Genomic DNA, 106,150 nt, shown 5'->3' with positions numbered 1-106,150 from the left:
ATAAAGAGATTAAGATTAAGCCCTGAGCTGGAGATTAAGTTAACTATCATCCCCTAACCAACAAAACTGTATTGAAAATTATATGGTCAGGCCTCCCAGGTGGCGCAGTGGTCTAAGGCACTGTATCACAGTGCTAGCTGTGCCACTAGAGATTCTGGGTTCAAGTTCAGGCTCTGTCGCGACCGTGAGACCCATGGGGTGGCGCACAATTGGCCCAGGGTCGTCTGGGTTAGTGGAGGGTTTGGCCAGCAGGGTCCTTGTCCCATTGTCCTTGTCCCATTGTGCATTACTAAATGCATGCTATTCAACCGATCGCTGCCTGCACCTGCCTGCCCTTCCAGCATCACTACTCTGGATGGTTCTGACCTAGAATATGTGGACAACTACAAATACCTAGGTGTCTGGTTAGACTGTAAACTCTCCTTCCAGACTCACATTAAGCATCTCCAATCCAAAATTAAATCTAGAATCAGCTTCCTATTTCGCAACAAAGCATCCTTCACTCATGCTGCCAAGCATACCCTCGTAAAACTGACCATCCTACCGATCCTCGACTTTGGCGATATCATTTACAAAATAGCCTCCAACACTCTACTCAACAAATTGGATGCAGTCTATCACAGTGCCATCCGTTTTGTCACCAAAGCCCCATTTACAACCTACCACTGCGACCTGTATGCTCTCGTTGGCTGGCCCTCGCTTCATACTCACCGCCAAACCCACTGGCTCCAGGTCATCTACAAGTCTCTGCTAGGTAAATCCCTGCCTTATCTCAGCTCACTGGTCACCATAGCAGCACCCATCCGTAGCACGCACTCCAGCAGGTATATCTCACTGGTCACCCCCAAAGCCAATTCCTAATTTGGCCGCCTTTCCTTCCAGTTCTCTGCTGCCAATGACTGGAACTAAATGCAAAAATCACTGAAGCTGGAGACTCATATCTCCCTCACTAGCTTTAAGCACCATCTGTCAGATCAGCTCACAGGTCACTGCACCTGTACATAGCCCATCTGTAAATAGCCCATCCAACTACCTCATCCCCATACTGTATTTATTTATTTATCTTGCTCCTTTGCACCCCAGTATCTCTACTTGCACATTCATCTTCCGGACATCTATCATTCCAGTGTTTATTTGCTATTTGTAATTATCATGGCCTATTTATTGCCTTATCCTATCTTATTTGCACACACTGTATATAGACTTTTTCTACTGTATTATTGACTGTATGTTTGTTTATTCCATGTGTAACTCTGTGTTGTTGTGTGTGTCGAACTGCTTTGCTTTATCTTGGCCAGGTCGCAGTTGTAAATGAGAACTTTGTTCTCAACTAGCCTACCTGGTTAAATAAAGGTGAAATAAATAAAATATAAATAAATTAGTGACTCCTGTGGCGGGCCGTGCACGGTGTTTCCTCTGACACATTGGTGCAGCTTGCTTCCAGGTTAAGTGGGCAGTTGTGTCAAGAAGCAGTGCGGTTGGGTTGTGTTTTGGAAGACACACGGCTCTCGACCTTCACCTCTCCCGAGTCCGTACGGAAGTTGCAGTGTAGAGACAAGAAAGACTGTAAGAGAGACTGTAACTACCAATTGGATACCACGGAAATGTGGTAAAAAAATAAAAATAAAATAAGAAAATCAAATGGTCTATATTTCAAAATCCCCCAGTATACGGTTTACCCCAGTATACGGTATACTAGGGTATGGATTACAGTTTCTCCTGGCCCATAGATTACTTTTAGGGTGAGGAACCATTTAACATCAATTTGTAAAATCCTGAACTTCCCCTTTAACATTCTACCACATTGAATGGATGATATGTAATAACAGGCTGTTTACATGTTGAATTATTTAGAATGTCGTCCAAAGTTTCCAATTTTACATAATTACAGTAATTTCTTAGAAGTCGTGATTATGTTGATCATCATGAATTCAATATTTTCCAGGCTTTTAGACGCAAATTAAATTCAGTTGTCATCAAAGGGCGCCTCGCCATCAAAGATGTTGTGTATTGAAAGGGAGATGATTGTATACGTAAATGATTTAGGAGATACTGTAGAGCAGCACAGATTCAAAGTCAGTGCTGGCTGAACATGTTTTACATACAAGTTGGACATACAGTAAGTTGCACGGTAGAAGGGTACTGGGACGGCATACAGACGCAGATACACACACACACACACACACACACACACACACACACACACACACACACACACACACACACACACACACACACACACACACACACACACACACACACACACACACACACACACACACACACACACACACACACACACACACACACACACACACAGAGAGAGACAGAGAGACAGACTCCGCACACTTTTTATGTCTTTCCTTCACTTTCCCTTACATACTTTCACACTGTCACTATCCCCCTCTCTTTTATCCACGTTTCCGTTTCAGACTCACAGTCCTGTTTGAATCAGGGGAGAGGCAGACCTTGGAGATGACTGGGGAGAAATTAATAATTGATAAAAAGATCACAAAGCAGACAAGAGTTGAAGAGAACATGAGAGAATAACAGAGTTGTGTTATTTTGACTGGGGTGGTGTCGGGTACTGTTGCCCTGTCTTCTTCTGCAGTATCATCAGACTGAAGACAAAATGGACTATGGTTGATTGTGCAAAATGAATTAAACTTTAGAAATCTGTGTGCAACTTCAGACTAGCTCTTTTTACTTTTCATGTATTCAAGCAAGATGACTCATTGATTGACTACCCAAGTCTTCTTTAATTGTCTGGGTCACTACGATCTCTTTCCAATGAACATCTACAGAAAATCCAAGTTGACTTACAGTAAATGTTGTGCGCATATGCATGTGTGTGGCTTATACAATCTAGCCCCATTTTTACTAACAATGAATCATTTTGTATTTTTCTACAATGTCTCAGCAATAACCTCAGCGTTTCCTCAAAAGAAAAGTATTTTGTAAGAGTTTATCACAACAACAGTTTCTTATCAGGAACCAGTAAAAGATTAAGACAATATTTCTGATCATAACTTTATCCAACCTAACCATCAACGTAAAGATAACATAGTATGTTCTGAACCAAACACCTTATAGGCTTACATGGTTAGCATTACACAGTGCACTACTTTTGACCAGAGCCTATCCCCTACATAAGTAGTCAAAGGTAGTGCACTATATAGGGAACGGAGTGTCATTTGGATTGCGACCATGTCCTTTAAGGTGATGAATAAATGAATAAATGTATGATTTCATCAGGTCTTCAATTAACATGAAGCTCTGTTGAATCACAAAGATGGTTTTGTAAGATGTGAAGAAATGACACTTATATAGATTTTTATAATCGAGAACATCCAAGATGGCCTTTGTCATAACAGTGGGCACATACTGTACTCCACATATCTCCATTTATTTTTCCTCTCGGAGGAAGGAAGTCTCAGAACTTATTCACAGGAAATATTCCCTTTTATTACTGTAGGCAAACATTAGACGGTGTCCATTATCAAACAGCTATTTACAGTACAGAGCACTATGGAGACATTTAACCTTTTTATATAGTCTTACAATTGGGTCTCTCAAAGGATTTCATTTGTGATATGCCTATGAGAAATCATGCAGCACGGCCTCATTTCATCTGGCTGTACTGTATATTTATATTTCAGCTCAAATAGAATCCAATATGTCCTCCCGGCGCTCTCCCCCCCCACCCCCTCCCCACCCTCTGATGTCTTGGCTTCCCTCTGTAATTTCCATGGACATTTTGTGTTCAAAGGCAGTAATGGACACATTTATCACATCACAAGGCATTCAATTTTCTTTTCAATCACACACCGGTATGAATAGAGCCAACAATGAGGGGCTATTACCAAAGGATGGTTCGCCTTCACTCGCATTTTATGGAAGTGTGTCAAACTGTTTGCCGTCGCCGCTAACGTTTGTTAGAGACAAACCGAGTCGGCTTTCAGACAGGTTGATATCCAATTTTATTGCCAGACAAATGCCTCTTTTTTTTTTTCAAGGGGGTATGGTAATAACTGTGGGTGTACACTGGTATTTTGAGGTTCTAATGCTGCCTGTTACACCATTTAATACGGCTTACTCTTCAAACCAAGACATGACACTGTCCTGCTGTCAGTTGATTATGTGGAGAGGGTGACGTAGGGGACAAAGCTTAACTATTCTTCTGTGGACTCACTATAGAAGTCGGTGCTTTAAGATAGGGAAACTAGAAGCAAGGAATGATTAATATTCTTCATTAGAAAAGCATGTAACTTATTGTTTGGGGGATAAGTGGATGCAGTGAGGCCCTTTCTTATGCCTGGTAGGAAAACAGAGTAAGAAAATACACAGGGCTCTCTGTGTGTGTGTGTGTGTGTGTGTGTGTGTGTGTGTGTGTGTGTGTGTGTGTGTGTGTGTGTGTGTGTGTGTGTGTGTGTGTGTGTGTGTGTGTGTGTGTGTGTGTGTGTGTGTGTGTGTGTGTGTGTGTGTGTGTGTGTGTGTTTGTGTACTGTCTCCAGTGTGTAATGGAAGTGTGTAGGCAATGTTTAACCAATCAATTTACTTGACAGTCAAGAGTGAGGATAGACATCAAATGTTGGAGAAACACTCAACAGGATGGCGACTGTCAAATGTAAAGCAGAGGAGGACGGAAACCGTTGAGATCATGTTGTACTGTAACCTTCTATAACCATATACTGTAGCTCTAAACATTGTTCGTCATTGGGGTGCCATCCAAACCACAGTCCACTAGGTCACCCACACAAAGCTTGGCTCTAGTCTGATGCTAACAGCAGCTTCTACAAGGATCTCAGGCTTCCCAAAAGGCTCCCTATTCCCTACATAGTGCACTACATTGGACCAGGACCTATAGGGAACCATCTTACTCTATGCAACTTTAAGTAATCTGAAATTGGAGAAAAAAACCGGAATAAATATACAGTATATACAGTACCAGTCAGGGTTTTTCTTTATCTTTACAACAAATATTAATAATAATGCCAAGTCTGTGCAAAGCTGTCATCAAGGCAAAAGGTGGCTACTTTGAAGAACCTAAAATGTAAAATATATTTTGAATTGTTGAACACTTTTTTTGGTTACTACATGATTCCATATGTGTCATTTCATAGTTTTGATGTCTTCACTATTATTCTACAATGTAGAAAATAGTCTAAATAAATAAAAACCCTTGAATGAGTAGCTGTGTCCAAACTTTTGACTGGTACTGTATATATCACCCCCAAAAATGTAGTGCACTATGTAGGGAATAGGATGCCATTTGGGACTCATCCGTAGTACCCTCTATGAATCCGTTCGGCTCATTGCTCGAAGCAGCCATATCCCTCACCACGGCTAGTCTTGTTAAACCTACTTCGATAACACGCTTATATTCGCCAATAAAACTGTACAATTCCTTGTTTATATATTCCATGTTTGGAGAGCGTTTTAGCAGACTTCCCCGGTCTTTGAATGTTAATAAATGCGAGGGAAGCAGTAGAGTGGTTGGGGTTGTGTTTATGGAGCGAGGCAGTGGGTTAGTGCTGAAATCATCTGTCGGAGACCAAGCCAGAGGGTTTGTGCTGAAATCATCTGTCGGATACCCAGCCACCATAACCACGTCACCAGATGAGTCCCCAATTTAGTTTTATAGCGAGTAATGGAGAGTTGAGGTCTGGCTACTGTTTTTAGTTCTAAGTAGGGGAAATTAGCACTACACGGTGCACTGAAATAGACCGTTTAGCACGGTGAGATGCCTCCTAATGCACTAAGACATGCCCATAAATGCATATTAATATGCACACATACAGGATAAGCAACAACTCCTACTCCCCTGCTGTACTCCCTGTTCACACACGACTGTGTGGATAAGCAACAACTCCTACTGCTGTACTCCCTGTTCACCCACGACTGTGTGGATAAGCAACAACTCCCCTGCTGTACTCCCTGTTCACCCACGACTGTGTGGATAAGCAACAACTCCTACACCATAATCAAGTGATTGATTTTATTTTGATTTAAAAAATGGCCTGCACGCTGAGTGTACTTTTGATAAGCCATTTCCTGTGATGAGTATTTTGTGTATTCAGTGAATTTAGAGATGACCGATAGAGCATACGATACCATGACATTTCGCTTAGCAGCCAAACGTGTGTTGATCCTGTTTTATTAAATATGTATGACTAGGCATCTGACCTTGGTTTGAAAGAGAATGTTAATCATTTCGTTTTCATATGAAAAGAATGTCTGATAGCAATTATAGGGAGTGTTAATTACATATTCACTTTCATCTCTGAGAAAATCACAGTCCAGCCTTAATGGCCCTCTCTCGTTTGATAAAATCATACATGTTAGAAACATTATCAAGTGTAATAACAGTTTTTTGTTGTTGTTATATTTACTGTTCATATTGAGTCAGGACAAATTGTGGGCAATAGTGCAGAAAATAAAGCTATTCAGGAAAACATTTCCCGTATTCTTATTCAGTTACAGAGCCCTATTCCTGACAAAGAGCAGGACTCACAGACAGCAATTCAAAGTGGTTTACCTCCGGACTGCTCAATGTGTAATTAGACTCTATAGTTTATCATATATTTATAAGTGCTAAAACTCTCACCCATGTATGTTATGTTAGAGATACAGGACACACACACACACACACACACACACACACACACACACACACACACACACACACACACACACACACACACACACACACACACACACACACACACACACACACACACACACACACACACACACACACACACACACACACACACACACACACACACACACACACACACACACACAAACACTTTCTACAAATGTCTTACTATACATCCCTAGTAGAGCAGGTCATCCAGACCAGCCGTGTTGAATGAACAAACATATAAATGCAACATTTAAAGTGTTGGTCTCATGATTTATGAGTTGAAATAAAAGATCCCAGAAATGTTCCATATGCACAAAAAGCTTATTTCTCACACATTTTGTGCACAAATTTGTTTACATCCATGTTATTGAGAATTTCTCCTTTGCCAAGATAATCCATCCACCTGACAGGTGTGGCATATCAAGAAGCTGATTAAACAGCATGATCATTACACAGGTGCACTTTGTGCTGGGGACAATAAAAGGCCACTCTAAAACGTGCTATTTTCTCACACAACACAATGCCACAGATGTCTCAAGTTTTGAGGGAGCGTGCAATTGGCATGCTGACTGCAGAAACGTCCACCAGAGCTGTTGCTTAGAGCATTGAATGTTCATAAGGTGCCTCCAAACTTGTTTTAGCGAATTTGACAATATGTCTATCAGGCCTCACAACCGCAGACCAGGTGTAACCATGTGGGTTTGCACAATCAAAAAATTATTACATTTTATCCTCACCAGGGTCTTGACCTGACTGCAGTTCGCCATCGTAACTGACTTCAGTGGGCAAATGCTCACCTTCGATGGCCACTGGCACGCTGGAGAAGTGTGGTCTTCACAAATGAATCCTGGTTTCAACTGTACTGGGCAGATGGCAGACGAGCGGTTTGCTGATATCAACGTTGTGAACAGAGTGCCCCATGGTGGAGGTGGGGTTATGGCATGGGCAGGCATAAGCTACGGACAATGAACGCAATTGCATTTTATAGATGGCAATTTGAATGCACAGAGATACCGTGACGAGATCCTGAGGCCCATTGTCGTGTCATTCATCCTCCGCCATCACCTCATATTTCAGCATGATAATGCATGGCCCCATGTCGCAAGGATCTGTACACAATTCCTGGAATCTTAAAATGTCCCAGTTCTTCCATGGTCTGCATACTCACCAGACATATCACCCATTGAGCATGTTTGGGATGCTCTGGATCAACGTGTATGACAGCGTGTTCCAGTTCCCGCCAATATCCAGAAACTTCGCACAGCCATTGAAGAGGAATGGGATAACATTCCACAGGCCACAATCAACAGCCTGATCAACTCTATGCGAAGATGTTGCATGAGGCAAATAGTGGTCACACTGGTTTTCTGATCCATGCCCCTACATTTATTTTTTAAGGTATCTGTGACCAACAGATACATATCTGTATTCCCTGTTATGTAAAAGCCATAGATAAGGGCCTCATGAATGTATTTAAATTGACTGGTTTTCTGATCCATGCCCCTACATTTATTTTTTAAGGTATCTGTGACCAACTGATACATATCTGTATTCCCTGTTATGTAAAAGCCATAGATAAGGGCCTCATGAATGTATTTAAATTTACTGATTTCCTTATATGAACTGTAACTCATGAAATCTTTGAAATTATTGCATGTTGCATTTATAATTATGTTAATTGTAATTTCTGCTGTCAGGGGGAGCAATGAATGGTTCCCATCATTTCGTACTCGCTAGTTGTCTTTGTGTGGGAGAGTGATTTACATGGAGACGGTAATGTAAGTGCCATGTTCCATCGCGGTGCAGCAAAGCGGAAACAGCTGAGGGACGACGGAGTTGGTGTTACTGATGCTCATTCAAAGACCAGGATATGGAGCAGCATCACTGGAGTGAATGTAATTAAATTAACACTCAGTGGTGTAAAATAACCCCAGTGTTGGTGTTAATAACCAGTTGAGTGGGATTGTGTCCGTTTTTTCTGTGGAGAGTAAAACACTCTACTGCTCTACTGCAGGTAGATATTTTTAATATCTGTGTTTCTGCATTGATTAATGAATGAATCTTATGCTAAACAGACAATACATTTTTCTAAACGAATCAGTTAGATTTATTGCACCCGTTACTGAAATGGTTGTTCCAGTTTAAATGGTTTAAGTTATCTCCTCCCAAAGCTCCTAACCCTGTCAAGTATTCTGAATGCAGGTTGCGGGTGAATAAAATTCCAATTGTTGGCTGTCCTAACTCTGGATTCCAATAGTAATTACACCTCGCTTTGCAAGCCAGCATAATGTGGCTTCTAGCCCTGATGTGGCTTGGGTATGTTACAGTTTTTTGCGATTGCTTACACACTTATTGCAGAATTTGGCTCATTGTGTCAAAACTCCACACACCAGCCAAATAAGACAACACTTAGAGATTGTCACGCCCTGGCCTTAGTATTCTTTGTTTTCTTAATTATTTTAGTTAGGTCAGGGTGTGACATGGGGAATGTATGTGTTGTTTGTAGTGTCTAGGGTGGTTGTAAGGTTTAGGGGGTTTATTAGAGTAGTTGGGTTTATGTTTAGTATAGTAGTCTAGCTGTGTCTATGGTTGAGTGTAGGTATCTAGGAAAGTCTATGGTTGCCTGAATTGGGTCTCAATTAGAGACAGCTGGTTATTGTTGTCTCTGATTGGGAGCCAAATTTAAGGCAACCATAGGCTTTAGCTGTTTGTGGGGAATTGTCTATGTTGAACGTTTGTAGCCTGTGTGTGTGCACTACGTTTATAGCTTCACGGTCGTTTGTTGTTTTTGTATAGGTTGTAATAGTGTTTCGTTTCATGTTCATCTTCGTAGTAAAAATAAAAGAAGATGGCTTATTTTCCACATGCTGCGTTTTGGTCCGTCTCTCCTCCACACGATCGTGACAGAATTCCCCACCAACATGGGACCAAGCAGCGTAAATCAAGGCAGAGTGGCTGGAAGCCCGAGAGGCTACCCCAAACATTTCTTGGGGGAGGGCACACGGGGAGTGTGGCTGGGTCAAGTGGGAGAATTGAGCCAGTTCCCCGTGCTTACCATCAGGAGCAGTTGGCTAAACGAAGGTATGAGTCGGAGAATGTGGAGGAGTTATTGGACAGATTGGAGGAAAGTGAAAGGATGGGAGATTATGAGACATTTGAGGAGTTGTTGGTGTTATTGGAGGAGAGCGAAGAGAGAGAGATGTTGATATGGGGGAGCATACAACCAGGTAAGGTTGGGAAGCCTCCTGTGCGTCTCCTGAGCCCTGTACGCACTGTTCCTTCTTCCCGCACTCTTCCTGAGGTGCGTGCCCTCAGCCTGGTACCACCAGTACCGGTACCACGCACCAGGCCTATAGTGCGCCTCGAGAGTCCAGTGTGCCCTGTTCCTCCTCCACGTACTAGCCCTATGGTGCGTGTCTCCAGTCCGGTACCACGCACCAAGCTTCCTGTGTGTTCCCAGAGTCCTGTGCGTCCTGTTGCTGCTCCCCGCACTAGCCCTGAGATGCGTGTCCCCAGCCCGGTACCACCAGTTCCGGCACCACACACTAGGCCTAATGTGCGTCCCCAGGGTCCAGTATGCCCTGTTCCTTCTCCCCGCACTAGCCCTGAGATGCGTGTCCCCAGCCCGGTACCACCAGTTCCAGCACCACGCACTAGGCCTAATGTGCGTCTCCAGGGTCCTGTATGCCCTGTTCCTTCTCCCCGCACTAGCTTGAAGGTGCGTGTCCTTAGCCCGGTGCCTCCAGTTCCGGCACCACGCACCAGGCCTACAGTGCGCCTCATCCGGCCAGAGTCATCCGTCTGCCCAGTGCCATCTGAGTCATCCGTCTCCCCAGCGCCATCTGAGCCATCCGTCTCCCCAGCGCCATCTGAGCCGTCCGTCTCCCCAGCGCCATCTGAGCCGTCCGTCTCCCCAGCGCCATCTGAGCCGTCCGTCTCCCCAGCGCCATCTGAGCCGTCCGTCTCCCCAGCGCCATCTGAGCCGTCCGTCTCCCCAGCGCCATCTGAGCCGTCCGTCTCCCCAGCGCCGTCTGAGCCATCCGTCTGCCCAGCGCCGTCTGAGCCATCCGTCTGCCCAGCGCCGTCTGAGCCGCCCGTCTGTCCCGAGCCGTCAGAGCTGTTAGTCAGACAGGATCTGCCAGAGCCGCCAACCAGACAGGATCTGCCAGAGCCGCCAACCAGACAGGATCTGCCAGAGCCGCCAACCAGACAGGATCTGCCAGAGCCGCCAACCAGACAGGATCTGCCAGAGCCGCCAACCAGACAGGATCTGCCAGAGCCGCCAGCCAGCCATGAGCAGCCAGATCCGTCAGCCAGCCATGAGCAGCCAGATCCGTCAGCCAGCCATGAGCAGCCAGATCCGTCAGCCAGCCATGAGCAGCCAGATCCGTCAGCCAGCCATGAGCAGCCAGATCCGTCAGCCAGCCATGAGCAGCCAGATCCGTCAGCCAGCCATGAGCAGCCAGATCCGTCAGCCAGCCATGAGCCGTCCAGCCAGGATCCGCCAGAGCCGTCCAGCCAGGATCCGCCAGAGCCGTCCAGCCAGGATCCGCCAGAGCCGGCCAGCCAGGATCCGCCAGCCAGCCAGGATCCGCCAGAGCCAGCCAGCCAGGATCCGCCATTCAGTCCGGTGCTGCCCTTCAGTCCGGTGCTGCCCTTCAGTCCGGAGCTGCCGTACCTCAGTCCGGAGCTGCCCCTTATCCTGGTGCTGCCCCTTATCCTGGTGCTGCCCCTTATCCTGGTGCTGCCCCTTATCCTGGTGCTGCCCCTTATCCTGGTGCTGCCCCTTATCCTGGTGCTGCCCCTTAGTCCGGTGCTGCCCCTTAGTCCGGTGCTGCCTCTTAGTCCGGTGCTGCCCCTTATTCCAGTGGGTTTAAGAAAGCGGGTAGTGACTATGGTGGGGGGGGACCACGACCAGTGCCGGAGCCGCCGCCGTGGACGGACGCCCACCCAGACCATCCCCTAGACTATGTGCTGGTGCGCCCGGAGTTCGCACCTTAAGGGGGGGGTTATGTCACGCCCTGGCCTTAGTATTCTTTGTTTTCTTAATTATTTTAGTTAGGTCAGGGTGTGACATGGGGAATGTATGTGTTGTTTGTAGTGTCTAGGGTGGTTGTAAGGTTTAGGGGGTTTATTAGAGTAGTTGGGTTTATGTTTAGTATAGTAGTCTAGCTGTGTCTATGGTTGAGTGTAGGTATCTAGGAAAGTCTATGGTTGCCTGAATTGGGTCTCAATTAGAGACAGCTGGTTATTGTTGTCTCTGATTGGGAGCCATATTTAAGGCAACCATAGGCTTTAGCTGTTTGTGGGGAATTGTCTATGTTGAACGTTTGTAGCCTGTGTGTGTGCACTACGTTTATAGCTTCACGGTCGTTTGTTGTTTTTGTATAGGTTGTAATAGTGTTTCGTTTCATGTTCATCTTTGTAGTAAAAATAAAAGAAGATGGCTTATTTTCCACATGCTGCGTTTTGGTCCGTCTCTCCTCCACACGATCGTGACAGAGATAAACATCTCACTTCTACGGTATGTCAAAATTAAACTCTGCAATCAAAACCTAACAATCCTTTTTCAAAATGTCATTTTGCAACAAAATGATACGCTCATGCACCATTTGAATTGCTCTGTCAAAGCAGCAACACACTGATGTACTTTATACAAAACACTGCTGTCTTTAGTACTTTGTATACCTTTTTTTTCTCATACTGTAACGGCTGTTGTCGGTGGAAGAAGGTGAGGACCAAGGTGCAGCGTGGTAAGTGTTCATGATATTTAATAATAACCAAAACTGAACACTAAATAACAAAACAACAAAGAAACAACCGAAACAGTTCTATCTGGTGCAGACACACAAAGACTGAAAATAACCACCCACCAAACCCAACAGAAAACAGGCTACCTAAATATGGTTCCCAATCAGGGACAACGATTGACAGCTGCCTCTGATTGAGAACCATATCAGGCCAAACGCAGAAATAGAAAATCATAGAACTAACAGACAACCCACCCAACTCACGCACTGGCCATACTAAAACAAAAGACAAAACAAAGGAACTAAGGTCAGAACGTGACACATACAGGCTTCTGTGAAAATAGAAAGGCTTCAGGAAAAAAATATATACAGCTTATTTTTTGCCATTGCAGGTTTTTACTAGAAAAACAAATAAGAAAAGTAGAATTACAGTAGAGTAATCAATACAATATGTTATTGTAAAGTCACAGAAACAAAAATAATTACAGTAAAATTACAGTGCAATGGTAAACAAAAAATAGTATTGAAAGGGATTGTAAGGGATGGGGTGGATGGTTTATGGATCCCGCCTTCTGTTTACCCTCACCTCGTCCACATCACAAGCAATGTCATCCCTGGCTAGGCAATGGGGAAAATATTGCCATGGACTGACCCCAACACAATGTCTCTGCATGCCTCTTCCATTGCTTGCAGAAGAGGCAGGCAAATCAAATCAAATCAAATTTTATTAGTCACATACACATGGTTAGCAGATGTTAATGCGAGTGTAGCGAAATGCTTGTGCTTCTAGTTCCGACAATGCAGTAATAACCAACAAGTAATCTAACCTAACAATTCCACAACTACTACCTTACACACACACACAAGTGTAAAGGGATAAAGAATATGTACATAAAGATATATGAATGAGTGGTGGTACAGAACGGCATGGCAGATGCAGTAGATGGTATAGAGTACGGTATATACATATGAGATGAGTACTGTAGGGTATGTAAACATAAAGTGGCATAGTTTAAAGTGGCTAGTGGTACATGTATTACATAAAGATGGCAAGATGCAGTAGATGATATAGAGTACAGTATATACATATGAGATGGGTAATGTAGGGTATGTAAACATTATATTAAGTGGCATTGTTTAAAGTGGCTAGTGGTACATTTTTACATAATTTCCATCAATTCCCATTTTTAAAGTGGCTGGAGTTGAGTCAGTATGTTGGCAGCGGCCGCTAAATGTTAGTGGTGGCTGTTTAACAGTCTGATGGCCTTGAGATAGAAGCTGTTTTTCAGTCTCTCGGTCCCTGCTTTGATGCACCTGTACTGACCTCGCCTTCTGGATGATAGCGGGGTGAACAGGCAGTGGCTTGGGTGGTTGTTGTCCTTGATGATCTTTATGGCCTTCCTGTGACATCGGGTGGTGTAGGTGTCCTGGAGGGCAGGTAGTTTGCCCCTGGTGATGCGTTCTGCAGACCTCACTACCCTCTGGAGAGCCTTACGGTTGTGGGCGGAGCAGTTGCCGTACCAGGCGGTGATACAGCCCGACAGGATGCTCTCGATTGTGCATCTGTAGAAGTTTGTGAGTGCTTTATGTGACAAGCCGAATTTCTTCAGCCTCCTGAGGTTGAAGAGGCGCTGCTGCGCCTTCTTCACAACGCTGTCTGTGTGGGTGGACCAATTCAGTTTGTCCGTGATGTGTACACCGAGGAACTTAAAACTTTCCACCTTCTCCACTACTGACCCGTCGATGTGGATAGGGGGGTGCTCCCTCTGCTGTTTCCTGAAGTCCACAATCATCTCCTTTGTTTTGTTGACGTTGAGTGTGAGGTTATTTTCCTGACACCACACTCCGAGGGCCCTCACCTCCTCCCTGTAGGCCGTCTCGTCGTTGTTGGTAATCAAGCCTACCACTGTAGTGTCATCCGCAAACTTGATGATTGAGTTGGAGGCGTGCATGGCCACGCAGTCGTGGGTGAACAGGGAGTACAGGAGAGGGCTCAGAACGCACCCTTGTGGGGCCCCAGTGTTGAGGATCAGCGGGGTGGAGATGTTGTTACCTACCCTCACCACCTGGGGGCGGCCCGTCAGGAAGTCCAGGACCCAGTTGCACAGGGCGGGGTCGAGACCCAGGGTCTCGAGCTTGATGACGAGTTTGGAGGGTACTATGGTGTTAAATGCTGAGCTGTAATCGATGAACAGCATTCTCACATGGGTATTCCTCTTGTCCAGATGGGTTAGGGCAGTGTGCAGTGTGGTTGCGATTGCGTCGTCTGTGGACCTATTGGGTCGGTAAGCAAATTGGAGTGGGTCTAGGGTGTCCGGTAGGGTGGAGGTGATATGGTCCTTGACTAGTCTCTCAAAGCACTTCATGATGACGGAAGTGAGTGCTACGGGGCGGTAGTCGTTTAGCTCAGTTACCTTAGCTTTCTTGGGAACAGGAACAATGGTGGCCCTCTTGAAGCATGTGGGAACAGCAGACTGGGATAAGGATTGATTGAATATGTCCGTAAACACACCAGCCAGCTGGTCTGCGCATGCTCTGAGGACGCGGCTGGGAATGCCGTCTGGGCCTGCAGCCTTGCGAGGGTTAACACGTTTAAATGTTTTACTCACCTCGGCTGCAGTGAAGGAGAGCCCGCAGGTTTTGGTAGGGGGCCGTGTCAGTGGCACTGTATTGTCCTCAAAGCGGGCAAAAAAGTTGTTTAGCCTGTCTGGGAGCAAGACATCCTGGTCCGCGACGGGGCTGGTTTTCTTTTTGTAATCCGTGATTGACTGTAGACCCTGCCACATACCTCTTGTGTCTGAGCTGTTGAATTGCGACTCGATTTTGTCTCTGTACTGGGACTTAGCCTGTTTGATTGCCTTGCGGAGAGAATAGCTACACTGTTTGTATTCGGTCATGCTTCCGGTCACCTTGCCCTGGTTAAAAGCAGTGGTTCGCGCTTTCAGTTTCACGCGAATGCTGCCGTCAATCCACGGTTTCTGGTTTGGGAATGTTTTAATCGTTGCTGTGGGTACGACATCGTCAATGCACTTCCTAATGAACTCGCTCACCGAATCAGCATATTCGTCAATATTGTTGTTGGACGCGATGCGGAACATATTCCAATCCGCGTGATCGAAGCAGTCTTGAAGCGTGGATTCAGATTGGTCGGACCAGCGTTGAACAGACCTGAGCGCGGGAGCTTGTGGTTTGAGTTTCTGTTTGTAGGCTGGAATCAACAAAATGGAGTCGTGGTCAGCTTTTCCGAAAGGGGGGCGGGGGAGGGCCTTATATGCGTCGCGGAAATTAGTATAACAATGATCTAGGGTTTTCCCAGCCCTGGTAGCACAATCGATATGCTGATAGAATTTAGGGAGTTTTGTTTTTAGATTAGCCTTGTTAAAATCCCCAGCTACGATGAATGCAGCCTCAGGGTGTGTGGTTTCCAGTTTACAAAGAGTCAGATAAAGTTCGTTCAGGGCCATCGATGTGTCTGCTTGGGGGGGAATATATACGGCTGTGATTATGATTGAAGAGAATTCCCTTGGTAGATAATGCGGTCGACATTTGATTGTGAGGAGTTCTAGATCAGGTGAACAGAATGACTTGAGTTCCTGTGTGTTGTTATGATGATCACACCACTTCTCGTTAATCATAAGGCATACCCCCCCGCCCCTCTTCTTACCGGAAAGATGTTTGTTTCTGTCGGCGCGATGCATGAAGAAACCAGCTGGCTGCACCGACTCCGTTAGCGTCCCTTGATCGCAGGCATGCGATTGGCGGTCATAAACTTTCCAACGCCAATTTGAAAATAATTCCTCAATCGGATTGAGAAATGGGGAGTAAGGGGGCAAGTATACAACTGTGAAGTTATTGTTGTTGGTGAACCAGTCCCTGACCAGAGCAGCCCGGTGGAAACTAACATTATCCCAGATGACAACAAACCTGGGCTGCTCTGGTCCGTCCTGTACAGTTGCATTATGTAGTGCATCCAGACATATGATAATGTGTTCAGTATTGTAGGGACCCAGGGTGGCGTGGTGATGGAGAACTCCTTGCAGACTAATGGTGGCACACAAGGTGATATTTCCCCCACGCTGCACAGGGTCATTTACAACGGCCTTTTTGTCCTATGACATTTCGGCCCCGACACCTGGATTTAGCCAGATTGAATCCAGCTTCATCAATGAAAAAGAACTCATGAGGCTGTGCAGCTGCATCAAAGTCCAGGACTCTGTAACAGAAAATGCACGCGCTGTACCGTGAATATGGTGTAACGCAAAAACACAGGACTACAATGTCTACATTTTCACACAAGGATGGGGGTGGGTTGGGTCAGACACATTCAGTCAAAGCTGCAAGCTACAGGCAAGGCAGGTGCCCCCCCACCCCCAGTTTGGGGGCACCTGCCTAGGTCACATGCTACTTTGTCTGAATGTATCTATGCAGTGCCAATAGGGCACAATCTACTGCCATTACTGTATTACAGTATCGTACAGTGACACTTACTTGAACATAGTCATAGGTCTTTGACTAACGCTGTTCCTCTCAAATGGAACCCTGTACAGCTGCTTCATCGTAAGTTGGTGTTGACGCAAGATGCGGCAGAGTGTCGACCTACTGACACGGTTGATATTATGGAATGTTGTGTGATCTGCAATGATTCTCTCGTAGTTGATGTAGGCGGATGGTGTTGCTTGTCAACACTAGACTGACAATGGCCAGTTCCTGTTCATGGTGAACAGACGTTGCTTTCCACTCTCAGGAGGTCGTCTGGCAGTTCTGTAGAAAATGCAAGAATGTGATGTCATTGGTTAGGTTCTTTTTTACACACTGTACACAGAAACATCAAAACTGTATTACATGTACTTCACAGTACTATACCTATTTATTTTGTTCAATGAGGAGCATAGACCTAATATTGTAGGACTACATTGTATTGTACTGTGATGCAGAATGATGTGCAACAATTGCATAGTCTAGTGTAGAAAGTTAAGGACATACCTGTTCTCCAGTCTATATGTCCGTATTATGAATGCTACCGTGTAGCGACTCAGATCGGGCTAGACTCTCTTCCCAGCCTCCCTCATCGTCAGGCCATGATTTATGACATGGTCCACTAAAGTGGCCCTAACGTCGTCGGAAATATGTCTCCGTCTATTGCCTGGTCCCTTTCTTTGTTCTTGTTCTTGTTCTCGTCCTCCTCCTCCTCCTCCTCTCCCTCTTCCTCTTCCTCTCGCTCTCACTGCCTCCATGTTTGCAAAGTTCTCACAAAAGAGGTGAGCTTACCTGAGGTCTATTTGTAGTGCTAAGGCTCAGACTAATTGGTGTTCAATTACTGTATAAATGTTTTCATGTGTGGGTGTGGGTGTTGCCAATTTCAGGTATGTTTTGCATTTTGAATAGAAGTGTCTAATGTAAGAAACAGTGTGTAGTGTTTTGCAAGTGTCTTGAAGAATTGCAAACAAAGTGCAAGCAAAGTGTGTTGGAGAAATGCAAACAAAGTGCAAAGCAGAAAAGTAGTTTGTACTTTTGGTGCCTTTGCTTAAGGCATGTTTGCAAAAGTTAAGGTGTTGATGCTTTTGTCTAAGCATTCACTTTCAGTGTAAGCAATCTGCAAAAACTGTAATTAAAGCTAGTGCATGTCTGCTGCCAGTCCTGAAGTCTTTGTAAATGCTTACATAAGAGCATGTCGAAGTAAAATATGTTGTAATGTCCTTAATCCAAAATGAGTGACCTTGTCAAGAGATATGGACCTCTTTGGTTAGAAATACACCGGTGCAAACTATATACCCTCCCTAGTGTTAAAAATACCATATGAGGTGTTATTGCAAAACACTAAAAGTGTTAATTCCCTAACACTGACAAAGGGTAACAGCGTCAGCACTAAGCACAGTGTTAATTTAACAATGGAAAGTGTGAACCCGTATAAACACTGGCCCAGTGTTAAATGATTCACTCTCAGTGTTGATTTAACACTGGAGAATTTGCTGTGCAATAATGTTTTTGTTTTTTTGGCATCAGACCTGCTGAATTCTCACTTGAAACATTGTTTTTGTGTTTAATAGGCTAAATTCCACATTCTGTTATTAACATATGAGCCCAAAGTGATCTGTTCTTGCGATTTGTAGTCTATAATATTTCAGATTTACACATGATCATCTTTCACTAAGTAGTTTGTGAACTCATTTTTCAAAGTAACTTTAGTTAAGTACACTACATGCTTCTTAAGGGTAGATTTTGTGCAGCTTAACTTTTACCAGTGCGAAGTAATTGGTAGCTTGGTAAACTATATTTTCAGAGTAGCTTCCCCAACACTTCAATCCAGTGCATTCCATAAAATTAAAGGATATGAAGCATGCGTTTTTACTTACCAAAGTAGCACAGTGTGGTCAAAGAACTGGTTACCACACTACAAACATAGTTATTTTTTTTTTAATAATAAACTTTGCTGTTTTAACTACCTGTGATATAATATACTGTTTTGTACCAAAGTCAAGTGAGTTGCTGTTGTATGTCTTTAATGTCAAATGAAGTCCTCAGACTATGTCCATTGACTGTAAGTTACTGGTTGTGACAGTGGTTTAGCAGGATTCGGGTCCCATTCTCAGAAACTCAACCATTCCATTTAACACACGGCATGGGCCATCTAACAAACCAAACATAGTCATGTTTTTGTTGGGAAGTTGGGACATGAGGGTTGTAAAATGCGTATCAGACAGAGATATGTTGCTTTTCAGGGCGTAATAATTGTGGAAGAAACAGGCTACTGTAAAACTTTTCTCCAAAATCCAAACTTGTCAAATGTTAACGGTGTTAATGCATTTATCAGAATGGCTTACTACTTCCTGCTACAGTGTGTACTGTACTTCAAACTAAAACATGTTGGTTTGTCACTAATCAAAATGGAGGCCAAACAGAAGTTACTTGTTTAAAGGCATTATTACCGTATCTGGTATTCAAAAGAATACCCTACAGTCAGTAATTGTAAGCAGTTAGAACAACAATCCAGAAGCTAAATTACAATTCAGTCACTGTGTAAGCATTGATGCAGGCAAGCGAGCCAGGGAAACACAAATCCTCCGGGACGTTAGAGTGAACGAAAGAGAGGGAAGCAAGGGCCTTGTATTGGGGGGTGAAAACCTTTGTTCAGGGGTTGGTTCTGGGGGGACACAACTAAGTGGAGGAGACATGCTCTGGTGGTCTTTTAAGGGGCCCAGGGACAGACTGCCAAGGGAAGGAGAGTCTGCACGAAGTTTAGAGGGTTTGGGTGTGGTCTGGGGAAGAACAGAGGAATGTGGGAAGTGAAGGAATAAAATGGGCCTGGCTAGATGGCCATTGAACACTTCTTCCAGATTGTTCTTTGTTACTCATCTGATTAGAGGTGTTTTGTTATTTACTTGAGACCTAGCGGTCTTGTGTGGGGAGTGATTTTATTTAGATATTTCAGACGAGATGTGTTCGGCTGAAACTTACAGTAGTCCCATAGCAGTGGACTCCTTCCAATAACAACATTTAAAACACTTGGTATGAAACGGGTGGTTCCGGGCACACAATCTGATTGGTCAAAGGTTAAAGGTGATTTATAGAGTCCCCATAAGTTCATTCAAACCTTTATGCCCTGTCAAATGCAGTCTGAAACTCATTGGCTTTGGTTTGTCCTGCTGTTTTTAATATTTCTATAGAAATGGCAATATAATAAATGCTTTTTTAAATCAAGTTCCTCCCTATTGTCTTGACAGTAAAAGTAAGTCCCACTACATTCTTTTTCACCATTTTTCATTTACTGAGTAGTGGCCATCATCCTCTTTGTTTTCCTTCCAGTACAAGACGAAAATGTTAAGAAATTAAGGTACACTTTTTGTGACACACAGACATGCACACATTTAAAGTTAATCAGAGAAAACAATGCAGACTTATTTCAGAATCAATTCCAAACCTTACAGCCAGACCCCATGCTAGTCTACTCTTGCACTCAAAAAGCACTCAGGCAACAATCACAAATATTCAAGGCAGTCCATGAGGAATTTACTGAACCAAAAGCAGACTGAAATGTTGCTTCAGTTTAGGAGCGTTTTAAGAAACCCAAGCAGTGTAGTATAACGACAAGGACACAGCCTGCATATTGTGTGTGCATTCCGCCGGAAGTCCAGTCTTTTCATTTAGAGGAGTAGGGCAGGCTGCGATGCTCGTGCATAGCACCGGTAATATTTCAAGAACAAACATATACTGCCATTGCTATGTAATGTATTTTCCAAAAGGGACTTGCAATTGTTTCTTCAGTCACCCTGCAAATCTGAAACCTTTACAGAGATAAAAACAGCAAAACAACAATTACAGAATATGCTGTGCATTTACGTGCAAGGTTTTACCCTCTACTGACCCTGACCAAACACTGTGACCACAGACATTTTCTGATTAATGCAATGTTGATGTTTAAGTGTATTAAAGCAATTAAAATTCCTCTGGGTCCTCATATGGCGACAATACCACCAAGGACCCAAGTAAAACTAAATAAACAAAATGTTAATATTTTAATTAGCCGTCAAACCAATGGTGAAACATGCCGTAATTGGTCTCAAGTCTGAGACTGGACATAAATGCTCCCCAATATTTGGGCTAATGACAGAAGAATACTTTCAACACTCGCACTTGACACTGTATCGACCATTGGACACTAATGTTTCGAAACATCATTCCGAGGCGGATGTCAAAACACTGGCGCTACGTGATCAATGACATCCAAAGCTTCTTTATGTAGATTGATTTGTGGAGAGGAGTGAATGGACTTGATATGATTGTCTTTATCCGATATCAAGTCCATTCACTCCTCTCCACAATGATTCTTTAGTGGAAGACAGCGTGTGGGTGGTCAAGACTCCATCATTCCGGAGTGAAGAGGTAAGTGTATTGTGCAGGGTGCTGCAGAAAAGACTGGATAATGATGGAAAATATGCCAACAGGCACACCGTGCTATCACAGTGAAACAGGTGATTATCATACTTCCGGATTTCTGAATGTGTATCGTTTGTTGGGACAAGTTCCAGTCCCTTCCTTGGTAACCAAGTGTAGCATACCTCTCTATACTAATAACAAAAGCAGCCGTACCTAAGTTTCCATGCTTTTCCGAGCAACACGGAAGAGCGGAAAAGATGGGTTCATGCTGTGAGAAGGGTTGAAGGCCTTACATTTAAGATACTCTGGGATACATTTGTATTTAGCTTACATTTCAACCAAACCGACTACACTGCTGCGACTGGGTGCGATTGACTGAAGATCGGAGTTGTCCTGTCTCGGGTTCATTGGAATAACTGGGGAGAAGACCTGCCTCAACTATATTTTTCGATAGCTCAAATGGTTGGTACGTTGACAAGGAAGGAGGTCACGATTGTTTGTGAGCAGAGGATCACTGGCTTGAGCCCGGTATGTGGACAGGGACAGTGGAGGAAGTTGATGATGTATAAAGGGCTTTATAAATACGTTTGATTATAAGGCTACTGACTACCGACAAATGTACCAACAGCAGATGAGCAACTGACATATATATATGCATATATACACGAGCTCGACCAGAGTGGAGAGTTAGCCTAACTCAAGTAAACTCAGCTTAGGCTTTAATAAGGTCACCTATTGTTATTACCACTGCCCCTGATGTAGACATTATGAACAATGTCCAAACAGAATTGAAATAGTATCTAAATCAAGGGAATCTAATCAAGTCTCTTTTAACAACAGGTGCCCTGGATGCTGCAGCTGAACAGATAAAAGAGGTAGAAGCCATTCATGTCTAAGCTCTACACAGGATTGATTACTGGTTGATACATCACAAGGCTGTCATGCCTTGAGGAATTATTGGTGCCTAGAGATGGTGTCATAGCAGATAAGTGATTTACCTTGGTGCTGGCTGATGTTGGGGCAAATTGATGGCCAAGTCGGCTCCAAACAAAGTGAGGTATGTCAAGCACGTGGATTAACTACTTGGGATTCAGAGCTTTTACATGGATGGAAATATCCAGGTTTGTACACTGGGGGAAAGTAGTGACACAGCAAATGATCCAGTGTTAAATACAGTATATATGGGACTATATGGGTCCACATTTAACACTGGTCCAGTATCTATATGGGTCCACACTTTTCAGTGTTAAAGGTCCTGAACAGTCATTCTGAAAAGTACTTTTCTCTCATGGCTGATAAAAAATTCAATCAAATGTATTTATAAAGCCCTTATTACATCTGATCTGTACAGCTGATGTCACAACGTGCTGTACAGAAACCCAGCCTAAAACCCCAAACAGCAAGCAATGCAGGTGTAGAAGCACAGTGGCTAGGAAAAACTCCCTAGAATGGCCAGAACCTAGGAAGGAACCAGGCTACGAGGGGTGGCCAGTCCTCTTCTGGCTGTGCCAGGTGGAGATTATAACAGAACATGGCCAAGATGTTCAAATGTTCATAGATGACCAGCAGGGTCAGATAATAATAATCACAGTGGTTGTAGAGGTGCAACAGGTCAGCACCTCAGGAGTAAATGTCAGTTGGCTTTTCATAGCCGATCATTCTGCGCCAACCCGGACAGAAAGATTACGTCAGTGACTCAACCCACTCAAGTGACACACCCCTCCTAGGGGCGGCATGGAAGAGCACCAGTAAGCAGAATCCCAGTGGAGAGAGGGGAACCGGCCAGACAGAGACAGCAAGGGTGATTCGTTGCTCCAGTGCCTTTCCGTTCACCTTCACACACCTGGGCCAGACTACACTCAATCATAGGACCTACTAAATAAAGGTTAAATAAATAAAACAATTATTGGCCAACGTGCAATCATTGGAAAACGAACTGGACAATCTATGATTAAAACTGTCCTACCAATGGGACATTAAAAACGGTAATATCTTATGTTTTACCAAGACGTGGCTTAACAACGACACGGATAATATAGAGCTGGCTGTCTTCTCTGTGCATTGGCAGGACAAAGAAGCTATGTCTGGTAGATGAGGGTGTGTGTCTTTTTGTCAATAACTGCTGGTGCGCGATGTATAATATTATAGAAGTCTCAAGGTATTGTTCACCTGAGGTAGAATATCTCATGATAAGCTGTTGACCACACTATCTACCAAGAGAGTTCTCATCTATATTATTCGTAGCTGTCTATTTACCACCACAAACCGATGCTGGCACTAAGACCACACTTAACGAGCTGTATAAGGCCATAAGCAAACAAGAAAATGCTCATCCAGAAGTGGCTCTCCTAGTGGCCGGGGACTTTAATGCAGGCAAACTTAGAAATAACTCTAGACTACCTTTACTCCACACACAGAGACACATTTCTGGGCTCCCGAGTGGCGTAGCTATCTAAGGCACTGCATCTTAGTGCTAGAGGCCTCACTACAGACACCCTGGTTTGATTTCAGGCTGTATCCCAACCTGCCGTGATTGGGAGTCCCATAGGGCGGTGCACAATTGGCCCAGCGTCGTCCGGGTTTGGCCGGTGTAGGCCGTCATTGTAAATAAGAATTTGTTCTTAACTGACTTGCCTATTTAAATAAATACAAAGTTCTCCCTCGCCCTCCATTTGGCAAATCTGAGCATAAGCTAAGGACCCTGGGACAAAACACCTCACTCTGCAACTGGATCCTGGACTTCCTGACGGGCCACCCCCAAGTGGTAAGGGTAGGCAACAACACATCTGCCACGTTGATCCTTAACACGGGGGCCCCTCAGGGGTCTGTTTTTAGTCCCCTCTTATACTCCCTGTTCACCCACGACTGCGTTGCCAAGCACGACTCCAACACCATCATTAAGTTTGCTGACGACACAACAGTGGTAGGCCTGATCACCGACAATGATGAGACAGCCTATAGGGAGGAGGTCAGAGAGCTGGCAGTGTGGTGCCAAGTCAACAACCTCTCCCTCAATGTGAGCAAGACAAAGGGGCTGATCGTGGACTATAAGAAAGGGAGGGCTGAACAGGCCCCCATTAACATCAACGGGGCTGAAGTAGAGCGAGTCGAGTTTCAAGTTACTTGGTGTCCACATCACCAACTAACTATTATGGTCTAAACACACTATGGCAGTTGTGAAGAGGGTACGACAACACCTTTTCCCTCTCAGGAGACTGAAAAGATTTGGCATTAGTCCCCAGATCCTCAAAAGGTTCTACAGCTGCATTATCGAGAGCATCCTGACCGGTTGCATAACCGCCTGGTATGGCAACTGCTCGGCATCTGACCGTAAGGTGCTACAGAGGGTAATGCGTACGGCCCAGTACATCACTGGGGCCCAAAAACATTGAAATATTCCATTGTCTCTGTCAGGTCCGCATTGGGTAGACATCAATAGAAAAATAGGAAATTACTATGAGATAATTAAATGTTTCAGTTGTGTATATAACTATATAATTGTTCATTCTTTAAAGTCATCAGATCCTCTCTGCTCAGGCAATAGCGGCCAAACAGTCGGTGTACTCCCCATACTTTTCTGTCTTTAGTCATATTATTTAGGTAGGCTAGCTGCAGAGCTGACTGACAAAATAATTTTACTAATGCATACTTTCACAAACTGTCTCTTGTTGTTGTGTTGTGTACATTCCTTTCTCATGCGGTCTATGCGGTCTGTGTGTATCTAACCTAACGTAGCAGGAGTAAAGGTATATCCATCTCTGTCCGAGACGGGAAAAAGTGAGACTGACTAACAAATCAGAGGAGACCCCCCGGCTGGTAATTCGACCATTATAATGAGTTTAGATAGCTGGCCGCTAAACTAACTAAGCAGAATGTTAGCTGACATGGGCTAATTCACTATCACTGACTGACTTAACAAGAGGAAAACTGCTGATGCTCAACCAAATTCTGAAAATGCTTACAAAAGTAAATTGAGACCCCCGAGTATTTAATTAATCCGAATGCCTTCAAAAGGGGTGTGGGCCGTCAGTTGCCCAGCTCTGCTCTACAAAATGCTGTGTTAAAAAGCACGGACACTTTTGTAGCTTAAAGAGGCTTTCACAAGTGATGCTGTGCATCACTTAGTTGGTGTAGTTACCACCTTGGTTAAGTTACCAACTTTTGTATTTACTGTGTACAAACATAACATGATGAACAGGAATGACATTTACTCTCACGGGTGGCCAAAAAGACCTAGCTGAAAGCCATGCACCCAATAAGCCACGCCTATTTTATCATCCCCGTTTAATCTTCCTCCTGACAGTTGCTGCAGACTGGTGGGAAAGTGTCTCACTGCATCTATTCAACCTCGACTGAAAATGCTCTATTCAATCTGTATCACTGAAGCGTTACAGATAGTGCGCTTGAAATTTAAAGGAAATTCCCTATTGAGCCAGCACCGCTCATTTTTTACATTTCAATCATGCTGTAACGCAATATGGATTGAACCGAGCCCTGAATGTCAGTCTCATACATCTGTAGTCTGCAATACTTGGCTGTGGTCCTGGCCAAAATAGCTCCAATCACAGAACCATTTTTTTCAGCTCCTCTGTGTCCTGTTTTCCTATGTGTCCTGTTCTACTCTGTGTACGGTTCTCCTCTGTGTATTGTTCGCCTCTGTGTCCTGTTCTACTCTGTGTTCTGTTCCTCTATGTCCTGTTCTCCTCTGTGTATTGTTCGCCTCTGTGTCCTGTTCTACTCTGTGTATTGTTCTCCTCTGTGTCCTGTTCTCCTCTGTGTCCTTTTCTACTCTGTGTCCTGTTCCTCTATGTCCTGTTCGCCTCTGTGTATTGTTCGCCTCTGTGTCCTGTTCTACTCTGTGTATTGTTCTCCTCTGTGTCCTGTTCTCCTCTGTGTATTGTTCTCCTCTGTGTCCTGTTCTCCTCTGTGTATTGTTCTCCTCTGTGTATCGTTCTCTCACACTCTCTACATATTTAATTTGGTTCCAACAAAGAGAGCAGGAGCCGAGTCCATCACAAAGCTCTCTGAACACAGCCCTATGCCTCCTCGCAGACACCACACACAGCCTTGACTGTTTCAACGCTGGACCACAGTAAAGAGTCGGAGCTGAGCCTGTGCCCTAAGGTGAAATGAGGCAACAGACACAGAGAGAAAGGCCTCAATTGTCTCTCCAAGGACAGGAAAAGGTTGAGAGAACTTTCATCAAACACATGACAATACAAAGCGTGCTGCTCTCCCCACTACGATCATACTGTACTAATGGAGGAATGGTGCATGTCCCCATGGTTCTGAAACATCCATGACCTGATAGTTCAAAGCCACTAGTGGACCTTTGGACCCACTCCGTCTCTCTCTCCGCTCTCTCTCTCTGAGTCACGGACAAAGGCTTTGTTCATCCCCCACCATCTTTGTTGGTGATAAAAGAAGAAACTGGAGCATTGTTCCTTGGAGACGTGCTGTACGTCAGGCATTGTAGCAGCTCTCGTGAGAGAAGCATGGCTACAGACTTTGGACCCTCATTATGAAGGGACACAAGGCATCATTGATTATTTACCCGTAATCTCCTCTGACGTGGTCTCGCTGTGATGAGCCAAGTTCTACCTTTGGTGTGGCATGATACTCTTGTTTTCGCTTAGTTTTCTCTGGTCACATTTAGCACAGCAGTGAAGCCTAGTTCCAATGGGGTCCCTTTCTGAATGGATACCTGTCTTGACAGTGACAAAAAATACAACATTCCATTATAAGATATTCTTCCCTTTATTACAGTATATGCATGCCATACATTATAATAGTAATTTAATAGAGATTGTGGTTTACAACACATGTATGTTTCTTTGTAGCAAATACACTGTTTTAGATCCAAGGCAAGAAATACAGATACAATATTATTGATTTCAAAGCACTTTTGTTTCCAAGTAAACCTACTTTAGGAGTCACCTTCCGCTCACAACAGCACACTAAAATCAGTGACCTATATTACTACCTCACCTGAACAAGAGAGGGAAATGAGATAATGTAATCAAATACCTTGAAGATACTGTATGTTCCACCAACAACTCATTAAACACATTCTTATCTATAAGTAACAGAACACAATAGTAGTTTCTAATATTTTAACAACCCATTAAATTGGCAGCTGACACAAAATACTGATTATTTTTATTTCATGCATGGTGGTCCCATGTACACTATGAATGTTGCTATGAGATGAGTTATAACCAATGAGTACCATTTCATGAATGCTGCCAACATGTACATGTCCCCGAGTTTCGGTGTTTTATACTCCGAGAATGTCAGTTCTGTAATTATTAGCAGCAATTCTGTTTATGCTCAGATTTTTGGGTATACATTTAATGTGTGCTTTGGGATATAGGGACTGATTTCAGCAACCCCTCCTTTGTCTTGTGTGCTTTTAAGTCTCAGGCTGGAGTGAGTGGTCACTGAGACTCCTCCAGTGCCTGTGCACCCAACCCCTCCGCTCTGGATCGTCCTATAAAGCTCTCTTCTCATACAAAGCTCTCTTCCATGTTGGAGCACAGCAGGAAAGAGTCCACCAGTCTGGGCTTGATCAGCTGCTGGTGGTCGGTGGCCTCGATGCTGTCTGGACACCCCGCCGCCAGCCTCCTCAGGGCAGCCTGCAGAGCACAGGGAGAGGGGTGGATCACTGAAGACATTCAACACCTATTTAATCGACTGCACTGTAGCGTATGACGTAGCACAGAATAAATCAATATTGATCACTATAGATATAATTCAATATAGACTACAGATCGAGATATTGCTGATTATCAGATATAAGTCCTTCAGCTATGTATTGATGGGCTGAGGTTTGACTGACACTGTGCAGTGCAGGACTGCTTCAGTATTCTGTGTTACAGTACAACTGAGAGGGAGCATGGCAGTATGAAACAAGACTACAGTTCTACTCCAACAGGGGAATGTCAAATATCTACTACATATTAGTTAACAAAATGTTCTCTGAAAGCCAACCGTCTTTGAAGGCTCGTTCAACACTGACAAAATCTCCATTATAACCCCTGGCAATAGTGATAACAAATAATCCTATTAAATGTACTTGAGTATAACAAGCAGTGTAAAACAGTGAAGGAGAGAGCCCTTATGTGCAAGAACCGTCCAGCAATATTAATTAAGCCTCTGACTCTTTTACACAGGTCTAAAGAGCTCTTTATCTAGCCTGTGATCTGGCCTTATCAATTATGATCAGGCTGACTGAATGATAAAGGATGAACAGGAGTAGGTATGATATGTTTAAACACAACCTGCTTCCTTATATAGTGGGATCTCCTTATGGTGAGAAGACTGGTTCAGTCCAAGGACTGCTGTCTTTTTGCCCCGTGGATATTAACCTCTCATTAAGTTATTAGACACACTTATGCACTGGAAAAAATGTTATTAATTCAAACACATTCTCAGAAATATAACTATTGTAGACAGACAACCATACAAACACTTATTTAAATACACCTACCAGACATGCAACTAGTACAGAGTCACTGTTGTTCCGCTCCGCTGGTGAGCGACACAGTTGGATTAGTCGAGGGACAGCTGGAGAAATGGAAGACCATGGTCAGTTTAGAAACTGTGTTGTCCATTGACCTACACAAAGTTCCTACCATAGGAGGCTGCTGAGAGGAGGACGGCTCATGTCTGGAATGGAGTCAATGGAATGGTATCAAACACATGGAAACCATGTATTTGGTTGAGTTCGATTACCATTCCATTAAATCCATTAAAGCCATTACTATGAGCCTGCCTCCCCAATTAATGTGCCACCAACCTCATGTAGTTCCTATGACTAATGTGAATAAGAGCGTAAAAAAGGGTTGAAAAGTATGGGGACTGATTTGACCTGAGGAAACTCTTCCCTAGGAACACATTTCCACCCCAGAGTGAACTTCTATTGAGAGTGGTACACACATGCGTTCATCACACCAAAATGCTGTTTGAGATAAAGATTTACAGCGTTAAAATACTTAAAAGAAAGGTCATCCTAGTCGAGTTATTGAATGCAAATAAGAAGAGATATTATTTGATATTATTTGTTACTTTTATTTCTTATTTGTATTTTCTTAAAAAAAAATGCATTGTTGGTTAGGGCTTGTAAGTAAGCATTTCACTGTAAGGTCTACACCTGTTATTTGGCACATGTGACAAATACAATTTGATTTGAAGTGGTCTAAATACTATCTGCTTAGGTAGCAGAGAAGCATATGGAGTAGGGGGATGTTGCCCCTAGACACTGATCTTGGGGCAGTTTAGCATTTCCCCCACTAATGGTTAAGATTTGGATTTGGGGAGGCTGATCCTAGATCTGTACCTAGGGGAAACTTGACCCCAGAGCGAGGGCCTCTACCTTGCAGCTGGATGGCTGTTTGGGCTATGTCCGGGTCTCTGCTCAGACGGGCCAGTGTGACAGCGGCTTTCTGCTGGACCCTCTCGCACGCGGCGCCCTCCGATGGACTAGAGGAGGACGGCTTCTCACCCAGCAGCTGGAGCAGTCTCTCAACACCTAGCAGACACAACACACAACACAGACAGACAGGGGACGTAGACACACAACACACAGACAGACAGAGGATGTAGACACACAACACACAGACAGACAGAGGATGTAGACACACAACACACAGACAGACAGAGGAAGTAGACACACAACACACAGACAGACATAGGAAGTAGACACATCACACACAGACAGACAGAGGATGTAGACACACAACACACAGACAGACAGGGGACGTAGACACACAACACACAGACAGACAGGGGAAGTAGACACAACACACAGACAGACAGAGGAAGTAGACACAACACACAGACAGACAGAGGAAGTAGACACACAACACACAGACAGACAGGGGAAGTAGACACAACACAGAGACAGACAGAGGATGTAGACACACAACACACAGACAGACAGAGGAAGTAGACAACAACACACAGCCAGACAGAGGAAGTAGACAACAACACACAGACAGACAGAGGATGTAGACACACAACACACAGACAGACAGAGGATGTAGACACAACACACAGACAAACAGAGGACGAGAGAAACAGGAGAAAAAGACTAATCAAACATGGAGTCAGGGGCTTTAATACACACATCGACAAGAAAGAGTCAGTGGACAGAGACTAAGAGGGTTGAGGAAGCAGGCAACATGGCAGAAATGTGGGTTTACGTTGTCATCTTGAGGATTATAAGAGAATTGCAATAAAAAAAATGTATCTCTGATTGTCATCTCTCTGTCATCTCCCTCCTTTGATATTAATCAATGTCTCTGTCATGACCAGCGAATACATGTGTGGAGATGTTTAACATGATGTTAGTCTCATTCACATACATCAAATACTGGTAAAAACAGGTTTTTGCGTACCTTTCTCTTGCAGGACTTCAGGTGCAGACTGCTCCAAAACAGAGAGGTTTGCCAAGATGGTAACCACCTAAACGGACCACAGTCAACAGGGCATACCAGAGATTTGACAACACTCAACACATTTTAGCATGCCTCCTTGTAAAATATGACAGTGCTGGGCATGAATTACTCAAATTCTACAGTACTTTGAATGATGGTAAATCTGTTTTTATGGAATGCCCTCTTAGGAAATTAGGAAGATATGGCAGGTGTGTTTACATGAAGGTGTTTACATACATATGTAACAGGGTAGGTCTCCTCCCTCTCCCGAGCGCAGCATTTTAACCAATCACTCTACTGAAACAATGGTCTTGGTTGAGCAATGATCTACATATAGATCAGCGTGTCCTCTACCTGGTCTTTAGAGTAGGGAGTATCAACTCTCTGGCGGTCTTTGCATGCCTGGAGGAGGATGTGGATGGCGTTGAGCTGGAGGAGGATCTCACAGGCCATGCTGTCGAAGAATGTGATGTTGGCAAGGGCAGCAGACGCCAGGAGGAAGACCTCGCCGCAGGAGGCACTCCCGCACAACTCTGGAGGAAACACACAAACATTCATCTTCAAATATCACCGTGACCTCATGGACCTTACATTCATAGCTCCACCTTTGAATTTGAGTGGTTACATTTCTGCATCCCCGTCCCAAAACTAAGTGAAGGAGCTGCCCGTTCTCTTGTTTTTCCTTTAAAGTGTTTCAGAATGAACACGCTGATCTAGCCATATCAAAGCCCTGCAGTAGAGCAGCCATGCACTCACTGATGAGAGCGGTGACAATGTCCTCCATGCTCTCCAGGAAGCTGCCCAGGTGCTGGGTGGAGGTGTGGTGTGGCGAGGTGATCTGGGCCACCACCGCCGCTGCCTCTGCCCTCGCCGACTCAGCTCTGTTCTCATCGGTCAGGATGTCTGCCAAGCACAGGATCCCGTCCACCTATATGAAGGGTGACGCATATGCATAGCACACAATGACAAGCACATTCTGTTATGTCCAATCATCTAATACTAAACATAAGGATAATACGCAAGGCAGTTAACCCACTGTTCCCCGGGCGCTGAAGATGTGGATGTTGATTAAGGCAGCCCCCCGCACCTCTCTGATTCAGAGGGGTTGGGTTAAATGCGTAAGACACATTTCAGTTGAAGGCATTCAGTTGTACAACTGACTAGGTATCCCCCTTTTCCTTTTCCTCTCCACCAGGCTACACACACACACACACACACACACACACACACACACACACACACACACACACACACACACACACACACACACACACACACACACACACACACACACACACACACACACACACACAGTACAGTACAGTACAGTACCACACACACACACACACACACACACACACACACACACACACACACACACACACACACACACACACACACACAGTACAGTACAGTACAGTACAACACACACACACACACACACACAGTACAGTACAGTACAGTACAACACACACAAGTCCATTTGGAATTCATTGAAGAAGTCCAACATAAAAAAGAAGAAGAACCTGGTCAAGTACAGTATAACCACATATGATGTAACAAGCTCCGAGCATCTCATTGGATTGATAGCTGCCTTTGATCTAAGAATCCCTCTATAGTAGGCTCTATTTTTAGGTGGTCCAGACAGATAGTTAAGTGTCCTGGGTCAACCCTGATAAAGTGTCCAGCTTATCCCTGGTTAAGTGTCCGGGGTCCACCCTGGTTAAGTGTCCGGTGCCAACCCTGGTTAAGTGTCCGGTGCCAACCCTGGTTAAGTGTCCGGGGTCCACCCTGGTTAAGTGTCCGGGGTCCACCCTGGTTAAGTGTCCGGGGTCCACCCTGGTTAAGTGTCCGGGGTCCACCCTGGTTAAGTGTCCGGGGTCCACCCTGGTTAAGTGTCCGGGGTCCACCCTGGTTAAGTGTCCGGTGCCAACCCTGGTTAAGTGTCCGGTGCCAACCCTGGTTAAGTGTCCGGTGCCAACCCTGGTTAAGTGTCCGGTGCCAACCCGGTTGAGACTTAGCAGTTCTGCCCATAAAGCCTTCACGATTAAACAACACCACTACAATGTTACGGCCATCTCCCTCTGGGGCTGAGGGCTCACAGATCTCGCCTACCATTTCCCCAACACGTGCACATCAGGTTTGGGGGAATGTGATTCACGTGTCTCTCAAAATTGTCACCTCGTTGGTGCAGACCCAATGTCTTTGTCTCGTAATATAGTTAAGTGAAACAGGAGTATTCCAATCAAATCTGATTTTATAACGGTAGAAAAAGTGCTGGGCGTGGCGATTATATAATTAGTCACGATGGGAAAAAAGGTGTGGATGTTCACCCCCCTCCTGCTTTTATCTGAATTCTAATTGGACAATGTTTGAGATGGTCGAGAGGTGTGGGTTGATGTGCATGTGTTCGAGGGGGTTGTTTAGGGGTAGGCAAAGTAAAATACACACATAGCATGGTTCTGTGTATATGCAGATGTGTGTGAGAGAGAGAGAGAGAGAGAGAGAGAGAGAGAGAGAGAGAGAGAGAGAGAGAGAGAGAAAGAGAGAGAGAAAGAGAGACAGAGAGAGAGACAGAGACAGAGACAGAGACAGAGACAGAGAGACAGAGACAGAGACAGAGAGACAGAGAGACAGAGAGACAGAGAGACAGAGAGACAGAGACAGAGACAGAGATACAGAGACAGAGACACAGAGACAGAGACACAGAGACAGAGACAGAGACAGAGACAGAGACAGAGACAGAGACAGAGACAGAGACAGAGAGAGAGAGAGAGAGAGAGAGAGAGAGAGAGAGAGAGAGAAAGAGAGACAGAGAGAAAGAGACAGAGACAGAGAGACAGAGAGACAGAGAGACAGAGAGACAGAGAGACAGAGAGACAGAGACAGAGACAGAGACAGAGACAGAGACAGAGACAGAGACAGAGACAGAGACAGAGACAGAGACAGAGACAGTAAACCCACGGAAGTTGAGTAGAGTGTTGTGTCTATACAGTGAACTTTTTCATCCAGGTTTGGAAATAAAATATTTATCCACATGGTGGCAATGTTGCGCAGACAAAATTCTGGTGCAATTCCCACTACTATAATAAACAGTACCTTAGAGACCTTGCATCTTCGAGCAGTAGTGCCGGTGACCCGGCAAATATACTGTGGAAATAAACTAAACCTTTTAATAATATTAGCAAAAGATTTTACCTCAAAACAGATAACCTGTATAACTCTACCTTTTGAAGGATTTGACGGTCAAGTCTATAATGGAAGCGACCAGTGTTAAAATACAGAGCACCCAAACAGAAAAACATTGCAATAATTGTCACTTTTAGCTTTTTTGTCTCTCTGTGAAAATGTCTACAAAAAACTTTCAGCGTGAGTAGAATTGTTTCGCTCATACAAAGTATCCATCCTAGACACACCTGTCAGAGACATTTCCTGTAGAACATCACTATGAGCTTGATGATAGGACAACTCCGTATTCCTGTCTCCTAATACTTCACCAGCGTGCCGGCACGGCCCATCGACGCGGAACAATCCCCTCTTCCGCCCACCTCTCCCGTCCCTCTCCCTGAAATGAGCTGCACTGAGATGAACTTCTCATTCATATCTTGCCCCCGGTTTACTCCGGATGTCTTCCAAAATATATTACTAATCGTGTGGAAGAAGACACTTACTTGGCTCGACTTATAAAAGTTTTGTTGCCTAATAATAATAATAACAAATGTCTACCTACTTTCTCAAAGGGGTATATAGTATATAATAACTTTGTACCAAAGTTAAGCTGCCCAAATATCATGTACTGTAGGACACTTTTTGTCGATGTGCCTTTGGTTTTTAGAGTACAGTAGACACGACCACGGAGGTTCAACTTCATCATGATCGTACTGTTTTAAAGAAAATTGTGATAAATAAAAATATATACCAGTTTCATTTAAAGACAAAAAATGGACAGCTGTGCCATATAGATTGCAAAATAATTGGGTAGAGATCTTCGATGTACCGATTCCATGGCACATGGTTTATAAATTGACACGCAAAACAACACCAGATTCAAAACTTTGAATTTTTCTATGTAAATGACTATACAAAATTCTTGCAACCAATAGAATTTTATATATATGCATATTTTGTTGCGAGGTCATTAGATCATTTATTTTGGTACTGTCCATATGTAGCTCATTTTTGGTCACATGTCCAGGAATGGCTGAAGAATTGCAACATTTACTTGGAGCTAACACTGCAGATAGCAATACTGGATTACTTGAAAAGGCATAGTCAATTGATCAATAATATAATAATACATTTAGCAAAACATTTTATCTTTAATGTACAATCTGTAGAAACTATGAGAATAGAAAGGTTCAGAACTTTTGTGAAACATCACAGCACAGTTGAAAAACATTTGGCAAATAGAAATCTAATCTGGATGGTGTTAACTTCTTCTGCGGGACAGTTGATGCGATTAGCATGAGGTTGTAAATAACAAGAACATTTCCCAGGATATTGATATTTCTGAAATTGGCAGAAAGCTTAAAAGATTGTTAATCTAACCGCACTGTAATATTTAGAGTAGCTATTACAGTGAAAGAATACCATGCTATTGTTTGAGAAAAGTGCACAGTTTTGAACATGAAAAGTTATTAATAAACAAATTAGGCACATTTTGCCAGTCTTGATACAACATTTTTAACACAATGCAATGGTTCCTTGGAGTCTAAAACTTTGCACATACACTGCTGCCATCTAGTGGCCAAAATCTAAATTGCACCTGGGCTGGCATAATACATTATGGCTTTTCTCTTGCAATTCAGAGCTGATGGTACAAAACAAATACAAAAAAAGGTAGTTTTTTTTCTTTGTATTATCTTTTACCAGATCTAATGTGTTATATTCTCCTACATTCCTTTAACATTTCCACAAACTTCAAAGTGTTTCCTTTCAAATGGTACCAAGAATATGCATATCCTTGCTTCAGGGCCTGAGCTACAGGCAGTTAGATTTGGGTATGTCATTTTAGGTGAAAATTGAAAAAAAGGGGCCAATCCTTTAGTTAAGAGATAGATGGGAGGGGTTGAATGGAGGTGAAGGGTGGGACTAATAATAACAAGATAACAAATGTAAAATATACTGTGCCTGTAAAATGTATATAGCAGGGATCATCAACTTGATTCAGCCCGATTTGTTTCTTGAGTGACGGTCGGGGCCGGAACATAATTAAGCAATAAGGCCTGAGGAGGTGTGGTATATGGCCAATATACCATGGCTTAGGGCTGTTCTTAAGCACGACGCAATACGAAGTGCCTGGATACAGCCCTTACCCGTGGTATATTGGCCATATGCCACAAACCCCCAAGGTGCCTTATTGCTATTATAAACTGGTTATCAACGTAATTAGAGCAGTAGAAATAAATGTTTTGTCATAACCGTGGAATACGGTCTGATATACCACAGCTGTCAGCCAATCAGCATTCAGGGCTCTAACCACCCAGTTTAGAATTACAAATAATTTGTAGACTGCATAATGACTACAAGAAGCCCAAACAGATATAACGTTTTATTAAAACAAAAATAATTTCAATTCTTGCTTACATTTGTATACGATCACGTGTCTCTCTATTATGTGTGGGAATACTTGGGAACAGATTTCCAAAATTAAAATAACTTGGAGCTGATTTGCTGGTGTTTTTAAAGTCTTTTATGTCCAACAAGGAAAATAAAATAAAAAATAAAATAAGCATCCCGGAGTTAAGAATGTCTACACTGTATTTCTGATCAATTTGATGTTATTTTAATGAGAAAAAAAGTAGCTTTTCTTTCAAAAACAAGGACATTTCGAAGTGACCCCTTCCATCTGCCTGCGGCTATGGAACCCTGACCTGTTCACCGGACGTGATATCCTGTCCCAGACCTGCTGTTTTCAACTCTCTAGAGACAGCAGGAGCGGTAGATATACTCTCAATGATCGGCTATGAAAAGCCAACTGACATTTACTCCTGAGATGTACCTGTTGCACCCTCGACAACTACTGTGGTTATTATTATTTGACCATGCTGGTCATTTATGAACATTTGAACATCTTGGCCATGTTCTGTTATAATCTCCACTCGGCACAGCCAGAAGAGGACTGGCCACCCCTCATAGCCTGGTTCCTCTCTAGGTTTCTTCCTAGGTTTTGGCCTTTCTAGGGAATTTTTCCTAGCCACCGTGCTTCTACACCTGCATTGCTTGCTGTTTGGGGTTTAAGGCTGGGTTTCTGTACAGCACTTTGAGATATCAGCTGATGTAAGAAGGGCTATATAAATACATTTGATTAGATTTGATGTATATAAATACATACATTTACCCCAAAATATATGTGGGATTGGAAATGATGCAGACAATTACATTGACGGAAGCTACAGTCTATCTGAAATGTTAAAGCTGATCTACCCCCTAAAGAAAATATATTTTTTTAAATTAAAAAAAATTAAAAGCATTCCGCTACTCTCATTGTTAGCATGTTTTCACCTGTGAAAATAAACTTGCGCCCCTGTAAAAATATGCTGTGCGTGTGAGGCCTAATAGTGAGGCGTGTAGTAGTTGAGCATTTATACATGCCCACTGGAGAACTAAACATCTCCCACCGAAGCTCTCACTCCAGCAGACCAATGGAAAGATGTCTGTCTGTCTATCTGTCTGTTGGTCTGTCTGTGTTCTGCTGCTTATTAGTAAATACATTTTTGTGTACGTTTGTATGGTTTTATGGTTGTATGGTTGTATGTGTGTGTCAGTTTGCACCTGCATCCATTTGTTTCTGTGCAAATCTTTTTGTTTGTGTATCAGACACCAGTAGTGTTGGCTAACCACACCTCCACCCAGCACCTGGCAGCTTGTTGGAGAGCATGCTGGACATATGCCACTGCCGTCATCGGTGAGAACCAACCTCTGAATGTGTGTGTGTGCTAGTGTCTATGCATATAAATGCCGCACTACACTACCTTCTCCAGCTGATTGATGCCCTCCTCCACGCAACATATGGAGGCCACCGCCCTCAGGGCGTGTGCGTAGAGGTCGCTGAAGCAGTCCTGCCGGCAGATCTTAAACAAGGCCACCACAGCGCCCTCCTGTGGACAAACAAAAACAACAACACCATTAGCATCATCATTCACATTAGCATCGCAGACAATGCTCAGTGCTTAACAAGCTAGCCTGAGCTTATGTCAAATTGATAGTCCCTCAAGCCAAACAGACTGTGCTAGCTCAAACCTTCCAATAGCCAAAAGTGCCCAATAGACTTGCCAACAATTGACTATCCAACCAGGCCGAATAGTCAAGCCATTAGTGCTCAGTAGGCTTACCAATCTGACAGGCTAGCCAATGACTCACCTTAACCCTAAGGTCAATGTCCGCGCCCTCATATTAAAAACATCCCCCCCAAAAAATCTGTCAGTTTAAGCTAGATATATCAGAGTTTTTTTTTTGCATTGGATGCGTCTCAATCCAACGCATCTGCCCATGTAACACTTCCGCGTCTGCGGTGAAAGGTGACAGAGCTTGAGCAGTGTTTGTCAGAACATGAGACATCCAGAAAATCCCTCTTCTCACAAAAAAGTCTGTAGCGTCCAAACGGTTTGGCCTACAAACTATTATGACCATTACCACGAGCCCGTCCTTCCCAATTAAGGTGCCACCAACGTCCTGTATATCTCTCAGATATAGGACAGACACTTCAGAACAAACCTCCTTTTTGGGGGGGACTATCTGTTGTTCCATGTAGTGAATCTGTTTTTTAATGTGTTTGTTTGGGATAAAAGCAGTAAGGCCCCAACATTTATTTCAAATATTTTTTTCATACATTTTTTTTTATACTTCAAGGGGTCTAAAAATTCAAAATCAAATAGAAAAATGATCCTTCGTATGACCTTCTTAAAACAATTCCGTATAGCTTAACAGTACCCCACCCCTCCACCGGTGTCACACCCTGGCCTTAGTTATCTTTGTTTTCATTATTATTTTAGTTAGGTCAGGGTGTGACATGGGGAATGTATGTGTTTTGGTTTGTCTAGGGGTTTGTACGTTTAATGGGTCAGTGTCTTGTCTAGGTGTTTGTATGTCTATGGCTGCCTAGATTGGTTCTCAATTAGAGGCAGCTGTGGTTTATTGTCTCTGATTGAGAGCCATATTTAAGGCAGCCATAGGCATTTGGGTTTTGTGGGTAATTGTCTATGTTGTACGTTTGTAGCTTGTGTGTGCACTTACGTTTATAGCTTCACGGTTGTTTAGGTTTATAATAGTGTTCGTTTCGTGTTTTTTCTTTATTCTCAAATAAAAGAGAATGTATTTTCCACACGCTGCGCCTTGGTCCACTTCTTCCACTCAAGACGATCGTGACAACCGGCTTAGACTCTTACGGGTTAAAGGCCCAGTGCAGTCAAAAACTATATATTTCTGTGTTTTATATATATATAAAATGATGATAATGCTCCAGTGGAAGAGCTGTTTGAAAAAGACTGCCTGAAATTTCAGCCTGTTTTGGCAGGGTTGAGTTTTAGCCTTCCTGGTGACATCACCAGGCGGTAAATTAGTTAATAGACCAATAAGAAAGAGCATCTCTGCCAATAACATTTAGTTTTCAGTTTTCCCCTCCTCACTCAGGCCATTCCCAGACAGTCCTAGCAAAATTCTTGCTTGAGTAATGTATCTTTGCTAAGAAGCTATTTTTGTTTATTTTTGACCATTTTATTTGAAAACAATCACTGCAAGGTAATTAATTGTTACCCAGAAATGATTTGATATTGAGATAAAAACGACCTTTAAAGCTACAATATGTAACTTTTGGGAGACCCGACCAAATTGACGTAGAAATGTAACTACTAGATCTGTCATTCTCATTGAAACCAAGTATAAGAAGCGGTAGATCTGTTCTGTGTGCGCTTAAGTTTAGTTTTTGCATCTTTTATTTTCAGTTTTGTACACCAGCTTCAAACAGCTGAAAATACAATATTTTTGTTTGTGGAAAATATATTTCACAGCGGTTTAGATGGTACAATGATTCTCTACACAAATGACTGTTTGTTGTGTCACAAACTGACATTAGGCTAACTATTAAAATTTTGCAACCAGGAAAATGTGCAATTTCTGCATAGTGCACCTTTAATAGTGTCTGATTAATAAACTTGTTAATCATTATTCTCTTGTTTGATATGCTACCTATAATGGTTGTTTATCTCTTTTGAAATGCAGATAAGGGCAATTCCACCACACATATAGCAAAAAACGTAATTCTGTTACAAAACTTTGCATCTGCACTGTTCTTCAAGTAAATGTGTTTTTGTAAAATGTCCTGTGGAAATTGTTAAAAGTAGTCATTGTGCATAAAGTTGTATTGTTTGATTAACTTCACAATCATAGATTTATGTCTGGCATACATTTTAAAGTGAGAAATCTTAGTCTCAGCATCAATATGTTAACGTGGAATTGCCCCAAACAAACATAAGCAATCCGTAGTATCCACAAGCAGTCATTTCCTCTCGCAAAACCACTTGCTGACAGAATTCTATTCAACATGGAGATTGCTGACAGAATTTTATTCACCATGGAGATTGATAGAATGACCTGCAAGAAAAGGTCCTGTAACTACCGCCATTATTATAATAAGACCCATTATAGGAGGTGCTGGTACGTCTCATGCACAGATAGGGCCATAGCCAAGCCTGGAGTGGCTAATCGTCCTGCCCCCTACACCCTAACCGCTTTTCCCTGATCTGCCCACGCAATACAGTCCCTAGAAGACCAAAAGCACCATCCATTTTAGCCAATCCCTGAGCAGTATTCTTCATGACATTTTCCAACCATTCTAAAGAGCGTCACAGCCCCAAAACAAGTTATTATTTTCAATCTGGAGTCCTCTAATGCTTTCATTCTTTTTCTGTGACGCAGGTGTTGTTAGCCTTCTCAGGTTAGCTATTTTTATTTAATTTAATTGAACTTTTATTTGACCAGGAAGTCCCTTGAAATAAATAATATATGTTTTGAGGAGACTGGTAACTGGTACTGTTACAGTAAAATAGTGATGACAAAGGTAGGAAGGAGGTTTACCTATGCTTTATATCAAATCAAATGTTATTCGTCACACGCTTCGTAAACAACAGGTGTGGACTAACAGTGAAATGTTTACATACGGTCCCTTCCGAACGATGCAGACAGAAAGAAAATAGAAAAATATGACAAAAGTAAAACATGTAATATTTAAAGTAATAATAGATACACAATATGTAACAATAACTTGGCTTTATACAAGGAGTACCTGTACTGAGTGAATGTGCAGGGGTACAAAGTAATAACTTGGCTATATACAAGGAGTACCAGTACTGAGTGAATGCGCAGGGGTACAAAGTAATAACTTGGCTATATACAAGGGGTACCAGTACTGAGTCAATTTACATTTACATTTAAGTCATTTAGCAGACGCTCTTATCCAGAGCGACTTACAAATTGGTGCAGGGGTACAAAGTAATAACAAATCAATGCGCAGGGGTACAAAGTAATAACTTGGCTATATACAAGGGGTACCAGTACTGAGTCAATGTGCCGGAGTACAAGGTTATTGAGGCACATATGTACATATAACTATGTTATATGCACACATATTTCTCTAAATCGGCCATTCATTTCCTTGCACCCTATGTTGGGAATCATCTCCAAAAGACAATTACATTGGATGCTTTAGAGTCCCTCGGTAAATTCAGACAACGGACAGATGCTTTTTATAATAACGGAGTATGTGTTTGTTTTAATTGACTGTGTTTTGTATCTATATATATGTATTTAATGTGTATATTGTCTTTATTTATGTGTATCTATATGTGTATTTAATGTGTATATTGTCTTTGTTAATGTGTATCTATACATGCCTGTTGTACATGTGTCACGTTCGTTGTAATGAGGAGACCAAGGCGCAGGGTGGTATGCGTACATTCTATTTATTAAAATGAATGAACACTGAACAAACTAAACAAAATAACAAAACGAACGTGAAGCTATATAATACGAGTGCTGACAGGCAACTACACATAGACACGAACCCATCCTCGTCACACCCTGACCAAAAGAATACAGAAAACCTAGATAACTAAGGTCAGGGCGTGACAACATGCTTCTTTTTTGTATTGTACAGGGCTCATTTGTAAAAGACACTTTAGTCTCAATATGATTTCCCTGTTGAAATAAAGGTAAGTAAAATAATTAGATAGTAAACAGTAACAGCAAGGTATGTGATGAGTTAAAAAAAAGTTTGTGCAAACAGGGTCAATGCAGATAGTCCTGGTAGCTATTTGGTTAACTATTTAATGAACTATTTAGCAATTTATGGCTTGTGGGTAGAAGCTGTTCAGGGTCCTGTTGGTTCCAGATTTGGTGCATCGGTATCGCTTTCCATGCAGTAGCAGAGAGAACAGTCTATGACTTGGGGGGCTGGAAACTTTGACAATTGTTAGGGCCTTCCTCTGATACCGCCTGGTATAGAGATTCTGGATGGCAGGGAGCTCGGCCCCATTGAGAGCATCTGGACTGGCTGCATCACCACTTGTTAAGACAACTGCTTGGCATCCGACCTGAAGGCGCACCACACTGCCAGGTCACTGACCTCCTCCCTATAGACTGTCTCATCGTTGTCAGTGATCCGGCCTACCACCGTTGTGTCGTCAGCAAACTTAATGATGGTGTTGGAGTCGTGCTTGGCCACGCAATCGTGGGTGAACAGAGAGTAAAGGAGGGGACTAAGCACGCACCCCTGAGGGGCCCCCTTGTTGAGAATCAACGTGGCATATGTGTTGTTGCCCACTCTTACCACCTGGGGGGGGGGGCGGCCCGTCCAGAAGTCCAGGATCCAGTTGCAGTGGGAGATGTTTAGTCCCAGAGTCAATAGCTTAGTGATGAGCTTTGTGGGCACTATGGTGTTGAACGCTGAACTTTAGTCAATGAACAGCATAGTCACTTAGGTGTTCCTTTTGTCCAGGTGGGAAATGGCAGTGTGGAGTGCGATTGAGATTGCGTCATCTGTGAATCTGTTGGGGCGGTATGCGAATCCAATTGCAATCGAATTACGATCTTGTCTCATCGCTGCAACTCCCCAGCAGGCTCGGGAGAGGCGAAGGTCGAGTCATGCGTCTTCCCGAAACGTGTCCCGCCAAATCGTGCTTCTTAACACCCGCCCACGTAACCCGGACGCCAGATGCAGCCATGTGTCAGAGAAAACACCATCCAACTGACGACCGAAGTCAGCCTGCAGGCGCCCGGCCCGCCACAAGGAGTTGCTAGAGCGCGATGAGCCAAGTAAAGCCCCCCGGACAAACCCTCCCCTAAAGCTGGGCCAATTGTGTGCCGCCCTGTGGGACTCCCAGTCATGCCCGGTTGTGATACAGCCTGGGATCGAACCCGGATCTGTAGTGACGCCTCAAGCATTGCGATGAGGTGCCTTAGACCGCTGCGCCACTCGGGAGGCCCAGGAATGATTTCTTAACCAACCAGAGATGCTGTATGAGGGAAGGTAGAGGGGAGCGATAGATTAAACAGAGGCAGGCAGTCTGTGTGATCAATTCCCATTCCTAATGGGAACTGACACTACTGATCTCATCTGGTAACAAGGAGGCTATGCTTTTGTGTGTAATGTGTATGCATTTATGCATGTGTGTGTGTGTGTGTGTGTGTGTGTGTGTGTGTGTGTGTGTGTGTGTGTGTGTGTGTGTGTGTGTGTGTGTGTGTGTGTGTGTGTGTGTGTGTGTGTGTGTGTGTGTGTGTGTGTGTGTGTGTGTGTTAAGTTGATGGGCTGAGTCTCCCACCCAGAAGAGTCTTATCAAGAGCATCCTGGAAGCATCTGGTTGTCTAAAGACCACAGGTATGTCGTGTCTGGCCTGTCCTCTCTAATGACCACAGGGATGTAGTGTCTGGCCTGTCCCCTCTAATGACCACAGGGATGTAGTCTCTGGCCTGTCCCCTCTAAAGACCACAGGGATGTAGTGTCTGGCCTGTCCTCTCTAATGACCACAGGGATGTAGTGTCTGGCCTGTCCCCTCTAATGACCACAGGGATGTAGTGTCTGGCCTGTCCCCTCTAATGACCACAGGGATGTAGTGTCTGGCCTGTCCCCTCTAATGACCACAGGGATGTAGTGTCTGGCCTGTCCTCTCTAATGACCACAGGGATGTAGTGTCTGGCCTGTCCCCTCTAAAGACCACAGGGATGTAGTGTCTGGCCTGTCCTCTCTAATGACCACAGGGATGTAGTGTCTGGCCTGTCCCCTCTAATGATCACAGGGATGTAGTGTCTGGCCTGTCCCCTCTAATGACCACAGGGATGTAGTGTCTGGCCTGTCCCCTCTAAAGACCACAGGGATGTGGTGTCTGGCCTGTCCTCTCTAATGACCACAGGGATGTGGTGTCTGGCCTGTCCCCTCTAATGACCACAGGGATGTAGTGTCTGGCCTGTCCCCTCTAAAGACCACAGGGATGTGGTGTCTGGCCTGTCCCCTCTAATGGCCACAGGGATGTAGTGTCTGGCCTGTCCTCTCTAATGACCACAGGGATGTAGTGTCTGGCCTGTCCCCTCTAATGACCACAGGGATGTAGTGTCTGGCCTGTCCCCTCTAATGACCACAGGGATGTAGTGTCTGGCCTGTCCCCTCTAATGATCACAGGGATGTAGTGTCTGGCCTGTCCCCTCTAATGATCACAGGGATGTAGTGTCTGGCCTGTCCCCTCTAATGACCACAGGGATGTAGTGTCTGGCCTGTCCCCTCTTATCTCTTGGAGCATATGACTATGTAGCTGTAGAGATATACTGTATATGTATAGTGTGGTAGGTGGGTGGTAGGTGGGCAGGACTGATTGCCCAATCCCAAACCGATCCTTAGCTCCTTTACGGTCTGCAAGGAAGAGTGAACAGGGATTTACAGGGGCCCATGGATCTGTTTGGGATTGGGCCAATGGTTTATGTGGAGGGATGGGGAAGTGGATGGCCAAGAGAGGTGGAACTGTGTGAACATGGGGATTGTAGCAGGGTCATGTTCATTAGGCACCACCGTTGCATGATATGTAAAAAAAAAAATCAGTTGTGTTCCCTAATGAACACGGCCCAGAGCATCATCCCCTCAGATGACCGTCGTCCTACGTATATGCAGACAGAGGGGTGTGTCTGTCTGAGGGGGTGTGTCTGTCTGAGGGGGTGTGTCTCACCTTAGCGATGATTCTGCAGAGCTGCGGGCCGTCCTGGGTGAGGGAGAGCAGGTTGCTGATGGCACTGCCTATGGTGTACACACTGTCTGACGACTCAATCTGCCTGATCAGGATCTGGAGAGGACCGGCACACATACACACACACACACACACACACACACACACACACACACACACACACACACACACACACACACACACACACACACACACACACACACACACACACACACACACACACACACACACACACACACACACACACACACACACACACACACACACACACACACACACACGAGTACCATGACAAAACCACTGACACACCATTGAAACATCTCTTTTCCAAAAGGGAAACAGCAAAGCTAAATTTCAGTGAAAGGAGGAAGTTCTGAATTTATACGATATAGAAGATCAATACTAGAACTAATTAATGATTATATTATGGATATTTAAACTGAGCGTAAATTAATTATTTGAATAAGGGTTACATTTTCTATTGAACTCAATATGCAATTCGTTAATACCAGTTCATCAGTGGTGGAAAAAAGATCCAATTATTATACATGAGTAAAAGTAAAGATACCTTAATAGAAAATTACTCAAGTAAAGGTGAAAGTCACCCAGTAAAGTACTACTTAAATAAAAGTCTAAAAGCATTTGGTTTTAAATATAGTTAAGTATTAAAAGTACATTTAATTGCTAAAATATACTTAAGTATCAAAAGTAAAAGTATATATAATTACAAATTCCTTATATTAAGCAAACCAGACGGCACTATTTTCTTGTTTTTAAAATGTACAGATTGCCAGGGGAACACTCCAACATGCAGATATAATTGACAAACTAAGCATTTCCGCCAGATCAGAGGCGGTAGAGAAGACCAAGGATGTTCTCTTGATAAGTGCGTAGATTTGACCATTTTCCTGTCCTGCTAAGCATTCAAAATGTACTTTTGGGTGTCAGGGAAAACATACGGAGTAAAAAGTATATTATTTTCATTAAGAATGCATTGGAGTTAGTTAAAGTTGTCCAAAATATAAATAGTAAAGTAAAGTACTTTAAAGTATTTTTACTTAGGGTGCGTTCGTAAAGGGTGCGTGGCTATCTACTCCGATTTCAGAGCACTCTCGTCTGAGTGTACAAGAGCGCAGAATAACTGACGAATTTACGAACGCTCAACACCCGTTGAATAGGGCCCGTGTCACTAAACGTCGACAAAAAAAACGTAATTAAATTGTTTCTAGCAGCACAGTTACAGTCACCAACACCCTTGATAACATGAAATCAGCCTGGCCAGCTCTCCTAAGGCGAGTAAAATGGTCGGAGGGAGGTGTTCTCTCATTTGTGTCTGGAAATAGCTAGCAAGCTAGCCAACGTTACCAGTTAGTTTGGGTGCTTGACTGCCGTTGTTGCTAGACAACGCTCTGAATTTACAAACGCCCAGAGGGCACTCTGAGCGCACTCCAGATTGAATTTACGAACCCACTCTTAAGTACTTTACACCACTGCAGTTGATACTGTTGTGATAATTTATTATAATTAAGAGAGACTGAAAAACAGCTTCTATCTCAAGGCCATCAGACTATTAAACAGCCATCACTAACATTGAATAGCTGCTGCCAACATACTAACTCAAATCTCTAGCCACTTTAATAATAAAAAATTGGATGTAATAAATGTATCACTAGTCAATTTAAACAACGCCACTTTATATAATGTTTACATACCCTACATTACTCATTTCATATGTATATACTGTACTCTATACCATCTACTGCATCTTGCCTATGCCGTTCGGCCATCGCTCATCCATATATTTATTTGTACATATTCTTATTCATTCCTTTACACTTGTGTTTATAAGGTAGTTGTTGTGAAATTGTTAGATTACTTGTTAGATATTACTGCACGTTCGGAACTAGAAGCACAAGCATTTCGCTACACTCGCATTAACATCTGCTAACCATGTGTATGTGACCAATAAAATTTGGATTTGATTTGATTTGTGTTGAAGGCCTAATTATGACTAAAAAAGAGAGTTATGGGTGTGGTCAAAGCCTCATACCTGGATCTCATTGGCCAGGGCCATGTCAATCATGTGGCTGAATGAATCGCTGACATCGGTGAGAATCTCGTTAATGGCCTCCCTCATGGACTTCAGGAAGAATTCGTCCTCAGTATGAAGGCATCTGTAGAAGAGAGGGTTTGGATAAACCTTGAACATAAACACTTAGTGAGATACTGTATTCAAATGTGTACGACAATATTCAGAGGTCAGTAAAAGTTTTTGTATGAATGTTTTACTTCTCTGTTATGGTGGTCAGCTCCATGCACTTCTCAAGCAAAGACTTCTCATACTACACTCAAAGAGGAGGAACACACATTTCAGGTTACAATGAGACAAACACTAGACACACACAGAAAGTAGAACACCCACACAAAGCAGAAAACAATGTCATTCTCCAATTAGTGGTCATCCCTTTATGCACACAGAGAACCGCACAAAATGTCCTGTGGGATGAGTAGCTATATGTAACAGAAGCAAGACTTTCACAGCATAATTTTAAAATGGATAAAGTGAGTACTCCGTATCATACGGTGCAACTGTGATTCCACTTGACAGGAAACCTGCACGAACTACTGGAGGGAGAGGCTCATCAGAGGCAGCTAATGTCTTCAACAGCCCATCCAAGATGGAACCAGACAGGGGGCTCTCAGAGACTCGTTTTCATATTATTTTAGTCCGAATTTTGCTTTTGGCATGAATAGCTTATGTGATCTGTAATAGTGAACATTTACATGCGGCCAATGTTCAAATGTACAGCAGAGAAGAAGCGAAACAACCCAAATCCTGACTCCTATCGCGCATACAAATTCCTAACTTTATTCTGTAATCCATAGGTTACATTATCAAACCACGTCTTTTGCCTATGCATGTCAAAATACAGCTAAAACATTTCCCTCGCTACTCTGCGCTGTCTCGTATTGCTGCCCATATGAGAGCTTCGGTAGAGAATGTGTGATCAACAAACTGTATGAGGGCAGATATTAGAGTTGGTCCCCGTTAAGATACATTGATATTTAAACCATATCCTCTCTTCATCTCCTCGTTATTCATGAGCTGCACTGCTATCTGTATAATCATCAACTCCATCTAGCCAAATATAGGAGATATTCTGTCATTAGTTGGAGGAGGTTATCTAGCAAGCTTAGCAACTTTGGTCATTTGACTTTTGTTTGACTGCTGTTTTTTTAATTATTTAACTAGGCAAGTCAGTTAAGAACCCAAACCCTTTCCTGAACCCGGACGACGCTGGGCCAATTGTGCGGCGCCCTATGTGACTCCCGATCACGGCCAGTTGTGATACAGCCCGGGAACGAACCAAGTTCTGTAGTGACACGTCTAGCACTGAGATGCAGTGCCTTAGACCGCTGCGCCACTCGGGAGTTAAAAAGTTTCTATGATTTGACAATACCTACAGCCTACTTGGGGTGCGTCCTGAGCGCACTCTGTATTGAGATAGCCTACTGCTGAAATGTGCTGAATTAATTGAGGAACATGATAATGCTCTGAATTTATGAACGGCCTGTTTCGCAATTCACAACAATGTAATTATTGATCAAAGATAATTACCCTATTATTACTAAATATCAGTTTAATTTGCTCTGAAATCTTTACATAGTGGCACAGCCAAGCTGACAAGGGTCGCAGAGCCCCTCTTATTTGGGGAGAACCCTGGCATAGTGACCATATCTTGGTTTTGAACCGCTTTAAATGGACTTCCGATTTTGCAGTATTTCCCGGGACTCTCTGGATAATATCTGAATTATTCTCGGTATTGAAACGTGGTATATTTTCAGTCCACCCTCCTCCCTCCTACCCAGACCAGTCCACTTCTCCCTCCATCCTCCTCCCTCCCTCCTACCCAGACCAGTCCACTTCTCCCTCCATCCTCACCTTCTGCATCTCTGAGGGGGTGTTACGGGCGGCGCTATACTCGTGCACCAGCGAGCGCACGTGGCAGTTGGCCCGGACGGCCGTGCTGTGGACCCGCTGCCAGAGGCCCTTCTCCAGCCGCTGGAACATCTTGCCCAGCTCCGTGCTGACCACCAGCGCCCGCCGCAGCAGCGTCTGCAGGTTGTCGCGGGCCACATGGTCCCGCGTGGCCACGATGAGCTCACCCTGGGCATCCTCCTCCACGCCAATGGCCTTGGCCTGCAGAACACACATGCACTCCACCTCCGTCATGTGACGCAGGTCCTCCATCCAGCGCTGCACCGAGTCCACCTGGAGTGAGTGCATCCTGCTGCTCATACACACACACACACACACACACACACACACACACACACACACACACACACACACACACACACACACACACACACACACACACACACACACACACACACACACACACACACACACACACACACACACACACACACACGTGTACAGATACACATTTATACAAACACACGATACAGCACACACACAGGCAAGATTAGTTTAGAGCATGTACTTTGGGTGGCCATGACAGAGATGGCAGCACTGAGACATATTTGTAACTTGTCCCAATATCGTTACTCTAATGAAACAAGCATACTGGAATATCCCCATGTGTGCCGATGCTGTTTGAATCCAGGTGTTTTTGTTTTCTAACTTTTAGCCTAACCATTCGCTAGCATGCCTAAACCTAACCTTATCCTAACACTCGCTAGCATGCCTAAACCTAACCTTATTCTAACACTTGCTAGCATGCCTAAACCTAACCTTATCCTAACACGTGCTTGCATTTACTGTAAACTAGGCTGTTGCGAATCTGAATTTCTTTATGGTTCTATTATGAGACCAAGTTGACTCTTAGATATCCATACACAACGTCTAGTTCACTGCCCATGAAATGAGATCTCATCATTGTTGCACTATCCTTTAGTTGCTTTCCCCAACAGCAGCCCAGTTTTCAAATGAATTACCCAGGCATCTCAAAATCAATAGTGTGGGAGTGAGGTCAACTACCCACCAATAACTGGTGGTGTTAGGAATCGTTAGTCAAAACCTATCGTTTCACCATGTCGGAGAGGCTGCATTATCCACTGGGTCGAACAGACCAAACACTTCTTTCTCTTCAGGTTTATTGAACCTAATGAATATTGGCTTACTGGAGGCTTCCTGGGAGTTTCCCTGGATGAGTGAAATCAACCCAGCGTTAAGGAGGCTGAGAGGTTGGTCGCTACAACGCCCTCCTCTGCTTTGAGTTAACAAGGGGGTGGAGGTTCACCAATCTATATTCTACACTAAACTCAGGCTATCTGACATCCATGGAAAATGCAGAGTCAACGGGTAAAACTGGATATTGCATCAGATGGAATATCTGCCTCTTGTGTTGACAGAGATCTCTAATAATACCCCGTTCTCATTTGGTCATAAAAGGAAGCTTCATTATGTGTGACCTATAAACAAACAAAAATCCAATTTCTATCGTCAAAGCCTAATTCAGAGCTAAATTGCAGTAAGGACCATGGTAATGATGCTCTATTCTTTGGCCATGATTTTTATTGACCCTTAGGAACACGTATCGAGTTTCAGCTTTTAACACAGACCTATGTAAACATCATTGTGCCATTAAGAAGGCACAATTCCAATCAAGCGTATTTTCAACATCAGCCAGTATTGAAGGTCTGTTTACTAAAGAAAATAATCCATTGGTTTTATGAGATCACAAGTGGGGTGATATCTGATTTCCCCAGACTATTGTTTTAGGAGCACTGAAATAAAAATCATCCAAAGAGACATAACTGAATATATCCCCTTTGGAATATGGCTATTAGAATATGTACTGTTTGATATAGTTAATGGTTAAAACAACTATACACAACTATAGGCATTATCCCTTTCTCTCTCCCTCTCTCTCCCATTCTCTCTCACTTTCTCTCTCCTGTTCTTTCTCTCTCCCTTTCTCACACACACACACACACACACACACACACACACACACACACACACACACACACACACACACACACACACACACACACACACACACACACACACACACACACACACACACACACACACACACACATATATATATATAAACCAAGCCATGTCAACAAAATAAAATCAGAACTCTATTCCCGCACTTCGAGAATCGACATCTCCACCACCCTGTCACTCTTCTCCTCAGTGCAGAGGTGGGATGACGTGGGGATGCGTTATGGTAAGTAAGCTGTAAGCAGAGATTTCAGACGTCATCCATAATAAGGAGGATCACCAGTTCAAATACCTATTCCCCAAACCCACTCAATTTGGAGAGGAGAGATGCTCTCAATTGTTTCCTAATGGACAGGGGTGGTACTCTCAAGGTCAAAGGTCACACTCTCAATAAGTATCATGTGATTGATTTCCTCCATTGGGAGAGACATGAGGAAAATAGGAGCCGCTCTTGAGGGAAATCAAGCGGCTCTCACTCGCTCAACTCAAAGCTGGGCCTTTTTTCCACATGTGAACTTTTCATTTCTGCTGCACCTTGTCTCTCGGGCATGCAAAAGTAAAAAAAATAAAAGGTTTCCTTTGATGGTCCAGATAGAGCTGTGGGTGCCAATAGTGACCCAGCTATTTAGCCCCGTAGAGCTGTGTGTATTTGTGTGCCCACCTGCTAATGGTTTGATGGTGCACCCGTCTTCATGACGCAGACACGACACAGCCATGGCTGCTGAAAACTGCAACTCATCAGGTCACCCCAGCAACCAGGTGAGCAGCACCCCACCTGGACCCCCCTCTCAACGGTGGGCACCAATTAGTCATGTGTCACAGGTGAGGGGAGATTGGAAGGGTCAGGGGATTTAATTGCCCACCATTTGTATCACAAGCCTTGCAGATACCCTAGAAACATTTCACCAGGTGAACATGACTCATTTTTGTATAAAAACAAAACAAAAAATAAAACAGGAAAAACTCCACGTTTGGATGTGTGGTTCAATACTCATGCCATGTTTATATTTACATTTACATTTAAGTCATTTAGCAGACGCTCTTATCCAGAGCGACTTACAATCTAATGCTGTCAATGATCGTCCTAAAGTTTGCTGAAAGAAATGACTATATATAATTCCTGCTACAATTTGTGATTATCATCATGTGATCTGAAGTTATTCTAAGGTTCAGTCAGGAAATGTGATCAATGAACAGTGTATTTGCTTAAAAACCCACGATGGCACAAAGACACAATATAAGTCCAGATCATTTCAGAATAAAGTTTCCAGAAGGACAAAAATGTACACACATAAAACCTCCAGTAAAACGCTTAAGCAAATCATCATTATAATAGGTTTGTTTCCAAACAGGGATGAAATAGTTCACTCAAGTTTGCGAGAGATAACAAATATTTACATTCGGGGCCAAAGACGAGATCGGCCGTGCCAGCAGCTGTGTTATAGACAGAAAGCTGTGAAGATGAGGAGTCGCTCTCCTCCGGAGGCTGGAGGAACCAGGGAAAGTCATCTGGGGGGATCAGGGAGAGTCATTTACACAGTGGTTGGAGAGTAGACACACTCGAAGACGCAGTGACAAAAATACAGAGAAATACATAGCTGGAGAGTTAGGGCCCCGTTGTCAGCCAGCTTCCGGAACTTGAAAAGGGGCAGGATTCATGAAGGTTCATCCTCACTATGATTCTATATAAAAATCACTAAACCCTATTCGCACAGGATTACTATACAACTGTATTACAATTGAAACGTTGGTTATGTAATTATTACCACAGCATGTCTGTTTTTCCAGAGGACGATTCAGACTGGATTAGATTTACCAAACTGCCCCCGTGTAATTTTTTTTTTCTCTCTTTCAAAATTGACCGTTATGATGGAAGCCTGGAGGCTGTTCTAGGTGTGAAGATATTTCATCTTGTTCAGGGGCAGAATGACAGATTTTTACCTTGTCAGCTAGGGGATTCAATCTTGCAACCTTTTGGTTACTAGTCCAACAGCAAACAATAATAATATGCATGTCAGTCTCTCCTTGCTCAAAGTGGAGGAGAGATTGACTTCATCACTACTTGTATTTGTGAGAGGTATTGACATGTTGAAAGCACCAAGCTGTCTGTTTAAATGACTAGCACACAGCTCAGACATCTGTGCATACCCCACAAGACATGCCACCAGAGGTCTCTACACAATCCACAAGTCCAGAACAGACTATGGGAGGTGCACAGTACTATATAGAGCCATTACTACATGGAACTCTATTCCACATCAGGTAACTGATGCAAGCAGTAGAATCAGATTTTTAAAAGTAATGTGACTAGTCCACACTTCTGCTAATAGGAACCTCTATTGTACCATGTGTGTCAATGTCTGGTTTGCATGAATGTCACCATGTAACGTCTGGCACCACATATATACTGAACAAAATTATAAACTCAACATGTAAAGTGTTGGTCCCATGTTCCATGAGCTGAAATAAAAGATCCCAGAAATGTTCCATACGCACAAAAAGCTTATTTCTCTCAAATGTTGTCCACAAATTTGTTTACATCCATGTTTGTTAGTGAGTATTTATCTTTTGCCAAGATAATCCATCCAACTGACAGGTGTGGCATAACAAGAAGCTGATTAAACAGCATGATCATTACACAAGTACACCTTGTGCTGGGGACAATAAAAGGCCATTCTAAAATGTGTAGTTTTGTTACACAACAATGCCACAGATGTCACAAGTTTTAAAGGGAGCGTGCAATTGGCATGATGACTGCAGGACTGTCCACCACAGCTGTTGCTAGAAAATTGAATGAAATGTATTTATTTCAATTGACTGATTTCCTGACATGAACTGTAACACAGTAAAATATTTTCAATTGTTGCATGTTCCATTTATATTTTTGTTCAGTATAAATATTGAGATACCACAGAAGAACCACATTAAAAAAGGACAGAGTCAGAGGGAAAATGTGGGCTCAATGAGCTGAGATTTTGAAGGTCCTTGTGGCTTTGGAGCAGCAGAGGAAAAGGATGTATTGCTATTGGGTTCAGAACATTAAATACACATGAAAAACATTACACCACGTTGGAAAACAGCCTTTGCCACAACAGCAGCAGTTAAGCTGGGAGGCTCCAGATGAATAATAAAAAAATGTCTGCCTGCCCTTTTCCCAAAGTGTCCTGTTTATATACAGTAAAGGAAGAGACGCTTAGGCCTATCCCAAGAGAGAGATAGAGATATGCCAGCGACATGCATTTCATTATGTTAGATGGTTACTGCGTCTGCTATACTGATCTAGACTCGGAGAAGGAGGTTAGTTTGTTCATTTTCATTCAGAATATTTTGTATAAAGATACGCGTTATGTTGTTAGATTATAGGAGTAACTCTGGTAGACACGAAACATTCTTCCTCACCTCAAATTCAACTGTCAGTTGGAGTCAGTCGGAGCGCTGGTGCACACTGCCTTCATATCATAGGCTTGCAGTAGTTAAATCTTAATAATAGCCACACCATAACAAAACTTCTCAAAAGGTTCAAAACTTTATTAGGGCAATAGCAAAAGTAAGTCAAGTCGTTGTTTATAGGGAAAATAAGAACAGAAGAGCAATTGTAAAACAGGGGGAAAATGCACTACCTTCCCCAAAGCAGGGGTGGCAGGTAGCCTAGTGGTTAGAGTGTTGGACTAGTAACTGAAAGGTTGAAACATCGAATCCCCGAGCTGAAAAGGTAAAAATCTGTCGTTCTTCCCCTGAACAAGGCAGGTAACCCACTGTTCCTAGGCTGTCATTGAAAATAAGAATTTGTTGTTAACTGACTTGCCTAGTTAAAAAAAGGTGGACCACTCCTCCCCACCAAGCAAATTTCAATCTGACCCTAATAAAATGGGATTGAGAGGCCATTGTTTATAGGAGTGTAACAGGGTTGGTTATGTTTCCACTTGCCTCTAAAGAAATCTGTATTTAATGTTCAAGCATTCTTATTGGTTAGTTCAACTCTGATGAAAATAAGGTGTGTTGTGATTGGCCCCGCTTGCAGATAGGGGGAGATCGCGAACGTCAGGTCTTCCCAGTAGGAAAATGTGATGCAAGGGGTAGGTCACGTTCTGAATACTGTTTTCTATTTTACAATGTGTACAAGTTTGCTGTACGTTACTGATTTATACATGTGTGGGTATATGGTACCTGTTAGGGATTGAGAGGCTTTCTGGGATGTGCTTTGGCATATGATTTCTGTAAATAAGTGTGTTAGCTAGCATACACCGATGTCATGGTCACATAAGCCACTGCTAACACAGTTGTCTTCATGCTACAGATTTTGCCATCGACAGCCATCAATACTGTTAAGCCCTGCACAACTAATGTGCTGTTTCCCATTTAACAACAGGTATTTACACATGTTATATTTTGTATTGTATTTTTGTATTTTGTTCGCCCAGTAGGAAAATGTGATGCAAGGGATTTTGCCATCGACAGCCATCAATACCGTTAAGCCCTGCACAACTAACGTGCTGTTTCCCATTTAACTTCTTGAGAATACAGGGGGTGCTATTTTCCCATTAGCATAATTTGCTCTACAGATTAAACTGCCTCTTATTCAATTATTGCTCTTACTATATGCATATAAATAATACCATTGGAAAGAAAACAATCTCTAGTTTCTAAAACCGTTTCAATTTTGTCTCTGAGTGATACAGAAGTCATTTGACAGCACTTTCCATGACCAAGAAGAAAAAAGCAAGATGTGTATGCCAGCTTCAACGCTCTGCCTATATATGGTCGTGCCCCCTATGACCCGAAACACACCTCATTGGCCTTCCTCTGGGTGTCAAGAGGACGTCAGAGGAAAAATATCTTGTTTATCTGGGACTGACGTGAAATGAGAGCTAATTCTTTGGCGTGACCGACAACTTCCGGTTCTCTAAATCGTGCGACTTGTAGCTGCGATTGTCTTCTGTTGTGCGGCCATTATGGATGAAAACTATCTCCGTCTCGAAGTTTGTTTGATACATGTGACCAGATCATCGTAATGTATGTTTTTTCAATATAGTTTAATCAGATTATTTGAATTTTTTCGGGAGTTTTGTGGTGTTCCGTTGTCTGATTTTATTTACGTTTGAGAGATCCGTGCCACTCGACCAGTACCTGTGCTAAATGGAGTGGGAAAGGAACAATTCTGAACGGAACCAACGACTCATCTTGACAAAGGACACTTTGATCAACATTCTGATGAAAGATCAGCCATAGTAAGACCCAATTTACGATGTTATATCATATCTGTTGTGCATGTGAACTGGCCGTGGGCGCCTAGCCGAATCTGCCTGGTATAGCTATGCTAATTTAGCGCTACATTTTGTTTTCGTTATAAAACATTTAATAAATCTGAAATATTGTTTGGATTCACCAGATGTTGGGCTTTCAATATCTGTACGCTGTGTATTTTTCTGAAATGTTTTAAGATGAGTAATTCGTTATATGACGTTGGTCTCTGTAATTGTTCTGGCTGGGTCAGCACTATTTCAGATTGCAACTGCAATGTAGAACTGTGATTTATACCTGAAAAATGCACATTTTTCAAAAAAAAAACTATGCTATACCATAAATATGTTATCAGACTGTCATCTTATGAAGTTGTTTCTTGGTTAGTGGCTATATATATTTTTATTTAGTCGAATTAGTGATAGCTACTGACGCAGGAAAAAACTATTGGGAGTAAAAAAATCGTGTCCTTTGCTAACGTGGTTAGCTAATAGATTTACATATTGTGTCTTCCCTGTAAAACATTTTAAAAATCTGAAATGGTGGCTTTATTCACAAGACCTGTATCTTTCATCTGGTGTCTTGGACTTGTGATTTAATGATATTTAGATGCTACAAGTTACTTGTGACGCTATGCTAGCTATGCTACTCAGTGGGGGGGGGGGGGGGGGTGCTACCGGATCAGGGTTGGTGACTCGTGAGAAGTTTTTAACAACAGAAATAAATGATGCTCAACTGGGACCACTGGCCGAAGTGATTTATTTTGAGAAAACACAACGCATGGAGAGTACATATACATCTGTTACAGGAGCAGGCTATTATAGTTCAGTAGGAACTAAATTTGGACAACGGAATGAAATATGGTTTAAAACTTGACAAAAGTTCTGAACAGGCTATATTACAGCAATAGACCAACAAAGACAAGTGCCTACCCTACCTCAGAAATTACACTAATTTAGAACAGATCACCTTTTTGATTATTGACACACCCACGCACCCTGTTGTTTTAGGTCTCCCCTGGTTGAGTTGGCATAACCCTGTTGTTTTAGGTCTCCCCTGGTTGAGTTGGCATAACCCTGTTGTTTTAGGTCTCCCCTGGTTGAGTTGGCATAACCCTGTTGTTTTAGGTCTCCCCTGGTTGAGTTGGCATAACCCTGTTGTTTTAGGTCTCCCCTGGTTGAGTTGGCATAACCCTGTTGTTTTAGGTCTCCCCTGGTTGAGTTGGCATAACCCTGTTGTTTTAGGTCTCCCCTGGTTGAGTTGGCATAACCCTGTTGTTTTAGGTCTCCCCTGGTTGAGTTGGCATAACCCTGTTGTTTTAGGTCTCCCCTGGTTGAGTTGGCATAACCCTGTTGTTTTAGATCTCCCCTGGTTGAGTTGGCATAACCCTGTTGTTTTAGGTCTCCCCTGGTTGAGTTGGCATAACCCTGTTGTTTTAGGTCTCCCCTGGTTGAGTTGGCATAACCCTGTTGTTTTAGGTCTCCCCTGGTTGAGTTGGCATAACCCTGTTGTTTTAGGTCTCCCCTGGTTGAGTTGGTATAACCCTGTTGTTTTAGGTCTCCCCTGGTTGAGTTGGCATAACCCTGTTGTTTTAGGTCTCCCCTGGTTGAGTTGGCATAACCCTGTTGTTTTAGGTCTCCCCTGGTTGAGTTGGCATAACCCTGTTGTTTTAGGTCTCCCCTGGTTGAGTTGGCATAACCCTGTTGTTTTAGGTCTCCCCTGGTTGAGTTGGCATAACCCTGTTGTTTTAGGTCTCCCCTGGTTGAGTTGGCATAACCCTGTTGTTTTAGGTCTCCCCTGGTTGAGTTGGCATAACCCTGTTATTTCCTGGTCCGAGAGGAGACTGCTGGGTTGGTCAGAGGAGGTGTCTCGCGGTGTCTCTCAACACCACAACGGGGGAAAGTCCAGACCACCAAGGCTCCACGCCTGCCTCCTCATCGCGCCCGGGACTGTGCCATTGACTTTCTGTCTGACGCAGCCCTCCCGAGAGGACACGTTTATCCCCTCTCCTGTGCGGAGACCGAGGCCATGGAGACCTACGTACAGGAGAGCCTCCAGCAGGGTTTTGTCCTCCCCTCTACGTCACCAGCCTCCTCAAGCTTATTTTTTGTTAAGAAGAAAGATGGGGGACTGCGCCCCTGCATTGATTATCGAACACTGAATAAAGTCACGTTAAGTTCAGCTATCCTTTACCCCTCATCCCAACCATCATCGAACAAATGCACGGGGCGCAGTACTTCACGAAACTGGACTTGAGGAGCGCCTACAATCTGGTGCGCATTCGTGCAGGTTACGAATGGAAAAATTTATTTTCCACGACCACAGGCCACTACGAGTATCTCGTAATGCCCTTTGGCCTGTCTAATGCTTCTTCAGTCTTCCAGGCCTTTATTATCGAAGTGTTTCGGGACATGCTGGGACGGGGCGTAGTGGGATATATAGACAACATTTTGGTCTATTCTGCTGACTGCATCCAGCATGTCTCATTAGTCAGATCTGTGCTGGGAAGACTGTTGGAGCATGATCTATATGTTAAACAAGAGAAATGTTTGTTTTTCCAGCGGTCCTTGTCCTTTTTGGGCTACCTCATATCCACAGAGGGAGTGGAGATGGAGGAGCAACACATCAGCGCAGTCAGAACATGGCCCACCTCCAACTCCGTGAAAGCAGTCCAGTGATTCCTGGGGTTCGCAACTATTTTCGGAGGGCCATCCGGGGCTTCAGCACGGTGTTCGGGCCTCTTACCTCCCTACTGAGAGGATGTCCCAAGCGGCTTCATTGGACGGCGGAGGCGGAGAGGGCGTTCGAGACACTGGCAGCTAAGCATCGATCATCATGTCACCAGAATAAGACCCTCCATATTTATTGAAAGGAGCATCGACCTCATCACTGTGCACGTCCAACACTCTGTGAAGTTAATCATTTATTTAATCTGTAGCCTAATAAACTGCATGCTTTCCCATGATGTCCTGCCATCTTCTATCTGACATGTAGGCTACTTTACTGCATAAAAAGGTTTGATGGAAACCTGCCTAATGTCAAGCCATTTTGACGATGCTGGAATTTTGGATGAACGTGCGCATGCCTACAGGAGACTTTTGAAGTAGCCTAATCAGATTAAAACATTGTAACTGGTTGTGTTTATGCCACATGTAAAAAGTAATACATTTAAAAGTTACATTCTAAATATTTAGGCTATATTGAAGCGTTCTAGGTGTGCAAGGAACATCCGCTCAGATTGGAGAGTAATCAGAGCTTTACTGAATAACTGAGCCTGCTGGGACAGAGCATATGTGACCACATTATTTTAGGACGACTTGGAAGAATGATGATCTGAAACAGACAGCGCATTCAGTATCAGAAGTAAGAATACAGCCAGACTGGCCTTCTACTGTGCCTTTCTAGACCTTATAAACTATCGAGTAGACCGACAACAGATCCAAAACGAATGAAACATTCAAATCACAGGGCTTTTACGCTGTTATTCAAATGACATTTTCACTGCAGCCTAGAGTAGAATGTTGCACTCACGTAGGCTACTATAGTCTAGGGAGGATACTTGTATTGTCCCTAAACAAGATCAATAGGGGGGATTTTTGAGCTGTGTGTTAAATGTCTTCACTGTTCTTTCACGACCAATGATGCACCTGGCCTGTCCTCTGCCTATCTGCTATTCCTATTTGATCTTGTCGATTCATATTGAAAATGTATGCAGCTTTGAATGCTTTTATATGTGTTACAATTGCTAGTTAGCCTATTGCAGATCTGGACAAACGGTCCACCAGCCATTATTTTCACTATGAATGGTGGATATAGGCCAGGAAAGGCTGTTAGACCGGTAGACTATACTGACCTGGATTGTATACCTGTGGTATAGTAAAAGTTAGCACATGGAAAACCATAGGGCATAAGGGATGTACCAAATCACCTTGATATAGGGGAGGAGCATGCAAGCTGAGGAGGAAATGTGGCCACGATGGTTCGAAATTACATAGTAAAACCAACTAAAGAATGAATGTCAACCAGGGGAAAAAACGCACTACCCTCCCCTTTGCCCAATAAAAAACCACACAACCCTCTCCAAAGCAAAAAAATAAGTTTGACAATCCTCCGCTATTGTGGACCACGCCTCCCCCCAGTAAATTGCGATCTGGCTCTTAGATGGTAGGGTAAGATTTATATTATGTGTCACAAAATATTATACACAAGTCCAGTTTGTGGCGGTAATACAACATTGAATGCGAACCTCCATAAATCCTCACTGAAGACGAATGTGTTGAAGGGTAAACGTCTGAACATCTGACTGCCAATCTGTTTAATTTTTTTATATCACTTATATAAATAAGATGAAGCATATGTATGAAGTTTAACCCCTTTTAAATTACATTTTTGGGGATTTAGAAGGTTTTCAATGGAGTGTGTTTTTAAAGCCTTTAAGTGCACAGTGACGAGTCCCAAATCTTGACCAATCCAGACTTCTAAGTGAGGCTGTTTTCTCCACTAGGAGCTTCAAAAGGAATCCTGAAGTAAGTCAAGTACTTTTGAATGTGACTTACAGCCTGCTGTGCTTTAATAAGTGAGGTTTGCTGCATGCACTCCTCCTGAAGGAGGACATGGGGGGAAGAAAATGCCCTGCCTCAGGGCAGACATCAGACTTCCAGATGTTTCCTTCAGCACAGAGCAGACTGACAGCTGTAATGGGCTCTATATACTCACCTCGCACACAGTAATCCTATGCACGCTAGCACACATAATGTCAACTCTCAGCACTTCTAATGTTTTTCCCCTGTCCCGCTACAAAGTTTCTCCCTGCAGCCGGTTACTGAGTCTGAGGTGCTAAAGGAGCCCCTTAAACTTGACCCCAAAAAAACATCTGGGTCAGATGGTTTAGATCCTTTCTTCTTTAAAGTTGCAGCACTTATCATCGCCAAGTCTATCTCTGATCTGTCTGTCCTCTCTGGGGAGGTTCCCATTGCTTGGAAGGCAGCCACGGTCTGTCCTTTATTTAAAGGGGGAGATCAAGCTGATCCTAACTGTTATAGGTAAATTTCTATTTTGCCCTGTTTATCAAAAGTGTTCAAAAGACTTGTCAATAATATACTGGCTTTCTTGATGTCTATAGTATTTTCTCTGGTATGCAATCTGGTTATGGATGTGTCACTGCAACCTTAAAGGTGCTAAATGATGTCACCATTCCACCATTCCTCTCTAAGCATTGTTGTGCTGATATTTTTATTGACTTTGCCAAAGCTTTTGATTTGGTTGGCCATTCCATTCTTGTGGGCCGGCTAAGAAGTATTGGTGTCTCTGAGGGGTCTTTGCTGCCTGTCACCAAGGGAATAGCCCAAGGCTCGATCCTAGGCCCCAGGCTCTTCTCAATTTACATCAACAACATAGCTCAGGCAGTAGAAAGCTCTCTCATCCATTTATATGCAGATGATACAGTCTTATACTCAGTTTGCCCCTCTCCCGATTTTGTGTTAAACGCTCTACAATAAAGCTTTCTTTGTGTCCAACAAGCTTTCTCTGCCCTTAACCTTCTGAACACCTCCAAAACAAAGGTTATGTGATTTGGTAAGAAGAATGCCCCTCTCCCCACAGGTGTGATTACTTCCTCTGAGGGTTTAGAGCTTGAGGTAGTCACCTCATACAAGTACTTGGGAGTATGGCTAGACGGTACACTGTCCTTCTCTCAGCACATATCAAAGTTGCAGGCTAAGGTTAAATCTAGACTTGATTTCCTCTATTGTAATCGCTCCTCTCTCACCCCAGCTGCCAAACGAACCCTGATTCAGATGACCATCCTACCCAATGCGCAGTGGTCTAGGGCACTGCATTGCAGTGCTAGCTGCGCCACCAGAGTCTCTGGGTTCGCGCCCAGGCTCTGTCGCAGCCGGCCGCGACCGGGAGGTCCGCGTCGTCCGGGTTAGGGAGGGTTTGGCCGGTAGGGATATCCTTGTCTCATCGCGCTCCAGCGACTCCTGTGGCGGGCCGGGCGCAGTGCACGCTAACCAAGGGGGGCCAGGTGCACGGTGTTTCCTCCGACACATTGGTGCGGCTGGCTTCCGGGTTGGAGGCGCGCTGTGTTAAGAAGCAGTGCGGCTTGGCTGGGTTGTGCTTCGGAGGACGCATGGCTTTCGACCTTCGTCTCTCCCGAGCCCGTACGGGAGTTGTAGCGATGAGACAAGATAGTAATTACTAGCGATTGGATACCACGAAAATTGGGGAGAAAAAGGGGATAAAATAAAAATAAAAATAAAAAATATATATAAAGTGAAAAAAATAATAATAATAAGATTACGGAGACGTAATTTATAGATCGGCAGGTAAGGGTGCTCTCAAGCGGCTAGATGTTCTTTACCATTCGGCCATCAGATTTGCAACCAATGCTCCTTACAGAACACATCACTGCACTCTATACTCCTCTGTAAACTGGTCATCTCCGTATACCCGACGCAAGACCCACTGGTTGATGCTTATTTATAAAACCCTCTTAGGCCTCACTCCCCCCTAAAACCCTCTTAGGCCAAGACCCCCTAGATACCTACTGCAGCCCTCATCCTCCACATATAACACCCGTTCTGCCAGTAACATTCTGTTAAAGGTCCCCAATGCACACTGCACACACATCTCTGGGTCGCTCCTCTTTTCAGTTTGCTGCAGCTAGCGACTGGAATGAGTTGGAAGAAACACTCAAACTGAACAGTTTAATCATCTCTTCATTCAAAGACTCAATCATTGACACTCTTACTTTGTGCTACTACCATGTTGTGCTTCTACCGTGTTGTTGTCATTTTGTGTTTCTACCATGCTGTGTTGTCATGTGTTGCTGCCATGCTGTGTTGTCATGTGTTGCTGCCATGCTGTGTTGTCTTAGCTATCTCTTTATGTAGTGTTGTGTCGTCTCTCTTGTCGTGATGTGTGTTATGTCCTACATTTTTATTTTTAATCCCAACCCCCATCCCCACAAGAGGCCTTTTGCCTTTTGGTAGGCCGTCATTGTAAATAAGAATTTGTTCTTAACTGACTTGCCTAGTTAAATAAAGGTTAAATCAAATAAAATCTCTAAAGCACACACACACACACACAAATACACCCACACATCTGGCTGGAACCTGAGGCAGAGGGTGACCAACCAAATCGTTTGCATGCAGGAATAATATCCTCTGTTAATTTATAGGTTAAAGATGGAATCCGGATTATGGGAAATGGCACCACTGTCCGCCCCAGCACCTTTTGTTATAGTTTTTGTTTTGTGGAAGAAACAGAGGTGTGTCGAGCAGAGTGGTAATTATTATATATATTTTTTTGTGGTACATATTCTTCTATTCTATCACGCGTGCAATGATGCCAGTGGGGGAAAAATGGGTTTGTTGTTTGCAGTAACTTTGTTGTAATATCCCAAACAGACGTGGCAGTTTCACCATTAAGGAGTCCACCATTAAGGATGTCTAGATGCAGATGTTTGTGATATCCGCCCATGTGTATGTTCTTTTGTCATGATGTGCCATGTGCTTGTTCTTTGTTTGAAAAGGGATTGTGTGAGAGCATGTCTCGTTCCTGCCTGGTCGTACACAAGTGCCATATGTTGGAATCTTCAGTACACAAAACAGCCCTCGCAGTGCGTTTGTGTGCATGGGCGGATTGAGTCTATTTCTACACTGTGTGTGTCTGGGCAACTGAAACATATCCTACCCTGGTTGCAGCCAGAGCCACATTACTAACAGTGGCAGGGCCGTGGTGCATTACCTCTCAAACCCAGGCAGAGACTGCAAAATGACACCATATCAAATCAAACTGTATTTGTCACATGCACCGAATACAACAACTGTAGACCTTACCTTGAAATGCTTACTTACAAGCACTAAATAAACTAAAGTAAAAAAATAGTAGCACAAGAACATAACAATAACGAGGCTATGTACAGGGGGTACCGGTACCGAGTAAGTGTGCGGGGGTACAGGTTAGAGGTCATTTGTACATGTAGGTAGGGGTGAAGTGACTATGCATGGATAACAAACAGCAAGTAGCAGCAGTGTACAAAACAAATGGAGGGGAGGTCAATGTAATAGTCCGGTGACCATTTGATTAATTGTTCAGCAGTCTCATGGCTTGGGGGTGGAAGCTGTTAAGGAGCCTTTCGGTCCTAGACTTGGCGGTCCGGTACTGCTTGCCGTGCGATAGCAGAGAAAACAGTCTATGACTTGGGTCACTGGGTCACACAATTGTCACTCTGACAATTTTATGTGCTTTCCTCTGACACCGCCTATTATATAGGTCCTGGATGGCAGGAAGCTTGGCCCCAGTGATGTACTGGGCCGTAAGCCCTACCCTCTGTAGCGCCTTACGGTCAGATGCCAAGCAGTTACCATACCAGGCGGTGGTGCAACCGGTTAGGATGCTTTCGATGGTGCAGCTGTAGAACTTTTTGAGGATCTGGGGACCCATGCCAAATCTTTTCAGTCCCCTGAGGGGGAAAAGGTTTTGTCGTGCCCTCTTCATGACTGTCTTGGTGTGTTTGGACCATGATAGATCGTTGGTGACGTGGACACCAAGGACCTTGAAGCTCTCGACCCGCTCCACTACAGCCCCGTTAATGTTAATGGAGGCCTGTCCGGCCCGCCTTTTCCTGTAGTCCACGAATGCCACTACTACCACTGTGTACCTTTTTCCTCACTCGAAGAGAAGTGCCCTCACATCAAAATCTCTATATTGTCACCATTAAAGCACATTATCAACAGGAGAAAAGGAAAAATACAATGGCTGTGTTCCAAATGGCAACTTATTCCCTACATACAGTGCCTTCAGAAAGTATTCACACCCCTTGACTTTTTCCACATTTTGTTGTGTTACAGCCTGAATTTTAAAATAAATTGTCACTGGCGTACACACAATACCCCATAATGTCAAAGTGGAATTATGTTTTTCGAATTTTGTACATACAGTATGAATTACAATTGAGAAGCTAACATCTCTTGAGTCCTTAAGTATTCCACCCTTTTTATGGCAAGCCTAAACAAGTTCAGTAGTAAAAATGTTATTAAAGATATACTGTTCAGAAATCGCTCCTCCATTTCCTGGTTGCTAAAATTCTAAAAGTTCGCCAAATTTCAGTTTGTGACAAAACAAGCATGTATAGTGTAGAGAATCATTGTACCATCTAAAACCCTGTGAAATATATTTTCCATAACCAAAAATATTAGAATTGACTGAATGAAAAAAAGGAAGCCTGCAAAGAATAAAAATATTCCAAAACATGCATAGTTTGCAACAAGGCACTAAAATAATACTCCAAAAATGTGGCATAGCAATTTTGTCCTGAATATAAAGTGTTATGTTTGGGGCAAATCCAATACAACACATTACTGAGTACGACTCTCCATATTTTCAAGCATAGTGGTGGCTGCATCATGTTATAGGTATGCTTGTAATCATTAAGGACTGGGGAGTTTATCAGAATAAAAAAGAAACCGAATGGAGTTAAGCACAGGAAAAATCTTAGAGGTTCAGTCTGCCTCTACTTCATCACCCTCCCGGATCCGGGATCCTCCTCATCAAAAAAGCTGACTAGCATAGCCTAGCCTAACGGGGACAGGGATATCATATAAAGTCCAATACAGCAAATGAAAGATAAACATCTTGTGAATCCAGCCATCATTTCCGATTTTTTAAATGTTTTACAGCGAAAACACAATATGTATTTCTATTAGCTAACCACAATAGCCAAACACACAACCGCATATTTTCACCATGTTTCCACCGCATAGGTAGCTTTCACAAAACCGACAAAATAGAGATAAAATTAATCATTAACCTTGAACAACTTCATCAGATGACAGTCTTATAACATGTTATAGAATACATTTATGTTTTGTTCGAAAATTTGCATATTTGAGGTATAAATCATAGTTTTACATTGCAGCCCCACCATCAAAAATAGCACCAAAGCAGCCAGAATAATTACAGAGAGCAACGTGAAATAAATAAATACTCATCATAAAACATTTATGAAAAATACATGGTGTACAGCAAATGAAAGATAAACATCTTGTGAATCCAGCCAATATTTCCGATTTTTTTTAAGTGTTTTACAGCGAAAACACAATATAGAATTATATTAGCTTACCACAATAGCCAAACACACAAAGGCATTTACTCACCGCAAAGGTAGCTTTCGCAAAAACCAGCAATAGATATAAAATTAATCACTAACCTTTGGACAACTTCATCAGATGACAGTCTTATAACATCATGTTATACAATACATTTATGTTTTTTTCGAAAATGTGCATATTTAGAGCTGCAAATCGTGGTTATACATTGTGAATACGTAGCAACATTTCCCCAGAATGTCCGGAGATATTTTGGACACTCACCTAATCTGACCAAAGAACTCATCATAAACTTTACATAAAAATACGTGTTGTATGGCAAATGAAAGATACACTGGTTCTTAATGCAACCGCTGTGTTAGATTTTTTTAAATAACTTTACCACAACATACAGCTTGGGTTATTGTGAGACAGCGCTCACCAACACGGCGGAGAATAGGCATCAACATATTACACAGAAATACGAAATAACATCATAAATGTTTTCTTACTTTTGCTGAGCTTCCATCAGAATGTTGTACAAGGAGTCCTATTTCCAGAATAAATCGTTGTTTGGTTTTAGAATGTCCATTTCTTCTGTCGAATTAGCAACCTTGGCTAGCATTGTGGCGCGAACATTCCCATCCTCTCTTGGCGCAAAGAACGGAAAATTCCAAAAGTCCCATTAAACGTTGAATAAACTGATAAAACTCGGTTGAAAAAACCTACTTTATGATGTTTTTCTCATATGTATCAAATAAAATCAGAGCCAGAGATATTCGGCGTGTATACCGAACGCTTTTCAGAAGACAATGTCGAGCTCCCCCGCGCGCCGTCGAAGAAAAAGAAAATACCGGACCTGTCACTCCAAAAGCTCTTATTCGGCCTCAGATCAAGCTAGACACCCCATTCAACCTTCCACTGCCTTTTGACATCTAGTGGAAGGCGTATGAAGTGCATACATATCGATAAATAAAAGCCAGTTGAATAGGCAGGCCCTGAAACAGAGCCTCGTTTTCAGATTTTTCACTTCCTGTATGGAAGTTTGCTGCCAAATGAGTTCTGTTTTACTCACAGATATAATTCAAACAGTTTTAGAAACTTCAGAGTGTTTTCTATCCAATAGTAATAATAATATGCATATTGTATGATCTAGAACAGAGGACGAGGCCGTTTAATTTGGGCACGATTTTTTACAAAGTGAAAACAGCGCCCCCCTATTGACAAGAAGTTTTAACACCAGACACTGGGAGATGAATTCAGCTTTCAGCAGGACAATTACCTAAAACAGGGTTTCCCAAACTTGGTTCCCTTTCACTATGGGGTATTGTGTGTAGATGGGTGATGGGAAAAAATAGATTTAATCCATTTTGAATTCAGGCTGTAACACAACATAATGTGGAATATGTCAAGGGGTGTGAATACTTCCCGAAGGCACTGTAGTGTACTACTTTTTACCAGGGCCCCTATGGAAGAGGGTGCCATTTGGTACACGGGCCATGTGTTTTTAGACCCATTTGCAGATGAAAGGCTGAGGTTATTTCTTAGCAGGAGCAGTATTATTAGTAGCATCGGTGTACACAACATTATTGTGCCCTTGTGCAGCCTGTGTTTGTGTATGCATGTGTTTGTGTATGCATGTGTAGATCCATGTGTGCTTGAATGTGTGTGTCTGTCTCATGGGACCGTGATGGGAGGATGACACTCCCATAGCTACAGAATAATATTTTTATGTCATATCGGCATAGTGCAAGTTGGGTGCACTTACCTCATTGGAGATGATGAAACAGAGCTACTGTGTCTGGAGCTCTGAGGAGTGGCCATTCTGGAGCTCTGAGGACTAGGCATCCTGGAGCTCTGAGGACTAGCCATCCTGGAGCTCTGAGGACTAGCCATCCTGGAGCTCTGAGGACTAGCCATCCTGGAGCTCTGAGGACTAGCCATCCTGGAGCTCTGAGGACTAGCCATCCTGGAGCTCTGAGGTCTGGCCATCCTGGAGCTCTGAGGACTAGCCATCTTGGAGCTCTGAGGACTAGCCATCCTGGAGCTCTGAGGACTAGCCATCCTGTAGCTCTGAGGTCTGGCCATCCTGGAGCTCTGAGGACTAGCCATCTTGGAGCTCTGAGGACAAGCCATTCTGGAGCTCTGAGGACTGGCCATCCTGGAGCTCTGAGAACAAGCCATTCTGGAGCTCTGAGGACTAGCCATTCTGGAGCTCTGAGGACTAGCCATCCTGGAGCTCTGAGGACTAGCCATACGGGAGCTTTGAGGACAAGCCATTCTGGAGCTCTGAGGACTGGCCATCCTGGAGCTCTGAGAACAAGCCATTCTGGAGTTCTGCCGACTAGCCATTCTATCTGTGTCCGTACCACTTCAGCACAGCACCTGCAATAAAAAACATTAGATATGATCATTATTATACAAACCATAAGCACACATTGTTTTCTCTCTATTCCACCATATAGTAATGTAGAGTGAGTAAAACACAATTTTACCGCAACATTTATCCGCTTGACAATTTTATACTTTATTAGAATCCTAAATCAAACTTTTTAATGGAAAGACCTGAACACTTAACATGATCATACACAGACAGATGCGCACGAGCTGACGCACACACACTGCCTCTCTGGCTGTGTAGCTTGCCATGGCACCGCATCCACTACAATCGCTCCTTATTGATCTACACCCAAAGCCTTCTATTCTTGTCTTGTCTTTCTTTTTTCTCTCAGAGTAATTCAATTATCAATAAAGCCCCGGTTTTGAATTGCTACAGGCCCCATTGTGCCAGTGGAGTAATATTTCTTATCTTCTAATTTATTGGCTGGCTGCCAGCCAGTGACTCTCCACTTTGAGCCAAAGCAAGGGAGCGCTTAAGTGCCTGCAACTTTATTCTCCCTTTTTATTGATGTATCCCATTTAGATTAGTCCATTTTTAAACCCTGTCAAGGCATGAGGGGGGGGGGGGGGGGCAGGTCTCATATTGTAATCCATTTAGTTAATGACATCCTGCTGTGGAATGATGACAGATGTCATGTTTACTGTGAGACTATGTTTAGCACATATAGTAGGCTACATATGATACCCGTAGCCACAACTTCTCTGGCCCAGTAACATGGAACAGGCTTAGCTGCAGTGGTTTGCCTTATTAAATGGTGAGAGAGTGTTATTGAATCAATAGATGTTACTAACATAAAGTATAAAAGAGCAGGGCTGTAAACCCTTTATTTAATTCCCATCTGTTCCCATCACATGAGCATACACTGTACAAAACACACAGCTCACCTGGTATTCCTTTAGCATGTGTGAAATGGCAAATAGGCAAATTAGTGTGTCCAGATTGAATGGGGGGGGGGGCTATTGAACAATGTCATTGTTGCCATTGTGCTGATATTGGTGTCGAGAAAATTATGACAAATTGTGTTATTCACAAGAGAATTAGGGAAATTTACTGATGGATGAGAAAGCGGGGGACTGTGGAGGAAAGAGGCATGGGGGGATGGATGAGAAAGCGGGGGACTATGTGGAGGTAAGAGACATGGGGGGATGGATGAGAAAGGGGGGACTATGTGGAGGAAAGAGGCATGGGGGGATGGATGAGAAAGCGGGGGACTATGTGGAGGAAAGAGGCATGGGGGGATGGATGAGAAAGTGGGGGACTATGTGGAGGAAAGAGGCATGGGGGGATGGATGAGTAAGGGGGGGACTATGTGGAGGAAAGAGGCATGGGGGGATGGATGAGAAAGGGGGGACTATGTGGAGGAAAGAGGCATGGGGGGATGGATGAGTAAGGGGGGGACTATGTGGAGGAAAGAGGCATGGGGGGATGGATGAGTAAGGGGGGGACTATATGGAGGAAAGAGGCATGGGGGGATGGATGAGTAAGGGGAAGACTATGTGGAGGAAAGAGGCATGGGGGGATGGATGAGTAAGGGGGGGACTATGTGGAGGTAAGAGACATGGGGGGTGGATGAGTAAGGGGGGGACTATGTGGAGGTAAGAGACATGGGGGGTGGATGAGTAAGGGGGGACTATGTGGAGGTAAGAGGCATGGGGGGATGGGTGAGTAAGGGGGGGACTATGTGGAGGTAAGAGACATGGGGGGTGGATGAGTAAGGGGGGGACTATGTGGAGGTAAGAGACATGGGGGGATGGATGAGAAAGGGGGGGACTATGTGGAGGTAAGAGACATGGGGGGATGGATGAGTAAGGGGGGACTATGTGGAGGTAAGAGGCATGGGGGGGATGGGTGAATAAGGGGGGGACTATGTGGAGGTAAGAGGCATGGGGGGGATGGGTGAGTAAGGGGGGGACTATGTGGAGGTAAGAGACATGGGGAGTGGATGAGTAAGGGGGGACTATGTGGAGGTAAGAGGCATGGGGGGGATGGGTGAGTAAGGGGGGGACTATGTGGAGGTAAGAGACATGGGGGGTGGATGAGTAAGGGGGGGACTATGTGGAGGTAAGAGACATGGGGGGTGGATGAGTAAGGGGGGGACTATGTGGAGGTAAGAGACATGGGGGGTGGATGAGTAAGGGGGGGACTATGTGGAGGTAAGAGACATGGGGGGATAGATGAGAAAGGGGGGGACTATGTGGAGGTAAGAGACATGGGGGGGGATGGGTGAATAAGGGGGGGACTATGTGGAGGTAAGAGACATGGGGGGTGGATGAGTAAGGGGGGGACTATGTGGAGGTAAGAGGCATGGGGGGATGGATGAGAAAGGGGGGGACTATGTGGAGGTAATAGGCATGGGGGGATGGATGAGAAAGGGGGGGACTATGTGGAGGTAAGAGACATGGGGGGTGGATGAGTAAGGGGGGGACTATGTGGAGGTAAGAGGCATGGGGGGGATGGGTGAATAAGGGGGGGACTATGTGGAGGTAAGAGACATGGGGGGTGGATGAGTAAGGGGGGGACTATGTGGAGGTAAGAGGCATGGGGGGATGGATGAGAAAGGGGGGGACTATGTGGAGGTAAGAGGCATGGGGGGGGGTGGATGAATAAGGGGGGGACTATGTGGAGGTAAGAGGCATGGGGGGGATGGGTGAGTAAGAGGGTGGAAAAAGTGAGAGCTGTTTCGTTGCAGTCTAAGCACCTTAGAGAGAGAGCAAATCTGATAGTGTCACGGTGCCAAATGAATATGCAGTCAATACCACAACCCCATGATGACAAGACAAAGATCTTGCTCTAGTTGTTTAATCGCTAATATGAATATTGCACAAGTCATTTTACACAGTAACAGAAAATAATAGAATGGGATTCACAATATACTGGACATATTAAATAAATTAAACTCACACAATGTTGATATTACATATAGACAATTTCCCTTTGGCAATATTTAAGCAACATCTGTTATCCAATCGAAAAAGGACCGGAACCATTGTACTATTGCTACAGGTGGCCATGAAAATCAAAAAAGAAAGACATTCCATTTAAATAGACAAGTCGCCTCCTTAAAAACACTAATCTACATTATCATACAAATTGAGGAGAGGAGTCTAATGTGTCCGATTTAATCAATCCAGTCACAGCTCCCATGGTGCATATGTAAGTGACAAGTCAAGCGCTGTCATACTGAAAGTGATCTCTTTGGTGTCCATGATCTCCAATGATGCGTGAGGAAGTGTTGAACGTTTATGGCTGAGCCTGTAGTCAATTTCCCACAAGCATTTCGCTACACCACAAGCATTTTACTACACTACAAGCATTTCGCTACACTACAAGCATTTCGCTACACCACAAGCATTTTACTACACCACAAGCATTTGGTGTAGTAAGGGTAGCCTAGTGGTTAGAGCGTTGGACTAGTAACCGAAAGGTTGCAAGTTCAAATCCCCGAGCTGACAAGGTACAAATCTGTCGTTCTGCCCCTGAACAGGCAGTTAACCCACTGTTCCTAGGCCGTCATTGAAAATAAGAATTTGTTCTTAACTGACTTGCCTGGTAAAATAAAATAAAAAAAATTTCACTACACCACAAGCATTTCGCTACACCACAAGCATTTCGCTACACCACAAGCATTTCACTACACCACAAGCATTTCACTACACCACAAGCATTTTACTACACTACAAGCATTTCGCTACACCACAAGCATTTCACTACACCACAAGCATTTCACTACACTACAAGCATTTTACTACACTACAAGCATTTCGCTACACTACAAGCATTTCACTACACCACAAGCATTTCGCTACACCACAAGCATTTCGCTACACCACAAGCATTTCACTACACCACAAGCATTTTACTACACTACAAGCATTTCACTACACCACAAGCATTTCACTACACCACAAGCATTTCACTACACTACAAGCATTTTACTACACTACAAGCATTTCGCTACACTACAAGCATTTCGCTACACCACAAGCATTTCGCTACACTACAAGCATTTCACTACACTACAAGCATTTCGCTACACCACAAGCATTTCGCTACACCACAAGCATTTCACTACACCACAAGCATTTCGCTACACCACAAGCATTTCACTACACCACAAGCATTTCACTACACCACAAGCATTTTACTACACTACAAGCATTTCGCTACACCACAAGCATTTCACTACACCACAAGCATTTCACTACACTACAAGCATTTTACTACACTACAAGCATTTCGCTACACCACAAGCATTTCGCTACACCACAAGCATTTCACTACACCACAAGCATTTCACTACACCACAAGCATTTCACTACACTACAAGCATTTCGCTACACCACAAGCATTTCGCTACACCACAAGCATTTCACTACACCACAAGCATTTCGCTACACCACAAGCATTTCACTACACCACAAGCATTTCACTACACCACAAGCATTTTAGTACACTACAAGCATTTCGCTACACCACAAGCATTTCACTACACCACAAGCATTTCACTACACTACAAGCATTTTACTACACTACAAGCATTTCGCTACACTACAAGCATTTCGCTACACCACAAGCATTTCGCTACACTACAAGCATTTCACTACACCACAAGCATTTCGCTACACCACAAGCATTTCGCTACACCACAAGCATTTCGCTACACCACAAGCATTTCGCTACACTACAAGCATTTCGCTACACTACAAGCATTTCACTACACTACAAGCATTTCACTACACCACAAGCATTTCACTACACTACAAGCATTTCGCTACACCACAAGCATTTCACTACACCACAAGCATTTCACTACACCACAAGCATTTCGCTACACCACAAGCATTTCGCTACACCACAAGCATTTCACTACACTACAAGCATTTCGCTACACCACAAGCATTTCGCTACACCACAAGCATTTCACTACACCACAAGCATTTCACTACACTACAAGCATTTCGCTACACCCGCAATAACATCTGCTAAATATGTGTATGTGACCAATAAAATGTGATTTGATTTTAATTTCATGGCCTTGGATTATACATTTTTTGCACTCCTTAAAGGGACTTAGTAACTATGTAACTATTAGTAACTATGTAATAACTATGTTATAACACAGTAACATTCAAAAGTACCTAAATTCAAGTTCTTGTTGAATAATCCTTCTAAGCGTGACTCTTTATTTTAATGAAATCCAACTTCAAAAATGACTTTCAGTTAATATACTTGTAAACAACATAAGTGGTTGTATAAACATAAAGACGTATTGAGCGATGACCCTGAAGATGGTAGTATACCTTTAACGTGTTACCACCGTCGCCAGGTTGTTACTTGCACAACATGCTACTATTAGAACATGTCATTGTTCTGACATATAGGCATTTTACTGATTGCAAATGAAAGTGACAAATCTTGCTCCCTGGGATGATCAGTTATTTTCAAGTCTAGAAGGAAATCTGAATGCCCCAATGTCTTTCTGCAATGGAGAAGGTGGTTGTCTTAGGTGCAGAAACAAAGGACACTTCTGTTTTAGTCACGTGGGGTAAAATAACCGCCAAGTGGGTTTTGTGTCTTAGGACTGCAGAGGGAAATCACTCTGGTGTGCACTTTAATATATTGCGGCACTTTGTGTGTATGCATGTGTGATGTCTTATGTAGTATCCATCCCTCGTACACGAGATCCATCTAGCTAATTCACGACAACATATTCAAGTACCTTAACAGTATGGGGTTGCAAACCATGTGACATACACTTTACAAAAGGTTACTACCTAACTGTAAGTTTATTCTGATTACTAAAGAAATCCTGAATGTCGGCCATTTAAAAACTGAGCTACCTTACAATTGACACACACACAGTCATTGCTATTTTCCTTTCTTTTGTGAAAGATAGTGTAAACATTGTCTGTGGTATTAGTAATTGCAGAGTCAGTTAAAAAATACATGTTCAGGACTTTTTAAGGCATTGTGGGGGAACATTCAGCCCTTTTCAGTCTCTGCATGAAACCACTGACTGGATTCAGCAATCGGGTCCTAAAAAACAAGCCAAAAACACAAAGCAAAATACAGCCTTATAGCCTCCTTATTAGGTTGCAGAAGGAAATAAAATCGCAATGCCTTAAAAATTGCAGTTTAAGAAGAAATAAACAAACCTACTTACCATCTAATAAAATAACCCTGATTCAACGTTTTTGTTGTGACTGTCGAAGTTCAGAGTGGTGCAAGACAAAGTTCTCAAACCGATCCCTCACAGTCCTGTTTTCCCGTGGGAGAGTGGGTTCCCAGTATCTAACTAAAGCAGCTATCTGCCCTCCCTGGACTTTAAATAGACCTGATATGCACAGTATGGGTTGACCGGTCAGCATACTGTCTTGCCAGTCCTCTCAGCTGTGAGAGGAGGTTCACAGGAGGAGACCGTAGTCACAACCTCAGCCACAGGCCTGTCATGGGGAGGGGAAGGCCTGGGAAGGATTGCTGGGTGGGTGGTGGGAACATGACGGAACCTTGCTCTGCTCTAGTCTAGACACAGTGGGCTGTCTCAATGTGGGCTCTGTCCTCTGAGACCCACAGGCAGCGCTAACAGAGCCTGGTCACAGTACCAGAGGCAGCTATCAAAAACCATAGCATGCTATCAACAAAAGCTAGCAATGCTGGAACAGACTACTGAAGTGCTATGGGAGGTTTAGTGATAGCCACTGCCCACCATGGTGGTGTTTGTGTCTCAATGCTAAAGGTGAATTTAGCCATAATGACAAAGGTACTGTATTTGGTCAATGCTAATCTCGGTTAACCCAGAACTAAAGTCTTGTGTAATAGGTCAGATGTTCTAATAAGTTCTGGGTCCATACGTTTTAAGAGAACAAGGATCTAAGCTGGAACGAAGAACTCCACCTTTTCTCTTTGCAATTCACGGGCAAGTTTATGGGCCAAATGTTCCTTCCCCTTCCAAGTTTGAAAGATGCTTACACCTGCAAAATCGTGATTGGTCCAAATAACCAGTGACGAAAAACCAAAGCACCAGAATTAATTCTGCTGATCACACGCATCCCCTGTTGTGTCATGACAGCTCTATGGTACCATTTATGTTTACGTAGTCTGTCTACGAAAGATTAGGCAAATGCTAACATAATTAAAGGTAGACTCAGCGATGCACTAAGTCAACAGAATTTTGGACCGATTTCAACAACAGCTACGAGCCTAGAAGCCAGAGACTAAATGTTGCTGTTCTGGTCCCGTAGCTACCACGTTGTTGAAGCATGAAGCTCGACCATGTACAGATACTGTGTGAGAGCAAAGTATTGCATCGCACTCATCTCAATATCTGCGGTGCGGCCCGTGGCAACCGTCATAATTCTGAGTCTACAATGACATTATACTGACAGAACCTTGCAATAACTCAGCCGGTGGAAACTGCGTGAAAAGAACCAAGACAGCATATCAACAAAAGATCTATGCTAGAGGTGGCTAAGCAGATTAACACCAAATAGTAAACAACCAAATAATCAGTGGGCTAGCTAGTAGGCTAAAGAACCTGCCCTAGGTTTAAGAATGTTGCAAAGATCTACAGGTTCTTTCCAGAATAAAAAAAAAATCCCCTCCAGCAGATATATCAAGTAAGTCTAAAAGTGGTGCATTGCCCAGATAACAGTAGCAGTGGTATTTTAGGTTTGAGTTATCTTATGGCTTGCCAATGCTAACAGAGGGGGGAAATTGCTTCTATTAGGCCCATGGACTTGGTTAACTGCTGCCCAGTTTTGAGCAAATTATGTGTATGAAATCACGTAGCATAAGTATTATGCTATCTGTAACATAACTGTATCTTCAAACTACGGGTAGTGATTTTACGTTTGATACCGGAGCTCCGAGGCATGCACCGAAATTGCTAAGCAGTTTAATTTGAAGCGGTGTGCTGATGCCTGTATCACTTTATCAGAAGCATGTGATCAATGATATCCGAAGCTTTGATTCATCGAACAACCACCTGATTGGTTTGGTATTGATTTTGGTATAAGACAAAAAGGCTACTCTGCGCACACGCTGCGTGTGGGACGTCATCTATAATAATTTGGCTGTTCTAAATTATTTTGACCACAAGGTGCCACTGCTGTACACTGTGATGGTCAAAGCCTTGTGTAATTAACTTATTTTTTACACAATTGGCTGGAAAGCGTCAGTGCTTCAGGACTCTTAATTTCCCCATCACCAACTAAAGGTTTTGGGCCCAATTATAGAAATAGTCTGTCACATTTGAATAATCAGACACTGATAATCAAAGTAAACACATACCTTAGTACAATTGACCACACCCCAAACAGTACTTTAAAACAGCATGGTTTTCAAACACTGCAGCAACACCACAGACACACACACACACAGACACACACACACACACACACACACACACACACACACACACACAAACACAAACGTCAGGTATAAGAGTTCTCCTCTACACAGGTCTAAGGGGTGATTTTATACTTTTTGAAAATCCGCCTTAATAAGGGTCCTAGGGGAAACACTGACCAAAACTAAGATTCCTACCGTGTCACATGATGATATTACAGATATTACATAGCAGTCGAACTTTCCACAGCTTTTGTGTCCAGGAGGAGCCATAGGGATAACTAGCATAGCTAGCTAGTTTACATATCACCATAGGAGTAAGAGAGTGAGAACAAGTATGTGAATGAAACGTTAAAGAGAAAGTACCACAATATTTCAGCTAAGGACAATCTCTATATTCTGTTTGTGCTTAAACTGTGTTGTTGTATGAGATGGACACATGGGAACGGAGCTAGCCTGTCCACTTAAGCTTCCCTTGTTTAGTTGAAATACCTCCCGATTCATCATGTAAGGGTGAACTAAGAAGCTTCGCATTTAGAAGTGGAAAGCCATGATGTTTTTGGAGCTCAACTCTGGTAGTTAGGATTGCACCACATTCGCACCAACAGAACAGATTGGGTATAATATTTAAGCAGCACTCTTTCCAAATACAGGAAATACTTTTTATCTTCCAGCCCTGGGACTACTGTTGAAAATTAGACGGCTGAGTAACTTTACGTAAATGTGCATTGTCCCTGTCAACTAAGCCTAATAAAGTACAGTAAAGTAAATAAAGTTGAATTTCGAGAAAAGTTCTCCAACACTTGTCATTAAAAAGGTGTGCAATGAGAATCAGTTGTGGACATTCAACGTGTCTCCCTATTTTGTATTAGTGTGTCTAAATGTGGCTTTGTGTTGAAATAGCAACACTGCCATGTTTTATTAATTCTCACACCTCCCACATGATGCCTTTAAATTGGTCTGTCAAAATAATATAGCCTTCAAAATTCAGCTCAATCATTTCAGACAGAGCAGTCAAACAGAGTAAGGGACCACGGGAAGCAGCGACAGCTCCCAGTCAGCCTAGCTTCACGTAATCAGCTTTTCAGGTGAAAAGCTACTTTTTTACTGTTACACCAGTGTTACACTAGAGAAATTGTTTTTTTCATAGCTATAGTGATGACAGTGAGGACTTGTGAAGAGCAGAATCAACAACCTCTGCATAATCCAAACATTTTCTTTGTGAGAAGGTGTTAAAGTCCACAGTTTGTCATTTCTCTGTAAATGACAGCTGAAAAGTACCAGTGGCCTGGCTTTGGCCCCAGGTGAGAGCAGGTTCACCGGAGCCATGTGAGACACTGATGCCAGCCACCGATGCTAGATGGAAAAAGAAAAGTCTGAGCCTTTTGGGTAAAACACAAACATTTCTGTAGGAGATGCACACCATTCAATTCATAACTTTACCTGACGCCTAAGAGGTTTATGAAATCTTTGATGGTATTCTAATATGGTCGAATTTAAAAGTATTTGAAGTGAATGTAAAGGGTAAGGGTTACAGCCTGATATAATCTCATGTTCACTGTATTTTCACGAAGTACCTTATAGTCCTGGAAGTGCACCCTTTAAAATTCCATTGTCCACTATCAAACAATAACTTGATACAATAGCTATTATAGTTCAGGTCCTACAGCACTAACCACAGAAAGTCCCACTGGGCAGCTAATGACACAAAAAGGTGTCAAACGGGATGCTGATGTGACAGGCAGAGGCACTTGCGGAGCAATGGTGGAAATGAGTGGGTGGGAGAATGCATTGGAGGGTGGAGGGGTGGCCTGTTTTTGGGGGGTGAAGTTGCTGTTATCAAAAGTCACTGATTCCTGTGGAGCTAAGGGGACAGGCGAGGGAGGAGGGGAGGGAGGAAGGACCCGTGCCAAGTGAGTCACTGTATACAGTGTCAGGGCTAATTAGGGCCCCCTACTATGAGAGCTCCATCTCCGCAGCACGGAGGGGAGGGGGTCACCCAGAGCCAGGTAGAGGCCAACTCTTAGTGCGCTCTCTCTCTCTGAGGGAGACTTGCAGATATAAGGATGAGGGAAGAGAGAGAGAGGGGAGAAGAGATGGTGGAAGGATGGAAATACACAGAGCAGAAGAGAAAGGGAGGACACAGCAGAGGGAAAATCAGGAGGGGTACTGAGAAAGAAAGACTGTAGAGAGGGAGAGCGTATGAAAAGGAAGAGAGTGAATGTCAGGACGACGCAGAATGGAAAAGTTTAGGTAGTATATAGTGAACCAAGTTTCATTGGTGACATCATAAGAAAACTAGAGCTTATAGGGGGAGCGTATTGGGACATCGATGAGGTAAGGTATATGAGCCCCTCTCTGCCTCACTTAAGTGGTCCATTATGGAATGAAACAGAGGAAGAGTCTGAGGCTGCCATCAGACAAAGAAAAAGATGGATGTCTGACACGTTAAGTGTGCCTGTCTATCTGTAGCTGACAGCGTGAACTTTCCTCCTGTCGCTCCTTTCATTTCCCTCTTTCCTCATCTCTTCATATTGTGTGAATCTCCATTGTCTCATCAACTTGGTCTCATGACCTTACATGGCTTACATTTGATTTCTCATATTCGTCTCACTCTGAAGCAGTCTCTCTTTACCTGCATAATCCTGTTTCTCCATTTCATTTGTTTAAAGGCCCAGTCTCAGCCTGTTTTGGTGGGATGGAGTTTTGGCCTGCCTGGTGACATCACCAAGCAGTAAATTAGTTAATTGACCAATAAGAAAGAAATCCAAATCTCTCTGCCAATAACAGCTTGTTTTCAGTTTTCCCCTCCCCACTAAGACTACTCACACAGTCCTCACAAAAGTATTGCTTGGGAAAAAGCTATTTTTGTTTATTTTTGACCATTTTAATTGAAAACAATTTACAGGTACATAATTGTTAGCCAGAAATTATTTGAAATTGAGATAAAAACGGCTGCATTTGCAAATTGTAGATATACAGTGCCTTTGGAAAGTATTCAACCCCCTTGACTTTTCCACGTTTTGTTGCGTTACAAAGTGGGATTAAAATGGACTGAATTGTCTTTTTTTTTGGTCAATGATCTACACAAAATACTCCAATGTCAAAGGGGAATAAACTTTTTTTTAAATTCTAAATGTATGAAAAATAAAACACTAATATATATTGATTAGATATGTATTCAGTCAATACATGTTAGAAACACCTTTGGCAGCAATTACAGCTGAGTCTTTTTGGGTAAGTCTCTAAATCTTTGCACACCTGGGGCCTCATTTATCAATCATGCATAGTCTCAAATCTGTGCATTAACCATTTATTGCAATCATTTCCATGCAAACGGGAGATGTATCAATATGAACGTTCATTTATTTCCTCCTTAATGCGTTTGAGACAGTCAGTTATGTTGCGACAAGGTAGGGGTGGTATATAGAAGATAGCCCTAAAACCAAGTCCATATTATGGCATGACCAGCTCAAATAAGCAAAGGAAAACGACAGTCCGTCATTACTTGAAGATCGCGATCGACTTGTCGATCTCCAATGCATTTCTAGTCGATCGCCAAACATTTATGTAAAAACCCCAACGACAAAGACTTGTTTCCCCCCAAAAAATACTAGTCTCGGGCTGTTGGTGGTAGGTGCAGCCAATTCAGCTGCCATGCGGGCAAGGTAGGCAAACTGTTGCCATTTCATGTTTTTGAAGGTACAAACTCTGCCTTCCCTGTGGGCCGGGAGAGGTAATCAAGTGCACTATGCCTACCGCTGGCCAATCAGATTGCTCAGATGACCGAGTCTGCAGTAACGTAGCAGGCATTAAAGAAAGCTACGGCAAAATTGATACTGTGAGATTTCTAAACCATGACTAGAGAGACTGTCAACGAATACAGCAAAGAGCTGCTGTTTTTATGAGTGAGTTCATGTTTAAGTTCTTACTCAGCTCTGCCAACACTTTGTATTCAACACTTTTATAAGCCATAAAATGCGCGTTGTTCCTTTTTCCACTCAGCGCTACAACAAGCAGTGCAGCAGTAATGAATGAGGTGGTCAGTGTATCTATAGGCTTGCGTTGTTGTTATTATTAGCGGCTTGGGTCTTTTTTAATATCAAGGAATATTTCACTTTCTCTGTTCATAGGAGTAACAACATGAATTTGTGCATGAGGCAGAAGTAATGCGGTGCGACTCGAGTTTCGCCATCAGCTGGAAGACGGTGTCCCTTTTTGGTCAGTGTCAGTGGAGGAAAGGGAGAGTGGAGGGATGTAGAGAGACGGACCCTCAGTCTGCTGCTCTCTCCCTCCCGCGGAACTGACCATCAGATGCAGGCACCATCAGCCCAGTAAAATAAAAAGCTAATTATTTAAATGTATGCTCACTCATCTGTGCCTCACAAGTAATACAACAATGGATCTATTACCGGTGTGATCATATAGCCTACCTCAAATTTTTTAATATAATTTAAAAAAAAAAATCGAACAGCAATGCATTGGCAGGTAAATTCAAGCAAAGCCAGTATGTGGTAATAATGTATTGGGCCTATAGCTTACTGCACAAACCTCATTGCTACAGTGCTGTTTTTAATTGGTGAATGTTGCATAGGCTTACGTTTTTTAAGTCATGTTAATAAAAAATCTGAGCGGTAGATCTCGGCATGCATTTTGACTCCGAAAGTGATCTTGACTCAGAAAAGGTTGGTGACCACTGCTTTAAGACATGAAATTTCATGTTTCAAAAGCCAAGGTTGGCACGAGCACTCAGGCTGAGAACGATCGGTATTTATCAATGGTTATCTCCTACCGGTGTGTGTATGGCGCTAGTAGGATTGTTTGATAAATCACACTTTTTTTATCCTTACAACCATTCTAAATTCTGTTCGTAAGTAGTATTTTAGAATAGTTTCTACATATTGATAAATGAGGCCCTTGGATTATACAATATTTGCCAATCATAATTTTTTTAATTCTTCAAGTTAGTTGTTGATGATTGCTAGACAGCCATTTTCAAGTCTTGTCATAGATTTTCAAGACAATTAAAGTAAAAACTGTAACTAAGCCACTCAGGAACATTCAATGTCATATTGGTTAGCAACTCCAGTGTAGATTTGACCTAGTGTTTGAGGTCATTGTCCTGCTGAAACATGAATTTGTCTTGAACATGAATTTGAATTCAAAATGGAATTAAATGAATTATTTTCCATCACCCATCTACACACAATACACATAGTGAAAGTTAACCAAGTTTGGGAAACCTTGTTTTAGGTAATTGTCCTGCTGAAAGGTGAATTCATCTCCCAGTGTCTGGTGTAAAGTGAAATTAACCTCTAAGATTTTTTCTGTGCTTAACTCCACTAGTTAAAAAAAAAAATCCTGATAAATTCCCCAGTCCATGCCGATGACAAGCATACCCATAACAAGAGTGGTGCTGTGTTTTGGCCCAAAACACAATGCTTTGCCTTCAGTACAAAAAGTACATTTCTTTGCCACATTCTTTGCCGTATTACTTTAGTGCCTTGTTGCAACCAGGATTCATATTCTGGACAGGCTTCCTTCTTTACTCACTGTCATTTAGGTTAGTATTGTGGAGTAGCTACAGTGTTGTTGATCCATCCTCAGTTCTCATATCACAGCCATTAAACTGTAACTGTTTTAAAATTACCATTGGCCTCATGATGAAATCCCTGAGCGGTTTCCTTCCTCTCCGGCAACTGATTTAGGAAGGACGCCTGTATCTTTTGAAGTGACTGGGCGATACACCACCCAAAGCCAAATTAATAACTTCACCATGCTCAAAGGGATATTCAATGTCTGCTTTTTTTTTACCCATCTGTGATTTGTTAATTGTTACTACTGAACTTATTTTGGCTTTCTATAACAAAGGGCTTGAATACTTATTGACTCAATCCATTTAAGCTTTTAATTTTAAATTAATTTGTACACTTTTCTAAAAACTAAATTCTACTTTGACATTATGGGTATTATGTTTAAATTAGTGACACAATCTCAATGTAATCCATTTTAAAATCAGGCTGTAACTACAACAAAATGTGGAAAAAGTCAAGGGGGTTGAATACTTTCTGAAGGCACTGTATATTTTTAAGGCATTTTCAGATTTTATTGGACAGAGTGAGAGAGAGGGTGACAGTGGGGAAAGATAGACAGAGGTTGCATCAAAGGCTAGTACGCCGACACTGTAGACATGTGTACAGAGAGCAGCATTACTGCTAGACCAGCCAGACCACTCTCCTTCAGTTCTGAAATCTATTTAACATTGCTTTCTCTGCAATTTTTTGGGACTCCACTGCCCTGAATAGCTTTCTCTTTTGAAATATGGGAAAACTTTTTTTTCCTAGCCGTTCGAGTGTGGCAAAGTCATACCACACACACACACAGACATACACACATATATATTCATGCTACACACACATCACAACTGCTGCTACCAGACTCTTATTTACTATTGCTAATATTAAACAATTGACTTGTCCCCTAATCCCCCCTTCCCTGATACACGTGTAAATATTGGACTATAGATTGTGTCTTCCTGTATTATACTTATGCTAAAATGTTTATTCTATTCTACTGAGCCACTTACTTTATGTTCCTAGTCTTATCTTTTATTATTTCTTATTGTTGTTGCATTGTCCAGAAGGAACCTGCAACTAAGCATTTAGTTTGGGCAGTGTATACCATGTGTACTCTGTACATACGACTACTAAAACGTGAAACGCACGTACTAGGGTTGGGCCGATATATGATTAAATCAAATATTGTGATATTTGACATTGACGAAATATGGTGAAATACAAGACGATACATTGTGATGTGCAAGACTGTACTCTATTTGAACTTTACAAATAAAAACTGTGCAGTTTATCAGCTGGCTATATCAATATGTTGAAAATTAAGTCTAAATTAATTAACTAAGCCTTATTTTTTTCGACACAAAGATTATTTCATGAGAATGTACTATAATGTTCTTAATAAGCACAAACTATTCTACGGTCTGTAATGATTTTGTCATTAACACCGCAGAAGAATTATATCGGATATGGCGATATTTGGAGTAGAATGTCATAGAAGAGGTCTCCCCAAACATCACCCAATCCTAACACGCACACACAGGGTCTGAGAGGCCCCTAATGTAAAAACACACAGTAATGCGGCTTTGGAGAGAGACCATGTAAAAACACACAGTAATGCGGCTTTGGAGAGAGACCATGTAAAAACACACAGTTATACGGCTTTGGAGAGAGACCATGTAAAAACACACAGTAATGCGGCTTTGGAGAGAGACCATGTAAAAACACACAGTAATGCGGCTTTGGAGAGAGACCATGTAAAAACACACAGTTATACGGCTTTGGAGAGACCATGTAAAAACACACAGTAATACGACTTTGGAGAGAGACCATGTAAAAACACACAGTAATGCGGCTTTGGAGAGAGACCATGTAAAACACACAGTAATGCGGCTTTGGAGAGAGACCATGTAAAAACACACAGTAATACGACTTTGGAGAGAGACCATGAAAAAACACACAGTAATGCGGCTTTGGAGAGAGACCATGTAAAAACACACAGTAATGCGGCTTTGGAGAGAGACCATGTAAAAACACACAGTAATGCGGCTTTGGAGAGAGACCATGTAAAACACACAGTTATACGGCTTTGGAGAGAGACCATGTAAAAACACACAGTAATGCGGCTTTGGAGAGAGACCATGTAAAACACACAGTAATGCGGCTTTGGAGAGAGACCATGTAAAAACACACAGTAATACGACTTTGGAGAGAGACCATGAAAAAACACACAGTAATGCGGCTTTGGAGAGAGACCATGTAAAACACACAGTAATGCGGCTTTGGAGAGAGACCATGTAAAAACACACAGTAATGCGGCTTTGGAGAGAGACCATGTAAAAACACACAGTAATGCGGCTTTGGAGAGAGACCATGTAAAAACACACAGTAATGCGGCTTTGGAGAGAGACCATGTAAAAACACACAGTTATACGGCTTTGGAGAGAGACCATGTAAAAACACACAGTAATGCGGCTTTGGAGAGAGACCATGTAAAAACACACAGTAATGCGGCTTTGGAGAGAGACCATGTAAAAACACACAGTAATGCGGCTTTGGAGAGAGACCATGTAAAAACACACAGTTATACGGCTTTGGAGAGACCATGTAAAAACACACAGTAATACGACTTTGGAGAGAGACCATGTAAAAACACACAGTAATGCGGCTTTGGAGAGAGACCATGTAAAACACACAGTAATGCGGCTTTGGAGAGAGACCATGTAAAAACACACAGTAATACGACTTTGGAGAGAGACCATGAAAAAACACACAGTAATGCGGCTTTGGAGAGAGACCATGTAAAAACACACAGTAATGCGGCTTTGGAGAGAGACCATGTAAAAACACACAGTAATGCGGCTTTGGAGAGAGACCATGTAAAACACACAGTTATACGGCTTTGGAGAGAGACCATGTAAAAACACACAGTAATGCGGCTTTGGAGAGAGACCATGTAAAACACACAGTAATGCGGCTTTGGAGAGAGACCATGTAAAAACACACAGTAATGCGGCTTTGGAGAGAGACCATGTAAAAACACACAGTTATACGGCTTTGGAGAGAGACCATGTAAAAACACACAGTAATACGGCTTTGGAGAGAGACCCTGAGTTTGGTTTTCTCTTGCATGCCACAATAATCCCTAATTGCCCTCTGGAGCCTTGTCAGTCACCAGTTTGGGAGATGATGACTTGACTCTCCAGTCAGAGATTGATTTGACTAAATAAGAGGGCTTCCTTGTAAGGCCAAGTCAGGCCGACGGTAGTCTACCAAAAACCATGTCAAGCATTTGGGCCTGGGAGCATTCTTTCCTAAGGCGTCATATCAGAGGACCAGCGGTCTGCTGTCTAGAGGGCTCTGTTCTCTCCCTCAGAGGACTAGTGGTCTGCTGCCTACAGGGCTCTGTTCTCTCCCTCAGAGGACTAGTGGTCTGCTGCCTACAGGGCTCTGTTCTCTCCCTCAGAGGACTAGTGGTCTGCTGCCTACAAGGCTCTGTTCTCTCCCTCAGAGGACTAGTGGTCTGCTGCCTACAGGGCTCTGTTCTCTCCCTCAGAGGACCAGTGGTCTCATATTAACCCCCGGAAAATTAGATCAGGCTGGGTCAGGTTACACACACACACACACACACACACACACACACACACACACACACACACACACACACACACACACACACACACACACACACACACAGTACTAGTCAAAATTACACACCTACTCATTCCAGGGTTTTTCTTAATTTTTACTATTTTCTGCATTGTATAATAATAGTGAAGACATCAAAATTATGAATTAACACATATGGAATCATGTTGTAACCAAAGAAGTGTTAAACAAATCAAAATAGATTTTAGATACTTCAAAGTAGCCACCCTTTGCCTTGATGACAGCTTTGCACACTCTTGGCATTCTCTCAACCAGCGTCATGAGGTAGTCACCTGGAATGCATTTCAATTAACAGGTGTGTCTTGTTAAAAATTAGTTTGTGGAATTTCATTCCTTCCTAATGCGTTTGAGCCAATCAGTTGTGTTGTGACAAGGTAGGGGTGGTATACAGAAGACAACCCTATTTGGTAAAAGACCAAGTCCATTTATGACAAGAACAGCTCAAATAAGCAAAGAGAAACGACAGTGCATCATTACTTAGGACATGAAGGTCAGTCAATCCGGAAAATGTCAAGAACTTTGAATGTTTCTTCAAGTGCAGTCGCAAAAACCATCAAGGGCTATGATGAATCTTCTCTCATGACGACCGCCACAGGAAGGGAAGACTCAGAGTTACCTCTGCTGCAGAGGATAAGTTCATTAGAGTTAACTGCACCTCAGATTGCAGCCCAAATAAATGCTTCACAGATTTCAAGTAACAGACACATCTCAACATCAACTTTTCAGAGAAGACTGCATGAATCAGGCCTTTATGGTCGAATTGCTGCGAAGAAAACAATACTAAAGGACACCAAGAAGAAGAGACTTGCTTGGGCCAAGAAACATCAGCAATGGACATTAGACCGGCGGAAATCTGTCCTATGGTCTGATGAGTTCAAATGTGAGAGTTTTGGTTCCAACTGCCGTGTCTTTGTGAGACACAGAGTAGGTGAACGGATGATCTTTGCATGTGTGGTTCCCACCGAGAAGCATTTGTTTTTCAACAGGACAATGACCCAAAACACACCTCCAGGTTGTTTAAGGGCTATTTGACGAAGGATAGTGATGGAGGGCTGCATCAGATGACCTGGCCTCCACAATCACCCGACCTGAACCCAATTGAGATGATTTGGGATGAATTGGACCGCAGAGTGAAGGAAAAGCAGCCAACAAGTGCTCAGTGTATGTGAGAACTCCTTCAAGACTGTTGGAAAAGTATTCCTCATGAAACTAGTTGAGAGAATGCCAAGAGTGTGCAATGCTGTCATCAAGGCAAAGGATGGCTACTTCGAAGAATATAAAGTATATTTTGATTTTGTTTAACACTTTTTTTGGTTACTACGTGATTCCATATGTGTTATTTCATAGTTTTGATGTCTTCACTATTATTCTACAATGTAGATGATAGTAAAAATAAAGAAAAACCCTGGAATGAGTAGGTGTGTCCAAACTTTTGACTGGTACTGTACATACACATACAAACATTCATACACGCACACGCTTGTATACACACACACACCCTCAACACACAGGGGTGGCAGGGTAGCCTAGCGGTTAGAGCGTTGGACTAGTAACCGAAAGGTTGCATGTTTAAATCCCTGAGCTGACCAGGTACAAATCTGTCGTACTGCACCTGAACAAGGCAGTTAACCCGCTGTTCCTAGGCCGTCATTGAAAATAAGAATTTGTTCTAAACTGACTTGCCTAGTAAAATAAGGCACATAAACACAAGTGTGCTCTGAGGTCAGCTGCTCTGTTAAATGTCATGGTAACAAGTGTGGACAGATAAGCTTAGAATGATTGAAACTCTGCTTCAAAGTGAGCATAATCTCAAAGTGTTTCCCAACCAGCTCAAATGCTTAGACACCAAGAGCCAACTATTCCCCCTTTTTTCCAAATCAAACCGGACCCATAATATCCCAATAGCTTTACCACAAGCCTGCTAAAACGAACACACTGTCATGTTAATACTGTAATAAAAAATAGCAATAACTTTTTTCCCTTGACTTTATAAATAGTGGATGACAGAATTGCCATACCTGCTGAAAGATGACCGGCAAGCCAAGAGAAATATCCAAATGCATTCTAAGATCCTTGTCCATCAACAATAGTGGGCTAAATACATAAATATGACGAGTGAGAGAAGCCTAGGTTGAGACACACAGCTAAACAGCTAAAAGAGGCCCCGGATGGTTCTAAGCGCCAGTCGCAGGTACACTAAGAAAGTCTGTCTGCCTCCCAAATGGCACCCTATTCCGCATATAGCGCACTACTTTTGACCAGGGCCCATAGAGCTCTGGTAAAAAAAAAAGTGCACTATCTCAGCAATAGTGGCATTTTGGACACACTCTTAGGCTGCAACTGGATCCTGAGTCTCTTTCAACAAATGGAGATCGCTGCTATACCCGACACCCAAACAACAGAGGCTAGCAAGAACTTCTTATTAATAATGAAAGGGGCAGAGACCACACAACACATGGCTATAGCCCTTATTGTCATACTGTCCTTATTGGAGGCAAGTTAACACATGGTCAGGTAGTGGGGCACTATTGTCAACTTGGAACATTCTGGTATTAAGGCCTATGGTCATGAAGACATGACCTGACGAATGGGGAGATAAGATGAAATGTGGCCAGGTAACAATACCTTTTGTACTGAAAATACCTGGCCAAATCTAACTGACTGTAGCTCAGGGCCTGAAGCAAGGATATGCATATTCTTGGTACCATTTGAAAGGAAACACTTTGAAGTTTGTGGAAATGTGAATTGAATGTAGGAGAATATAACACAATAGATCTGGTAGAAGAAAATAAAAAGAAAAAAACTACTTTTTTTTCTACCACCATCTTTGAAATGCAACAGAAAGGCCCCAAATCTAGCCATCACTCTGGTTTTAATTCCGATGGTGTCCACAAGATGGCAGCAGAGTATGTGCAGACGGATAACTTGAAGAATTAGCAAACTACATGACTTTTAGTGTGAAGTCACCCAGGTACATTTGGGAAAATCGTGAAGGAGACATTCACATTACATTTTTCTGCAAGAATATCGTCAAATCTGTATACTTGGAATTTGATTTAGTTTTTCCAGTATTAGTAGCCATATTATAAGTTCAACATTTGCAAAACACCCAGTTTTCATAACTTTCATAACTAACATTTTGCGACAGATACAGGGTCCCGACACTGCCGTAAAGCCCAATTAATTGGCTATCTAGCTAGCTTTGTTTGACCCCGATTGGTGCTTATTTGACAAAGATAAAGTCGATCAAATGAAGACCGGCCACGTCATCGACGTGCCATGAAGGGGTCACTCTCTGATCAAATTTGGTGTCCTATAGGATATCTTCTTGGCGCTACGGATCCCTTTAGCGGGATCCTTTTCCTAAACAACCGCTGAATTGCAGGGCGCCAAATATTACAACAAATATTTATAATCATGCAATCACAAGTGAAATATACCAAAACACAGCTTAGCTTGTTGTTAATCCACCTGTCGTGTCAGATTTTGAAAATATGCTTTACAGCGAAAGCAATCCAAGCTTTTGTGAGTGTATCAATCAATGCTAGAACAGCTAGCCCCAAATTAGCATGGTCACGAAAGTCAGAAAAGCAATAAAATTAATCGCTTACCTTTGATAATCTTCGGATGTTTGCACTCACGAGACTCGCAGTTACACAATAAATGTTGTTTTTGTTCGATAAATATTACTTTTATAACAAAAAAACGACATTTGGGCTGCGCGTTATGTTCAGAAAACCACAGCCTCGTTCCGTTCGACGAAAATTCCAAAAAGTATCCGTAAAGTTCGTAGAAACATGTCAAATGTTTTTTATAATCAATCCTCAGGTTGTTTTTAACATACATAATCGATAATATTTCAACCGGACCGTAACCTATTCAATAAAAGAGAGAAAGAAAATGGAGAGCTACGCCTCTCGCGCGCAGGAACTAATCAAAGGACACCTGACTAGTTTTGAAGAAGCTCATTTTTCAAAATAAAAGCCTGAAACTATGTCTAAAGACTGGTCACAGCCTGAGGAAGCCATTGGAAAAGGAATCTGGTTGATACCCCTTTAAATGGAAGAAAGACGGGCAATGAAACACAGATTTAAAAAGAAAAATAAATCACTTCCGGGTTAGATTTCCTCAGGTTTTCGCCTACAAAATCAGTTTTGTTATACTCACAGACAATATCTTTGACAGTTTTGGAAACTTTGGAGTGTTTTCTATCCTAACCTGTAAATTACATGCATATTCTACGATCTGGACCTGAGAAATAGTCCGTTTACCTTGGGAACGTTTTAAAAAAAAATAAAAATAAAAAACTGACCCCTAGCGTCAAGAAGTTATACTACACCCCTAATGATATTGTGAAGTCTGGTTACGTTCTAGGATCTCTGAGGAATACATACGAACGTGATTTGAGTGGTTGAACCAACGTTTAGGGTTAGATTTTCACAGATTCCTTTCTTTGCAAATCGAACAAGTGGAAATACAAAATCGATCGTGCATGCTATATGGACCTTTTTAGGATATTATTTTATCTAACATAACGACACTTCATGTTATCTCTGGGACCCTTTGGATGATAAATCAGAGCAAGATTTCAGAATGTATGTACACAGGTGCAATTATCAAACCTATGAAAAAAGTGTTTTTTTAGGAGCTCTCCTCAAACAATAGCATGTCATTTTTCGCAGTAATAGCTACTGTAAATTGGACAGTGCAGTTATATTAACAAGACTTTAAGCTTTTAACCGATATAAGACAATTATATGTACCGACATCTGTTGTTCCTCTAAAATCTGCGATCGTGACACAAGGAGCTGCATGATTTACAACTGTCCCGTTAACGAGACGGCTATCTCTAAGAAGTTTTAATGTCCCGTTGGTAGGACAGGGCTCTCGAGTGGCGCAGTGGTCTGAGGCACTGCATCTCAGTGCAAAAGGTGGCACTACAGTCCCTGGTTCGGTTCCAAGCTGTATCACATCCGGCTGTGATTGGGAGTCCCATAGGGCGGCGCACAATTGGCCCAATGTCGTCCGGGTTTGGCCGGGATAGGCCGTCATTGTAAATAAGAATTTGTTCTTAACTGAGTTGCCTAGTTAAATAAAGGTTAAAAAAAATTACATATCCTTGATCGGAGCTCATCCATTTTGTTATCCAATGATTGCACGTTGGCTAATAGGACTGATGGTAGAGAGGGTTTACTCACTCGCCTACGAATTCTCCGAAGGCAGCCCGACATCTTTTCTTCACCCAAATGTCGGCGATTTGGGCCCGTTCCCAAGAAGGCAGTATATCCATTCGCGTCGGACTCATTAAAGAAAAAATCTTCTTTGTCCAGTTCGAGGTGAGTAATCGCTGTTCGGATGTCCAGATGTTATTTTTCGGTCATAAGTGACGGTAGCAGCAACATTATGTACAAAATAAGTACAAAAATAAGTTACAATCAACGTGAAAAAACAAACAAAATACCACAGTTGGTTAGGAGCATGTAAAACAGCAGCAGTCCACTCCGGTGCCATTCTGTAGGTCTAGTTATGTTGTGCTAGCTAGCGAACATGCTAATGTTTGGCACGCTAAACATTTGGCTCAGGACTGGCATTATAGGATTATGGAGAGTGAATTAAATAGTTTCTTCATCTTGCTAGGTAGTTATCTAGCTGTGGTCATCCGGCTAGTATCAACAAGGGCTTTCTACAAAATAGCAACAATAGTGCAGCTAGCTAGTTCACTAACATTGTAATCTAGACCATAAACTAAGGAACACAGATAGACATATATTGCCAAACAACGGTACTGCAACCTTCTGGTTAGGACTGTTTGAACAAGGCTGAGTGGCTGACGACTTCAAGGTCTTTGCTGTGTGAACACAAAAGAGATTGACTGTCGAGTATGCTGGGTTAAAAACAACCAAATTTGTGTAAATATTGGACTGAACACATGTTGGGTTATTTTGACCCAGCCATTTGGGACACAAACAAACCATTGTTTTCTTTAAGTTGACCTATGATCCACCGGGTCAGATCAGAAGACTGGAGGTTTGGCTAAGTACGGGCATGGCTTTCATATAATTATTTTTGGCCACTTGTGAGAGTAAATGTCATTCAGCTTAATTTGTCCTGTTGTATGGTCAACACATGTTAATATGACACTTTAAAAAGGCTTTAAAAAGGCAAGAGTGTGAGTTACTTTCGTGCCTATGTACAGTTGAAGTCGGAAGTTTACATACACTTAGGATGGAGTCATTAAAACTTGTTTTTCAACCAGTCCACAATTTTTTGGTTAACAAACTATAGCTTTGGCAAGTCTACTTTGTGCATGACACAAGTTTTTTTTTCTTTTTTTCCCACCTTTATTTAACCAGGTAGGCTAGTTGAGAACAAGTTCTCATTTGCAACTGCAACCTGGCCAAGATAAAGCAAAGCAGTTCGACGCATACAACAACACAGAGTTACACATGGGATTAACAAACATACAATCAATAATACAGTAGGAAAATCTATATACAGCATGTGCAAATGAGGTAGGATAAGAGAGGTATACAATAAATAGGCCACGGTGGCAAAGTAATTACAATATAGCAATTAAACACTGGAATGGTAGGATGTGCAGAAGATGAATGTGCAAGTTGAGATACTGGGGTGCAAAAGAGCAAAATAAATAAATACAGTATGGGGATGAGGTAGATTGGATGGGCTATTTACAGATGAGCTATGTACAGGTGCAGTGATCTGTGAGCTGCTCTGACAGCTGGTGCTTGAAGCTAGTGAGGGAGGTAAGAGTCTCCAGCTTCAGAGATTTTTGCAGTAATTTTTCCAACAATTGTTTACAAACAGATTATTTCACTTATAATTCATGGAAGAAGCCACTGCTCCAAAACCGCCATAAAAAAGCCAGACTACGGTTTGCAACTGCACATGGGGACAAAGATCGTACTTTTTGGAGAAATGTCCTCTGGTCTGATGAAACAAAAATAGAACTGTTTGGCCATAATGACCATCGTTATGTTTGGAGGAAAAAGGGGGAGGCTTGCAAGCAGAAGAACACCATCCCAACCGTGAAGCACTGGGGTGGCAGCATCATGTTGTGGGGGTGCTTTGCTGCTGGAGGGACTGGTGCACTTCACAAAATAGATGGCATCATGAGGATGGAAAATTATGTGGATATATTGAAGAAACATCTCAAGACATCAGTCAGGAAGTTAAAGCTTGGTTTCAAATGGGTCTTCCAAATGGACAATGACCCCAAGCATACTCACAAAGTTGTGGCAAAATGGCTTAAGGACAACAAAGTCAAGGTATTGGAGTGGCCATCACAAAGCCCTGACCTCAATCCTATAGAAAATTTGTGGGCAGAACTGAAAAAGCGTGTGCGAGCAAGGAGGCGTAAAAACCTGACTCAGTTACACCTGCTCTGTCAGGAGGAATGGGCCAAAATTCACCCAACTTATTGTGGGAAGCTTGTGGAAGGCTACCCGAAATGTTTGACCCAAGTTAAACAATTTAAAGGCAATGCTACCAAATACTAATTTAGTGTATGTAAACTTCTGACCCACTGGGAATGTGATGAAAAAAATAACCCAACCTGTGTTCTGTCCACTATTTACCTAGCATTTTTTTGTGCGCAACGGGCAGGTCTGTCTCACTGTCTGGAGGTTCTGGCTGCTATATGATTGGATAGAGAGCAATCCGTACATCTGCTTCTCTCATGTTAGTGGGCAAGTGTGCATGATTGTAATCCATACCCAACCCTCCAGTAAGTTGTGACGAACTCACTTACAAAACTCTGTTTTGGACGAGACAGACTTTATGACCAAAATTATCCTATTTTTTAGTCACTTTTGAGACTAGAATTAATGTTTCTAACCGACGTAGGCTGTTTAAATCAGAGAAATTGTTTTCTAAGGGGCAGTTGACCTTAAAAACATCTGTCACTAATAATACACCACAGCTTACTATTGCTGGAAAGGTTTTATGAGATTGATGTGTTCCGCTCCTTTGGCAAGAAACAACTATCAGACCAAAAGGTCCTTTGAAGTCAATTCTCAGCCATCGCCGACAACACCATTTTGGTCAGAGAAGAACAGGCAAAGCGAGAGGGATAACTGGGCCCAAAATCTGTCTTGTCCAGCAGGTGGCGTTTTTTTCCTTAAATTTCGCTAACCAAGCGAGTGTTGGTATGGAGGTCAAGGAGAGTGTCGAATTTAGTTAACAAAACATTGAATGGCTTATTTGCTACGTGGGGCTTATTTGATAGAATGGAAGTTTTGTAATGATTAGGTTGTTACGAGTGTACTGATATAATTAGGACACGTGACATCCCGGCAACTTTGAGAAGAAACACTTTATATCTGAGTTCTTCCAGTTCGTCATTAGTTACCACAGCCACAGAGTCATGAACCCAGCCTATTTCTACAATTTATCTTCTTAAAATATGACTTTAAACCTAATACTAACCTTAACCACACTGCTAACTTTAAGCCTAAACCTAACCTTAAATTAAAATCAAAAAGCACATTTTTGTTTTCATGAATTCTTACAAAACAGCTTTGTGGCTGTGGTAACTAGTGGAAACCGTTATGCCCTTTCAATGGCTAGAATGGTCCCACCTGACCTTGCCTCCTTCTTTCTGCTTTCCATTTTTGAAGACATTTATTTTAATTGTTAGCGCGGCCACTTGAGTATCTGATCAAAATAATGGATCATCTGTGTTTTGGTTCAATCTTCTACCGTCAATCTCTTCCCGATGACGTCACTGGCGTTTCCGTGACACTGCTCCCCAGTTAGATGGAACGCCTTAGCAATGGCTTTGCCCCTGTTTGCTGCCTCTCTTCTTTGCTTTCATATGAGAATGACAGACCTACAAAACACAGGAGTCAAATGCAAATGCAATTTACAACCTGCTGTCTAGCCTTCTCCCTCCACTGACACCAACCATGACGTAAATAACGGCCCTCAAATCCCATTAATACGCCCTGAGCGGACACTGCCCTGTGTTCCACAGTGGGTGTGGAACTAATGCTACATGAAAGGGCCACACAGAAAGTGAGGGCCTGGAGGAGAGGGCGGGTTGTGCAAGTGGAGAGGGGGGCCATGCCCAGACCTGGGTCCCTACGCACAGCCCCCCCCAAAAAAAACATCATTTCAGAGCCCAAGTAGAATTCTGGAGGTGTTTTTGTTCGTGTTGTTCCACCACACAGTCAAAAGCCTACGGTAAAACAGACACATTCTCAGGAGGTTAGGCTACCATCGCTAAAGGATGGACCAGCTTGTTAAGGAAGTGGTGAGAGGCCACAAAAACCAGAGAGAGTGAGGAGTGCTGTGCCCTATTCCCTTTTATAGTTCACTACTTTTGAATAAAGCCCCATTGGCCCTGGTCTAAAGTAGTACACTATATGGGGGGCCCTGGTCTAAAGTAGTACACTATATGGGGGGCCCTGGTCTAAAGTAGTACACTATATGGGGGGCCCTGGTCTAAAGTAGTACACTATATGGGGGGTCCTGGTCTAAAGTAGTACACTATATGGGGGGCCCTGGTCTAAAGTAGTACACTATATGGGGGGCCCTGGTCTAAAGTAGTACACTATATGGGGGGCCCTGGTCTAAAGTAGTACGCTATATGGGGGGGCCCTGGTCTAAAGTAGTACACTATATGGGGGGGCCCTGGTCTAAAGTAGTACACTATATGGGGGGCCCTGGTCTAAAGTAGTACACTATATGGGGGGAGCCCTAGTCTAAAGTAGTACACTGTCTGGGGGGGCCCTGGTCTAAAGTAGTACACTATATGGGGGGAGCCCTGGTCTAAAGTAGTACACTGTCTGGGGGGGGGCTGGTCTAAAGTAGTACACTATATGGGGGGGTGCCCTGGTCTAAAGTAGTACACTATATGGGGGGAGCCCTGGTCTAAAGTAGTACACTGTCTGGGGGGAGCCCTGGTCTAAAGTAGTACACTATATGGGGGGAGCCCTGGTCTAAAGTAGTACACTGTCTGGGGGGGCCCTGGTCTAAAGTAGTACACTATATGGGGGGAGCCCTGGTCTAAAGTAGTACACTGTCTGGGGGGGCCCTGGTCTAAAGTAGTACACTATATGGGGGGAGCCCTGGTCTAAAGTAGTACACTGTCTGGGGGGGCCCTGGTCTAAAGTAGTACACTATATGGGGGGGCCCTGGTCTAAAGTAGTACACTGTATGGGGGGCTGGTCTAAAGTAGTACACTATATGGGGGGGCTGGTCTAAAGTAGTACACTATATGGGGGGGCTGGTCTAAAGTAGTACACTATATGGGGGAGGGGCTGGTCTAAAGTAGTACGCTATATGGGGGGCTGGTCTAAAGTAGTACACTATATGGGGGGGCCCTGGTCTAAAGTAGTACACTGTATGAGGGGCTGGTCTAAAGTAGTACACTATATGGGGGGGCTGGTCTAAAGTAGTACGCTATATGGGGGGCCCTGGTCTAAAGTAGTACACTATATGGGGGGAGCCCTGGTCTAAAGTAGTACAATATATGGGAGGGGACATAAAAGACTGTAAAAACACCAGCATATCAGCTCCAAGTGATTTTATTTTTGGAAGTCTGTTCCAACGTATAATAGAGATAATAGCATAATAGAGAGACTGGTAAGTGCCAAAATAAAAGAAACACGGAAATAGGGTCGTAATAGGGCGTCGGGGCACCACGAGCCAGAACAGCTTCAATGCACCTTGGAACAGATTCTACAAGTGTCTAGAACTGTATCGGAGAGATTTAACACCATTTGGTGTTTTGTTGATGGTGGAAAACATTGTCTCAGGTGCCGTTCCAGAATCTCCCATAAGTGTTCAATTGGGTTGAGATCTGGTGACTGAGAAGCCATGGTATATGGTTTACATTATTTTCATGCTCATCAAACCATTCAGTGACCACTCATGCCCTGTCATCCTATGGGCGCATAGCCATTGTAACCAAAATAATGGCCTGCATAGCATTTTTATACATCACCCTAAGCATGATGCATGCTTAGGGTGATGATTAATTGCTTAATTAACTCAGGAACCACACCTGTGTGGAAGCACCTGCTTTCATTATGCTATGTATCTCTCATTTACACAAGTGGTTCCATTATTTTGGCAGTTACCTGTATATGTGATCATATACAAATGTATGCTTGAAAGGTTTTATGTTCTGGCCCCCTGACCAACTGCTTATGAAAAAATGGTCCCCGCGGATTAATCTAGTTGATGATCCTTGATATAGGGTGCAATTTGTGGTGCAGTTAAGAGTTCCCTCACAAGGTTCCCTGAGGAACCCTCCACTGCATTAACACTGACTGTAAGGAGGAGGAGATAGATATTACCCTCATTTGTACTGCACACACAATGGATTTCTACGTTCACCCCCTAACACAACTCCCATACTCCATCTCCCAGTAGTTTAACACTAAAGACCTTCCAGCCCGTAGACCTCTTCCAGCTTTCCAATTAGAACTTAGGGAGAGAGAAGGGGGTATAGAGAGAGGCAGTGGAGGTAGACCGTGAAAGAGGGAAGCAAATGAGGTAGAGACAGAAGGGTAAGGCTATCTCATCTCATGCTAACCCACTTGTTTATTATTAGTGACATAAACAGACATTATTGAGGGCAGTACATTAAACTCCCCGGGTTAAAAGGTCAACAGCTGGAAGTCGGCACATATTATCCATTACGTTGATCAGATACTACTGATTGATCAAGTGACTGCTGTAACAATTCAAAATAAATGTCTTCAAAAATGGAAGGAAGTGGGAGGAGGTAAGATCAGGTGCGACCATTCTAGGCAATGAGAGGGCAGATGAATGTGTGAACAACAGGCACAACTCCCATATAATTTTTTTTTTGTCAAAGTTACTGGGATGCCACGTGTCCAATTTATATCAGTACACTCATAACAGCCTAAGCATTACAAAACTTATATTCGATCAAATAAGCCACAGGTAGCAAATAAGCCATTACATTTTTTGTTAACCAAATTCAAAGCTCTCTTGTTGACCTTCATAAAAAAAAAACGTCCTCTCTGGGGGTCGGCCCGGCATCAGCTACTGATGGTGTTTGGTGTCAAGTTAATGTCTGCCTGGAATATTTCTAAAATTGTCATGGAATGGGCCTGGCCATCATCTCTGCCCCACGGAGAAGGTTGATGAAAGTGAACAGAAAAAAAACATTTTGTTTTTGTGCCTGGAGTTTCACGTAGGAACGTCCTGCTAACCTGGCAAAGTATTGTCCTGACTAAAGTTACTAAAGACAGCATGACTGTGTCTTTAAACATGCCAACCACTTCAGTTTTAGCTGACTTCTGAAACATTTGTAATTCATCAGGGATTGCACGAATTTACTCTTTTGGCAGTGGACATTTCCTTAAAAACAACTTGAGAAAATAAAAGAGGACTTGCCTTGAAGTTTCATAGTGTATTCTGCCTTTGGGCTCGGGTTGAGGGAGAAATCTGTGAGACCTCCTTTATAGTCTATAAAAGCCATAGCGGTGCTAGCTTCATCAACCAGACAACGTATTCACAAAGCATCTCAAAGTAGGAGTGCTGATCTAGGATCAGGTCTCCCAGGTCCCTCCCTGTCTTGTTTATTATGATCTAAAAGGCAAGACTGATACTACATCCTGCACTGTTACTCGGACGCTTTGTGAATACAGGCCCTGGACTTCCATTGAGAATAACAGTATAACCTTGGGTTGGAAATGTGAGGAGGAGAGCAGGCCGACACTGTGTGAGCGATGGATTAAACCAAGGGACTCCAGAGGGTAGGGAACGAAACACGAACTGACCTCGCCTTGACACACGCTTTGGCCGCACAGATGCAGACAGAAGAGGAGAGACAGACAATAACAACGGAGTAAGCCACTGGTGGAACAACGCATGGCAAAATGCTAACTGTAGACCAATATGTTATCATTCAAATTCATGGTGATGGGTTAAGAAAACAACAGTCGTTAATCATAACAGGTTAACTCTATGGGCCGCTTTCCCAGACACAGATTAAGCTTAGTGTCTTGTGATTAAGCCAAATATGTGAGAATATGTGTCTTGGGAAGCCAGACTTAAATGGTTCAGTATATTTAGTTAGTTTAGTTCTATTTACAAGGATATTTTTGTATGTTATGTCTCTGTACAGGTCCATTCTCCATTTATTTCCTGGAGGAACCTCTGCTAGTTTAGCTACATCAAGCACAGTGCTTCCAGCCAAGCTAGACATTACAATCAAACACATATACTGTATGCATCAGCTGAAGCATAACGGGTTCCTACTACAGAGCATTCAGAGCCCTTGTCAGACCCCTAGACTTTTTACACATTTTGTTAAATTACAGCTTTATTCTAAAATTGATCAAATAGTTTTTTTTTTATATATATATATATATATATAAGGTCCCACATGTATACTTATGTAAATGTGATATTTCATTTTTATTTTTTTTATTTGCACACAAAAAATCTAAATCGATTTGCTTTGTCATTATGGTGTATTGTGTGTAGATTGATGAGAGGAAAATGTATTTAATACATTTTAGAATAAGGCTGTAACATAACATGGAAAACGTCAAGGGGTCTGAATACTTTTCAAATGCACGGTATAGCAGTGGTCAATGGACTGAGCCACACCCACCATGCTATCTATACCCATGATCAGACAGTGGTCACGACAACACATTACCCCATCATGGCCCTCTTATGGTGATGGGTGGTGACTATGGGTGGAGGGTTGTGAAGGAGAGAGGAGGTTTTTAAAGTGGAATCCACCAATTACCACGCTTGTAGAGAGAAGCTAATTAAACAGTATGGGAGTACAGTCAGGGGCCAGAGCACAGGAGTTTGGTGACACCTTAATTGGGGAGGACGGGCACATGGTAATGGCTGGAGCGGAATATGTGGAAAGGTATCAACAACATCAAACATGTGGTTTCCATGGTTTGAGCCATTCCGTTCGCTCTGTTCCAGCCATTATTATGAGCTGTCCTCCCCTCAGCAGTCACCACTGGGCCAGAGCTAGGGGCCACATCTACATGTGTGGTTCATGTTAGTCAGTCAGGCAGGCCACTCCCCTTCCCAGCTGTTCAACAGGCCAGAGAAGAATGAGAGTGAGGACCTCTGCTAATGTGGCCTCAGGCAAGCAGCCAGTCATATACACATAACATACGACCATGAACATGTGCATGCACAAGCGCACACACACACACTCACACACACAGACACAGAGACACACACACAGACACACAGACACACACAGAGACCAATCAATCATTGTTGCCTACTTTTTAAAATTGTATTTAACCTTTATTTAACTAGGCAAGTCAGTTAAGAACAAATTCTTATTTACTATGACGGCCTACCCCGGCCAATAGTCAACTATAATCATTGTCATCTTACACAGCACCCACCCACACCCAACACACAGATTTACAGACTCCAACCAGCAATGGCCTCAGTGGTTTGCAGCCCAGGCCTAACTCTGAATAAAACCCCACACAATGCATATTTTCAGTGGGACACAAAGAGGGAATCGGATCCACTGAATGGTCTGGCCTGGCACATATTGGTCAATAATCCACTGAATGGTCTGGCCTGGCACATATTGGTCAATAATCCACTGAATGGTCTGGCCTGGCACATATTGGTCAATAATCCACTGAATGGTCTGGCCTGGCACATATTGGTCAATAATCCACTGAATGGTCTGGCCTGGCACATATTGGTCAATAATCCACTGAATGGTCTGGTCTGGCACATATTGGTCTATGATCCACTGAGTGGTTTGGCCTGGCACATATTGGTCTATGAGAGACATGGTAGGCCTTGATGAAGCCTTGAGGGCAGCAATTGGCAAGATGGGTGATGTGGGGGGCAATGAGTTAGCAGTTTCTCTGTTAGAGCACATGATTCCCTGTACAGTTATGAGTGGTGTCACTAGGGCTGTGGCAGTCATGAAATTTCATCAGACGGTTATTGTCATGCAAACGACTGCCGGTCTTAGGCGGTCACGAGTCATGACCGCAGTCAAATTCCATGTGACTGTTTAGTCATGGTAACTAGGCTTCTCCAAGCTTGGATGCTGCTGATGGTTATTAGTAGCCTACCAAACGTGCTCACTGCCTGGTACTCAGCACTCTACTGTGCCTCTAATCACTCTGACAACAATGCAAATGTAATCGAAAATCTAATCAAACACTTATTAAGATCCCATGAGCTCATGTTGCTCAACATTTCTATAGGCTATGCAATTGTGTGAGAAAACAGAGTTCTTATGGCCTCTATTAAAAAGAGGAGGATCCCATCAGCTTTCAATAGGCTAGCCCTACTATATTTATTTATTAGCTTTCCTAATATTAAGCACATTGCTTCGCTTTACAACAGGAGTATAGACTACCTGGCTGGTATGAAAATGAACCACTGGAAAACCGTCCTCCATTCGTTATGTGCCTAGATGACATGTATTTTATACCTCTGCCCCTGTTTCAAGACAGGTGCATGATAATGGTCTATTCTAAATAAAAACAAATTTCACACGATTAGTATTTAGTATACTATATGTAAAGACAAGATTAAATCAAGAATAGTCTGATGGGTGACAACATTAGCCTATCACTTGTGAATTATATATTTTCACTTGTGAATGATGCCAAGCTTGTATGCAGTAAGGTAAGAAACAGCACATGCCTTATGTTGCCTAGCCCATATGCCTACATGTTTTGATTAGGTATATTACAACTAAAGTGGCCAAATAACTTCTTAAAATTAACCACATGAATTAATCCGGCCCGGTCTCACAGTAATTGACCGTTAATTAACATAAAGATGTCTAGCATCTCCAGGCCTCCAAGCTTACAAGGCGCCTACAAGCCACTGATACGCGCCTTTCAAACATCTACATTTTAAAAAGTCTAATAAATCCATTTAATATATACCATCACAATACATCCATTATAGGCAGGTCTAAAGAAACAAGATATGAAGAAAATGTATTTCAGAAGAACAGAATATGAGGCCTACTGTATGTTATCTGGCTATGTGCCATTCTGTAAGCTGTAGGCTATTTCATTTAGCAGACAAGCTATGCTTATCAGTCCCGTGCCATTATTTTATACTGAGCAAATATATAAACGCAACATGAAACAATTTCAAGTATTTTACTGAGTTACAGTTCATATAAGGAAATCAGTCAATTTAAATAAATGAATGAGGCCCTGGGCAAGGGTGCAGCCATGGGTGGGCCTGGGAGGGCTGCTTTAGGCTGCTTTATTACAGACAGAAATACTCATCAGTTTCATCAGCTGTGTTGTGTGACAAAACTGCACATTTTATTGTCACCAGCACAAGGTGTGTGATGATCATGCTGTTTAATCAGCTTCTTGATTTGCCATACCTGTCAGGTGGATGTATTATCTTGGTAAAGAAGAAATGCTCATGAATGGATGCAAACCAATTTTAGAGGAATAAACTTTGGAACATTTCTGTGATCTTTTATTTCAGCTCATGAAACATGGGACCAACACTTTATATGTTGCGTTAATATTTTTGTTCAGTATATATCATATGATTTTATAGTGAGAAGAATATAATTGAACTAAAATAGAGAGGATATTTTTCCCATTACTGAGTGAGTGTGCATATGAAGTGGCTATGTTGAGCATAAAAGATATTTGAAACAGGTCCTATATGCTAGATTTAGAGTTATTTGCCAACTTTAGTTTGATACACTTTAGGTTGATACAAACCTTAGAATATCTTAGAAATCAAAACTAATATGGGCTGCATGATGGGACTTATGGTTATTGATGATTTGAGAAAGTAAAAAACAGTTCACTCTTTTCCTTGTCTCAAGGCTGCACCCGTTGTTCTCAAGTGATCATATTTTCACCCATCAGACTATTCTCAATTCTTGTCTTTACTAACATGTCAAATCAGTTTCGATTTAGAATGGACCATTCTAAATGGGGGGAAAAGACCATCTGTATGCACCCGAATATTGAATGGAGGCTGCTTTCCCATGCCTGGGTAAGCGGAGCATGTGCTTAATTAATATGAACAGCTGAGAAACGCAGAGTAATTACAATGTAGGTACACTATGTTACAATGTTATTATATCGTATTTACAACTGTGATACCAGTCGGTGATTTGGTCAATTGAAATGTATAGACTCATTGGAATTATCAAAAAGTTCACCACTCCATTAAAACGTACGAGAAAGAGGACGTGGTGATATCGGTATCAGCGCTTCCACAGTGCCCCAGACAGGCACAAAGTCCTCCAGTTACGCACTGTTCAGACGCCGAATTTATGGCGAGTCTAACTGAATAGAAATAAGAACGGACTGGCATGGTTAAGAGCTTTGATTGAGATACTGATTGTTTTCATACAACCTGCAGCAGACTTCCTCGTTGGTTTTTGGTCGAATACAGGCATGACAGGGACCTCTTACAGAATCTGATGCCATGATTCCGTTGTGATAGAGAAGAAACCTTTATTTGCATGCAATTAACATATATTAACAATCATTACCATTTCTCCCGACAGTGGAAGAACTGCTCTGGCGCACTGTATGAAACAGAGGTGTGCTTCACCCGTACCTCACCGAAAGAGCGGCAGACGCTGACAAACTTTCATGAAATTCCGAGGCGCACTCTATTGTTTTGGCTGGCACTCTGTCTCTGCTCTTCCAAATAGAAAGTTACATATTTTTTAGTTCAGTGCGGCGATAGAGCGCTGTTTGAACTAGGGCTTAAATATCCGGGACCTGCAGATGATGATAGCATTGCCATGGGAGATGCTATTGTAATGTGTCTCACAGACACAAAAGAAAGTGGGGTTATAAACATCCCAATTTGGGTAAATATTGAACATAAATTGGTCTATTTTGACCAAGCCAGTTGGGTCACTCAGTTGGGTTGTTGGGTTATTGATGCTGGGTTATTGAGCTATGAGCCACTGGATCAGATCAAAAGACTGGAGGCATGGTTTAGTAAGGGAGTGGCTTTAAGATAGCTCTTTTTGGCCACCCGTGAGAGTAAATGTCATTCCGGTTCTTATGTTTTGTTGTATTGTTATCTTGAAGTGGAGCACTGAAACGTTTGTGAGCCGTATGAGTTCATCAAGTACCTATGCATGTCCCAATGTTGGGAAAGTTACCACTTTGTTATAATACTTAAATAATGTTTTATTAATTTTATGTTAGATCATGTATTGTGCAAAATTATATAAGGAAAATGAAATATGCAGTGTACGAACTTAACATGATGAACAGGAATGCAATTTACACTTGGCCAAAAATAACTACCTGAAAGCCACACCCCCACTATAAGCCACACCTCCTGTCTTCAAAGAAAACAACCCAACTAAGTGGGTCAAAATAACTCAACATGTGTTCTGTCCACTATTTACCCAACTCTGGGTTGTTTTTAATCCACAATGTTTTAGAGTGCAGAGGCTCTGTATCAACCGACACAGTAACAGCAGTAACAGTGAGAAACAGTCTCAAAGATGCCATGAGCTCCGCTTTCTACTGATGAGCTTAGTGGTGTGTGTATGAGGCGAATGATTCTAAGACTTAGTCAGATACCAGGCAGTAATAGACAACTCTCAAGTTTATCCCATCACTAAGTTATATTGAAGTTAGTCTCTTAAAGAAGTACAGACAACCTCACAAGACCCCCATTCCGTCTTATGTGATCTCCCAGTCAGCAAATAGGAGAGAGTGTTTGCCAGACTTACCCCAGCCTCAGGTCAGCATCTTAAATGTTAAGTGTCCCCTGGAGTTTTCATTGTCGAGGCACAAGCCTCTGTCCCTGCCCTGCAACCTCCTCTCTCCTCGCAGCCCAACCGAGGAACTGGGAGCTCAACTGCCTCAGTCTTTGGTCAGGATTCGTGACCCTAAGATTTTTCTTGGGGAGAAAAAAGCCCACATCCCTCTGTCAGTCAAGCGGCTGAGCATAGTTTTAGCTGGGCGGCCATCCAAACAGACATGAAAACTATTCTATTTCTGTGTGCCATATGAGCCGCACCGCTCTATTTTGGAGAGACTCTGTGGTCGAGCATGTAATTGCCGAGTTCACCAGTTATGGCGAAAATCTAATTGTCAAATTGGTGGAGAAACCGCCAAGGGAAAAAGGTAAAGGACTTTTAAAGTCCCACAAAAAAAGGCATACTACATAAATAAATGAGGAACTAGGATCCAGATGTTGGAAAAGAAGGAGCGGGAGAAGAAAAGAGCTCGACGGCAGAACTTGCTATCGCAGCAGAATGAAATCACATTTCTGCCACCGCAAAATGGTGTTTACCTTCCTCTGAGAAGTCACAGGAGAAAAAGGGGGTTTGGGAAGGTAAGAGGAGGCTGTGAGTGTGTTGTTTCTGGACTTTTACCATGAGCCTTTCAGTGTGTCTGGTTGCATGTCAGCTTGGAAATGACTACCTGCTAGAAAAAGTGGGAGCTTTAAAAAAGAAGGGGGGAATCAAAATATAAACGGGAGTTCTGGTGGTTCGTGTTACGAGGGAACAGATGGAGGCTTTGGTCAGTCTGCATTGCCTCTAATGTTATTGCGAGGACCAGAGTTTTTCCTGCTCTGGTCACGAGGTCCAGAAAAAACTTCTAGCCATGGTTATTATATGTTTGAGTGAATGATTGGTCTTTTATGTTTGAAAGGTATGCACGAGCGCACGCATACAAACATACATACAAACACACACAAGGTATCTATTTTATGGCATGCATGAGAGTAGGATTAATAAGTATTGAGTTTCAGATAATCTGACGGCAAACATGCTAATTTCCTCTTAAATTTGACCTTATTTCCTGACATAACCAACAGGAAAGTGTTTGTAGTCGCTGTATGTGGAAGAGAGACTAACATTGCAAGGTGTGAAGATAATCCTCACTTATACTGGCTGTTTAACTGACTGATGTCATCGTTTTT

At 42.9% G+C, this 106,150-nt stretch overlaps 1 protein-coding gene across 1 annotated transcript; it reads right to left on the bottom strand.

The window, feature by feature from the left end:
- Positions 1 to 27,014: 27,014 nt before the first annotated feature.
- Positions 27,015 to 105,369, bottom strand: LOC139577524 (protein inscuteable homolog). The gene is made up of 13 exons (XM_071404567.1): positions 104,952 to 105,369; positions 68,016 to 68,632; positions 48,879 to 49,227; positions 47,225 to 47,277; positions 46,986 to 47,109; positions 44,918 to 45,031; positions 37,685 to 37,810; positions 31,467 to 31,638; positions 31,065 to 31,243; positions 30,672 to 30,738; positions 29,648 to 29,803; positions 28,763 to 28,839; positions 27,015 to 27,908 (listed from the first exon to the last, which is right to left on the bottom strand). Exons 2-13 carry the CDS (start codon positions 68,597 to 68,599, stop codon positions 27,780 to 27,782), a joined length of 2,130 nt encoding a protein of 709 aa, XP_071260668.1. The 5' UTR covers positions 68,600 to 68,632; positions 104,952 to 105,369; the 3' UTR covers positions 27,015 to 27,779.
- Positions 105,370 to 106,150: the final 781 nt, after the last annotated feature.

Source organism: Salvelinus alpinus, chromosome 6, assembly GCF_045679555.1.
Source record: "Salvelinus alpinus chromosome 6, SLU_Salpinus.1, whole genome shotgun sequence".
In the NCBI taxonomy this organism is placed as follows: Eukaryota; Metazoa; Chordata; class Actinopteri; order Salmoniformes; family Salmonidae; genus Salvelinus; species Salvelinus alpinus.
The sequence above is the reverse complement of the archived record's forward strand: the minus strand, read 5'-3'. Positions and strand labels throughout refer to the sequence as shown.

Excerpts from the sequence above, each read along its gene's own strand:
- LOC139577524 (XM_071404567.1), bottom strand. The coding sequence starts at position 68,599 with ATGGCTAGTCGGCAGAACTCCAGAATGGCTTGTTCTCAGAGCTCCAGG. Across the intron at positions 47,278-48,878 it reads CCCCCTCAGAGATGCAGAAG|TATGAGAAGTCTTTGCTTGA; the intron begins GTGAGGATGGAG and ends CTTTGAGTGTAG. Across the intron at positions 29,804-30,671 it reads TGAAGTCCTGCAAGAGAAAG|GTGTTGAGAGACTGCTCCAG; the intron begins GTACGCAAAAAC and ends TGTGTCTGCTAG.